This window comes from Globicephala melas, chromosome 11 (assembly GCF_963455315.2).
Source record: "Globicephala melas chromosome 11, mGloMel1.2, whole genome shotgun sequence".
NCBI classification, from domain to species: domain Eukaryota; kingdom Metazoa; phylum Chordata; class Mammalia; order Artiodactyla; family Delphinidae; genus Globicephala; species Globicephala melas.
Window position 1 is genome coordinate 42,319,886 of NC_083324.2, and position 142,527 is coordinate 42,462,412.

The 142,527-nt window shown below is 46.4% G+C and overlaps 3 protein-coding genes across 15 annotated transcripts; 1 reads left to right on the plus strand and 2 right to left on the minus strand.

The window, feature by feature from the left end:
* Positions 1-2,805: 2,805 nt before the first annotated feature.
* On the minus strand, positions 2,806-34,248 carry EXOSC7 (exosome component 7). Of its 2 annotated transcripts, XM_030845283.2 has the most exons (8): positions 34,141-34,248; positions 26,160-26,261; positions 25,761-25,855; positions 19,283-19,448; positions 14,038-14,108; positions 9,366-9,489; positions 8,159-8,314; positions 2,806-5,143 (listed from the first exon to the last, which is right to left on the minus strand). In XM_030845283.2, exons 1-8 carry the CDS (start codon positions 34,195-34,197, stop codon positions 5,039-5,041), a joined length of 876 nt encoding a protein of 291 aa, XP_030701143.1. In that variant the 5' UTR covers positions 34,198-34,248; the 3' UTR covers positions 2,806-5,038. The 2 variants fall into 2 exon arrangements, with proteins under 2 accessions (XP_030701143.1, XP_060163865.1); XM_060307882.2 differs by lacking the exons at positions 2,806-5,143; positions 8,159-8,314; positions 9,366-9,489 and adding an exon at positions 9,507-10,983.
* A 45-nt stretch (positions 34,249-34,293) lies between these two features.
* On the plus strand, positions 34,294-93,644 carry ZDHHC3 (zinc finger DHHC-type palmitoyltransferase 3). 3 transcript variants are annotated; one of them, XM_030845282.3, is made up of 8 exons: positions 34,294-34,530; positions 50,133-50,462; positions 61,759-61,883; positions 68,742-68,838; positions 69,492-69,573; positions 69,694-69,777; positions 73,479-73,609; positions 87,505-93,644. In XM_030845282.3, exons 2-8 carry the CDS (start codon positions 50,157-50,159, stop codon positions 87,760-87,762), a joined length of 1,083 nt encoding a protein of 360 aa, XP_030701142.1. In that variant the 5' UTR covers positions 34,294-34,530; positions 50,133-50,156; the 3' UTR covers positions 87,763-93,644. The 3 variants fall into 3 exon arrangements, with proteins under 3 accessions (XP_030701142.1, XP_030701136.1, XP_030701139.1); XM_030845276.3 differs by lacking the exon at positions 69,694-69,777; XM_030845279.2 differs by lacking the exons at positions 69,694-69,777; positions 87,505-93,644 and adding an exon at positions 76,075-77,741.
* Positions 85,724-100,578, minus strand: LOC115846527 (transmembrane protein 42). 10 transcript variants are annotated; one of them, XR_009565953.2, is made up of 7 exons: positions 100,130-100,277; positions 98,360-98,506; positions 89,645-93,404; positions 89,163-89,417; positions 87,576-87,685; positions 87,079-87,316; positions 85,724-86,612 (listed from the first exon to the last, which is right to left on the minus strand). XR_009565953.2 is itself a non-coding variant. In XM_030845284.2 (3 exons), exons 1-3 carry the CDS (start codon positions 100,537-100,539, stop codon positions 97,602-97,604), a joined length of 480 nt encoding a protein of 159 aa, XP_030701144.1. In that variant the 5' UTR covers positions 100,540-100,578; the 3' UTR covers positions 93,418-97,601. The 10 variants fall into 10 exon arrangements, 1 of the variants encoding a protein (XP_030701144.1); XR_009565952.2 differs by having other exon boundaries at positions 100,123-100,277; XR_004036921.3 differs by having other exon boundaries at positions 99,956-100,277.
* Positions 100,579-142,527: the final 41,949 nt, after the last annotated feature.

A 142,527-nucleotide genomic window follows, 5' to 3' on the forward strand; every position in this document is an offset into this window, starting at 1 on the left:
CTACACAATGGGATTCTTGTAAGGAGCATGTGGAGACCCTGTATGTGAGGCAGCTGGGCCACCTGCAGAGGTGTGGGAAAGGAGGACTGGTGAGAGAAGGTGCACCGCCCTCAGAGATGCATGGCCTCTGTCCACCACTTTACTCCTTCCACTCCAGGGCTGAGACAGTAAATGACCTGACTTGTAAGTTTGGGAAGAGTAAACTGGGCGTGTGGCCGTTTTGCACTTACCTGATGTCTTCAGCTATAATAGCTCACACAGGAAGAAATAGAAAATCTGATTAGTTTTGTAGGATACTATAGATTTCCATCTGCCTTTTTGACACCTGTCCCTCGACCCCTCCACAAATGGCCTTAAAATTCGACAAATATAAACCCAGTTGTGCATTTAGGGATCCTGAAGTTTCCAAATTATCACACTAGCCCTGCACAACCTCACTAGTTAAGTTTTGCCGGTTTCTCTTTTTCCCCCCATGGAACTCCTCATAGAGCCCATGTCCAGAATCTGCAGATGCCCCCAGGGAATGAAATGACTGGTGACAGACTGCTCCCTTCTAAAGCTCTCTCCCTTCTCTGGAATTTTTCAGAGAACAAGCTTTTGGTTTCATTGATTTTCTCTATTGATTTTCAGATTTCAATTTCACTGATATCTATATTGCTCTAATTTTTATTATTTCTTTTCCTCTGCTTACTTTGGATTTAATTTGCTCTTCTAGTTTCCTAAGGTGGAAGCTTAGATGATTGGTTTTAGATCTTTCTTCTTTTCTAATATATGTATTCAAGGCTATAAATTTCCTTCTAAGCACTGCTTTTGCTACAACCCACAAATTTTGATAAGTTGTGTTTTCGTTTTCATTTAGTTCAAAATTCGTAATTTCACTTGAGATTTCTACTTTGACCCAGGCGTTATTTAGAAGTTTCTTGTTTAATCTCCAAGTGTTTTGGGATTTTCTGGCTATGTTTCTGTAATTGATTTCTAGTTTAATTCTATTGTGTTCTGAGATCAGATCATTGTGATTTGTTTTATGAAATTTGTTAAGGTGCATTTTATGGTTCAGAATGTGGTCTATCTTGGTGAATGTTCCATGTGTGTATCCAGCTGTTGATGGACGCAGCAGTCTATAGATGTCCATTATGTCCAGTTGATTGATGGTGTTGCTGAGTCCAAATATGTCCTTACCAATTTCCTGCCTGCTCCATCTGTCCATTTCTGATAGAGGGGTGTTGACGTCTCCAGTTATGATAGTGGATTCATGTATTTCTTCTTGCTGTTCTATCAGTTTTTACCTCATGTATTTTTATTTTTTAAACATCTTTTTTTCTTGTCTGTGTTGGGTCTGTTGCTCTGCGTGGGCTTTCCTAGTTGTGGCGAGCGGGGGCTACTCTTCATTATGGTGTGAGGGCTTCTCATTGCAGTGGCTTCTTGTTGCAGAGCACGAGCTCTAGGTGCACCTGTGCCTAGTAGTTGCAGCACGCAGGCTCAGTACTTGTGGCTCCACAGGCTCAACAGTTGTGGCTCGCAAGGTCTAGAGTGCAGGCTCAGTAGTTGTGGTGCGTGGGCTTAGCTGCTCTGCAGCATGTGGGAGCTTCCCGGACCAGGGATAGAACCTGTGTCCCCTGCATTGGCAGGCGGATTCTTAACCACTGCACCAGTAGGGAAGTCCTACCTCATGTATTTTAATGCTCTGGTGTTAGGCACATACACATTACAGATTTTTATGTCCTCCTGGATAACTGACCCCTTTATCATTATGTAATGTTCCTCTTTATTCCGGATAACTCTCCTTGCTCTGAAGTCTCCTCTGTCTGAAATTAATATAGCTGCTCTAGCTTTCTTTTGATTGTTACCATGGTTTATCTTTCTTCCTCCATTTATTGATACTTTTAATCTATATGTCTCATGTTTAAAGTAAGCTTCATAATAGCTATATTAATTTCGCTGGATTTGCCTGTTGGTCTCTCTGATTTGGGGAGCAGTGGTTGCCCTGTGACCTCACTTCTCTTACAGATCTAAGAAGCATTGTTGCTTTTTCAGTTTATTCAGTTCTGGTGTCTCCTCCTCATTTATTTCAGGTGCTGGCCAGGTCCAACTTCAGGGGCTATCCCAGCAGTGAATTAGGACAGCTTCAGACCTCCTTGCTAGGATATTAAACCCCCTTTTCAGCCCTGGCCCTGGTCCAACACCCTCAGATCCACTCCCACTTCTATTTCCTTGGTACCTGCCAAGCCAGGTCTTGCAATTATTTTGATGAGTAATATCTTTCTTCCCATGGCAGGGACTGCATTTCCCTGCTCAGGATGGGCTGTAATCAGACCCTAGTTATGGGTCTGGAGCCAATGAGGGAAGGTGGGGCAGAGGTTGACAAGTATCACCTTGTGAGACATCTGCCTCAGTATGGTCCTTGCATGGGAACTGGTACAGTGTTTCTTTTGGGAAACAGCTGCTCTCCTTTAGCTAGGGGTAGGGGCTTCTTCTGCCTGCCTAAAGTGTTCCGGGGAGAATGAGGGACCAAGATCCTGTCTTTATCCCAGGTCAGAGTCCCTTTCTTCCTGAAGAAAGCCCTGTCTCTGGCAAAGGAACCTGCCAAGGATGCACCTTCAGGCTGCTTTGCAGCTCTGCCATTCTTGCACAAGCAGTGATACTGGCATGAACTTCTTTATACTTCATGTTTTTACTCTCCTTTGGTTACATTTCCAGAAGTGGAGTTTTAGGTCAGCGGGCATGAAATTTTTAAGACTTTTAATACCCACTGCCAGATTATTTCCAAAAAGTTTTGAATAACACAGGTTTACGCTCGACTGGCAGTTATATGAGACCACAGCCTTTATTGAGCAAAATGCAAACTGCTGTCAGTATTCTAAATTCATGTGTTTTGCAGGCTTGAATTTACACAATTTGAGAGACCAAGGAATCACAGAAACAATAAAACCAATTTGAATATTCTATAACATTTCATTCCTTCTATGCCCACCCTTACCCTCCCCACCCACAAGCTGTTGATTGCCTTTTGGCTGACTTTAGTTTTTCTCCCTGACATTTATTTAATGGCCACTAAAGACAGCTCTGGTTCTGCTGGATGAAGCAGTGGATTTCCCCAGGACAATATTTTTCCAAGTCTTTGCCAGTCTCTGCCTTCAGTTTTCACTTATTCTGAGAGCTGCAACCATCAGACAATTCTAATACAGCCTCTCCTGTAGAGACCTTGCTCATTTGGTATTTTGTTTCATTTGTGATGTACCCTTCTTCCAGGTGGGGTGGCCTTCAAGGGAAGGTATGGATGGGGTGGTAGACACAGACGCTAACATCTACTTCTTCCCTTCATTTGCACCATAACTGCTTAGCCAGCAGGCCCAGCTGGGTAGCTGTTGTACAACTGGCCTGGGAAGGCCTCACCTGCCTGTCTCAACTATCTGATGTCTTTAATCATCAAAACTGAAGGTTTCTAAACTTTATTCACATTCTGGTTGCATCTGTGCAGTCCCACTGTTAATGTTCCAGCACGGTCAGTCAACCAGGGGCAGGGGAAGAGAAACAGGCTGACTGCTGCCTCCCTGGGAGCACTGTCATGGCGCCTGTAAGGACAATCACTGGGAAAAAAATAAAGAAAAAAGAGAACCCAGGCTATTTTCTCAACAGGGCATCAACTCCAGGTCCAAGTCCAGGCAGCTGCTTCTCTCCACAGGACATACCTGGCCATGCCGGGAGGAGGTGCCCACGCCAGGACCTCTGGAGTCAGTCCTTAAGGGCTTCAGCTCGCATTTTGTTCTTTCCATTAGGCAATAACTTCCTAACTCCTTACCCTATTTGTCTAACTGAAATGCAGAGAGTAAATGCCACGGCTGAAATGCGCTCTTTCATGAATCAGCTCCTTCCCCAGGGCTCTCTTTAAGGATTGATTGGGGAGTTTCAGTTCCCCTGGAGAAAAAATAGAGACTGCTCAACCCATGAATAGACTTAATTCCAACACACTGCACTGTGAGTAGAACACAGGCTTATAGAAAGAGCCTCCTGGCGCCATTGAGAATGGCCTCTCCTTCTGTCCCCAGAGTAGGAAGCTGAGCTGAGTAATCAAATGACAACATCTCTGAAGCAGCCCTCTTAATGCTGATAAAACATGGAAATCTTACAAAACACCAGCGAGTGGCTGTAAAACACAAAGTAAGTTCTAAACAAGAGTGATAAGAAAGGTTGGCTAAGGACCAAAGTACATGTTAAGCCCCAGACTCTAGGGGAGCTAGGTTGGGAATCTCTTGGAGGGCAAGAAGCAAGAACTGGGCTTCCCCCAAAACTCGGGAAGGCTCACCAGCCAGGCAGAAGCCCCGGGTCTGTACCTGGAGCAGAGTGCCTCCTCCATCTCCCCCACCAAGAAGCCCCCAAATACACGAGGCAAATTTACATTTTTCTTTTTTTTTGCAGTACGTGGGCCTCTCATTGTTGTGGCCTCTCCCGCTGCGGAGCACAGGCTCCAGACGCGCAGGCTCAGCGGCCACGGCTCACGGGCCCAGCCGCTCCGCGGCATGTGGGATCTTTCCGGACTGGGGCACGAACCTGTGTCCCCTGCATCGGCAGGCAAACTCTCAACCACTGAGCCACGAGGGAAGCCCGAATTTACATTTTTTGTGTGTGATTCTTATTTTGTAGGCTCTACAGGGGAGAAAGACTGACAATATACATATCATAAACATTTCCTTTGAACCATTTTTCTGCTAGGTCTTGATGTTGTTATTCTGATCTCCTGTGGCAGGTGGTAGGTCTCCCTGGGGAGGCCTGTGACCAGAGCCCTTGCATTGGAGCAGACCTCTGCACTTAGCTGTCATTCACTAGACAAGGGTCAGACTCCCTGAGGGGTCACCGAATGGCATCTTGGCTTACAGCTGAGGAACTCTAGCCATATCAAGCCAGATCATAAATCAGACTTTAATTTTACATGTACAAATGTTGCCTTAAATTCATAATAGTTAAGAAAAATGTACACAGAATTCAGCTTAAAAGGAAAAGTAGAAAACAAACACGTGGCAGTTGGGGGTTGATGTGCAAATCATCCCAGGAATCCAACTTTCTGTCTCTTGGGCCCCAGGCTTTCCTCCTTGTGTAGAACGCTCTGCAGGGAGGTGTGCAGCACCTTGCCCACGCGCTTGCTGGTCTGCAGGACACAGAAGGGATGGAAGAGGGCACAGGCCCGCTTGTGAGGCACACACACTCTGACCAAGAGAAGCTCCCCGCCAGCTAGCCATTGTAAAGCTGCACGCGTTCCATGTGCCTTACAGGACTTTTATTTAATTAACAAGTCGATATAAAAACAAACCCCAAACCCCGACTACATAGTAGTTGCATTCTGGAAAAACCTCCATTTTGAAAAAGGGAAAAAAAAAAAAGGAAGAAGAAGAAGAAGGCAAACCCCAAAGCAGCAAGCAACAAAGGCTGCCTCAGTCCTTAGCTGCTGCCACTAGAAGCAGCAAAACTGTCAACCCAGTCAGGTCTTGGTTACAGCCACTGTGCTGCAGTGAGAAGGCATGGGGAAGCCAAGTGAATCCAAAAATCTGTCTGATGAAGGAACAGATGGTGCTGAGGACCCATGTTAACAAGCAGTTTCTAATTCACCTGCCACCAAAGGAGACCTGCTCAGATAGGACCAAAGTCAATACCCGGATAGAGTCTTTGATGTTACTGACATGCAGAGATGCTAAAGGCGTGAAATGTTGGAATCAAGACAGGTCAGGAGGTCAGACAACCCACAGATTTCCTACACAGCAGAAAGAAGGGGGCCCCGGCAAAAAAACCCAACTATACAACAAAAATCTTTCTTTAGGCAACTGTTTTCCCATCCCATGAATCAGGTTAAGAATACAGTGAACCAATTGCAAGTCTCTTCATCAAGCCTTCCACGTTCCCATAGCAGTTTTAGTTTCACCTGTGCCACCGGTTCCATTCCCAACAATGTCAGGGAGAAAGGCACCCAGGCCTTGACCCCCACCCCAATCCTCCTAGTCATAGGTGGATTCTCCCTAGGGCTGTGTGCCTTCTCCCCTGACCCCTGACTATAACAAGGGATGAGACTCTTAAGAATTACGGAAAACTCATATGAAGAGAAGATCTCAGTCTACAGGCTGGGGAGTGATCAGTTCTGTGAAATGCAAAGTCAGGGTTAAGGTCCAAAGTGACTTTGGGAAGATTTTTATCATGACGTTAGAAAAAAGAAAAAATGTCCAAGTTGATTTAGTAGAGGAACTGATTATTCACGTGAATGAAGGCAGGGAGAGGAGAAGAGGAGATGAGACAGACAGGACACCAGGACTTGAGAAGTCTGAACCTGGACTTGCAGGAAAGAGACTGCAGGGGTTGGGGGTGGCAGCCGCACAACAACCTGGGTTTCTAAGCTTTACCACGAGCGGCATCTCCAGAATGCTGCCTCCCCATGTGAGGCAAATGGTGAGACAGGGCCTCAGGGCCATGGTCCCTCTGAGCAGGGTCTGCAGACCTCATTCCCGAGCCCCAGGGGAAGATGAAGCCCAGCTCACTGGACAGCACTCTGGTTCTCCCACCCATCCATGGCTGACCTGGTTTATGAGGTTAAAATAGCTCTTGGCTGGAGGCACACAGTCCAGGTTTGAATCCTAGCTCCCGCATTTACAAGCTGTGAAGCCTGTAGGCAAGTTCCTTATTCTCTACGTGCCTTAATTCCTCGTCTATAAAAATAAGGGTAACAACAGTTTCCTCACGGGGTTGTTGAGGAGTAAATGACACGATATTATTTAAAGCACTAAAAACAGAGTCTGACATGTAGTAAGCACACAATAAACGTTAACTATTATTTATTGTTTCTGTTGTTGTTTAGATAACTGCAATTCTCATCAAACTCTCCTGGTGGGGGGATGAGGGGGGAATTCCTTCGAAAACAATATTTGAGAGCCACTCATCTAGAGGCCTCTGGTAGAACTTATTATAAAGCTTTTTAAGAGCTTTTGTTTAAGAAGAACCCTTGTTGCCATGCACAGTTGGAGACACCTGAACTCAGGGTGCTTAATGGGGCACAGAGTAGGAGCTGACACTTACTGCAAACTGACGACACGTCAGACGCTCTGACACGTGCTTCCCCTCCAGTCAGCCTGCCCACCCCTCACAACACCTGCAGCAGCAGGCACTACTACTGTTGTTATCCCCATTTGCAGATGAGGGAACTGTGGCCCAGAACCCACATTTGCAACCCGGGCAGTCTGTCTTCAGAGCTTATGCTTGGGCCCTCAACACTATACACAAGGCCAATTTTATGCTTTCAAGTAAGATGACAAAAATAACAACAGACATTAAGTGCAAAATAGTGAGAAGTCACTATTTCTAGAAATGAAAGAAGAGTATAGATGACCTCTGGGCATGTGTTGTGAGGCAGTGGTTAACTAAAGCAAAAAACTGGGGCTGGCTAACTCTGTTCCTGGCAATTCAGTCAGTCAGTCAGTCTGTCAGTCTCAAAGTCCTCAAAGACTTCTGGAAAGTCAAGGTGGACACGAGGGAAGGAAGGTCTGGAAAGACACAGGTCAGCATGACCTGGTCCCTGCCGCAGAGGGGCTTCCAGGCCAATGTGGGGGACAGACCTGTCGACCAATCAGTACAGAGCAGCTGGAAAGCACCCTAGTGGTGCTGCCAGGCCTGAGGAGACCTGAGGGGAGCAATCCGCCAGTCAAGAGGATTTCCCACCTTTCCTATTCATCTCCACTTAAACACTTCCAGACCCACGAAGAATGGGGAGATGGCCATCCTTCAGCCCCCTGGCTCCACCTCCGCTCACTCCCTTCAAGGGATGGGAAGCAGTCAGCCAGGATTTCAATTCCCTTATCAAATCACAGAAACTTGGAATTTTGGAGTTACAAGTGACTCTTCACATTATCAGTCCAATATTCTCATTCAGAAATATGGAACTGAGGATGAGAGAGGGAAAGGATAAGAGACTCTTATGAGCAGGTCGCCATTTCCTGGTCCAGAGCCCTCACCACCACCACCCTCAGCTAGCTCAGCGACATCTGGCTCATACCAGCTGCTCTCCAAGCCCCAAGCCTGGGGTGAAGGGGGTCAATGGGGAGAATTCCCACAGCGTGACCAAGGGGGCAGGAGGCAGCCAATACTCCCAGCCAGGTCCAAGCACCTGCTTCAGAACCAGTCTCACCTCCATCATCTCGAAGACGCTCTCTGGGTCCAGGCTGCCCTTTCCCACTTTCCTCATGCATGTCACAACTCCCTTGCTGGTCACGGACACCAGCAAGCTGGCCAAGGAGCAGGCCTCCTCCTGAAGAGTAGCATCCACCACGTGCCGATAACCAATCTGCAAAGTCAGGCAGCAGTGCACGTGCGTGGGCAACGCACATCCCAGATCCCCACTTTTGAGAGCCTCGTGGAGGGAATATCTACACCAGCAAAGAACCTGTATCTCCCATTTGGGTCTTATTTTAGTTCCTGCTCATATGGGAAATATTTGAAGTACCGTTCGATCACTCTATCACAGGCTACTGTGTAACCAGTGTAACAGAAGCATGAAATGGAAATATGGGGTAGGGGGAAGGGTGGTGGCATTATAATTCAGAGACCTTCCAAGTCAGAGGCCAACCAGGGGGTTTCTAACAGGCCCCTGGAAGTTTCACTGATGACAAAGATGAATCAAGAGAGCCCATGCTAAGGGACAAGCTCAAGAATGAGTCAAGGGCAGGTGGCTCCAGTCGTCCCAATGCTTCACCAGAGCCTGGGTGAAGCGATTCTGGTGGAATTAAACCTGACCAGTTCAGTCTGATTTTTATCTAACGAATCCTGCGTGGAGTCAGCGACAATCTCAGCCAAAACAGGCCTCTTTGCACAGCCTTGGGAGGTGCAAGTTACACATCAGCATCAGCCAGGTGTTATGCTCCACAGGCCTCAGTGCTAATGGAAAAACCACACTTGATGTATTAGACACCCAGGCCCTGCTCCAACCCCCTTATTTCATAGATGGGGACATTAGGGCCACAGAGGGGACAGTGTCCACCTTTCAACCACCCTTTTACTACTCAAGCAGCGTAGACACCACAGAGTTGAGAGAATTAAAGGAAATATGCATTCAGGGTGTTTTGGTGAAATGCCTGGTAGGTAGAAGGGGCTTAGCAAACTCTGGCTACTGTTACTGTGAACCCACTCGTGTGCTCCTGGGACCAGAGCCATTATCTTCCAGTTAAAAAGAAAAGAAAGAGCTGCTCATGGTAGTGGTCTCTAATATAACAAAATTATTCGAGGGTTAAGACTACTATATGGGTTGTGAAACTATAACTTCTCAATCTACTAGGTAACCTTAACGCGTTGAAGGAGATCCACAGGGAAGACAAAAACCATGAGATATAAGCTCATACTTTGCACAGGGTGACGATACAGGGGACATTCTCCACACTTAGCTGGATGCAGTCATAGGGGTCGTCAGACAGTTCAATGTCCTTCAAGCCCTCTTCATCTTCCAGAACACGAACTCTTGGTATCCTAGAAGCAGAAGCACAATTAAAATTCCCACTAACTGAAAGGAAGGATGATAACTTCTTTTTCTTGAGTTGGAATCCCTGTGCCTCACAAGATGAAGTCATGCTATGCCTGAGCTCCGTGTCAGCCCTGCCAAAAGTGTACAGGTGACACTGAGTGCAGTGAGGAAAGGAGGTCTTTTAAAAAAGGATGCTAGGGAGGGACTTCCCTGGCGGTCCAGGGGTTAAGACTCCACGCTTCCACTGCAGGGGACCCAGATTCGATCCCTGGTCAGGGAACTAAGATCCCGCATGCCACATGGCCGGAAAAAAAAAAATGATGCTGAGGAGAGGGAAAGGGAGAGGGGCTAGAAAGAGGTAGGGGATTAAGAGGCATGAAGTACTATGAATGAAATAAATAAGGTACAAGGATATATTATACCACACAGGGAATATAGCCAATATTTTATAATAACTTTAAATGGAGTATAACATATAAAAATACTGAATCACTATGTTGTACACCTGAAACTACTATAATACTGTAAATGAATGATACCTCAATAAAAAAATAAACTTAAAAAATAAAATGTAAAATGATGCTTAGTCAACCAGATATCCAAAAATGAATCCCGATCCCTACCTCTCACCATACACATACCAAATGGACTGCAGATGTAAAGGTGAAAGATAAAACAATAAAGCTTTCATAAGAAAAACTAAGAACATTTTCAAGACCTTAGAGTAGACAAAGATTTATTGAATAGGACAGAAAGTACTCACTGTAAAGGGGAGAAAAAAATAACAGATTCAATTATATTATAATTGAATACACACACACACACACACACACACACAGAGGCACATCTTGGAGATACTGCAGGTTTGGTTCCAGACTACGGCAATAAAGTGAGTCACACGAATTTTTTGCATATAAAGTTATGTTCACGCTATAGTGCAGTCTACTAAGTATTCAATAGTATTTTATCTAACAAAAAAACAAAAAAAGACAATGCACATACCTTAATATAAAAAGATTCTATTACTAAAAAATGATAACCATCATCTGAGCCTTCTGCAAGTCGTAGTCATCTTGCAATGGTAACATCAAAGATTACTGATCACAGGTCACCATAACAAATATATGAATAATGAAAAAGTCCAAAATATTGCAAGAATTATCAAAATATGACACAGAGACATGAAGTGAGAAAAGACTGCTGGGAAAATGGCACTGATAGACTTGCTCAACGCAGCGTTGTCACAAACCTTCAATTTGTAAAAAACGCAGTATCTGCTAAGCACAATGAAGTGAAGTGCAGTAAAACAAGATATGCTGGGTTTCCCTGGTGGCGCAGTGGTTGAGAGTCCGCCTGCCGATGCAGGGGTTGTGGGTTCGTGCCCTGGTCCGGGAAGATCCCACATGCCACGGAGCAGCTGGGCCCGTGAGCCATGGCCGCTGAGCCTGCGTGTCCGGAGCCTGTGCTCCACAACGGGAGAGGCCACAACAGTGAGAGGCCTGCGTACCGCAAAAAAAAAAAAAATCAAGATATGCCTCTCTGTGTGTGTATAATATATATTAAGATTATGAACTTCTGTTTGTCAAAAGGCATTATTTGGGGAATTCCCTGGTGCTCTAATGGCTAAGACTTCATGCTCCCAGTGCAGGGGGCCGGGATCAAGTCCTGGTCAGGGAACTAGATCCCACATGCCACAACTAAGAGTTCACATGCTGCAACTAAAAATCCCGCATGCCGCAATGAAGATCCCACGTGCTGCAACTAAGACCCGACACAGCCTAAATAAATAAATAATTAAAAGGCATTATTTGGAAACTAAAAGATAATCCAGAGTGGAGAAAATATTTCTCTGTGTGTGTGTATGTGTATATAAACTCACATATTACATAAAGAATTCCTACCAAACATAAGAGAAAGTCACACGACCCAACAGAAAAATGGGCAAAAGACTTCAACAGGAACTTCATGAAAGAGGCTATTCACATAGCCAATAAATATACTGGCTATGTTTATTGCCAGAAAGGTGCTCAACTTAAATATTCATCAGGGAAGTGCAAAGTAAAACTAAAATGTGATACCAAGATATACCCACCAGGACGGCTAATACTAAAAACACAAAAAGAAATCCAAGGGCTGGCAAAGATGCAGGGCAACTCAGACTCTATACACTGCTAATGGGAGTATCATTTGGTAAAAGCACTTTGGAAAGCTGTTTTGCATTACCTACTAACATTATTTGCAATAGCTCAAAACTGGAAACTACTCAGATCCATCAACAGAAGAATGGATAAATAAACTGTGGCATATTCACACAGTGGAACACCCTACAGCAAAAAGCAAAGTATGACTACAGGCCACAATACAGATGTCTCAAAACATAATGCTCAGTGAACGAGGCAGACATAAAAGAGAAAACACTGCATGATTCCATTTATATCAAGCACCAACCAATCTATTGTTTTAGGACTGTGGTTATCCTCCGTGGGTATAGCGACTTGCATGGGGGTACAGGGTGGGAGGGCTTCTGGGGGGCTGGCAGTGTTCTGTTTCTTGAGCTGGGTGCTGAAAATATATTTGAGCCATAAAGTCAGTGCATTCCAGTGTGGGGTGGAGCCAGGAAGGAAGAGGTGGTCCAGCCAGCTACTGTTATAGAAACAGTGTTGGTGCTTTTCCCTGTGCCTCTAACAAAAGACCCTTATGATTCAGCCTGCTGGCCATCCCTACACAAGCCAACGTCCAGAGCAAAGGAGTTTCAGCCAGAGAATGTCCACAAGGACTAAGGAGTCCTGCCAGGGTCTGCCCTGGATGAAGTCTCCATGTCAGGGGCCCCCAGGGTGTAAGTACTAAGTAATATCCTATTTGAACAAATCAGGTAACCAGTTTGAATTTTGGCATGGTATAAAATAAGCGTACACACACACACCCACACCCCTTCCCAACCCTCTGGCCACAATATGGTTCAGCAGAAGGGCTAGAGGATACTGTCAAGAGAATGGTCTCTACCCTTCTAAAAGGCCCTGGCTGTACCAAAGTTCTCTCCATACACTAGAGGGACCCAGTGCCTTGCCGAGTCCGCATCCCTTGCTGCCCGCAGGGCTGTTCTTGCTCTGGGAATGAGACTTGCAGCTATGGCCATGACAGGTGTCCTCCCCATCCTGAGCAGCTGGGTTTATCATCCTGATGTACAGTTTGCCCAACACCTCCCCCACAGCCAAACCGCCTCATCTGGTTCTACTCTCCCTTTTTGCCCTGGTGCCCATGGAAACCAGCTGGCAGACAGGAAGTAATTTCTGACGCTTGAGGTACAACAGATGGCGACTTCCTTTCTTCTCCAACGGAGCCCAAGCCCAGGCTGCTGCTGATGGCATCTGGTACTTGAGCCCTCACAGTGGCCACAAGTGCCAGGCCCACCCTTGACTAGTGTCAGCCAGGAGTCTAGTGGCACAGCTAGGGTTAAGGGACTCTATAGCTTTCATTCTCAGCAAATATTCCATCCTGCAATTTCTGACCTACATTTATTTATCTTTGTTTTTGTTTGTTTTGTTTTAAATTGTGCAAGTAGTGTAAATTCACCACAGAAAAACTCTAAAATACAGATAAATTTTAAATCACCCATGATATGAGCACTGGAAAATAACCACAATGACCATCTGGGGATATATATATTTACAGACATACTAAATATGCTGCTGTGTAGACTTCAATCCCCTATGTTGGGACATTCAGGTTGTTTCCAACTTCTCATCACTACAAAGAAGCTGTGATAAACATCTTCGAATAATATCTTTGCTCACTTATCCAATTAATTCCTTAGGCTATATCCCTAGAAGTTTTAATCCTCATTTTCAAGTACCCCAGGACCCCCCATTACCATAATGTAAGCTCTCTCATGGAATGAACACCCTCCTCCACATATTTATTTTCAAATGCTGCAAACTTTCCTCAAAGAACCTTGTGCATAGAGAAGGAAAAGGCCGTATCATCAAACAGTCAGAGGGAATGTCAACTCCAAGAAAGCTTAGTGCCATGTCCTCTGCTACACAGCCTGTCTGGGAAGCTGAACCACAGTGGCATCATCATTTCCCACTCTTAACTTAAACCAAACATCAGGCTGCTACCCTGCTTTGAGAACATTCACGTGTCCAATCAAGGAGTATGTGTCAGGCACTGTTGATGGCGCTGGGGAGACAGCAGAGTACAAAACAGGCAAAACCCCTGTCTCCATGGAGCTTTATCTAGTGACAGTATTTGGAAAACTGACTGTGTCTCTGGTTTCTACTCTTTTTGCTGCTCTGTAGTTTTCTAATATTTTTCTATATGGTACATGTTTACTTATGAAAATAATAATCCAAAAAAATAAATACAGAAATATATTTAGTTATAACTTATAAAATCTGTTTTCTGAAGCTTAAAATTAAATACCAGCATTGTCAATGCTGAAACCCCTTGTTATCTTCTCCTACGAGCTCCAGTAGCAGTGCCCTCAGTGGTTCATCACAGGTGGCTGCTCAGGTTCTCCACGGGCCCAGGGGGCTGTTTCCAGGAAGACATACCTTGTATTGAAGAGCGCAGCCTTTACAGCAATGGAGATGGCATCAAACAAATTTCCACCACATTCCAGGAGCTAACGGAGACGGGGAGTGAGGGGGAGAAGAAGAAGGTAGCATCATTTGTTACTTTAAGTATTATCCCCAGTAAAGGACACTGGTTCCTGAGAAGTGCCAACCAAGTGTTTACAAAGACAAGAACGCGTGGCTGCTCTCCTGGCTCACTGACACACACTGGCTCTTCACCCTAACCGCACGCGCTGCCTTGTTGCCCTGGCTGTGGTACCACCACTCAGAGGCCTCAGCCTGTGGTGCAGCTCCTCAGCCAGTCAGGCCTGCACTGAAGGAGGAAATCATCACCTGCGTTTTGCCCCAGGTAACTCTCAGTTGCACTTGGCAAGTGTTACTCTCATCTTTGCTAACATATGCCTGGCCTCCAAACAAGTAAAAAATGGTGGCCACTGATGCTGCAGCTGCCACCAGGGCCATGTTGATTAGTGCAGTTACTACTGCACGTAATTACCTATGTACATCTGATGCTCAAACACCTAACACTCCCTGTTCTACATTAAGCGTAGTAACAACTAAGGTCTTTCACACGTTTTCGCCCATGAGCAAAAGTGTAGACTGTACTCGTGCGCTCATTGAACAGGGAGGGTTACAGCGCATTATTAAGAGGAAGGCAACACATCCTTCTTCCTTATTTTAAAGAAGCCTTGGCCTGAGTTATGGAATAAAGCCAACAGGAAGAGAGGAGAGGAAGTCACGTGTAGAAAGAAAAGTTGTGTACGTCCGTGTGTGTTTGTTTATAAAGTCTATCTCCTCTTCATCTGAACTGTCAACTCGTGAGGCTGGACCCTGTTGGTTTTGTTCATTCCTTTATCTTCAGAGCCCAGGAGGAAGGGCTGCTGGGAAGGAGGAGCCTGGTGATTATGGAAGACAGGCAGGCCCTAAACCCAGGCCTTCCAAACTCTACTAAGAATCAACAACCACACCTGGTATGTCTCATGCACTTCATTCATACCCAGTGCAAACTCTAATTCCCATCTTTAAGCTTTCTGGGCAAACCTCCAGTGCAGACACCATCTTTCCTACAGCCTGGTATAATTACTGCTTATTAGAATATGATCCCCCAGCCTGTATTACCAACTGGCTTTGTAACTGCAGCTTGTTTGTCTAGCAACTGGACTAGCTCTCCTGTACCCTGGTTCAAGTACAGACTACAGCACGGCCCCCACCTCTGGCTAGACTCTTGCGCCAGACAGTCTGGTTTGATTCCTATCTTTGCTGGGTAACTGAATAACCCGGGGTGGGACCTCACATCTCTGGGCCTCATGGAGGGTGAAAGTCACACGATCTCCCAGAAGTGTTGAACAACTTAGTATCTGTAAAGCCCTTAGAAGTGTGTCTGGCACATAGTAGGCGTCAGCTAAGTGTTTTAAGATAAATACTAATTTGCTCTTTCATCTTCCCATTGTTGTCCTCACAGACTGTCTGAGTGCATCTGCATGTTCTCCATCTTCCCTGTTGACAGCCCAGGTTCCTAACCCTGGCTGTGCAGGGTCAGGGAGCTTATTAACAATGCAGGGTGAGGGCCTGGAAACTGCTTTTTACTCCAGGTCCTAGGTGGTCCTGATGACTGGCCAGGGGTGAAGACCACCGTTTTACACTCTGCTGCCCACAGTATCTGCTTTATGCAAGGGAAGTGCTAGATAAATGCTGACGTCTGCTCTAGCAGCTGTGAGGCCTCCAAGCTGGAGAGGACTTGGAGAGCACCTCGGCCAACCCTTCCCTGACAGGTGGGCTCAGGGGCCTGCCGGCCAGTCAGAGCTCTTTCTACTGTCCTGCACCACGTCCCGTTAAGGCCGGACACAAACACTGGTTTTCAACATTCTGGCTTATCACCAAAAGATGAAATCGAGAGGGCAGAATGCTGAACCCTAAGTATCTGCTGAGGGGCCCCCGAAGGGCAGGCACCCAACTCCAGGCCTCAGCTTGCCTGCCTGGCTCCTCACAGGGTACCGCACGACAAGGAACCCAGGCCGGGCAGCGTGCGTCTGACACTCTTCTCGGCCGCTTGCTGGCCAGGTGTCCTCCGAACTTCGGTTTCCCCCTCAGTGAAGCAAAGCCATGCTTCTCTATAGGGTGGCCATGAGGACTAAATGAGATCACATCCCTACATCCCTGGCACATAAGAGGTGCTCAGAGACCCTACCTTTCTCTCTTCCTGCCAAGCAGGCCCAGCCTAGCTAGAATCTTTCTGCTAAACACAGCGGCACAGCCAAGAAGCAGGGGGAGACTGGGGGGGGGGTGTGGAGACCCAAAGCAGCCTGACTGGGCTGTCTGAACAGGCCTACGCGAGCTGGGAGGAAACGGGGAGGTGCCGGACAACTAGCGTTACAGAGAGACTGGACTGTGGTCCCAGAGAGGTCATAGGTGTCCACCTTCGCTGAGGAGAAAACCCCTCCTGTAACAGAGGTGGGGCAGGAGCAGAGCTGAGGAAGGGGAAGGAAGACACACTTGGTCACAGATGCACCTCCCGTCAGATGCACAAATACAACAATGGCTCTTTTAGGGGAACAAGACAACTTATTCTGTTAGCCTCTGAGGATGACGGCCTTCTTTTCATAAGGTACACCTCCAAACCATACTGCTAGGAAGTACAGCGTACCAAGTAGAAAACCTGCCTCCCCACAAAAATCCTGCTCCTCCTGGGTTTCCCCGCACTGTCCTCTCAGACACCCGTGTTGAGCACCTCCTGGCACCACACACAGCCACTGCCGGGTGCTGCAGTGGCTCCTCCACTCCACCTTCCCTCCCATGCCCAGTGCCACAGACCACATGCGGGTCTCATCACCACTCCTGGGGCCCCTCGCAAGACAAGCCTTGTGACCCACCTCCCCACCAAAGGTCGCCTGTACACCGTCAGTGCCATGAAGTCCAAAGCTATCCCACTTGGGGTAAAAAGTATGCCATTAAAGAACTGTGAAGAGCAAAGATGAATGAAGTTTCCATGATGGTAAATTTCTACTCTCATAAAATAATGCAACTGGGGAAAAAACCAATACTGGAAACAGGTGGATCATCTGACTATAATAGGTTTCAAGTAATTGTGCCTGCAATAAAAGTATGAAAGCATGGAAGGCTGCCCAGTGAATATTTGTTTGAAAGATGGGCTCTGCCTGAGGACTACCCAGACCAGTTGGTAAAAATAAATCACAGGAGATTCATCTTTTGCAATCCCAGTGATAGGACTGGATTTCCACCATTTTGCTTCAACATGGACTCAATGTATTCAATGTATTTTTAGATGTAGGACAAAAACTTACTCCCCAAACAAAAGCCTATCTCCTACCTCACATGCATGAAGTACGTTCCCACCAAGGCAGAAAGCAATTATGTGAATGACAAAAAGTAATCTACCTCATTAATAATATAATTTTTAAAATGCTTTTCTAATTCATTAAAAACTTTTCTGAAGATGACAACATTTCAAAAGCTCACATCTTCTTCCAAAATAAGTAAAACCTTTAAAAAAATATTAGAGAAGAAATCCAAATGCAAAAAGTCTTAAAAAGAAAGGCCTGGGACTTCCCTGGCAGTCCAGTGGTTAAGACTCTGCCTTCCACTGCAGGGGGCGTGGGTTCAATCCCTGGCCAGGGAACTAAGGTCCCACCTGCTGCAGGGTGTGGCCAAAAATTAAAAAAAAAAAAGAAAGAAAGAAAGGCCTGCAGGTGACCAAGACACAATGCACCCGAGACACTCCTGCTCACCATATATCCCTGCTCATGGAAGAAGCATGCTGGTTCTAAGCTGAGATAACGTCCCTATGATGTTCACCAGTTTTTCAAGAGCCTGCGCTGAGAGAACAGGCTTCTTGCCTGAATCAAAAGAGCATCAGGCCCCCTCACCAGGCCAGCCTCCTACCAAACCACAAGTGTGCAGGGCTGCACCTCCCTGGGCAGCTATGAAGCCTGACTCTTATCGGTAATGACTGTAGGCTGCCAGTTCCCGCCTCCTCAAAACCAGGACGTGTAAAACTACCTGCTTGGTAGGAATCAAACTACAAATACATCCCGCTTACCAGAGGTGAGAAGAAGCAAATGGACTTGTAATTTCACTATTTTTATCCATTAGCATCAGCATTCAGAACAGCCCTAACCTGCTAGACCATAGTAAGCACTGCTCTCTTTGGGTTAGCTGTGCCCATCTATTATCAAATTAATTTAAAAGTATCCAGAAAGCCCTGCCCTGTTTCATGCAGGGCCGACAATTATAGACAGCTGGGCTGTTCATTGCATGAAGTTCACTATCAGTCCACAAGATAGGCTTTATCTTCAGATTCATTAAAGAACCTGTTTGGTCACTGGCTTAGCCCTGTGCCCTCAATATGAAGTGGAAGATGTAGCCACTAATCTCAAGGTTCATAAAATTAAATGAAAAGGAATAAAATAGACCCAACAAAAGCCTGTACATGAACAAGAGAATGGCAAAAGTAATCACAGCTGTAAGAAAATTTACTGCCAATCGCCAAAAACTGGGCAGACGAGTATTTGAGAGGGAAGCACCAGGAAGGAAATGGAGGGCTAGACTAGAAAGACTCCTGCAGGCGCAGACTCTGGAGGAGGGAGGAGGCAGGGCCTCAGGGGCCTCACTCGGGAAACGAGGGACTCAGAGTAGCTGGGCTACAGGGTGTTTTCGAGGGAGGATGGCTTGGTGAGGTCACAAGCCAGCTCTGGCACTAATCAGACCTGGCTTTGAGGCCCAGTACCACTACTCACAAGCTGAGACCTCCTGGGCTAGTTACCTGACCTCTCTGTGTCTTAGTTCCCTCACTTATAAATGGGGAAAACAAGTGCCCACTCACAAAACATTTGTAAGGGTTACATGAAAATGCATGTAAAGAGCTCATCATCTTTCCATTATCCTTCTTGTCTAAACTCTGCCCATCAACTCTGTTTGGCACCATCTGGAGAGCATCTCTTGTTTTCTTCTCCCCTGACAGCCTCTGTGGATAATTTTAGGTGTTACCATGACATGACTGTAACTTTACTGTAAGATGGCATTATACCTGTACTACTATGTTGTATTTAATTTAAAAATTATTACAGGAGACCAATCTTTTCCCAACTAACCTCACCCTGGAAATTGAAAGCATTCAACTGAAGACGGAAAAAGCAGTGGGAGGAAAGTAAGCCAACTGGCTTCCAACAAAGGTAGAGTATGGCCAGTACAGCAATGTGATACTTACTAGCACATCCACGTAGAGAATCCAGCAATGCTCCCGAGGACTAATGCACAGGGACTTCAGGTCGACGCTGCTCTTGTTGTTAAATATCCGGTAGAGGGTGTTAGCAATCTCTGTGCCAAGGTCATCACCTCCCCGACCTTCAAATTCAGGGGTAGCATTGGCTGAACTATATAGAAGGGCAACAGAAAAGGGGTGAGTCTTGTCGAATGCAAAGAGCAAAAGGGCAGGCTTTGTTCCAGTTTCCCTGGGGGATGCTGGAAGAACCAGGACTATGAGGAAAGTCACTGAAATGAGGAAAGGATACATCTGACACTTTTCCAGCCTCTAGACACACGCAATGAGCCAGGCCAGGACCATATTCTGGATGTGTCAGTGTGTGTGGTGGGAGTTCCCACTGACTTCTACAGAAGCCATATTTATCCAAAGAGAAACAGGAACGCTGGTAAGATGAACCTCAGCCAGTAATAACGAACACTCATATCTTGAGGGTATAATAAAGACTTCTCTGGCAGGCCCAGAGAGGCCTAGAGAATCAGTCTGGCCTACAGAGGGGTTACATTATATATACCATCCCTAGATGATGATATGATACTCTCAAAACAAAAACCACAATGTAGGTACAATAACTTTCCTGGAATGATTTAGAAGATATATATATATAACAGTATGTCAGAGTTATGTTATTAACTTTAGATTATCATGGTACTGAAAAGCAGGAAAATAAGACTTGGCTGATTTAAATATTAGGTTCTCTCTTTTACTTCATTTTTCTAGAGAAAACTTTTTCCTTTTTAGCCTCTTTAATTTTATGCCAAATCACCTCAACAAAGAATGAACAAGCATTGACATTTGCCACCCTAAGCACTACTTAAAGTGTTTAACAGGAAATTTTTGAGGGTTCTGGCTTAATGAAAACAAATCCTTAATACACTTGTGACATATACAAACATTCCAGTAATCATTTTATTGTAATAAATAAGGCCTAGAAAGATAAGAAATCAGTTGTTTTAGTATGGTCTCTACAAAATCACATATTGAAGCTTTCTGGTCCTCATCCACCTGGAAGGTCCCGGGCCCCTGTGCTAGGCACTGGAGACCTAGAGACTGAGCAAGGCAAATGCAGACCCTAAGTCAGCAATTCCAATTGCTGGGGGGAGTCACACGATAGTGGGCAAACAGGAGTAGGGGGTCAAGAGGGATGTCAACCAGTGTTGAGGGTTATAGGAGTCCTTGAACCTGAAGATGAGTAGAAGCTGGTCAGACCACAGAAACGCCAAGGGGATTCCAGGCAAAGCAAAACCTATGTGAAGGCTCAAGGCTGTACCCACCCCGTCTGTGTAATGCTGAAAGAAACCTCACCTAATATATTTAAGTGTCCCTTTTGTCTGGTCCATTCTAATATAGATGTAAGATGAATCCTAAAACAATAAGAGTGTATCGTTGTATAATAACTTTGCTACTCTCATAGTGTTCCCTTACTACTATGAGCCAGCAGAACCCCAATTTAAAACCCCTATGAGAAACTTCATTACTGTCATAGCAACCTCACTGTTCCCTCACTGCCTCTGCCAGACTCGGGCACTAAGCCATGAAAAAAAGCTCATTTATGGTAAAATAATCAAGTCACTAGAGACCAAGTTCATTATTTTGCACAGCTAGCAAAAGACAACCTGTTTCTAATTTAAATGCTAAGCCATTAAGTCCCATCTTTTAAGTGTTTAAAAACTGCATCTAAATAGACCATTGTGTAAACAAATCCAGGCAGAGATGCTTATGCTTAAAATGTTGACCTTTCCCTGATTACAGTGGGCCACATCCTCCTAGGAGGGGCTAATTACTGGGGATTGCCGCACTAACAGCCCAAAGGGATGGTTTAAGAACTTCCCAGGCCAATCAGCTAAATAATCTACCTACCAAACCACCCCCCATTGGTTTTTTTTGGACACTGGGCTGGTTTAAAGTGGAAAATTTTCCCATTTTAAAAGGTTTTTCTTTTTTTTCCTTTGTAAAATACAGGTTAACTCTTTCAGCATAGCTGGTGGCCAGAGAAAGGAAGGTTTAGATGCTCAGGAGACTACGGAAAGCTCCTGCTCTGGACTCTCCCTGAATGTGTAATTCAGCATGCTTGGCTTGAAGCCTAACATTAGTCAGGTTAGCGCTCCTTGGGTCTGTCTTATGCCTCAAAGTAATGAATGGGTGCTCTGGTCTTGGGACTTATTACTAGACCACAAATGTTGGAGTCAACGAATGCAGACCAAGGGAGTCCTAAATAAAAAGCTTCTCTATTAAGTGCCAAGTAAAAAAAGAGAGCGGGAGAATGCAGGCTGGTAATCCTAGACTCCTGTTCGCAGGCATCACAATATATTCTTTCAGTAGAGGAATATATACTTGGGTTTGGTTTGTTTGTTTGTTTGTTCGTTTTTGGCACAAAACAAGTGGTTTCTATAATTACAATTACCAAAACCAATTCAGATCCTTCATAAAGTATGACCCAGCCCCTCTTCCAGGGCTGTTGGGAAATCGCTTATTGAGCTGGATAAACATAAAAATCCTGGAAACGCTGCCCCTCCCAGTTCTCCAACCTCCTGACTGTGCTCCTCCTGCTTGGCACATCTCTGGTTTAACTGGATTAGGCTGAGATCAAGGCCATGTCTACCTGGAACAGGACTTCAGACACTAGGCCCATTGTTGTTTCCCTTGCTGTCAATCTAGCCTGCAAATCTGTGAAGGCTTACAGCCAGGCCAGGCCAGGCCCACGGCAGAAAAAGTGATTTAGTAGGTACCTGGGCCAGGGATGACTCCGGGCCTTACCCCTCTAGTCATCTAGCCCCCAGGTAGGTCCCAATTCCTCAGGGAGCACATGTGCTCACTTCTGAGCCTGCAAAAGCTTCCCTATAAATGGGTATGGGAACAGTGGCACATTCTGAGTGTTGCATCGTAAGCCCTTGTTTGCAGTTCCTGGGAGAATTATATCGTTAGCTCTGGAGACATTCAAAGCACAGCGAGCCTCAAATGACTTCTGCAGGTTGCCTCTCTGCTTTGCCCCCACCCCCAGCCCTTCAGCCGAGAATGGTGCCCCCTTCAAGCAGCACGGAGTAGGTAAGGAACAGAGATCAAGTGGCTCCACCCACCAATTCAGGGCTTGAAGCTTCCAGTTCAATATTAGTGAAAAAAAACAAGTGGTCACATTTAAAAGTAGTTGAGATCCCAGAGAAGTGACAAGTGCCGGGCACGCTGAAATGTCTATGAACGAAACGTGTTCTCCTCACCTCCTCCAGTTACAACCCGCAGCCTCTCTGAGAGACCAAACACAGCTCCTAAACCCATGAACATGGTGGCCAGAGAGCCGAGAAGTGACCTGATGGTCTGCCACATGGTGGTAACCAGAGTGAAACACCAGCTCACTAAATTCTTACCTTCTGGGCTTTAGATGGAAACCATCTTTTCCCAAAGTTTCAAGCTTCTTATTTAAAATGGCCTATTCTCAGGCTACAACTAACAAAACAAAGACATAGAGACAGGAGTTAGAAGGTCCGAGTATGCTCCCAGTTTAGTCAAAGTGCTGCCAGGCATCTCTGGAGCAGATCTCAGGAACCCCAAGGTTTTCCTCCTCCACTGGTATGGGGATCAGGGTCTGTGTCATGGGTACCCTTTCCTAAGGGCATCATTTCTAAGACCCGGGGAAAATCATTGGGGTGGGCGAAGGTGTCTACACCAGGCTCCATATATTATTCCAAGTAGACAAACAGAAGTAGAAGGAATTAGCAGAAAAGCAATTCGTTTTCTGTGACCTCTCTGGTAATTACCACTGGTAATTTAAATAATTAAAACATGAAAGTTGCTAGTAAGTAGTTAAGTCAAGCTGGGCTCAGTCAGGCAGGAGGCCCCCCCCTCCCCACCAATTAACTTTCCTCCCACTGGGTAACAACTCTGTTTCAGCCTGTGGATGGGTGCATGCCTTGAGCTCTCCAGCAGAGGCCCCACGCCTGGGGCCCGGATGGGGTTGGGGGCAGCACCCTTACGGCTGGGCATAGCCACAGGTACCCAGAAGCCATTCCTATTCATTGGATTGAAATAAAGGGGTTTATTTGTTTACACAATTATGAGTTGCTCCTTGAATATGCAAATGAGGTTCTGATAAAGGTGGCAGCCAGTGGTGCTTGGTAACCTGCTCTTCTTTGCAGGAAAATGGGGCTTTATGAATCTCTCATGGTGATTCTACCCGCTGGGCTGATCACACTGAGCCACTTAAAGACGCCGAAGGGTGCCACCTTGAGAAACAGACTCAGGAGAACTCCCTGGGAAATGGAGTTTCTGGGCCTGGTGAGGTTCTCTTGAGACTTACAAAGGGGGAAAAGAGACCAGCAGGCAGCCACTCTCAGCCAGGAGAAAGAGGTTTGCTTCTAGAAGCCAGATCTTGGGAAGAGGCAGCTCAAAGGCTCCTCTCACCCTGGAGCCACCCTCTTACAGCTGGGACAAGAAAGGGTCAACAGCATCAGGCTAACTGGAGTCATGTTCAGACACAGAGCCACAATGAAACGTGTCTCCTATACCAAGCATCTGAGTGCAACACCCTCTCTTTGGTGTGGCTGGGCTGACTGCCTTTGGTCTGCCTAAGATGAATGAGGCGGAAGGATAATGAAGAGGAAGAAAAGGAAAGCAAATTACAGCCCCTAACACATGGCGTCTGCTCCTCAGTGACTGTTTACTGCACCGGATCAGGCAGATCAAGGCAGGAGAGGCATTTTTTTCTTCCTCCACGAGCAAAGGAAGGATAAGTTGGAGGCCTTAACAAGTTCACCATCATGCACAGCAACTTAAAGGATGGGCCGATTCCACTGGACAACTCAGACTGCTGAGAGCAGCTGGGCAGAAACAGAGGAAACTGCTCTGGAGGGGCCAGGGCCGGGGCAGGGATGGGCTGGAAGGAAAACTGGCCAGAAAGATGAATGCAGACACATTCTGAAAACTCTAAGCAGGATATCCCTCTAAAGCTGGCTCCTGCAGGCTACATGAAGCAGAAAGAGCAAAGACTCAGCACCGAATAGACCTGAGCTGGCATTACTAGCTGTGTGATCCCAGGAAAGTCACTTACTCTCTCTGAACCCCTTTTGTCATCTCTCTCTCAGGAGTGTTGTGAGGATCAATTTCTGTGTTTGGAAGTGAAGACTGGAAGACTGTAACTCACTGTGCAAATGTGGGTTACCATCTTTGCAGAAAAGGGCTGACATTGCAGGTGCAAGGCTGCTACCTTTAGAAGGGTCTGCTTGCAAGGTTGGTCCTCAGCTGGCATCTGGGTACTTGGCTCTCAGACTGGACTCAGTCAACAGTAAACTGGGTCTCCTGTGCCTAGACTGTGCAAATAACGTGGTTTATGCTAAACACCTGCTTTCCTTCTGGGAGTCTGGAACTTTGGTATGTGTAAAGCAGAGGGTGCCTATGTGACCAGCCCCAATCAAAATCTTGGTGCTGAGTCTCTAATGCGTTTTCTTAGGCAGAATCATCACACACGTGTTGCTGCATTTCTGTGATAATCAAAGCTCTGAATACAACTCCATGCTCTATGCTAAGTCCTGTGAGTCCTTTCAGGAAATGTTTGAATGTGGGGGGTGGTCTTGCCACCCCTCCCAGTAAAGTACCAATATTATATACCTGCACCTAGCATGAGCCGATAGAGCCTTACCCACCTCAAGAAGGTCTGCTGTCACCACCCAGCTAGAAGAGGAGTTACAGATAGAAGATGAGACTGGGCTGGCAACCCGATAAAAAGCCCCAACCCCTAGAAGGGGAGGTAACACGAGGGAGAGAAAGAACACTTTTGAAAGTCCACTGAACCAGTCGTTGTGCTGGATGCTCACTCTATTTTCATTACTTCGCTTCCTCATCATCACAACAGTATTATTATCTCAATATTTTAGATAAAGAAATTTAGGCGCAGAGGGACTGAGTAACTAGCCTGAGGTCACACAGCTAGCCAGAGAAGGAAGCCAGCAACAAGGCTGGCTGGCTGGCTGCAGAGACTGCAGAGTCTCTGCTTTTCCCAGTACCCACACTGCCTGCCCAGCTGCCACCCCGTCGGCCTGTCAGGCTGCTTGGCTTGCCCTACTCCCTGCTCTGCCAAGCAAGTCATGAGAAGTTTTCTGCAAAACTAGAGCAGGAAGGGAAACAGGACATCATTTAATTTGACTCTCATAACTACCATGTGCCGGGCTGCCTGGCAGACACCCTCCTTTTTCAGACAGGGAAAATGAAGCCCAGTGAGGGCCAGCTGATTAGGACAAGGGCAGGACCTGAGCCAAGGCCTCCTTTCACATTTCCCAGTGCCTGGTACACAGGAGAACTCAGTAAATACCTGCCGGCTGGTGAAAGATGATTAAATACAAAATAAAAGTGGGCTCAACAAGAAACCAGAGGTTAATTCTCTGAATCTTCTATCTTTTAAAGCATTTTTCTTTAAAAACATCTGCAGAGTACTGACCAGTCAACAAAGAACTCCAGGTAACCTTCATTTGGTTTCTCCAGCTTCGGCGTCCCCATTTCTGCTTTCACTCCCACCAAGATGTCTGTGTGACCCTGCAGACACATGCAAGAAGGGTCCTCACTCAGGGCAGGCAGCCAGGCACCCAACCACCCCCTCCTCTCCCAGATGTACGCCTCGAGGGGACTCGCTTAGCATCAGTGCCGGGACTTGGAAAGTGGCCCTTTGAGAAGGTGAGGGGTCCTTCAGATGTATACAGACCCCCTCCCAGAGTTTGGCTTGGGTCTTAGATTTCCCTTGGAACAATATGCACTCCAAAAGCCCAGAGGGGCCTGCAACTGGTTCCCTAGAGCCTACCCATTCCTCCACCTGGGTACAGACTGTGGCCACAGTACTCACCAGCTTGACTCTGGCAGACCCACTGGTGTTGGACACCACATCAGTTTCCACTTCAACACATCGGTAGTCTTCACAGCCACGGCCATCCATGCGGAGGTCTTCCTGAGTGCAACAATCAAAATCCTAAGGTTATAATCCTAAACCTCTAACAGACTGTTCAACTGACTCACTCCTTTCCCCCCAGAGAGAAATATGTGGTACAACAACTCCTTTTCTCTTAGTGATTCATCCAAATATTCTGTCCTCATAGGTAGTAACATTACTATTTTACAAATGAGGAAATGGAGACTCAGAGAAGTTAAGTGACTCACGTCCAAGGTCCCACAGCTAGGGACAGCAAAGCTCAGCTTCCAACCCAGGTCTGTCGGAGCACGAAGTCCAAACTACGTACCACTATACAGAACAGGCACACACAAACAAAATCTGAACAGACAAAATAAAAGAGGTCTCTTTCCGAATCTGCAATTCTGAAGTCACAAGAAGTATGGATTGTCAGAGATACAGGTACAACTGTCTTGGCTGTAGCCCTCCAACCCCCCAAACCCAATCAGATCTAGTCTGTAAATAGCTAAAAACAACTAACTGGTATCTTCTAAAAGATCTTCTAAAACAGGCATGCTCTAGAACAGGGTCAACAAAGTTAGGCCTGCAGGCCGCCTGTTTTCATAAGCCGTTCTACTGGAACACAGCCGTGCCCACTCGCTCAGGTATTCTGTGGCTGCTGTCATACCACAGCAGCAGAGCTGAGGGGTTGAGATAGAGACCACATGACCTGCAGCCCCCAGATCATTACTATTTAGTCCTTCACAGGAAAAGTTTGCCAACCCCTGCTACAGAGGATGGGTTTCAGGGTGGTGTACGTACTGCCTGGTCTTATCCCCAGTTATTTACTTAACTCAATTATTTACTTCTATTGGTATAACTCATAGATAACTATTTTATGCTGTGGTTGTAATCCAGTACTTGCATTATTTATCTTGTTGCTCCAAGTGTCCCAGATTTGGCCACTGGGAGCTCCTTTGGGTTGGTTCTTGCATTCTCTCAATATGTCTCCAATCTCTTCGGAGCACTTCTTTACTTCTGACAACAAAAGGTGTTCCAGCCACTTGTATTTTACCTGCCCCAGCCCTGGGATCAGCCCTTTTTCCAAGGAGCCCTGGTTCCCTTCATTGCAGAATAGTACTTAAAAACCAGGATCTGGGTGCTAAGTAGGTTCATTGTTACAGGGGTATCATTGCTTCTAGATCGTCTCAGTAGAACAGTGCTAGAAAATATACGTATGTGTACTAACCCACACACATACACACACCTATATTTATTTCTGTATCTATCCACATATCTGTTAAAAAGTCATGTGTTCATACTGAGAGTTGGTTCTAACCTACCTCCTTGTCTTATTTGTAACTTCTTTCTCAGACAGGGAGGAACCTGGCTCTCATTATCTACAATGTATTTATGTATTTGTTAAATCTCTGTATATACATAAAGTAGTTTCAGAATTACTGCGCCATACCCCTGTGAAAAACAAATTTACTAATACAGTATTTGTGTAGAGTTCTTTTTGTCTTTAGCCTTACAGCACCCACTCAAAATATTGTTTCCAGTTGTCTTTCCCCATCCTTCCTGTGCCTCTGTTACTCATCTGTACCCCTGTCAGTTCATTAGTAACTGCTGGGGTTCCATTTTGGGTCCCCCACATCCTGGCTACTTTTAATTACTATCACCAGGGCTCTAAGAGTCAAAGCTATCAGAGAAGGTGTGCTCAGAGAAATGTCACTCACCCCTCATCCCTATTTTCATCCCCCCTCACCTTCCTACCCCCTCCCACCAGCGCCAGGCAGGTAACCAATCTCTTTAGTTCCCAGTCCATCTTTCATGTACTTCCTTTCCACAAAAGAACAGATAAGAGTATTTTTAATATCCCTTATTTTCTTTTATAAAATATGGCATACTACAGATACTCTTTTACACGTAGCTTCTTTTTCTAAACAATTAACAATACATATGCAGGAAATCACTCCACATCAGGTCATAGAGATTGTCCTCATTCTCTGTAAACATTTTTTGAAAGCTCTTTCTTTCAGCAAAAAAATCATTAGCCTCATCAGATTCTCAAAGGGATTAATGCTTCTCAAAATACTGAAAACAAAAACCAAACAAACAAACCAAACAAACAAGCCACCACTGTTCTGAAGTATGTATCTGTCAGAGATTTATCTTTAAACTGCTTGGCTCACTGCATATCTGATTGACTTTTTTATTTTGAGGAATGAAAATACAGAAAAGGAAAACACTGAATACTCCCACCACACAGTACCAACTACTACCATCTGTCGTGTTTGTTTCAACTCTTTAAACTCCTGTTAAAGGAGAGAAAATAAACATCCTAAATCAGGTTGAAGTCCTTTTGCAGCCAGTCGACTCCAAGACATCCCCTCCCAGCCATCCCCTCCCTGGAGGCAATCCCTATCTGAAGCCTGGGGAGACATGTTCTCGAAAAGCAACAGAATTTCAAGTCTAGAAGAATGAGTCTCCTGAACTCTACAGAGTGAGTTCTCTTCCCTGGAGGATCCCAAAACTATATAACCGTGTCTCGTCACAACCCCACCTACCCCCACCCACATGAAAGCATCCTAGGTCAATCTCGGCTTGCCCCATCCCCCAGGTGTGCCTTGCTAGGAAGTGAACACCTGGCCCAGAAACAGCATTTACAATGAGTCCTTGGTGGATTGTAGGTATGGCACAAGTGTGAGCAGTCACTAGGAGCATCAGTCATGGCCTCCAGGCCTGGTCCTGCCATTAACTAGCTGCTTGACCTAGGACTAACCCTAACCCTAACCCTTCCCCTCTAGACTAATTTCCTCATTTGTAGATGTAGAGATTGAATTCGACGGCCTCAAAGGTGCGTCTCTAATTCTGTGGATCTATAAATTAAAAGAGCCACAGTTATTTGCAAGAACTAATAGTAGCTACTATTTAATGTGCATTTACTATCGACCAGATAACGTGCTAGGAACACTATACAGTTAACATGTTAAATCCTCACAATAACCCTATAATGTAAGAGAGCAAATTTTCATTCCATTTTACAAATGGGGATCAGGTTGAAAGATGCTAAATGCCTGGCCCAACGTCATAGCCAGTAAATAGCACTTGAATTCCAAGCCAGAGCTCTTAACCCCAATTCCACAGTCTCCTGCATTCTAAAGAGTCTCTTCACTGTGCAAAGGAGGCAGCACAGGCCTCTCGCAAAGGACGAACTGGCTGGCTATACCAGTTCGTCCTAATGATGGTGATGACGACTCTGAAAGCAAGAAGGCCGCAAGGCTACAGGGCTTCCCACTATTGCTTTAAATTACCACTCACTCTAGTCACAACCCTTTGTAGTGACAACCCACTGTTCCAAAATGTGGCTGGAGGGGTGTCAGAAAACTGGGCCTCACCAGAGCTTGCCTTTCCAGCCTTTAAATCAGTCTCTGCCCCCTGGGGAAGGCTCAGTCAGGAAGGCTCGGGTGACAAGTAAGAGATAAACAAAAAAGCTACAAATTTCCGATAAACAAAAAAGCTACAAATTTCCCTTTCCAGGGACGCGTAAAGTATAATTTTTTTCGTAGAAAAAAGCACACAACAGGAGAAAACAAAGTCCATGAATCACTGCACACAGGACTTTTTAAAAATCCACTTTTCCTCATAAAAGGCTTAGGAAGGGGCTTCCCTGGTGGTGCAGTGGTTGAGAGTCCACCTGCCGATGCAGGGGACACGGGTTCGTGCCCCGGTCCGGGAAGATCCCACATGCTGCGGAGCGGCTGGGCCCGTGAGCCATGGCCGGTGAGCCTACGCGTCCGGAGCCTGTGCTCCGCAACGAGAGAGGCCACAACAGTGAGAGGCCCGCGTACCGCAAAAAAAAAAAGGCTTAGGAAATCGCTAAACCTGCTTGGCCTGGCTCAGAGCCTGACGCCCTACCATAATTTTTATTCATCTGTAGTACTCAGGAGCTAAGGAATCAATCCATGTGTGAACATTTAAACATGGGCTGCCCTGAAGTGAACGCTCCATTTAAAAAATCAATAGAGATGTCCACAGGTGACAGACCACACCAGGGAGTGGAACCCTGTTCTCAGCAGAGGGGACTGAGCACCTTTCTAGGTAAAGGCCTTCTGGATGCTAGGATGGCTCCTCGTGACTTTCAAGTTGTTACCTGTGTGATCACTACAACCCTGCTGGTTGGGTGTGGCACAGAGTCACCGCCAACCTATATTTAAAACTCTGCTGTTCCACGCCAGCTTTTTGACCTTGAGCAAGTTAGTTCCTCAACAGCTCTGAGTCTGTCTCTTTGTCTATAAAGCGGGAATAACCCCGACCCTACAGAGTTATAGGAGAATCCTCAGCACAGTGGAGCACACAGGAGTCCCTGCTCAGCAGCTCCTTCTGCTTCTGGCAGCACATATTAACTCACTGAATCCTCAAAAACAACCCGGAGAGAGGTTACAAATGAGGACATTGAGGCGCCAAGTTTAACCTCCTGTTTGTGACAGAGTGGCAGGACAGATGACCCAACCCAGAGTTGCTGTTCCTCACACCCGGGTAACACAGTCCTACTTCCTAATGGGAGTTGTCAGTTGGCTCTCCTAATCCAACACACTTGGGAGGATTTAGACTTAAAGTAGTCCTCTGAGGCGATGCTAACCACCTCCCACCTCCACTACCTTGCTTTGACTTGTCCAAGAGTGCAGAGCTTGCTGGAGGAGAACTGAGACCATACGGCCTCCCCTACTAGAAAGCCACCCTACTTTGGAAAGGGCCAGCTTTGCAGGCCCAGGCCCCAGACACAGCAGGCAAAACGAGATGTTGTCCTCGTTCCACTTTCCAAGCCTGTTGGGTGGGCCTGCATTCCTTTAGGATGGGATCCCACTCACCTTGCAAAGGGCCTGACCCAAAGGCATACAATCCAGAGAGTGGCCAGCTCTTTGGGGCGTGAAACTGATTCACTCCTTGGAATCTGATCTCTGATCTGGGAAATACTTGGGAGCGAAAGGGAGTTAAAGAGGAGCTGACAGGTCATGGTGTGGAGGGAGGCTGGAGAGGCCTCACAGAAGTAAAGGTGGGGGGATGGCATGTACCAAGGTGGAGGGCAGCTGGACAGCAAGCGGCTGCGGAGAAGTGAGACACTTCAGCAGAGAGAAGTAGGGCTGTCACCAGAGACGTAAAGACAGGCAGAGTCACACAGTCTATGTGATCCATGCTGGAGCCCTGAAAAGGCAGTGCCCCAGAGCTGCCTAGGGACTTTCCAGGCCTGGCCACAAATCCCCCTTGTCTTGAGACAATTTAACAATCTCTAGCCCTCCAAATCAAAAGAGCTTAAATCTCAACAGCCAGAGGCGGAACCCCACATGGGGTCACTAGGAAGGTTGCGGATATAGTATGGATGGTTCCGGACAAAGCCACACTTCCGATGGAAAAATCTTGACAGGGAGCCAACTTCTCTTCAGGGTTGACCACATGCCAGGTGGTCCATATTCTCTTTTCTCATCATTCCTCACAATCCCTTTCTGCTCCCAGATGGATATGTTCTCATTTTATACAGGGGGAGCTAGCTCAGCTACTCAGGTAAGAATCACTCTTACTGTGAATGGTGGAGCCGGGAAAGGATCCCTGCTCAGTCTGACTCCAAGTCCTCACTCAAACAGACGCAGGAGGTCATGTGACCTTGTTAGGGGAACCACTGACGGAAACCGCCCAGCCTGGCCAGAGCTTATAGTAACCATTTGCACGAGTTATCTTACAACACGAGGTCCTGGTAAGGAACACGGAACTAACAAGCTATCACCAACCGGAAGAATTCGGGAAGGGTCAAAAGGAGAGGGGACACCAGTCAATATGTCCTACCAACCTCCCAGAATCCTTCTCGCTGGAATCCATCTTGGCTGAGTGATGTACACGCCACCATGAAGGACCCTGAGTCAGAATGATTGGCCAGAGACAACCCAGAAACTAACTCCATCACCATAAAACCTGAGAATGCGAGCCACGTGGCAGAGCAGTTCTCCTGGGTTCCCTTACCCTACTGCTCTCTGCCCGGGTGCCCCTTCCCAATAAAGTCTCTTGCTTTGTCAGCACATGTGTCCCCTCAGACAATTCATTTCCGAGTGTTAGACAAGAGCCCACTCTCGGGCCCTGGAAGGGGTCCCCCTTCCGGCAACAACCTCAGGCAGGGGGGCAAAGATTTCTGCAGCAGACTCCAGGCTGGACCAGGCCAGAGGCTTGCCCATAGCCCAACGTCTGGTGACTGCATCAAAATCTCCCAACATTTATGAAAATACCCATTCCCAGGCCCCAGCCCCAGACATTCTGATTCAGAAGGTCCAGGTAAAGCCCGCGAAGCTGTATTTTGTGAGTAAAAGGCGCTTCAAGGTTTCAGAATCACTGGGCTAAGACGGAGGTTAGCAATGTCTTTTCATGGAGGAAGCAGCACATATTTAGCTAGTTAAGCAAACTCCAAAAGAGGATTAAATGCTAATTCTGGATATTCTGACATCTGCCCCCAAATTCCTGAATATAAAAACCAGTTTGATACAAGTTAGTAAAACAAAAGTTGTACAAAGAAATGCAAAATAGGGTTCTAAAGAAACTGAGAACCAACGTGGGAAAAAGTACTACCTAAAAAGATAACAGTACAGCAATATATGTCAATATACTATTTAAGGTCTAGGAAAATGGTGGGGTTCAGAACTTGCCCTCCCCCTTATTTCCCCAACATGCTTTCAGAAGACAGAAGAAAGAGAAGTAGAAGTGGGGAGTCTCTCTGGCCTTTGCCTTTGAATCCCTATTTTAAAAAAGGGAAAGTGGCATGCAAGTCAAGGTGGGCTTTGCAATCAGAAAGATCTGGATTTATATCCCAGGTCCACTGTAATCAGAGAGGGTACGGGGCCCCGGAAAAAGAGAACCAGGCATGGCTTTCTGGACATAAGAGAAGCCATTTTAGGCCTAAGCATTGTTGTGATCTAAGCCTGACCATAATGCTTGCCCTTGAACAGGTGTCTGTAATCAATGATCTTGAGGGAAGTAAAGAATGCAGGAAAAAAGGAAAAGCAGTGAAGAAATAACAGTTGAGATAAAACAGAGCCCTAGTTTTTCCTCAAGGGATATACTTAACAATCTGATACAGATCTTTGACTTGTTATACAAGAACTAAGGCCCCCACCCAGCTAGAGGATGGTAACTACAGGATAAGACCCCAAGCTGGTCTCAACACGAGGAAGGATGATGTTGACCTTTATGACCTTCGGAGACTCCAATCAACTAAAGCTTGGAGTCTGTTAACCTTTGCCCCAATTCTATGCTAAATTCCCCTCTGCTCAAGCCTCCACATGAATATGCATGTGCCCTTAGCTTATTCTCCAATTTTGCTAATTGGATAGACACTGCTTTGGAAAAGATCCTCAGCGTCCCCTCACTTGCTGCAATTAACAAATCCTTCCTTCTCCCAATCTTTGGCTTGGTTGTGTCTTTTGGCTCGACACCCACCAAGCGGCAAACCCTGTTTTCGGGTAACACCACCACACACTTACTTTGTGACCTCAGACAACTGATTTAACCTCTCTGAGCATAGTTCCTTATATGTACAGTAGAGATAATACTTACCTTCAGGACTGTTACAAAGATTCAATGGGATAAAAATTATGATAGAATATGTACCTAACAAAAATGGGACAGCTCAGCCTTCAAAGGCTGAGAGGGTCTTTAACAGAATCAGGGACTGCCCACCGCTTCCTACCCGGGTGTGGAACCTTGTAGACCCAGAAAGAAGCAAGTACAAATACAATCCTAAATGGATTCTCGCCGCCCGGTCCCAAATACACCCTCATTGCCGGCTTCGATCTGCACACGCCGGCCGCCGAGCGGTTTAATCACAAGGTAAACCCAGTCAGCCGCAGTCCTAGGGGAACCCGACGGCCGGCGCCGGTACCGCTGCTGCCGCTACCTGAACGCCATGCACAATGTACACCTTCTCCGCCTCACTCAGCGCCACAAACGCCATGCTGCCGAGCCTCCCCGCCTCCAGATGTCATCTGCCAGCGTCTCCCCCGCGGACCACGCCCCCTCCGCGCCCATGCGTCATCAGCCTGCGCGGCGGCCGCTCCAGCAGCTGCCGCCGCCACCACCGCCACCACCGCCGGGAGCTCGATGGGCTTCTCTTGCGCGCCGCCCTGTGTCTGGCCGAGTCCAGGGAGCCGCGGCGCCTCGTGCCGGGGAGCCATCGCTGCAGCCCGAGGCCGGATCGCGGGTCGGGGGCTGCAGGGGGAGCGACGGCGGCGGCGACAGCCGAGCCCCACCGGGGGCCTGGGACTGGGGAACTGCCTCCAGCTTCACGGTCAGTTGGGTGAGGAAACTGGGATTGGGTGAAAAAGCTGGGGTGAGACGAGAGGCACGGGCCGGGGCCGGAGCTGGAGGACTCGTAGTAGGAGAGACGTGCGGCGCAGTTTGCTCAGAGCTGAAGTTGAAGTAGCAGGTCGTGTGTGTTGAGAGAGACAGACAGACAGGCAGACACAGACATACTCACTCCGAGTGAGGGGAGGCGGACGTCGTGATTGGCCTGAGAGGCTGTCTCCTTGCTCTCCTTCCTACCCCCTGTCTTGCATTTCTCTGGTCCCTAGAATGGTGGTAAAGAAAGAGGCGATAAAGACCTCTTTAGGTCGTTCCCGGTGGGAAGGGTCTGGGCCAGAAGTGAATGCCCACTAGTCCCGAGGCGTCTTCACCCCAGGGATTCCCCCACCCCCACCCCCGCTCTCTCTCTGGGGCTGGTTGACCGAACGCTGACCCGGAACCTTTGCAGGATCCCCTTGCCCTGGGTGGCTGCCGGAGCATTGTCCCAAAGAGAGTAGGGGGGGAGAGTCTTGGTCGGCGCTGGCTGGGGGGCGCAGTGCCCAGGCGTCCCCAGCACTTCCTAGCAGTGACTAGTGATCGCTGGGAGCCGTGGACGAAAAAAATGCCAGCCCCGCTCGTGGCCACGTAAGAATGGGCCTCGAATATTCAGAAAGGATACCTGCAAGGTGAATGTGGGGTCACTGAAGGAGCCCATTAAGGCGGGGCTGACAGGGCACGAAAAAATTTTAAAGGGGCCACGTGGATAAATGGGGGAAAGTTAACCCCAAACGACAGAAACAAAGAGGGGGTCTGATGACTTTTCCAAATGCTCCATTTTTGAGGAACCTCCCTGTACTCAAAAGTGAAAGTAACCCTTGACAGCTTGATCATCCAAAGAACATTTGGGTTTTCTCAGATAGTAGCTCAAATACAGTTTCACACATAACTTGGGAGCTTAGCATAGATGGGCTTTGTGCTGGCTTTGGAACACTAAGACAAGTGGAGCACAACTTCTGCCCAGAGAAGCTCCCCAGGCAGAGGGGAAGGACCCAGGGCCAGCATAACCACAGAACATGGTGGTTAAGAGCTATGACAGTGGCACTAGTGAACACAGTGGGATAGGGAGGTCAGTCCGAGGAGGATATGGAGAGGAAGTACCTGCCCACATTCTTAAGCACTAAACTGCTGAGCCCCAAAATAGATGATCACTTCTTAGTAGACTGGACATTAGTTGTTTCTGATGTCTCTACATAATTCTCTGCAGGTGCACCTACAGGGAAGACATCCTGCATTGTTGAACTTTGCCCTCCAGGGAATCTAGGAGAGGTGAAACTGGAAGTGTTTCCTCCCTAATGAAAGTACAGGTGCCCCCACCTGTTGTGGCACATAGATGCCTTTGTGTGTGGTTGGACGCCTGGATTCTAGAGAGGACCTCCGTGGTGAGATAACAAGGGACTGCTGTTGTTAGAAATGGTATTTGCGCTAGAGATTGCTCAGAAAGGAGAGACCCTGGATGTGGAATTTTAGTAGCTAGGATATCTAAGAAGATTGAGGGTTTAAAAAGTGGCAGTGAATAGATCAGAAAAGACACTGAAAGAAAATTCTGAGTTTGGATACCATGGAATCATCTTTATATAAAGATTCATCTTTCAATGAATCTTTTAAAATATAAAACATACATTTGAAGTGTTCCCCTGATAATTGACTAAGTTTCTTTGCTGGAGAAGGGTTGGCAGTATTTGCTAAATAACATTATGAACAATGTCTGACATGTTAGACAAAGTAGATATAAGAGGTGTAAACAGTAGAATGTTCATTTAAAATTCTCTACTAAAACAATGACACCTTCACTGATTGTTTTGCTTGAATGCAGCCAGAACATTTTTATCACATATGTTGTGATAATGTGTTAGACATTTCAAAAGCCTATAAATCCAGAGTTCTTTTTGGTTTACTGAAGCAATTCAAAGATTATATGTTTGCCAGAAAATCAAAACACCAAGGATGGCATATTATTCTGTTAACCTGCTTGTTTTCCCATCACTGTCAGATTCTTTTGGAGGCATACTGATTTATAGGTCTGTCTGTTCTAAATCTCTGTACGCTTATTAATTTTATCTAACAGTAACTTAAGTATAATAGTGCTTATTATGTGCCAAGCACTGCTCTAAAGCACTTTACAAAGACTAACTGATTCAGTCCTATTAACAATAGCCCTGTGAGGCAGGTACTATTATCCTGTTTTACAGATTGGGAAACTGAGGTGCAGAGAGGCTGTCTTGACCAAGGTCTCAGGTCACACAGGTAGTAAGCGGTAGAGCCAGGATTTGAGACCAGAAAACCTAGCTCCCATACCTGCCTTCCTAACCATCCCCTTATGTAGCTGTCCCCTTTCATTTCATTCACCAGAGTATTTGAAGGAGGCCTGTGTTTGTTGTGGAACTGGTAAAGCCCTATAAGTTATAGTTAGTTTTAATTCCAAAAGCAAGGAATCTGTTCCTTTTTCTAGAGGAACATTGAACGTGGTGCTGATGGGAAGCTCATGTGTCTGTTTCAGCCAACTCTTTTAGGTAAGGGAAAAGGTTACATATAGACCAAGTGGAGCTTAACTCAAAGTACCTGAGATCCCTCAACGGCAGAGAAGCCCAATGGATCAGGTACAGAGGGTTGAGATAGGCATGGAGACCCAGATTCCAACCACATGCTTATTCCCAGAATAGACCTCTAGAAGCTCTTCAAACAATCAGGAAGTATTTGTTTGCATGCCTTTGTGTCCCTAGTGTTCTCGTGGGCCTGAAGAGATAAGAAACTGAAAACACACACCTGCCTAAAAGGAGTTTAAGATTTCTTATAACTGCGGAGCCCAGGTTCTTGAACTAGTACGTGAACAAGACAAAATAAAGTGCTCAATTGAGACATGTGGTACTTAGATGAGAGGCCGGCCTATAATAAGGTGCTAATTGTGCAGGCCAGGCCTCAAGAGCAACAGGTAAAGAGCTGCTGCTAGCCACTGGCAGATAACAGTAACATTACACAGAGTAAATCTGTCCCACCTAGCCTTGGTTAATTAAAGCAAAAACAGTCAGTTACAGGAGAGCTTGGGGCAGTGCTGAGTCCGTGGTGCTGAAGTTGCAGAGAGCTCTCGAAGGAGACCTCTTAAAAGCCCAGCAAGGGAACATTTTATTCCCAGTCTTAAACACGGGTAGCCAAGTTTTAGGCCTTTTCCTTTGCGTTCTCACAATTAGCCCAGCACCCCAGAAAAGCAAAAGTGAGCTGTTGTTTTCCCTATAGATCCGTTTCCTTTAAACACTTTGCATTTGTCCTGCCTGTGCCTTGTCTTAAAGAATACTCGGTATAAATAACCTGTCATAGTCAGGCCAGCACGTCTGTCTGTCTTGTCATTCTAGAAATCATAACTTCTGGTTCCAGTGATAGAAAAATTGATGGGAATACATAGGTAAAGCTTATTCTCATTTAGAGGAAGGGTCTTCACGTGTGTTTCATTCTGAGCGAATGGCAGGGTGCTTCCTATGTCTTTCATTAGGGCATGTGTGAGAAAAGGGCATCACATGTCCTGATTAGCAAATCTGGAAGTATTTAAACACATACACACCCCGATAGCCATAGAAAGTAGCAGAAGCTGAAGCAGCAGTGAAGGTGTGATGTCTGGCTATTGACCTTTTGGGGGAAATAAGAAGGCTAATGCCATGCTGCCTCGAATTTCTTCCTGTTTTCTGCATTTTAAAATCATTTGCCTTCCTCCTCAAAAGCAGATTTCCAGAGACAAATGGCCAGGTTATTGCTGACTTTTGACTGTGTAGGTAAGAAAACTACCTTGCATGTCCCACCTAATTCAGCCATTCATCCAGGCAATGTGAGGAAACACCAGGGAAACTCCCTCTTTTCATAGTTTCTTCCAAATTGTAACATTCCTGGTAACATTCCATTGATTGAACTCTTTGGATTTTCTGGTCTACCTGAGACATGAATATCTCCTGTTCAGGGTCAGTGGGGATGGAATGCCTTGGGGTACGATTGATTTTTCACCTTAGGACAATGGCCCTAGTGGGACAAGTACAGTTCTGGCCGCAGTTCTGTTGCAATAAGTTTTGACTTTGTACAAAGTGTGCGTTTCTAACCCAAGAAAGAGTAGCAGAGAATCTAGAAAGGCAGGTTGGCTAGGAAGATAATGATCTATGGTGGAAAGACTATTGGGCATCTATTCCAGTGATCTAGACTTTGCCACTAACTTGCTTTGTGACTTTGAGTAAGTCAACTTCTCTAAACCTCATTTTACACGAAAATGCCTATCTTACCAGGTTATAGAAGTCACAGTAGATCTTGGATATAGAGACATTTAAACACTGAAAAATGGTCATGTTTAACTTTGGACTTTAAGACTTCTCTCTTTTACCATTTTGTAATATTTGATGTATTTTGATAGTGCTTTTCCCTCTCTGCAAAACATTAAATGAAAGAACAAAGGAAGTGGTAATTACATGCCATACTTCATTGAAAAAATTGAACATGCTCAGGAAAATTGCTAACAGACAACTGTTTCTTTTGGAATATTAACAAAAAAATGGGGAAAGGAAGTTAAAGGATACTTTTGATAATAAAAAAATCCAAGAAATTAACAAAGATGTTGAATTTGTTTCTGAGAACAGAGGAATCAGAATCTCAGCCCTGCAGAGGACTTTAGCAATCAGCTCAATGTTCCCTCTTGTTTTATGGGTGAGGAAACTGAGGCCCATGGAGGGTAACTGTCTTGCCCCAAATCATGAGGTTAGTGAGCAGCAGGGTGGGGAGTAGAATTCTGGCCTCTTGACTCCAAGCCCAGTCTTCATTCTGCTTAGCACTAGTCTCCCATCTATCTCCAAAGGCCTCTAACAGATGCCTCGCCTGGCAGGCGGGGGCTGTGGACTTGTAGAGTCTCGTTTCCTTGGGCCCAGGTTCCTCCCAAGGCTCTGCTCTTGCATTGCCACTTACAGGGCCTGCCTGAGGTGAGTGGGATCAGCAGGGACCTGAAAGCAAAATGGGTCCCCTCCTTGAAGCCTGGTACAGTTGTAGTAACTGGTTCTCTCTTCTCCTTCCCTAACTCCTCTTTCAGATCCCTCTAAGCCCTTTTGCTTTTAGTCCCTAAGAAAGCCACGCTCTTGCCTGGGTGATGGCATAGTGGCTGCATATCTGCACATAGCACAGTGTGGGGCCAGGTGCCATTTTCAGCCTTTGCTGGTTGGTCTCTGCCTAGCATGGGTGGGCTTTCCCTCAGAAAAAGCAGCGTGCTGGAACTTGGCCCTACAGGAAATGTTCCCCAGCAGAAGCAGATTTTAGGGATTCAATCTTAGGGTGACCCTCATGGCTGAAGCTTCACAGCCCTCCTGCTTCCTAAGTTAAGGCAGGATCAGTCTTCTGAATGGTGGCTGGTGTTCAGCCAGGGCCCCAGCTTAGAGCACAAAATGCTTAAGTTCAGGTCTGTGATCTATGAACAGCACTGCATGTGGCCCACCCGAGAGTGCCATCTCTGGGTGACCATGTGTGGGCAAGAGATTCAAACAGTAAGTAAGCCAAGGTCACTGATAGAAACATCAGCACCCTTCCCCCTTTTGTTTCTAGTTAATGGGCAAAGTTAATGATTGTAGTGAGTAGTTAAAGCTAGGCTCTGGAATGAGAGCAGGCTTGGGAGTGTATCCTGTCTCCACTGCTTCCTAGCAGTATGAACATAGGGTAACCTTTCCATGCCTCAGTTTCCTCACCTCTAAAAGGGGGTGGGAAAGTGAGGACTTATCCTACAAGGTCGAGTAGCTATGAGGATAGAGCAGGATGAGGTGCGTCTAGCATACAGCCCAGTATAGTAGACCTTCAGTAAGAGTCAGGGCCCCGCTCCACGTTGGGTGTGCCCTGCGCTGTGGCAGCTGCCAAGCAGAAGGCATCTTGGAACCTACTCCTGACAGAGGCCAAGGGCAGTTCAGTGTCAGGTGAGATCATGCACCTGATTATAAAGGGTTCCATGTACTATAACACTTGTTGACAAACATTAATTGAGTAGCTAAATCAGTGACATATTGTTGCCTTTTTAAAGAGTTTCCTGCTGGGTTGCAGACTTCCTGGAAGGAGGAGTTAATGTAGGGAGATGGCCGCATAAGCAACAAGAGGATACCATCCTTTAGACCTAGATAGGAAGTTAGCCAGCTCGCTAACCATTTTATGGAAATCAGCTGACTCCTTGAGTTTCATTTCTTTACCCATCTGTAGAAGAGGCTGGACCAGAGTTTGGAAGAGGTCAGCTAGTCCCTATGGTCTCTTCCCGAAAGGCCGTGTTTTTTGAGGGCCCTAGTGTGTGAGGTGGCCTGGTGGGTGCTGTGCTCCATTAAAGAGGAAGCCACCAGCAGCAAAATGGCTCATAGAAGAAAGAATGCTCCTTCTTTTTTTTTTTCCCCCAAAGAATGAGTATTATAGCCTCCCAGGAGCGGAAGCAAAGTCTGCTTAGAGTCCTTTTCTAAGGTTTTTAAAAAAGAGTCACAAAGTTTAGAGAACTAGGCCTCCCCACTTGAGAGATGAAGACATTGAAGCTAAGTTGAAGTGACCTCTCCTTAGGTCCATGAATTGTGTGTGAGGGAGCAGGAAGCAGAGCTCGTGTTTCCTGCTTGGTCATTCCTCCTGTCCCCCTCTCGCAAAACAAAAAAAGAAAGAAAGAAAGAAAAAGCAGCCATGTGCGGTGCTCAGAATGTGGTCTGTGGCGGCAAACAGAGCTGGTTTTGGATCCTGGCTTTATCTGATCTAGGGAATATTATTAAGACCCTCTATACCTCACCTTTTCTGTCTTTACAATGAATAATAAAAGCTACTGTGCTAAGTTGTTGTGAGAATTTAGAGGGGCTGCTTTGTGTACATCCTCAGTCTTAATGGGCATTCAGTTAATGATAGTGCCCATCTCCATTCCTATAGCAGCACTGCATGTTCTAGGTAAAATCTCAGATGCCCTTGGATTTCCTCATCTGTAAAGCAGAAGAGTTTGACTAAAACCTATTAGATGGTCTTTAAGGTTCCTTCCCACTCTAAAATTCTGACTCAGATAGTGATTGTTTTTTACCAGTTAATCTTATGCGTGGTCTTGTTTTAATTTTTTTCTCATTGTTGCAACATATGATAAAGTACGCTCATAAAAAAGGATGAATGTGTTACCCAAACGAGTGGTAGTTTCTACTGATCCCCAGTGTTTGTGACATATGTCATCCTATATGTGGGTGTGTATTTTTTTTAATAGATCTAGAAAGCTAGGAGGTGGTAAACTGCCAGTTGTAGTACTGTAATAGTCAGTTGTAGTAAATGGAGGAACCGTTAGCCTACATGAGCTTCCAAATCCCCAAACTTTTTTCTGAAATGGAGACTCATTGTTAGGAATCTGAGTTTGCACATGAGTGGGTTTTATAGGAAGGTGGCTTTTATAGGAAGAAGGCAAATTTCGCTTACTGACCACTTGCAGGTTCCCTCAGTGAATTTTAATATATATAGGATTTGGTTTGGGCATGTGATATCTTCCTTCCTTCCTCCCTTCTTCCCTCCCTCCCTTCCTTCCTTTCTCTCTCTCTCTCTTTCCCTCCCTCCCTCCCTTCCTTTCTTTTTTCCTGTTTTTTGTTAAAGGTTAAGTATGACAGAGACAGCAAGCAGGCAGAGGGAGACAGACACTGTTGTAGAGAGAGACACAATGTAGACTCCTTGGTAAAGATCTTCTAGCACAGGCCAGCAGCTCTGCCTGTCTGGACACCTTCCTTGCCTGGCAAGGTGTGGTGCAGAGGGTAAGATAAGGCACCTTTCCTTTGGACCACACCCTTACCTTTTGGAAAGAGTTGAGTGACTCATTCTGGTTTTTTATGAAACATTTCAAACATAGTGATTCATGGTTCATTCTCTCTTTCTGAGAATCATCTAAAAATAGGTATGAAATTTACAATCCTTTTGGATCCTTACACAAATTAAGAGAATTGTAACTCAGATAAATTCATTTTTTGCTAGATCCGATTTATTTCCAGAGCTTCCAGGGAATGGGCCATTTATTCATCTGTAAAGCTGTAGGGCTGGTTTGTGAATACTTGAAGTCCATCACCCTAAAACTTGAGAAGTTCTGAATCTATACAGTGCCAAGATCTGCTTGTATGTTGTGCATGAATGCATGTGTGGATGTGAGAATGTGAGTGGGTGTGCTGTTTTAGGAAAGTAATCTTCACAAAGTCCTTTGAGATGCCTTTAAGGACTTGGTTTTAGATCTAGCTGAGCCACCCATGACTTTAGTGTAGTATCTTGTCTCAGGAAAGCAGCTGGCAATCTGAGAAGATCTGGGATTCTTGGGACATTTGCTGGATTGAGAACAGTGGGTTTTGGGGGTTCTAATACATCCAGTACTGAACTTTTATGTGGTCGTGCCTTTGAACCTTGTTCATGAAGCACGGACTTTTGGTCAACTTTCTTAGGCCAGGTGATGGGTTTATAAGGGTTTGCCCCTCACTCAACAAGTAATGATTAACTACAGTCACTGTAGCTGGATTCTGCCCATCACTAATTGTCAACACTAGGCTAGGAGGCTAGGCTGGCCAACAACCACCTATGGGCCATAGTGGAATGGGGCCTCTGAGCTTCGCCTTAGAATCACCACTTTCAAACCCTTTCAGTTGCCCAGCCATGGATAGGCAGCATGGGAATTGAGTCATAAGTGATGTACTGCAAGGCCAATCCAGAACCCCAATCCCTGGGGCTCACAGGACTCTAGATGGAACTTCACTAAATACATTTTTGTCTGCTTATCTGGATTAGTGGAAGGGCCTGACTGTGGTCAGGCATAATGAAGCACGTGTGTTATAGGTGAATCTGGAGGCAATTCTCTGGACCAGAAGCAGTGGCGTTTTTTGGAAGTTAGCACTAATTTCAGTCATTTCTTGGTTTTTGCTTCTGAAACTCTAAGAAGGAAGACTAGATGGTTTTCTTAGACTTCCAACACCCTACTCCCCACAGAGCTCAGGTTGTCATTCTGGACACCATCTCTGCCTTATCATCAGGATCACCTTCTCTAGGGAGCTCCAGAACACCTCTGATCCTGTGCATCTCTTTCTCCTATAGTTTTACCAGATTGGTAGCTGGGAGAGGGAAGGGCAGGGCCTGACCAGGGCAGCACACACACATTATTGTCATCCCTGGGTGTGAGTGCCCTGCACAGTTCCTTGTGTTTAGCGGCTGTTTCATGCATGTCTTTTTGAGTTGAATTGAAGAGAGGGGGCTTGAGAAAGCAAACAGGTCAAGGGCATGGGATGAAGAAGGTAGGGAGGGAAACTGGAGGAGGCTGCCCCACTGTGGTATGAGCGGGCTGGCAAGAGTGGTATTGAGGCTTCTGGGACCGACCAACCTCCCTGTGGACCTGCCCCAGAGGCTGAGCAGCCAGTTCTGCGCACCTCCTCTCACGCAAGGACTCATGTCAGGAGTAGGTCCTTGGCAAAGAGCCTCAACCCCAAGGATTGGAATTTCCCTAATTCGAAAAGGAAAAGTGGTCAATATTTGCCTTTTCTGTTTTTGTTACTAGGGACAGAGTGAAGGGAATTTGTACAGTTTGTTTCAAGGTGGGTTTTCCCCCATATTCCTCAGATTTTCAGTTGGCTAATGTAAGGAAAGCTACTTCCATTGCTTTTGGGGGAGCTGGGTTAGTTAAGTACATTTTTAAGAGCAGCGTGCCTTCCTTGGTTTTGATTGGACTCTTTGAAACTCTGAAGCGTGGATTGGAACATGCTCTTCAGTTCAGCCCTTAGTGTCTGGCTCTGCCAGACACCCTTGGCTGGGTTCTTTCCCAGATCACAGGCTCTCACTCACCAGTGAGGGGCAGTGGGAAAACACAGCTCCTCTGTCCACCCTTTGGTCTCACGTGGTCTGAGTGTGGAACATCTGGAAACTTGAGTAAGAGTCACAGTCCACCTATTTCACAATCCTATTGGGGGCACCCTTCGCCGTCTAAAGTATGACCACAGCCCTGAAAGTAATCAAACAAGGGCTCCAAGAGGTGGGCCGGGGAACACAAAGCTCATGGCATTTTACTCCTGTATTCATGTAATGAACACAGATAGTACGTGGCTACTACGTGCCAGGCACTGGCTAATGAAAAGACAGGGCTCCCAGCCCTCAAGGACTGTGTGGTAGGAGAACATAGCTGGTGTTCCCTAAAGGTCAGTTACCTAAAATGAATACCTTTCTTTTACAAACAAATCTAACAAGATTTAGTTTTATTTGCTTTTCCAGTCCACAGCCAATTAGCAGTAGTAAATAGAGGGTATGTTGGGAAGATTGGTAGCTGTAGACACAGAAATGACAGCCAGGAATGGAGGAGGAAGACAAAGAACCACACAAAGGAGATGCCAGAATTAACAATTATAATAGTCTGCACAGGCCCGTTGGTGTGAGGCCGAGAGCCCAGTGATTCTCTGTACCCCCTGAGGACATTACCTAACACACTCCATTAATTGATGTTCCTGGTAATGACTCTAAATCATTCCGAAGAAATGGATGGTTATTGTACTTAAGACAGGAAGAGCTATAATATCCCTTTTTTGTTGTTTTTTGTTTTACTTTTTAATATTTCCAATTTAACCATCCAAATTGTTAAAATGTGTTTCTGCTTAGGAATAAGCCACAGTTACCGGGGAAATTTGCTTGTGTGGAAGGGCCTATTCCTCAGGAAAACCACACATATGAAACACAACTCAAGTTTAGTCAACTCATTGCCGTATGTACAATCAAGAATGAGCAATTGTCAGAGGACAGATAGAATACAGTCAGCTACTGTGAAGATACACCATGAGCATAATGTGATCACTGGAAGTATATAAACAAGAGCATTGCTCTAAAATTTATTTTCAGTGATTATCCATTTCTGAAAACCACACAGTTTATGATAATTGAAGAACAATGGAGTACACAGGTTGTGGTGAGATGACCCTCAGGCAGCAGATGACAGGAGGATACACTGCCACAGACGTGGGTTGGGGTAGGGTGAGTCGTCACTGACCATCTAGGTCACACTGAGCTGTTCTGCAGGGGAAGCAGGCAGACCTCGGAGATGTTGCAGGTTCGGTTCCAGACCACCGCAATAAAGTGAAAATTGCAATAAAGCAAGTCACATGAATTTTTTTTTTTACAATAAAGCAAATCACATGCATATAAAAGTTATGTTTCTACTGTAGTCTACTGGGTGTGCAATAGCATTATGTCTAAAAAACAACATACCTTATTTGTTTGTTTGCTTTTGTTTTTTTGGCTGTGCCACATGGTTTTCGGGATCTTACTTCCCTGACCAGGGATCGAACCCGAGCCCATGGCAGTGAAAGCGCCAAGTCCTAACACCAGACTGCCAGGGAATTCCCATATACCTTATTTTAAAAATACTTTAATGCTCAAAAATGCTAACCATCATCTGAGCCTTCAGCAAAAGCTGTTGGAGAGTCTTGCCTTGATGGCTGCAGACTAGTCAGGGTGGTGCTGAAGGCTGAGGTGGCAAAATAAGACAGCAGTGAAATTTGTGGCATTGATTGACTCTTCCTTTCAAGAACAGTTTCTCCATAGCGTGCAATGCCGTTTGATAGTATTTTACATGTAGTAGACCGTCTTTCAGAATTGGACTCAATCTTCTCAAACCCTGCTGCTGCTTTATCAACTAAGTTTATGTACTATTCTAAGTCCTTTGTTGTCATTTCAACAATCTGCACAGCATCTTCACCAGGAGTAGATTTTATCTCAAGAAACTACTTTCTTTGTTCATTCATAATAAGCAGCTCCTTATCCATTCAAGTTTTATCAGGAGGTTGCAGCAGGTCAGTCACATTTTCAGGCTCTACTTCTAATTCTACTTCTCTTGCTGTTTCCACCACATCTGCAGTGACTTCCTCGAGGCACTGAAGTCTTGAACCCCTCAAAGTCATACATGAGGGTTAGAATCACCTTCTTCCAAACTCCTGTTAATGTTGATATTTTGACCTCTTCCCACCAGTCACAAATGTTTTTTTTTTTTACATCTTTATTGGAGTATAATTGCTTTACAATGGTGTGTTAGTTTCTGCTTTATAACAAAGTGAATCAGAGAGTGGCATGGACAAATGTTCTTAATGGCATCTAGAATGGTGCATCCTTTGCAGAAGGTTTTCAATTGACTTTGCCCAGATCCATCAGAGAAATCACTGCTTATGGCAGCTGTAGTCTTATGAAATGTATTTCTTAAATAAGACTTGACAGTCAGAATGCCTTTTTGATCTGTGGGCTGTAGAATGAATGTTAGGTTGGCAGACATGAAAAAAACATTAGTTGTACATCTCCATCAGAGCTCTTGGGTGACCAGGTGCATTGTCAATGAGCAGTACTATTTTGAAAGGAATATTTTTTTTCTGAGCAGTAGGTCTCAACAATGGGCTTAAAATAGTAAACCATGTTATAAACAGATGTGCTGTCATCTAGACTTCGTTTCCATTTATAGAGCACAGGCAAGAGTAGATTGCGCATGATTCTTAAGGGCCTTAGGATTTTCAGAATGGTAAATGAGCATTGGCTTCAACTTCGAGTCACCAGCTGCATTAGAGAGTCCGCCTGTCCTTTGAAGTTTTGAAGCCAGGTAGTGACTTCTGTCAAGCTATGGAAGTCCTAGATGGCATCTTCTTCCAATAGAAGGCTGTTTTGTGTACATTGGAAATTTGTTCTTTAGTGTAGCCACCTTTCATGAATTATCTTAGCTAGATCTTCTGGATAACTTGCTGGTGTAGCTTCCGTGTCAGCACTTGCTGCTTCACCTTGCACTTTCATGTTATGGAGATCGCTGCTCTCCTTAAACTTCATGAACCAAACTCTGCTAATAAGCTCAGACTTTTCTTCTGCAATTTCCTCACTTCTCAAAGCCTTCACAGAACTGAAGAGAGTTAGGGCCATGCTCTGAGTTAGGCTTTGGCTTAAGGGAATATTATGGCTGGTTTGATCTTCTGTCCAGACCGCGAAAACTTTCTCCACGTCAGCAATAAAGCTGTTTCGCTTCCTTATCATTCGTGTGTTCACTGGAGTAGCACTTTTAATTTCCTTCAAGAACTTTTCCTTTGCATTCACAACTTGGCTAACTATTTGGTGCAAGAAGCATAGCTTTTTGGACTGTCTCAGCTTTTGAAATGCCTTCCTCACTAAGCTTAATCAAATAGTAACGTCAAAGATGGCTGATTGCAGATCACATAACAGTATAATAACAATGAAAGCGTTTGAAATATTGCGAGGATTACCAAAATGTGACAGAGACAAATGCTGTTGGAAAAATGGCACCAATAGACTTGCTCAGCACAGGGCTGCTGCAGACCTTCAATTTGTAAAAAAGTAGTATCTGCGAAGCGTAATAAAGTGAAGAGAAATAAAACGAGGTGTGCCTGTATTTATTTGGTGGGTGACAACTACCTAGAACCAGCAAACTTCTGTAAAGAGCCAGAGGAAATACTTTAGGCTAATGGGTCTTTCCATCACAACTATTCAACCCTGCAAAAAAGATATAGAGAATATAATATGTGTAATCGAATAGTATGGCTGTGGTCCAATAAAACTATTGGTTTAGAACTTAAATAGCAATCGTGGGGACATAGATGATATGCATACAAATCAGTATGGCAGCAGGAAAAAGAATGCTTGCATTTGGAGGTTGTCAAAATGTTGAGCTTCCATCAGCTTTTGAATCATAATGGGATTTCAGCTTTTCGTTCGTTTGGTTTTGTTTGTACAGAGTTTAGAATTTTAGAATTTGCTTGCCATAGGTCAGGTCCCAGATGTCCCCAGTTTTCAGTCTCCTGCTGTCCTTCTCTTTGGTGCTTCAGAAGGTATCCCTGCATCTTTTAATGCCTCTAGGTTGTCCCTGGCAACACTAATTGCCACTATCTTGTGAAGAGCACAAGGTTGCTCTATTGGAAAATTCTGGTTGAATGTGATAGTCACTCTGAGTATTTTTTGAGTCAGTGTTCCTTTGGACAAGCACACAGTACACATTTAACTGCCTTTCAGCCATTAATTCTCTGCCACCATGGGAGGGGAGGCCTTGGCCTTATTCTTTCATTATTAGTCAGTGCAAGTTTTGATTCCAGAATGTCTATCATTTGAGTAGTAGTTACTGATCTGCCCTCTCAGCTTTCTGGACACATCCTTACTTTTCATGACGCTACTGTAGTCACTTCAGATCCTCTTTCTTCGTTGGGGGTGAGGGCAGTGGAGGAAGGAGGAAAATTGGGCAAAGGGTAAGGATAACCCAGTACAACCATTGAAAGTTTGCCCTTCCCCTTCAGAGCTGCAGTCTTCAGAAAAGCACACAGCCAGTGCTGCTTTTGAGTGATTTCCTGTGCTGTGAAGTGATTTGAGTTCTCAAAAGACTGAGATGTTGCTTGCCTGCATCATAGACTGTGCTCCGGGTGGTTTTCCCATGGCCCCTACATCTGAGAGAGAACTGGAGCCATCGCGGTTTCTGAGAAACCTGGTTGGTGAAACGACAGGCCCCAGAGTTTAAGATAAAGAACTGGAGCAGGGGAATCTAGACTGACATGTCTTGCAGCATGTGCCGTGGACAGAGAGACTTCAGTTATCGCGTCTTAGTGATTTCATTGCTCTCTCCAGAGACTCAGCTGCAGCTGTGAGGAAGAAAGGCCGCGTTGCTCAGCACTTGCTTCTGAAGTAACTGACGTCTTTCCTAGAGAGAAGACGTGCACACCGCCTGTGATGTGTGCAGGGTCTTGCGGTCGACAGCACGAGTAACAGGCACCTCCAACTCCCTCGACCCTCACACCAACTGTGAGGAGGGGGCTGGGCCTGGAATGTGGGTGTTTTCCTAGGTCAGGAGACCAGAACTCACGAAGCCCCACAAGCAGGTGGTGCGGAAACATCTCTGGACTCATTGTCCAACATTCCTACGCTTTGCCCTATCACCATGAGTAGAGCAGAACTCATTCCTGGAAAATAAACCATTTTGGCCATAGGGCTAAAAACCCTAGCTTGTTTCAAGAACATTCCCCATCCTAGTGAGTGTTTTGCCTTTATTATTGGCTAATGCAGTGCACTAAGTTAGAAGGTCTTCATGGTTGCAGCTTAACCCTAGTCCTAGGTTACCACTACTTTCCTCCTACTCAATCCAGCCTCAACACGAGTCTCTGGGTTTGTCCACAGTGTAGAGGCAGCAGTGTTACTGATGAAGAGAGTTTTCCCAGAGGGCCTGGTGCTCCCCCTCCCACCCCTTTGTCTTTTAGGTCAAAATTTGAACATATCTGTTAGTCCGCCTCCCAGCTGGTGTGCTATGTGTGCTGCTGCTGCTCCGGCTGACCTGAGACGAGGCATTTGCCCTTTGAAGGCTCCCCTTTCTTTATCTGTCACGTGAAGGCTTTGGGCAAGGTGGCCCTGTTTTAGCTTTCAGAAGTAGGGACAAGAACTCACATTGGAAATGAACAGAAGGTTTAGGCAGCTTTTCTGCAAGAAGTTTGCACATAGATACTCATGGCTCGCTTTGGAAAGGTAATTTTGTCAAGTCTCCTTGATGACAAGACCACACCAAATTTCTGGGTTCTTTCTTCTCTCTTCCAGATGCCAGTATGGACAGAATAGCTTATGATGCTTATCCCCGCCCACCACTTCCGAGACATTGAGCGGAAGCCAGAATACCTCCAGCCAGAGAAGTGCGTCCCACCTCCCCACCCCAGTCCTGTGGGAACCATGTGGTTTATCCGTGATGGCTGTGGCATCGCCTGTGCCGTTGTCACCTGGTTTCTGGTCCTCTATGCGGAGTTTGTGGTCCTCTTTGTCATGCTGATTCCATCGCGAGACTACGTGTACAGCATCATCAATGGAATTATGTTCAACCTGCTGGCCTTCTTGGCCCTGGCTTCCCACTGCCGGGCCATGTTGACGGACCCCGTGAGTATGTCTGGGCTTGTTTTGACCAGCCCACACTCTCCTCCTCTGGCCCTGGCATGGCCGCCGCCTGCATGTGCCCCCTGACCTTGGGAATGTGGAGAATAGGAGGGCCAGGGCTGGGGTGGGAAAGTGGACTCAGGCCCCACCGAGGGGACCCCATCTGTACCACAGCCTGTCTTGGTTGAATGATGCTTTCTGTATGTAGGTGTCTGCATTAATTGAGCCTACCATGGGAGGAGTTTGATCTCGAGGAGGCTTAGCCTCTAGCTAGAAAGGCACAGTGAGAAAACCACGAAGGTGGGGCCAGATGATCCGAGTGGAAGGCATGCTGGGGGTTGGATCAGGATGGGGCCTCCCAGTGAAGATAGGACTGGAGCCAGGTGAAGCTGAAATTAAAGCCCTATCCAGTTCCAGGAACCTGCACAACAGTGGCCTTTACCTTGTTTGGGCGAGGCTCATCTTTCCCTGAAAAGCTGGATAAGCCTGTTTCAGGCCCTAGCAAGTGCCTCTTGGTTGAGTATCTGTGGGTAAAGCTGTGGTTTTCTGCCCAATGACTTAGCTAAATATACCAAGCTGTGCAAGTGGCTGTTGAGTATTAAAGTCTCCGTTCCTGCTCATTATCTTGTATGGGAAAAGTGAGAGAGAGCGTTATTTGATAAAGACTTCCTATGGCTTAATTGTTTCAGTACGTGGGACAAGTGTGTTTAAATTAAGAAAGGGAAAGCACTGCAAGTGTCAGTGCACTGGCCACACAGATTTCGTTTCTGTGAGTCCTGGGGAAAGCACAGTAAAAATGCTGGGTCCTGAGCTAGTTCCCTTCTCAGAGGGCTCCATTTCCTGCTGGTTCAGGTGGTGGATTGTTAATCCATCCCTAGGGAAAGCCACTTTCCCGGCTCAATCACAAGCCAGTGACCGGCCCATATGGCGCCTCTTCTCATGCACGTGCCTGGAGAGATCGCACACACTGGCAGGCAGGGGCCTGCTGGCCCAGTGTTAGAGCTGCTCGTAGGATTGTTGAACAGCTGTCACCTGAAGGAAACGAAGTACATGTTTATAAGTGCCCTGAAACACAGGGCATAAACAGTTTTCCTCAGCAGCATCAATTTGATCATAATGGAAACAAATTAAGGGTTCATTCATAAATTTTTATGGTGCCCTTGCTATTGGGGATACAAGAGTAAAAGACATTATTTGTCTCAGCTTATAATTTAGTGTCTGCTGAGCCCCAGGCACTCTTCCTTCTCTCAAGGTGCCCTCTGTCTAGAGGAGACAACAGGTGAGGTTAACCCTGTGTGATGAAGGCTGTGGCAGAAGGAAGCACAAGTTGCTGTGGAAGAACAAAAATTAACCAGTCTAGGCAGGGGTGGCTGCCTGGAGGAGGTGATGCCCAGGCCAGTTCTTGTCAGAACAATGTACATGGGCAGGGAAGGTGGAGGGTGATAGGGCAGGAAGACACTGACAGCATTCCAGGCAGAGGGAGCAGCATACACAGAGACACAGGAATGCAGGAGTGTGGTTGTTTGGAGTGGTAGGAACTTAGGAGAATGGGTTTGGTTTGGTGATGTGACCAGAGTGCCAAAGAAGTGGGGTAGGAGTTGGAAAATGGGGCCAGCGAGAGCCCCTGAGGATTTTAAAAGAGTGATGAGATCAGATTGTCATTTTACAAGGATCACCGTGGCAGCAGTGAGGAGGAGCCCCGGGGGCACTGAGGAGTGGGACAAAATGGATGCCATGTTTATTGAGTACCTACTATGTGAGAGGGTCCTTCTGAGCAATGGATACAGCTGTGAGCAAGACAGACCACAATCCCTGCCCTACTGCTGCCCACATCCTAGCGTAGGGCGTCAGGCAGTAAAGACGTGATGGAACAAGGTAATTTCAGAAGTCGAAAAGGGCTTTAAAGACAGCAAAACCGTGTGATCCAGGGGCTGTGGTAGTGACTTTTCTGGGGCGAAGGAGGACTATTTATTTATTTACTTACTTACTTATTTTTTATTTTATTTTATTTTATTTTATTTTATTTTTCCAGAATCCTAATCACTAGGCCACCAGGGAACTCCTGAAAGCTCATAGTGGTTTGGTTTGGTTTTAATTAATTAATTAATTTATTTTTGGCTGCGTTGGGTCTTCGTTGCTGCGTGCAGGCTTTCTCTAGTTGCGGCGAGCGGGGGCTACTCTTTGTTGCGGTGCGCCAGCTTCTCATTGCGGTGGCTTCTCTTGTTGCGGAGCATGGGCTCTAGGTGAGCAGGCGTCAGTAGTTGTGGCACATGGGCTTCAGCAGTTGTGGCTCGCGGGGGCTACTCTTTGTTGCGGTGCGCCAGCTTCTCATTGCGGTGGCTTCTCTTGTTGCGGAGCATGGGCTCTAGGTGAGCAGGCGTCAGTAGTTGTGGCACATGGGCTTCAGCAGTTGTGGCTCGCGGGCTCTAGGTGCGTGGGCTTCAGTAGTGGCGCACGGGCTTAGTTGCTCTGTGGCATGTGGAGTCTTCCCGAGCCAGGGCTCGAACCTGTGTCCCCTGCATTGGCAGGCGGATTCTTAACCACTGCACCACCAGGGAAGTCCCAGGAGGACTATTTAAATGAAGGTGATCTGAGAAGGACCCCTGAGGCGATGCCACTTGAGCTGAGGCCTAAATAACATGAAGGGGTAGGTCAGGCAGGTGAAGGTCAGAGGGCAGTGCCTTGCAGGCAGAGGAGAGGTACAAAGGCCCAGAGATAGGAGTGTGCTTGGCGTATTTGAGAAACAGGACTCAGACCAGGGTGACCGGAGCATGGTGAGCGGAGGCGAGAGGGGCTGGAAGCGGTGGGGAGGGCTGCAGAAGCCAGGCCGGGCAGGACCTGTGGGCCTCGTGAGAACCTTGGTCTCTATTGTACAGTGAGAAGCCATCAGAGAGGCACGATGTGACCTGATTTTTGAGAAGACACTGCCTTGTGCTTGCGATAGGGTTCTGAGGTGGGGCAAGTAGAAGCAGGAAGATGAGAGTTATCGCAGTGGGCCACGCAAGACGTGGTGGCAGCTCAGACCAAGGTGGGAGCGGTGAGGCTGGGGGAGAGAAACTTTTGGATTTGGAATGTATTTTAAGCCCCTAATGCTCAGGCCTGGCTGCATATTAGAATCCCTTGAGGAGCTTTCGAAAAGTACTGATGCCTTGGGCCCCATCCCCAGAGATTCTACTCTAATTGATCTGGGATGGGGCCCTGGGATTGGGGTGCTTTAAAGCTCCCAGGTATCCCTCATATTCATCCAGGTCTGAGAACCGCCATTCAGAAGAGTGACAAAAGGGGAGAGGGATCAGAGAGTGTGCCTTCCAGAGTCTTGGCTGGAGTAGCTGGGAGATTTGCTGGTCCCCTTTATTGAATGGGAGAGTCTGGGGAGAACAGATTTTGGAGGAGAAATCAAGACTTCTATTCTGGCCAAACTGTGTCTCTGTTACGTGTAAGCAGGAGTGCTAGCTGGGCAGTGGACAGCCAGGTCTGGGGCTGGTGGGGAGTTGGGATCAGAGAGTAGAGTGTGGAGTTTACTGGTTTCTAAAAGGCATGTGAATCAGGGAACTGGATGTCGGGTGGGAGGGAGAAGAGGCTTCTGCCCTGGCCTTCCTGCTACCCTCACACACATGTGTTCTTTGACCTCCACGTTGTGCCCTCTCCAGGGTCTTCCTCAGTCTGGCCCCTTGCAGTCGGATGCAGGAGAGAGTGATTCTCACTGGGTGTTGCTCGGCTTCCAATCCCAAATGAGAGCCACAGACTATATCCCAAACACCATTCAGCTTCTCATAGGTGTGTTTTGCTGTTGACCTGAAAGAAAATGGGGCAAAAAAATAAAGCGTCTGTCAAATATCTACCATTAGTAAGGGGAGCAACTCAAAGCATGCCCTGCAGACCTGCCCCATCTCCGGCTCTTCATGCTGCCACCTGCCTCTCCCCACTCCCAACATGTGATATCTTATGCAAAACCCAGTACACAAAACAGAGAGAGGTGGGGCTGCAGAGGAAGGAACCCCTGGGACACCCCGGGCTTCCAAGGGACGGAATTGGGGAGCCCAGATCTCACACTGAAAGCAAGTCAATTAGGGGTTCCTTATTAACACTGCAGGCAGAGTCTGTTTTTAAAAAGGCACCACTGCAGGATTCTAAGGAGTTCCCTAATAGGATTGTAATGTTTTGTATCTCAAGAATTCATGTTGTGTATAATTTTTCAGAAAAGTTTATATCCAGAGGTTATAAGCAATGTATAACAATGTATGCATTGTATATCATTTTAGTTTGTTAATATTACTAGTAAAACAAAAACAAAAAACAAACAAAAAACTCCTGCAGTCTCCCCCAGACAGTTACTGGTAGCCCTTTCAGCTTTGAAATTCTTATTCCAAATGTAACATCAGAAGAGTTGCAACCACTACAGCTTTCTGGACCATTTAGCAGTCATTTACTCCAACATAGTAGTAAGTGGGTCCACGAAGAGCTTGAGCAGAAAAGGGGAGAAAGAAATGACTTGGAGGTGGAACTCCCATTTGAGAAATGGGGTGAAAGGGATAGACAGGCCTGTAAGAAGAGGGAAGGGGGCAGGTGGACAGAGGGGCCGTACCTCACTTGGCAGGTGTGCTGGCCTGGAGGTGGCATGGTGTGGGCGGGCGCGTGAGTCAGACCGGTGTTTGATTTCAGGCTGCCCTCTCCTTGCCTGCTCTGAGGTTGTGTAATGTCTTCAAAGGAGCTTTGTGTGTTCCTGAAACACTTGAGACAGTGCGAGGTCGAGAGTGGCTCCGCTTGCCTGGAGGAGGCAGCCTCTTGAAGGCAACCTGGGCTCAGGGACTCTTTCTGACCTTGGTACCTGCTCTGTCTCCCCGCCCCATCCCAATTCACCACCTGACCTTTTCCAGTTATAAATACATTTTAACTCCTCATCCTAGGAACCCCCTCAGGAATCCTGAAGGATTCCATTTAAAATTTAGATCTGGGACAACACCTGTCTCCCAGAAGGTGCTTAAAGCTGAGAGCGTGTTTCTTTTTGTCCTGGCTGCTGAAAGCCCAAAGCCAAGCACTACACAATCACAGCAGTTGTGTCAACCCTATGATCAGCTTTTTTTTTTTTTTTTTTTGCCCCTGCTTTCTTTGGACCTAATCGTTTATTAACCTCATTGTAAATTATCTCAAATCTGAGATTTGAGAACACGAGGAATGTAAATGAATTCAATTTAACCACGTTGTTAAGGGAAGGAAAATTCATCTGTATGCCTGCCAGTGTCCCTCCCTGCCTTTGAATCCCACCCTGTGAACACCTTGCTATAAACAGACCTCACATGACTATCTGAGACCACTGCAGGCCAGTGATTGGAGTTTCAGCTGCCCAAACCGGAATAACAGGACTCACTTCAACATGCAGTTGGTAATCCCTTCTGGAGTCTCTCTCTCGGTGACCTTATTGAGCACAACTGTGTACAGAATCAGTGAGTATTTACTCGGGCAAGTACGGTGGCAGAATGATGTCAGGTCCGTGGGAGCATAGGACGAATAGCACCGGGTCGTCCTGCAGTGTGCCGTGTAATGTACGTGGGTGCTGCGTGCAGCCAGAGAAGGGCCTCGCACACTTTGCCCAAAGGTGTTGACACATTCCCTGGATCAGGTCAGGGACTTGCCTCAGGGTTCATTTGAGGAGGGTGCTGCACTCTGCCTAGTGCCAAGCAGTTTCTCATACCTGCCACTGAGTAATCCATAAACACTGACCGGAAAATCTTTCTAGCTCCAGAGAGAAGAAGGTGACCAATTTGGGGGTTACCTACCTCCTACCTTTCTGTGGAGGAGACAGGTGGCCTTTTGACACAGGCCTGGGGCTGGTCACCTGTTCCTGGCAGAGCTATTAGAGGGAGAGTTTCTGACTAGACCAGCAGGTGTGCTCATGCCATGATCCCATGGCCCCTGAAACAGTTTAAGCAAGTTTTCATACTTGTTGCTTGAAATAAATGGCATCATTGGTGCTTCTTTGGAACCTGTCTCCACCCCTTTCCAAGTGTGTCCTTTTTACATCATCATATTATCCTGGATACTAATTGAAACAGGCCTTGTTATCTTGGGCCTATTTCAGTCTTAATGTTTGTGTAGTTATACAGTACTTCACAGGAGAATGATATTATGGCATGAAGGCAATTAAAAAGAAAACCCTTTTCAATCACTTAATAGAATAGAAACATAAGTTGGGGGCTTCCCTCGTGGCGCAGTGGTTAAGAATCCGTCAATGCAGGGGACATGGGATTGATCCCTGGTTGGGGAAGATCCCACATGCCGTGGAGCAACTAAGCCTGTGTGCCACAACTATTGAGCCTGTGCTCTAGAGCCCGCAAGCCACAACTACTGAGCCCACCTGCCACAACTACTGAAGCCTGCGCACCTACTACTGAAGCCTGCTTCAGTAGGGCTCTAGAGTGCACCTAGAGCCCATGCTCCACAAGAGAAGCCACTGCAATGAGAAACCAGCGTACTGCAATGAAGAGTAGTCCCTGCTCGCGACAACTAGAGAAAGCCCGCATGCAGCAACAAAGACCCAACGCACCCAAAAAGATAAAAAAATTAAAAAATAATAAAATATGTAAGTTGTCTTCTGATAGAGGCATAGATTCTAGACTTGGGTCTGAATCCTGCCACCGCCACCTGTTAGTCATGTGATCTTGGGAAGTTGCTTAACTTCTCTGCTTTAGTTGCCTCATCTATAATATGAGGAATATCATAGTCTCTGCCTCATGGGTTTATTGTCAGAATTAATTGACAAAGTACAGTAAAGCCCTTGGAACTGTGCCTGGCATATAAGCAATCAATAAATGTCTGTTGTATCATCACTGTTATTCAGCTTGGATTTATTGAAGACTTGTTCCATGCCGTGCCGGGCCCTGGGCAATTCATTGGGCTACAAATTAAAGACATTGTCTCTGTCCACCAGGAATTTACAGTCATGTAGGAGAGATCAGCGTATACTTAAATGATAGGTGTTATAAGACAAATACAAGCTATGGTAGCAGAAAGGCCAAGTGATGGGTTCTGTCTTGGGTGTAGCCTGGGGCCATTAGAAAGAAGGCAGAGGATGTGGTCCCTGAGTGGGTTTGTTGTAGGTGCAGGAGGCAAGGATGTGCATGACAGGCTAGAGGGGAGGTGCTAATATGGGTCCCTAAGGGCACAAGAGGAAGACTTGGAGAGCACAGAGCCTCTGGGAAACTCCAGGTAGTCCACAGGGTGGGACTGTCAGGGGAGGGAGGTGACACTGGAAGGGTGGTTCAGGGCTGGATCTTGGTGGCCTTGCCTGAGCCCTGCCCAGGAGCTTGGACTCTGTACCATGTGAAGGCTCTAGGGAGCCAGGGAAGGCTTTTAGGCAAGGGGAATAACATGATCAGATGCACATTTTAGAAAGTTTACTCTGGAAAATAGTGGGGAGAAAGGATAGAGGTGAGGTTGCAGGATACAGGGAGAGACTGGAGGCAGGAAGACCTGGGGGACTCTAGTGTCTGGGGCACACGATGATGGGGTACAACTAAGGCTGTGAGAGTGGCACGGAGGGGAGAACATTGGATTCAAGGCATCATTTGGGGCCATATTAAGTTGGTGGAGTGGGTGGGAGTGTGAGGCAGAGGGTTAGAAGAGCTGGAGATGACTACTGGGTTTCTACCCCAGGTGACCGGGTAAATGATGTCTCATGGGCCAGGAAGGGGAGAATAGGAAGTACAGTTTGTGGAGAAAGTAATGGGTTCAGTTCTGTGAAGTTGAATTTTGGGGGTTTGTTTTATTTTGTTTTAATGTCTTTTGAACAACCAGGTAGAAACATCTTCATCCCCAAAAGAGGTCTGAGCTGGAGCTGGTGATAGAGGAAGATTGTCTGGGGAATGCAGGATGAACAAGGAAGAGGGCTAGTGGTGCAGCCCCAAGGATCACCCATGTCCAGGATGGGCAGGAGAGTGAGAAAGGCATAGCCCTAGAGGCAGGTGGAGACCAAGAGGGCATGGAGCCGTCACAAGAGAGTGACAGGAGGAGGGACTGGTGGGCGTGAGGAGACCCAAGAAAGATGAGGGCTGGGAACTGACCTTTGGATTTGGCCACAGGGAGTTGCTTGTTGACCTAGTGGGAGCAGTTCTGTGGTATGGAGGCAACAGGTGCCAGAGAATTGGAACTAAAGAGTCAGGGCTTCCCTGGTGGCGCAGTGGTTGGGAGTCCGCCTGCTGATGCAGGGGACACGGGTTCGTGCCCCGGTCCGGGAGGATCCCACATGCCGCGGAGCGGCTGGGCCCGTGAGCCATGGCCGCTGAGCCTGCGCGTCTGGAGCCTGTGCTCCACAACGGGAGAGGCCACAACAGTGAGAGGCCCGTGTACCGCAAAAAAAAAAAAAAAAAAGAGTCAGTGAGAGGTGAGCAGAGACAGCAAATGTACACAACTTGGAGAAACTTAGCTGTGAAGGAAGGAGAGCATGGAGTCTGCTAAGAGCCTGAAGGGAAAGCTCTGAGGTAGAAGTATGAGCCCCTGAGGGCCCCTCGTCCTCCACACAGTGGGTCCCCGTGAGTCCAGGGATCGGAGGAGCGAGAGGAGGAGTAAGGAGGGGGTTACCCTGGCAGCCTCCGTTTCCTCTGACATAGAAAAGGTGCTGGGCAGAGGTCGAGGAAGGTACTGGAAGTTTGGGCTAGCCACTGAGGGGAATGGTTGATGGAGCTATGTCACGCCTCCTGCCCCCAGATTCAAATGGATTCCACTGCGGGACCAAATATATGTTTTAGAAGCATATGAGCATTTTTATGGATGTATAGATTGTTTTAAGTGTTTTTAGCCTACAAGGAGAAAAGACTGGAAAACTATACTCCAGAATGTTAATAGTACTAATCTTTGGATGATCGAATCAGAGGGTACATTCTTCCCTTTTAATTTTCTCTTCTCTATACATTTTTAAAAATCATGAACAAATATTACTTTGGAAATGAGGAAGAAATCAGTATGTTTTGTTCTCCCGGGGTGCAGTAATGTGGAAGCTTCAAGCCATCCCTGTGAGATATAGGAACAGGGGTAGGGGTGGAGGTAGTGGGTGTTTCTTAGTGCACACGTGACAGCAGTGGCAAAAATGTCTCAGCAGGCCTTCCAACTCCCAGCCGTCTATCAAGAGTTATACAGAACAAAATCCCTTACCATGAACTAGTAAGTTCTGAAATCTGTGGAGATGAGCCCAGAAGAGCCTATTCTTTTAAAGAAAGAAAGAAAGAGAGAGAAAGGGAGGGAGGAAGTGAGGGAGGGAGGAGGACTCAGTCTCAGGGGCTGGCCCAGTGGGTCTCTAGCTCTGCGAGATGGGCTCACTGGGCAGGTGGGGTCTTGCCTGGATGGGAATGAGCCTTCCAGGAGATTTGTGCAAATGGAGTCACATGGAAGAGGGACTTTTAGAAAGGTTGCGCTGTTGAATGTCTCTGACTGTGGTCTGAAATAACAGGCAGTAATGAGGAGACCAAATGAGAGCTCTGATTGCCGTTGGTTCTGTAAAGCTCTTGTAGCCCTTTATGGGGAGGGTCTCCTGAGATTTACAGCAAATTGTGGTGGTGGTGACCTTAAAAACTGGACCTGAAAAAAACCAAAAACGACCTTCATTTAGGAAAACAGCCCTATTGCTTCATCACCTTGGGGAAACGCTGTTCCTTAGTGCATTTCTCTTGTACACATGACAATAGTGACTTCCAGATGCGGTCTGTTGGCTTCAGGATCCACAAAAGGTCACACAGTTACCCAAACTCAATTACTTTTTTACATTAAAGAGAATTTAAAGTATGACCCTCTGGGCTTTTCTGCAACCTCCCCCTCTGCCTGGGCCAGCGCCCTTCCCAAGCCCCTTTTAAAAATCCACTCATCTAGGCGATCTGGGCCCTCTCTTACCTTTGTGAAGACTTCCAGACCCTGACCCTTCACTGGCCTTAAGGGGGGACCCTCAGATGTCTCAAGGTGAGATAAGTCACAGCACTTCGGTTACAAAATTCAGGAAAGTTGGTCATACTCCTACTTTGCATAGCTCCTTCCTGAGTATATTTTTTTGCTTGTTTTTTTAAATGCGTTTTTTCCTTTTTGCAAAAGTCACATGTTCATATTAGAACATTTAAGAAATATAGTTAATAAATTAAAAATTACCTGTGATTTTACTACATGAGATAACCGTTAATACTTTGGCATGTACGTGTGTGTGTGTGTGTGTGTGTGTGTGTGTGTGTGTGTGTAATCTTTATCAAAATGGGTTTGTAGTCTACATACTGTTTGGGAATCTACTTTTCCCTTTAACAGTCTATCATAGACGTTTCCCATGTCAATAGCTGTGTACTTTTATGGCTGTTTGATGTCAAGAACTATAGCATAAATGGCATTGTATGTACCAGGTAGTCCTTGCCTACCAAAGTTTGTTTGCTTTTAAAAGGTCTTTGATAGGTTCTTCTGGCATCTGACTGTATTTTGCAGGTTGTATTTTTTTTCCACTTCTCTTTTGAACTTTCAGGAAAAATTTTAATGAAATACATAAGACAGTTGAAAGGGTGTAAAGGATAATATGACGACCACTCACGTGTTCGCCTCCCAGCTTTGTAAATTAAAAAAAAAAGTTACAAAGACAGGTTAACCTCTTTATATGCCCCACCCCCACTTCATTCCACTCCCAGCCTCCTCACCACCACAGAGGTGATCATTATCCTGAGTCACATCTGGTTTTCAGCATCTTGGTGTGGAGAGCACTTGAATATCTTAGGGCAGTGGCTTACAGTTGCTTGTGGATTCATAAGAACTAAGCACAGATTACCAATCCATAACAATAGTACTGATAAAAAATAAAATAAAATAAAACTTGATTCCAGTTTAAACAGAACCCAATAACATTCAGAGCTGTGAATTATGACCTGGGAAAACTGGACTATTAGATGCGCTGCTCACCAATGAAAATTCACAAAGACCGAAACTGTCCCTGGGAAATCTAATGTAAATCAAAATTGTAGTTGATGAGTCAAATCCTCCCTGTAATATTTACATAGGAAAGGATGCATTCAATGAAAACCGTGTTAGTAAAATGAAAATAGAAGATCATCGGGAACAACGTAACTGTCCAGTGTAGAAAATCATTCACTGTTCCTTGGGGAAATTCTTTGTCAATAACTTATTATTGGTATTGGCGTAACTCTGAACAGAACCCACATGTCGTTGGGATGAAAATATCCTGTCCCCGTATGTGGAATTGCTGCTTTCAAATGACCATCGCCTCTGTGGAATGTCAGAACTGAGGGAACCCCTAGCCTGACCCTGACACCTCTCTTTCTTACAGGGGGCGGTGCCCAAAGGAAATGCCACTAAAGAATTCATCGAGAGTTTACAGCTGAAGCCTGGGCAGGTGGTGTACAAGTGTCCCAAATGCTGCAGCATCAAGCCTGACCGAGCCCACCACTGCAGGTACACTGCCCCCGCCTGGGCTCCCCTCCTCACCCCCTGCGCCCCCGCCCTCGCCCTCCCTCCATGGGTGCCATCAGCAACAGGACTTCTGAACGTGCCCTGCTCTGGGCACGGAGTGACCACATTGACTCTCCATCCCCACCTGCACAGGAGGGCAAGGGTGGGAAAGGGTGTTTGGTTCGGACTCAGGACACTAGGCTTCGCCACATTTGCCAGGGGGCCCTGCCCAGGCCCTTGCTTGTCTCCACCCTTGTCTCCAAATCTGTGAAATGGAGGGGAGTCCTGCTCTTCCTGCCGCACAGCTTTATTACTTTATTAAGGGCACGTGAGACAAAGCTTTAGGAAATCATTCTGTGAATGTCTAGCCCCTGACACATTTAAGGGGCAGGTGCAATTTCACTTAAATTTTATAGGGAAATGAGGGGGTTGTCCTTGAAAGAAAAGAAAGACTTTTCTTTAAAACAAAACTTCTAGAGGTCTGACAGTTGTAGAGTTCAGCCAAAAAAGCCATTTCCCTGTTTTATCTGTGGTGGTTTTTCCCTTTTGGTTTTCAGATTTCTTTGTTGTTTTGAGTCTTCTTGACAAAAGAAAACCTCCAGCTAAATATTGCATTTTATCATGACGAGAACTTTAAATGCTAAATTACAGAAATCACGAACCTGTCACTTAGTCCCTTTTTCACACTAGCGTGTGTTCGGGGTGGAGAGGGGCTGTGGAGGAATGAACTGGCTCCTGATGTCAGGAGGTATCGTCGTCCTGAGGCTGTGGAAGCATCTGGGTTTTGTGCGAGGTCCGAGCGGCTGAAAGGTGGCTTTTCTGTGCGGGCCGCACTGCCCACCTTTTGGAGGAGGGCAGTCGGTCTGAACATCCAGATGCCGTGGTCAGCTCCCAATACCTGCTGTGTCTCAGGCACCTCAGCCCACCCCGTCTCATCGTCATCCCCATGCTCACCCCCAGAGATAGCTCTGCCATAGGCATGACCCTCCCTAGATGAGGAATTAAGGCTCAAGGCGGTTAAGTGGCTGCTCCAGGGTCACACAGCCGGTGACTACGAGAGACAGGATTGGTTCCTGGTGTGTCTGGCTCCGAGTCTGGGGCTCTTTCCACTAGAACTCTAGTTTGGCATGACTTGTGTAACTTGCTATAACCATATGCATATTTTTCTGTATCTTTTTCTGTCTGTCTGAGAGAGCGATCTGGAGACCTCCCCAGCTAGTTGCCACTTCTCAAGGGTGAGGGCCAAGGAGCTTGGGCAGGGACCATGGGAACTGCCATCTCCTGTGGGGTTTTCTGTGTCTGGGTCATCTTGTTTCTGAAATCTGTATTAGAAACTAATTCAATGCTTTCTTCTTGTGCCTGAGATGGAGGCATCAGTCTAGCCTTTTCCTACCACCCCGAGGCTCGGGAACCCAGCTCTTCTCATCCCCTGGGTGATGTGATTCCTCCAGGCACATTCCTCCAGTGTGGTGGAGCGGGCTCCTGCCTTGAAGTTGGAGAGGTCAGCATTGGAAAGGCAGCGCTGTCCCTGCCACACTGGGGACTGTGGGCCAGGCACCACATCTCTCAGAGCCTCAGCTTTCTCCTTTGTAAAATGAGTTGTTCCTCCTTAGCTTGTGAGGATTAAGTATGAATATCTATCTGTTAATGGAGGAATGTGTGAGCGTTGGGGATGTGCTGGGTTTACATAGGCTGGACCAGAAACAGGGAAGTGTGAACTTTATAGAAAGAACTTGAGTGACCACAGTGGTTCTTTTCTCTTTCGTCCCTGAGCCCTTGGCAGCCTCCACCGCCTGGCATTTTCCTCACCGCCTCCTCCTCACCTCTCTCCCCAGGATGATCCAAGGGAGGTATTCTTGAGTGCTAATAAACAAATCAGCTTGAGCAAAACAAGAGCTGCTGATTCAGATGAACCTGAGTGAGGATGCCTGTGCATCGCCTGTTCCTGTGTCAGGAAATATATGCTGACACCTGCTCCTTTGTGGTGGCTTGTGGTGGCCCAGGCCATCTGGGGACCCATGGTTTTGGATAAGCAGAATCCCCAGCACACCAAACAGAGCTGGGTTTGTGACTGGGTGAGCCAAGGGGCCTGCTACCCTGCTAGAGAAAGTTGGTGTCAGTCTTCCTGCTCAGGTGAAGGGGCATGTGTCTGTGCCCAGCTCTTTGCTTCCTCTCCTCCCAGTAGTGTCATGGAATTTAAAACTCTTTTCCCTGAGCTCTGATGGGTACCACAAATATTCCCTGATCTTGCACCTGTAGGTGTTCCTTCCAGCCTGGTGATACGTGGCTGGGTCTTCCTTCCAAGCAGGCTCCTTTCATCCTGGCGTTGAGGATCATGGAAGCCTGTGGAAATCCTTGGGGTGGGTGGGTCATGCTAACGGGGACAGCCAAGGTGTTAGGCTTATGTGTTAGGTTCTTCTTGCACAGGCGGTGGAGACCTCTGACCTTGGCAAAGCCTCACACCCCTCCCCCCCTCCCAACAAACACACACACACTGAGATGAGACAGTTGGGGACTGCTTAGGGCCCCTGCCAGCTTGTTTATCAGTTACTGATAAATTTATATTGCACTAGCATTGGTTTTAAAGCATTTTACACACATCATCTCTAACCCTGAGAGAGCAGGGCTAGTTCTACAGAGGGTGGTTTGGAGAAGCTAAGTTTCTTTGCCCAGAGCCCAAAGTGGTGATCTGAGAGATGTGTTCTTTCCACTGGCCTTACCCTGTTTGGGTACTGCCTTACCCCACATTGTCTGAGCTGGGGTCAGGATGTTATAGATGACTTTTTTGCTTATAATTTTAATCATAGTGAATGAGGTGTGAGATGAAAACCTATATGGGGAGCATGGTCCCCTTGGTACCTCCTTGCTATGATTTTTTCTCTTCATCTATTGTGGCATCCCAGCCTGAGGTGGTGGAGCCCAGTTCCCCATCTATAGTGTCAGAGCCTTCACTCCTCCAACCCTTGCTAAGCGGGGCCCCAGGCTTGGCTGTGGACTGTAGTGGTGGATGGGACATGGCCCTGACCCAGGGGCCTCCTGCCCAGGTAGGGCAGATGCACTTGTCTGCCGTGATACAGTTTGGTGGGTGCCGCTGTAGGGAGAGTCACAGGGCCATCACTTAGGGTGGGCAAGAGGACCTCAGCCTGCTCCTTGGGGGCTGAGTGCCAAGGAAGGGCTCTTGTACCTCCCTGGAGAGGGAGCATGAGCCCCAGGGAACCTGAATACACACGATCCGGTGAGCTTGTTGGGCTCTTCCAAGCTTGCGAAGGAAGTGCTCTGGGGACTGAAAATGGTAGGGAACCTGGAGGAAAAGAAGAGAAGCATCCTCCCTCTTGTAAAACCAGGATTTAAAAAGGCGGGGGCCGGGGGGGAGACTTCCTTGGTGGTGCAGTGTTTAAGAATCCTCCTGCCAATGCAGGGGACATGGGTTCAAGCCCTTGTCCGGGAAGATTCCACATGCTGCGGAGCAGCTAAGCCCATGCGCCACAACTGCTGACCCTGTGCTCTAGAGCCCGCGAGCCACAACTACTGAGCCTGTGTGCCACAACTACTGAAGCCTGCATGCTCTAGGGCTCACGTGCCGCAACTACTGAAGCCCACGTGCCACAACTACTGAAGCCCACGCACCTAGAGTCTGTGATCCGCAACAAGAGAAGCCACCGCAATGAGAAGCCCACACGCCGCAGCAAAGAATAGCCCCTACTTGCCGCAACTAGAGAAAGCCCGCGCACAGCCAAAAATAAATTAAAAAAACAAACCAACAAAAAAAAACGGGAGGGGCCTGGGAAACCCTGAAGGTAGGAACACCCCAAATACCTCCACTGAGGACATTTGGTCTTTTTAGCAGCTGCCATTGAATGCTTAGGACATGTCTGTGTCCACAGCGTCTCGCACAGGAGACACTGGAGTTGGTACAAGAGAGGAGTGCAGGCAGGAGCCCCAAGGAAGGTGGATTTCGCCAGGAGGCAAGAGTGGAGAAAGGGCCCTCTGGGAGCCTTCCCTGGTTGCTGTGCTTGAGCTGCCCTGCTGTGTCTGGAGAGGGGACACCAGTGAGCCCACTGTGCTGTAGGGACTGGGAAGAAGACTGACTCTGAGGTGCTTGATTCCCAGTGGGGTGTCAGGGGTTGTGGAAGGCTCACATTTTTTCGTCCTCCCCCTGAGGGCTGGTGCCTGAGATGAAATAGCCAGGCAGGTGTGGGCAGTCACCCCCTGGGCCTGGAGCACCCTTCACTTGGCCCACTGAGGGACCAGGCCTTGCCCTTGGTGCTCTCCAGGCCCCAGCCCCAGAGCCATTCAGGCTGGGTGTTTTGTGAGCCGTGGGTCAGTTAGCCTCTAAACAGCGCCTCCAGCCACATACATGGATGGACCTCCACCACCCACGTGCACTACCACCTGCCCCAGGAGCCCGCTTCTGAACAACTCTGTAAGCCGGAGGGAGAGGCGCCATCTTGGCATTTCCTGTCTTTGCAAATAGGAAACTCAGAGACCAACACTCTGGACAACTTTTGCAGCTCTCAGTGGGCTGTACTCCTGCCTACTTCTAGAAGGATGAGTAGTGTTCTAATTTGGCTGCCCAGTGAAACTTAGCCCATTGTGAAACCCAGCTTCCCAGGGTTCACACCTGGCCTCTTCAGAGAGGCTGGGAGGGAAGAGCAAAGGACAGATTTGCTTAATCTCTTAGACAGCTTTCAGAGGACGTCAGGCCATTTGGCACCTCTCTGCTGCTGAGCAAACACTGCCTCAGAGCACCCACCTGAAACCCCTTTTACAAAGAAGTACAAGTGGAAGAAAAACTGCTCAAGAGTCCAGAGCAGGGAGGTGGTTACCCTCAGGAGCTCCCCAGATAGGGAGGGGATTAAGAAACCCCAGAGCTGAGGAAGGACATACAAGACATGGGCTACGGGGGTGGTTCCATGGTGGGAATGTGTTGGCTGAGGCCCAGAATGCAGGGAGCTTTACTGCCTACTTGTCTGTACTTTCAAGATTGTACACTGGGAACAAGTGTTACCTGTTCTTTCATTCATTCATTCAAATCGGTAACATACAGAGAGAGAGAGAGAGAGATTGATTGATCAAGTAATGGAGTTGCTGGTACCTGGCTTTCTCTTTATTGCCCTCCATGCCCCTTTCATGCGTCCTTTTCTTACCCCGCCTTTCTGGCTCCCAAGGAGATTTCTGGAGCTGGTTCAGCATCTCTGAAATGTGCCCATTCCCCATATGCCTGTGTTATCATGACCCCTTGAAGCTGTGGGATGAACAAGGGTGGAGACCAGAATGACCCCACCACTCGTCTGAGCCAGCATCTGTTCTCACTTTCTCTTATAACGGTACTCACGTCCTGTGGGGGGCAGGGGGGGACCCAGGTCTGCCTTGCCACCAGAGCTCATGCCATGCTTAGAAAAGCCCACGCCTCCCCCTTGGGGTGCAGGTGAGCCCTCCTTCAGAGTGGTCTGTGCTTCCCGGTCTGCGGTCTGGGAACAGCTCGCCTCCATGCCCAGAACAGCTCCTTCTGCGCCATCCCTGCCCTCTCTGTGGGTCAGCCAGAGCTCAGCGAGCACTGTGTGTGAGCACGAGGCAGCCTTCTCTTCAGCAGGCCCCTGAGCCAACCCTTCCCCCAGGGTCCACCCACCATAGTCCACCTTAGTAAGAACCTGAGATAAAGTTGGTTATGGAAACTACTAGAAAGAAAAGCTGGTGTAAACTAAGGGACTGTCAAAAATATATATAGTTCTATTATTTCCAAGCTTGTATTTATAGTATTTCAAACTGTTTTGAACAAATACTGCCCCCAAGATAAATGTTAGGGAGCCTATTTTAATGAATTGAGAATGAAACAATTTTTTTTTTTTTTTTTTTTTTTTGCGGTACGCGGGCTTCTCACTGTTATGGCCTCTCCCGTTGCGGAGCACAGGCTCAGCGGCCATGGCTCACAGGCCCAGCCGCTCCGCGGCATGTGGGATCTTCCCGGACCAGGGCACAAACCCGTGTCCCCTGCATCGGCAGGTGGACTCTCAACCACTGCACCACCAGGGAAGCCCCAAGAAACAATTTTTAATGAGCCCATCTATTGGCAAATTGGTCTTCCTGAACTTGAGCTTTGGGAGTAGTTGCTTTTGAGGTCCCATTAGCCTTATGCTCTTGTTTCAGATTCTTACTTGTATGGTCCAAAAAGGGGTGGGGAAGGTATTTGCTATCAAATAACAAAGCTTCAAACAGTCTCAGTCCAAAAATTATCCCAGTAACAAGTTAGTAACTTGCAAATTAGTGGGATTTCTGATCAACACTTAAGCTCAAATGACTTTTCTGCTGTTTTGGGCTAAGTGGATATTATCTTAGAGCTGCAAGGTCCTTAGAGGGGGACTTCCTGCCGCCATGTGACGCACTGCTCGTGACCCCACTCTGAACTCTTCTAGCGCTCTCTCTCATCAGCCGCACCCTGGGAGGTTCCCTGGTCAGGTTTTTGGTCTTTGGGGGGAAATTAGGAGCAGCTGTATCCCATCTCGTCCTGTCAAGTTTTTGAAAGTGCGGCTTCTTTCTGTCCTCTCAGTAAACCACATTTTCAGCCCACTGTTACCTCAGAAGAGCAGTCTCTTTCTCAGCCATGTCGTTCCAGCCTGTTTTTATGTGAAACAAGATAAGGGGCCTTGGAGGTGGATAACTGTCCCCTTGTTTGGAATGATTGTGACCCTGGAGGTCCTGGCCCTGCCTTCCAAGCCCCTTGCAACACACATGCAGCAAAACATTGGGTGGCGCCCTAGAGGCCACTTGCCAGGAGTGGTGCAGGAGCATGGGTTTTGAGTCCCCTCGACCCTCCCGCCTCCGTGAGGACCCCCCTAAAGATCTGCCTTGCGGCTCTTTCAGTGTTTGTAAGCGGTGCATTCGGAAGATGGACCACCACTGTCCCTGGGTCAATAACTGTGTTGGCGAGAACAACCAGAAGTACTTCGTCCTGTTTACAGTAAGTCAGCTTCCGAATTCTGCCCCACCCTCTGTGAAGCAATGGAGAGCTCTGTTCCTTCGAATTGTCAGCACTCACAGTGTTCTTTGCTGCTGTTCAGAATAGTGCCTGGCCACGCAGACCTCCGCCTTTCTGCCAGAGCTCTCCTTGGTTCAACAAGTGCCCGTTCCTGTGCCCTTCACTTGAGCATCTAGAAAATTGACTCAAGTTGATTAGCTATAAGCAAGGGCCGTGTTCTGGGCCTCTATGCCTGGTGTCCGACCTAAGTAGCTAAAGAAGGCGGCAACCCTCCCTCAGCTGCAGGTAGGCGGAATGTGAGGGCTGGAGGGGCCAATGGCAGTCAGCGCCCTGACCTTTCAAGTGAGGAGCAGCAGCTGGCCTGGAGCCCCCAGGGCAGCCCAGGTCACACCTGGTGACACGTGCTTGTTTCTGTTCTTGTCCCACACGCTACCAGTGAATGGCCGCTCACCTCAGACCCAGGGCTGGGGGTGGGGGACCAGTGGAGAAATCACCAGGTGCCTCTCTGGCCCCCCTCCTGCTCAGCCCTCAGCCTAAGTGTTCCTGAATGGGAGGTTCCGAGCACCCCGTCCCGGGAGCCTTCACGGCCAGAAGGTTCTCACAACAATGGCATCTGCACTGCTTTCCTGTTTCAGATGTACATAGCTCTCATTTCCTTGCACGCCCTCATCATGGTGGGATTCCACTTCCTGCATTGCTTTGAAGAAGACTGGACAAGTGAGTATGTGCCAGGGCTTCCCTCCTTGCTGCAGGGGGGCGCATGACCCAAGCAGGGTGGGCTCTTTGTTTCCGTCTTGGTGCCAGGGGCCAACCTCATTTTATTAGATCTCCTGCAAGCCCATGGACCTATCAGGGAAGAAACAGCAGAGGCCCAAATATCTCTTCATGAAAAAAAGCAGCCCCTTAAAGTCAGTTCTACAGGTAATGTAGTGAGTTGGACAGACCCTCTAGCCTGAGTGAGCCCAGGGAAAATGCAGGCCCCCAGCAGGGCGGTGCATTCCCTGGAGTGGAGCTGTGCCTGCAGAGAGAGCTTTTGCTTCCATGTCTTTAAGTGAGGAGCTTTAATTGAAGGTCATTTTATTCCAACCTTGCAGAAATCCATTTTTAACTTTCTGGCTAGGACATGGACGGTTTTCGTTAATCTTTTGTGTGTGTGTGTGTGTGTGTGTGTGTGTGTGTGTGTGTGTGTGTGTGTGTGTGTGATGGTTGTTTTTTTTAACTGCTTAATCACCAATTTACGTTAAGATTGTAGACAAATTCTTCCTGCTTTTGAAGTATCTCATTTAAATGTGCAAATGCGGGCTTCCCTGGTGGCGCAGTGGTTGAGAGTCCGCCTGCTGATGCAGGGGACGCGGGTTCGTGCCCCGGTCTGGGCCCGTGAGCCATGGCTGCTGAGCCTGCGCATCTGGAGCCTGTGCTCCGCAACGGGAGAGGCCACAACAGTGAGAGGCCCGCGTACCGCAAAAAAAAAAAAAAAAAAATGCAAATGCTGAGGAAGGAACTCCAACCACAAGATTGCATAAATCCTGAGGGAAAAATATAGATGCTGAAAAAATAAATAAAATTTAAACTTTTTTAAAGAAGAATAAAAAGTTATAAGAAAACAATTTTTAGTACAGTAGTCCCACCTTATCTATAGGGGATATGTTCCAAGACCCCCAGTGGAATGCCTGAAACCTCAGATAGTACAGAATCCTATATATACCATGTTTTTTCCTATACATACATACCTATGATGAAGTTTAATTTATAAATTAGGCACAGTAAGAAAGTATCTGAATTGCCAGCATCACTGCTCTTGCATTTTGGGGCCATTATTAAGTAGAATAAGGGTTACTTGAACACAAGCACTGTGATACCACAGTAGTTGATTTGGTAACCGAGGTAGTAGGTAGCATATGCAGCATGGATATGCTGGACAAAGCGATGGTTCACGTCCCAGGTGGACAGAGCAAGATGGCGTGAGATTTCATCGCGCTACTCAGAACAGTTTGTACTTTAAAACCTATGGATTGTTTATTTCTGGAATTTTCCGTTTAATATTTTTGCACTGAGGTTGACTACAGGTAAATGAAACTGCAGAAAGCAAAACCAAGGATAAGGGGAAGACTACTACAGATACTGGAGGAATTAAGAGAGGCCACCTGCTGGGCTCCATCTTTCACACATACATCTGTGAGACACATCTTGAGCAGAAACATCATATTTTCATTCTTTTTCCATTGATTGGTTCCCCCCTTCATTTCATCATTTTTTAGGAGCTTTGCTCTTCCTGCACATACTGACTTCTTAGGCTTTTTCTTGCTATTATTTCCCCCAGAACTTGTGAGGCTGTGAAAAGGACAGTATCTTTAGCTCCCAACCAGATTTTGAGGCTTTCCCTGCCTCTGTAGTTTGCATCTGCCCCCCTTCTACAGTAAGTCCGCTATATACGAACAAGTTCCATTCTGAGAGTGCGTTCGTAAGTCCAATTTGTTCGTAAAGTCCAACAACGTTAGCCTAGGTACCCAACTAACATAATCCAACTAACGTAATTGGACATGCAAACACACGTTCACATCTTTGAAAGTTCGCAACTTGAAGGTTTGTATGTAGGGGACTTAGTGTATCTCCCCGGTCCTGCCCCCATCTCTGCCTGGCTTGACCTCATCTAGGGGAAGAGAAATCCCGTGGGTATTAGTCACCTCAGGCTGCCATAACAAGATACCATAGACTGGGAGGCTAAAACATTTATTCCTCACAGTCTGGGAGGCTGGAAAGTCCAAGATCACGGTACCAACCAATTCCATTCCTGGTGAGGACCCTTTTCCTGGCTTGCAGACGGCCCTCTCCTCTTGTGTCCTCACATGGCAGAGAGAGAAAAGCAAGCTCTCTGGTGTCTCTTTTCATAAGAGAACTAATCCTATCATGAGGGCCCTACCCTCATGACCTCTTCCAACCCTCATTACCTCCCAAGGGCCCTGGCTCCAAATAATATCACTTTGGGGGTTAGGGCTTTGGCATGTGAATTTCAGGGGGTGGTTTACAATTTAGTCCATAACACCATGTCTCCCCATTTTCGTGACTGCCACAGTTCCAGCCCAAGCTAGAGAGGGGAAGGTCGGGATGTTAGTGAGAGTTCATAGTCAGGAGTTGGTACAGGATCCATGCCCACCCTGTCTGCCTTGTCCTGCCCACCACCTTGACCAGCCCAGAAACCAGGCAGGTACCTGCCCCAGCTGTGACCACCCAGGGCCAGCCCGTCAGGCTGCTGGGCCATCCTAACCATACCCTGCCCAGCAAGGAACCAAGAAGGGAAGTCATGTGGAGGTGTTAAGTTCTGAGGAAGATGTGGGGAGATACGGCATTTAGACAAGATGCTCTTACCCTGCCACCCATTCAGTGCTGGTGTGTCTCTAAGCTCATTCCAGATTTATGTCCTTTTCCTCTCCTGACATTCCTGTGAGGGAGCTAGCAGGGCAGCTTGGAGGGGGCACTTACTCCCTGAATTCCCAAAGCCCAGTGAAGCCCAGCTCTGCCCTGCAGGACCAGACCCCTTCTGTCAGGAAAACAGGCCAGAGCACTGCAAGAGCCAGAAACATGGGCCACGGCCCGGGTGTCACAGGCCTGGCAGCTGTTGGCAAGGGCAGGAGTCCTTGGGTAGTGAGTGCCAACCAAGGGGCCTGGACCAGTGCCACAAGTGGGGCCCCTGTCTCCCAAGGTGGTCCAGGGCTCTCCTGAGAAGCTGCCTTGATGGTGAAGAGCCAGAGAAGGGGTCCTCTGCCTGCTCACCCCACACCAGCTCCCTCAGCACCTCTGCTTTTCAGTGGGCTGGGTTTCTGCCTTAGACACTACTCAGACAAAGGATTCTGCTGCCTAAAACAAAACCACACATCTGGTCAAACCTCACTGCTCTACAGTGGAGGGAGTAGAGGCCTGGAGAGGGACAAGGACTTGCCTCGGGTCACACCCAGGTCAGGATGAGGTCGTAGTAGGGGCCAGGGGAGTGAAAGTGTCTGCTCTGGGCCAGGTGGCTCTTCTGTCAGCTCCCCAGCTTCAGGACTGACTGTCTCAGGGACGCAGATGCTCCCGAGAGCGGGCCTTCCCCGTGGGGCTTACTGGGTCAGGCCAAGCCCCAGCACTTAGACTGCCCCCTGCCGAGCTGTAGATCCCACAGCCACTGAGTGAGCCTCCAGACCTGGCTTTTCCTCTCACCCGTGAGCAGATAGAGGCACAGGAATGCCCAGAAAACCCACGGCCAAACCAGGCCTGGACTGAGGCCCCTCCACCTGTGCAACCTGCATTTTGCTCTCTGAGGAGAGGAGGGTCTCCCTGTGGTGTCATCAGGCCTTCGTGCCTCAACTCTGAGTCCTTCTGGTCCTTCCAGACTGTGCTGGGTACTGTGCTTGGCACCAGGATGCAGACACCCGTGCTGTCCGGGAAGAGGGACGGAGAGCAGGGAGTGGTGTGTGTGAGGGAGGGGAAGCCGGCAAGGTCCAGCCTGCTGAGGAGGGCTTTCCTGAGGGAGAGCTGGTGCAGCCAGGTGTGGGAGAGGACGGCCCCTGCCATGGCCTCGAAGCCAGAGAGGAGCCCTGGGGGTGGCGAGGGGCAGCCCTGAGCCCCACGTGTCCCTTCTCTTTCAGAGTGCAGCTCCTTCTCGCCACCCACCACAGTGATCCTCCTCATCCTCCTGTGCTTCGAGGGACTGCTCTTCCTCATTTTCACATCAGTCATGTTTGGGACCCAGGTACACTCCATCTGCACGGATGAGACGGTAAGCAAGTGGGCAGCCTGCTCACCATCTACCTCCACAGCTGGGGTGGGGGGAGGGCTGCTTGCAGGCCAGACCTGGGAGCCCAGCGGCCAGGCCCTGGGTGTGCAGGGCACATTCCTCCATTTGCAGTGACTCGGGATCTTCTTCCTCCCCACTTGGGACTGGCACTCACATCACACCAGGAATGGGGCCCCGCAGCCTCGGCAAAGGGTTCCCTTTTGTTACGAGCCCTTCCACCTTCCTGTGATGGTTCTGTCTTATACACGGCTCTGGGTCGGGCATTCTGCTAGGCACTGGGATGCCCTTCCCATCCAGTGGCCACAGGCTTGGAGACAGGTGGTGGACAAAGGCCACCCTGACCCAGGTGGCACAGACAGGATCGGCTTCCCAGAGAAGGTGCCTTCACGAACAGGTCCTGAGGATGGAGTCAGGAGACAGCTCAGCTTGAGCCCCCAGAGCAGTGGGCAGCAAGACCCGGCTCTGGTCCTCATCTGCTGCCTTCTACCTGCCCCCACCTTCCGCCCTGCTCACAGCTCCTTCTCTGGGAGCTTTGAAGCTGCTGGCCCAGCCAAGCTGGAGCCCATACCCCTGGTGCCACTGCCACTACCTCTCAACCTTCCTAAGGTGTCCAGAAGCCTCCAGGTGGTCAGTCCGTGGCTGTGATGTGGGCATTTCTTCCCTGTTTGGGTTCGGGGTCTGGGTAAGGGGCCCCAGGAGGAAGGGCAGCCCTTAGCTCTGGGGTGAGGTCATGAGTTCCTCCTGGCTTCCCAAAGTCCCCTTCAGGTAGCAGCTCTCAACAATCGTCTAGGGTTCTCTGGGGGAACTTCGGCCGATTGGGTAGTCAGCCTTAGATGGAGGCTCGTAGGAAGACTCAGTTGTTGCTGCTGCTGCTGAGGCCCCATTCCTGTGGGTGTGGAAATTCAGCATGTGGAGAAGGACGATGCTGCCAGCTGCCAAGGCACCACCATTTGGATCTGCGGCAATTCCCCATGGTTTAGAAGGTTGGGTGCCTCTCAGCACCTTTTTTCTTTTATAAGCATTCATATCATTATAAAAGAGTGTCTGTAAAAATAGTAGCCAGTGGTGTAGATCCAGCTGTGTATCCATGCAGTAAATGTGACAAACTTCTCTGCGTAAGACCTGCAGGGAACCCAGAGGTGACTATCTGGCCCTACCCGCTGTTGGGACACCCCCCCAGGCCACACAAGCCATGGTCTGGGGGAGCTAGAAGGAAAACTCTCATGGCCCTGGTCCTAGTTGTTCTTCCCCCTCAAGGGTACTCCTAAAGGGAGTCACATTGAAAGGAAAGGAGAAAGAAGCCAAGGGCCTGCAGCTCATGGGAAAGGGCATCTTGCCCTTGGCCTCTATTGTCCCAGTGCCCTAGGCTGTGAACCTAGGTGTCTGACCAGGACACCTGTTTGGGATGCATAGGAGAGCCAGGAGGGCCCATGACCTCCCACTGCCCAGACTCAGACTGGGCTGTCCCCTCAGGCTCCACCCCTGCGCCTCTACCTCACAGAGACCACAGCAGACAGGACCCTGGCCAGGCTCCTGCCAGGCTGCTTCCCCCCTGTCCTCCGGCCCCACCCGCCGACCAGCTCCTTCAGGAGAAGGGAAAAGGGAGGGATCAGCCTGCTCCCCCAGGCCACATTTTTCTTGCGAGACTTGGCCAGGGGGTCGTGCGGGCTCTGTGACAACTGCTGAGGTGGCCTTGGGTCACACTTCTCCCCAAAGGAGCACAGGAAGGCCTTTGCCGGGGCTGAGGCTGAGGCTGAGCGGTCTGTCCGTGCGGCCCTTCTAACCTATACTAATCCCTCTCCTTCCTCCTCTGTGGTGACCTCTCCCTCCTGTTCCACCTCCTCCACTGTGCCTCGCCAGTCCTGCTAAGCAGGGCGCTCCTTGGCCTCCCAGGCTGGGGGGCCTAACAGCACCAGAGCTGGTCCTTTGACTTGGTTCTTTTTTTTGTCTGCAAAGTGGTCATAGTAGCTTCAGACTTACCATGAACCGTTCCCAAATTAATGGCCGTCCTTGGCTATCATGATCTCAAGCTCCCCACCAGCTGAGGCTTCCTGCGCCCCAGCCTTCACAGTGCTCCCGCACACACAGCTCAGAACCAGGCCTGAAGCGCCTCTGCAGACCCAGCAAGGACTCACTTAACAAAACACTGGATTGCACAACTAGGAACAGTGGCTTAGGGGCCTGCTGACTTTGCTCATTTGTCCCTTCCTTCCTGGAGGGACTTATACATGTGTGCCTATATGCCCACCCCCAAAAAAAAAAATTATGATTTTTTTCTTTAGCACTTTTTATGAGAGAAAGAGAAGAAAAATGTACTATGTAGATGAGCTTCGTGGCTTTAAAATAAGGAAGCATTTACTCCATTCACCTCAAGCTAATGGATATCTCTCCCCCAAAACCACAGCAGTAAAGTGCTTGACTGAAAGTATGATTGTTCTTGTTTTCAGGGAATAGAACAATTGAAAAAGGAAGAGAGAAGATGGGCTAAAAAAACAAAATGGATGAACATGAAAGCCGTTTTTGGCCACCCCTTTTCTCTAGGCTGGGCCAGCCCCTTTGCCACGCCAGACCAAGGGAAGGCAGACCCGTACCAGTATGTGGTCTGAAGGACCCCTGACCAGCATTGCCACTCAGACACAAACCACATCCCAGCACTACCATCCAATCCGTTCTCATGAACGTTTAAACCGAAAAAGCAAAACAACTACTCTCAAACATTTTTTTTAATGTCTCAAGTAAAATGGCTGAACATTGCAGAGAAAAAAAAATGTCCCCATGTTTTATTTTTAAAAGATCATCCTTTCTATTTTTTTGGTGACCGAAGCTGCTTTTCTTTTTTCCTTTTTAAAATCACTTCTCTGATCTCTGGTTTCCTCTCTGCTGTCTGTCTGGCATGACTAATGTGGAGGGCGCTGTCTCCAGGCCATGCCCCCTTGTACTAACTGAGTCGTGACACTTGTGCGTGGATGGACCGGCCCGGACACCTGTTTGGGACGCATAGGAGAGCCAGGAGGGCCCATGACCTCCCACTGCCCAGGAGGCAGTGGCGAGCGCCCAAATGGGAGTTAAAACCTCACCGAAGATGGATGCTTACTCCTTGTGACCTGAGAGGGCCAGGATCAGGGATGGAGCCCTTAAAAGGGTCCTTGACACAGTGGCCTCATCCCCCATGTGAACACGATTCGCCTCCTAACTCACAAAATCAATTTCCTGCCTTGTACGTTATGGGCTCTGGGTGTGTAGAATGACTTGTGGGGTGGGGGATGGAGATGAAAGGGGTCTTATTTGTATTCTGAATCACCAGTTATATTCCAACTCTGATTATTTGGAAGAATGTGAAGAAGTTTTTCCAGTTCAAAATGCCTTATACAATCAAAGGAAGAAGAAAATGACCCAGCTTCAGGCGAACTACATTTCCCTCATTAACGTTTGCTTCTTCTCTGACCTCCCCACCTCCCTCCCTCTCCTAGCGAGGTGTCGGTTAAGCAGTGTTACTGCCAAGTGAAACAGCCTCAGCTCCACCGTCAACCCCTTCTTCCTCATTTTGTAAATCCCTGCAGTGGGTTTACTTTCTGACATTTTAGACCCATAAATGTGCACATACCCATGTCTTGTCTGTATTTTAACCTGGGAGACCATTATCCTGTGTGGGCTGACCGTGATGCAAGGGCAACATTACAGCCAAACATTTTAAAGTTGAGAGATGGCCATCCATCCACTGGAATCGGCAGACACACCTAAGCCTGTGGCGCTGAAACTGACTAGCTTTTCTTTCCATTTGCATACTTGTGTGTTGAGTCTTATTTGAAGGAGGAAGGGCCTGAAGACAGTGGCGGGAGGTGAAGGGACAGGGAGTACGCATCAAATGCAGAGGTCGTAAATCCGAATACCATCTCAACATGGATTTGTTTTTTTAAGCGATCACCACAAACCTTTTTTTATCTTTTGCTTGGGGTGGGTTTGGGGTGAGGTTTATTAAATCAGCCCTGGGTGAGGAGAGACTTCATCTAGCTATGTGATCTTTCAGAAAAGTAAGTGGAACATGCTGCCTCTTTTCAATTCTGTCAGTGCTTCCACATGGAAACAAAACGCAATAAAATTTTTCCAAAACCTGTTCTGGCTGAGCTCCCCTCTCTCACAGTGTTACCCCTCAGGGAGAGCCGATTATCCAGTCAACGTGAGTGTGCTGTGTTTGGGCATTTCTTTCATTGCTTTTAAAGGACATGTATGCATGCTTCCTCTCTTGAATGAGGTTTCTATTGTGTTGCCGCTAAAGGACGTTTACAGCCCCGTCTTGGACAAGGTGCCCCCACCGGACCTCTCTCCTCTGGCTCTTTCTGCTGCCTGCGTCCCTTCTCTTATGGTTGTGGGCTCCCAGTTGCTACAGAAAAACTCATCAGGTCTGTGGAGTTTGCTTCTAGGGTTGGGCCTGGGAGAGAGACCCATTTTCTTCTGCCCACCCAGCAGAAGGCAAAGTCAAGCCAGAGGAAATCACTGGAAGCTTCCACACACGCCCTGGGACATCGCTTTGAAGAGCTCTTCACCATGCCTCGGGTGTTTAGCCAAGGAACCCTGTGACCTTTCCTAAGTCAATTAACTTCGACCTGCCTCTGCTGTGCTATTTACGCCATGGTCAAGGCTGTGATCTGGGCTTTTTTTTTTAATGCTGCTTTTAAATCTCCTTTATAGCATTTGTTTCCCATGTGCTTTCAGAAGAGAGAGTAGGACTCAGGGAATATTTTTAAGTATTTGGATGCCTCAAAGTACCCCATCTTCAAGGGCATTTTTTTAAGTGACCCAAGTTGGTTCTTCCTCCCATGGAATTTCTAAGGAATACAGTAGATAGTGCTGAAGATGTATGGAATTTTTTTCAAATCCTAAAAATAGAAACTCATCATTTATACCTAAGCATACCACGTATATCTTTCCCAGAGGGAGAGTCTCCTTCCGACATCCTGTATGATTTTGTCTGGGTTTTTATGAGCCCTTTGGCTGAAAGAACGAATTTTCCCCAGTTCTCAAGCCAGAGTGAAATGCTATACTCAGAACATAGGAATAGCTCAAAATCCTCTGTGTTCTTCCTATTTCATCTTGTTGAGATGGAGAACGTTTTGCCAGGAGCACAATGACTAAGGAATGTGGCTGTCTTCTGCAGCATAGTGACAGGAAGAAACAGGCATCCCTGAGCCCTCCTCAGTATTCCCAGACGTCTGATGAAGGACACCTCTACACAAAGGCAGCCCTAGCCTTTTGCTTTGGCACAGGAATCCTGACAGCACTGAATGGTGTGTGCATGGGAAAATGAGACAGTAGTAGCCACAGTCTTTCAGAATGTGGGCTCTGAGGAGTGGAAAGGAAAAATAAAGAGGAAGGTGACTTGGCCAGTTGGATTAGGTGACTCCTTCCTGCCTGTCAACTTCCTGTTTGTGTTCGTAGCAACCAGACTGACCATGCAAAAGGCTTAGGAGCAAACAAATCTATGCATATTTGCATGGGCTTGGTGACGTCATGCACAAAGTGGATTCGGGTAGAAATGTATGTGCTACGTCTCCTTTTAATCATACCACTTCATCTTTGTAATACTTTTTCCTTGGAAGAACCCAAAGTGAGACATGTTGAGTTACCAGCTTTTAAAATCCAACTTCCTGGGGGCTTCCCTTGCGCAGTGGTTGAGAATCTGCCTGCCAATGCAGGGGACACGGGTTCGAGCCCTGGTCTGGGAAGATCCCACATGCCGCAGAGCAACTAGGCCCATGAGCCACAACTACTGAGCCTGCGCGTCTGGAGCCTGTGCTCCACAAGAGAGGCCGCGACAGTAAGAGGCCCACACACCGCGATGAAGAGTGGCCCCCGCTCGCCCAAACTAGAGAAAGCCCTCACACAGAAATGAAGACCCAACACAGCCATAAATAAATAAATAGATAGATAAATAAATAATCCACCTTCCTGATGAGGTAGGTTAAACAATGTTTATTAAACACTTAACGTGAGGTTGGCATCACACAGAAACCCCAGACTTTGAGAGGCTGGGCTGGGCTCTCCCAACTAGGCCAATGGGTTTTACGGTTTTCTCACTTGAAAACTTGTAGTGCATATGCCTCCAGGGTGAGCCAGCCAGTAGAAGTGAGGGGTTCCAACCTTAAAGGGGACCTTAGTTGTCAAAGATACGTGAAGAGAAGAAGATTTTACTGGATTCCCTCTTGCGAATCTTCTTGCTGAGGATGTACTGAGGCAGTGCACCTCAAAGTGTGGTCCACAGACCAGCAATATCCTCATCACCTGGGGACTTATTAGAGATGCAGATTCTCAGGCTCCATTCCAGACCTGCTGAATCAGAAACTCTGAGGGGGTGGGGCAGCAGCGATCTGGATTTTCACAGCCCTCCCGTTGATGGTGACGCATGTTCAAGTCTGAGGATCCACTTGGGGCTTGCAGGGGTTGCCGAAAGGCCTGCTGATTAAGCGATCCTGTGTGCTGCGGGGCTCAGTGTGGTGCTGGGTGGGCTGTGCCCACTGTGAGCCCCTCTTCCCTCATAACCAGCGGCCTCCCCAGCCAATGAATGCTGAGAAAACAAGGAAAGTATTTGTTAGAAGGAGAGCCAAACTGTTAGTCTGTCCAGCAATCTTTCTCCACATCTTATCTGGCCAGCTGGTTTCTGGAAGAACCATCCCAAAAGGAGACAGAGTGAAGCCAGGGTCCTCCCAGTGGGAGCGGTGGCCAGTGAGTGATTAGAGCCTGGCGCGGCCACGCACATGAACGTCCTGGCCTTTGGTTTCCATCTGTGGACCTCAACACCCATGTGGCTTTTTCTTGTATCTTTTAAATACATATCTGCCTGAGAATCACCTAACAAAGGATAAAGGATTCACAGTGAAACAGAAACAAGCCACTGACGAGTCTACTCTCCCAAACCAAAGACTTCATTCCCCCACCCCGCTTTCTCAAGAAAAAATCGTTAATGACTTGAGCCTCGTGATTACCCTAGCAAAACTGAGTGAGTCCCAGGGATCCCTCATCTGCGCACACGGGAGCTGATGACGCCGATCCAAGGAATTATGAAAAGCGTTGCAGAATAGGGTTTGCAAAAACCTTCGGGGGGAAGACAACGTGCTCTGACATGGACATAAAGGATGCCCTGAATTTCTGCAGCTGAGGTCATGGGGTGATGGGGCCTTGGGCCCTGGCCTTGGTCTTTGGTTCAAATCCCTGCTCAGCTACTTCCTTCCTGTGTGACCTTAGGCAGTAATTTACTTAAGCCTCAATTTTCTCGTCTGTAAAATCAGGGAGATAATCTAAATCACAAAATTGCTGTGAGGATTCAAAGAGAGAAATGAATGTAAATGTTAGGATGGTGTCTGGCACATTGTATGGCTTTAGGGAATGTTAGCTCTGTTGAAGCTGTACTTTCAGACCATGTACACAACTGTTCATGATGTTTGAGATCAGTGTATTGGTTTGCAACAGAATTTTTTTAAAGAAATAAAAAATAATGCATTACACCTTGTAAAATACATATTGTTTCATGAAACTTCCGGGGGGAGTGGGGCGGGTGTGCACGCGTGCGCTCATATGCAACAGAAGCGTATTTCCTATTGTGGGCTGCACTAAAAAGATGTGAAACCACTGATGAGAGAGTTGTCTGGCCATCTCTGAGGAGGACACATTTGCGTAAGCTGCAGCACCTCCGGCTTTCTATGTCTGAGATGCAGGGAGCAGGGGGACCTCCTGCTCTTGCTCCGTGGGCCTTAGCTGAGTCCTTACAGAGCATGTGCCTGGGTCTCTACCTGCTGGGGAGCCGTAGTCCTGGTACATTCATTTTGGGGCATTCGTGAGTTTGTTTATAGATCACAGCTCATGTGTCACCCAGGGAGACCAGGCCCAAAAGGCCCAAGTCACACACTCCCTGCAAGAGGTGCTGGTTTAGGCTGTTGCCCCCTTACCAGGGATCAACCATTCTTGTCTGCATGAGCCTAAAGTGGGTATCACTGCTGCCTCCGCAAACCTCCAGCTTAAGAACTCTGCCTTCAGGACGCCTTTATATCCACACAGAACTCAAAATTGCGTCCTACCAGGAAAAAGAAACCCCACTGGCTCCTCCTGAACCTGAGGGTCCAGACCCTCAGCCTTTCTTATGCATCAGATTCGTTTGGAATATTTTCTTCTCTTCAGACCCAGAGCTGACACTCCTGGATGTTTACTTAGCTGCTGAGGAGGTTCATCTGGCCAGGCTCCATCTGGAACATTTTTACGAGCTTGCTGAGGAGGTTGAGTAGAGACCAAGAGTGCTCTTCTGGGAACACGCCACCACAGGGGAAAATCATCATCCTGTGGGCTCTCTTTTTTTTTTTTAATTAAAAAAATTTTTTTTTAAATTTTTTTGATTGAAGTATGGTTGATGTACAATATTATATGTTACAATATATGATTGAAAATTTTTAAAGGTTATACTCCATTTATAATTATTATAAAATATTGGCTATATTCCCAGTGTTGTACAATATATCCTTGTAGCTTATTTTATACAGAACAGTTTGTACCTTTAATAACTTACTCCTATATCGCCCCTCATCTTTTCCCTCTCCCCACTGGTAACCACTAATTTGTTCTCTATATCTGTGAGTCTGCTTCTTTTTTGTTATATTTACTGGTTTTTTGTATTTTTTAGATTCCACATAGAGGTGATATCATACAGTATTTGTCTTTCTGTGTCTGACTTATTTCACTTAGCATAATACCCATCCATGTTGTTGCAAATGGCAAAAGTTCTTTTTTTATGGCTGAGTAATATTCCATTGTGTATATATACCACATCTTCTTTATCCATTCACCTGTTGACGTACATTTAGGTTGCTTCTATGTCTTGGCTATTGTAAATAGCGCTGCTTTGAACCTTGCGGTAACTTTTTTTTTTTTTTTTTTTTTGCGGTACGCGGGCCTCTCACTGTTATGGCCTCTCCCGTTGCGGAGCACAGGCTCCGGACGCGCAGGCTCAGCGGCCATGGCTCACGGGCTCAGCCGCTCCGCGGCATGTGGGATCTTCCCGGACCGGGGCACGAACCCGTGTCCCCTGCATCAGCAGGCAGACACTCAACCACTGCGCCACCAGGGAAGCCCTGCGGTAACTTTTTGAATCAATGTTTTTGTTTCTTTCAGATATATATCCAGGAGTGGAATTGGTGGGTCATATGGTAGTTATATTTTTAGTTTTTTGAGAAACCTCCATACTGTTTTCCACAGTGGTTTCACCAATTTACATTCCCACCAACAGTGCACAAGTGTTCCCTTTTCTCCACATCCTTGTTACCTTTGTTATTTGTATTGTTTTCGATGATAGCCAGTCTTACAGGTGATATTGTAGTTTTGATTTGCATTTCTCTGATGATTAGTGATGTTGAGCATATTTTCACGTGCCTGTTGGTCATCTGCCTGTCCTCTTTGGAGATCTGTTTATTCAGGTCTTCTGCCCATTTTTTAAGCAGCTTGTTTGTTTGTTTGTTGCTATTGAGTTGTATGAGCTGTTTATATATTTTGAATATTAACCCTTCATTGGTCATATAATTTGCAAATATTTTCTCCCATTCTGTAGATCGTCTTTGTTTTGTCGATGGTTTCCTTTGGTATGCAAAAGCGTTTAAGGTTAATTAGGTCTCACTTGTTTATTTTTGCTTTTATTTCCTTTGCTCTAGGAGACAGATAGTGATTTGATAGGGATTCCGTTGAATCTGTAGATTGTCTGGGGTAGTGTGGTCATTTTAACAATATTAATTCTTCCAGTATAAGAACATGATACATCTTTCCATCTGTGTTGTCCTGTGGGCTCTTTTGCTTCCTTTCCCTCTGCAGCTTTTCTCTGCCTTTGAGTGAGGATTTGCAGTAGAGTTGAAAATGCATTGAGCAGAGAGAACACACCAGTTCTCATCCTGGTTCTGAGGCACAACCAGCAGGATGAGCTTCGGCCGCTGTCACAGCCTCTCAGAACCCCTGTCTTCCCCTATAACGAGCGTTAGTACTAACACCCGCCTCCTCTCGGGGTGGTTGTAAGGACCCACAGTCACGGCTTTGAGTGAGCTCAGTCAGTGCAGACCCAGCCAGTCTGTCATTTCTGGGTGTCCCCTCTGCAGCCTGGTCTGCCAAGTGGCCACATCCCAGCACCCCTGCAGTCATGGTTAGAACGCCTCTCAACAGGCTGCAAATGATCACTCAGGAAGGGAACCCATAATCCCCAAAGCAAGTCACTCAGCTGGCCATTGCCGCTCCCGCTAAGGAGGGAGGCCTGGTGAGGGGCCGGACCGTGAATAGCACAGCATCCTGTGCCCCAGACCCACGTGAGGTTCCCTCAAGAGTTGTGTCAATAAGGTCCATTTTCTGAATCAGCTTTTTTGTTCTGATTATAAAAGTCACATCTGCTTCTTGGTGAAAATTTGGAACATGTGGGAAGTCTACAGAAATAAATCAAATCTAAAATCCCATCCCCAGGACTTCCCTGGTGGTGCAATGGTTAAGAACCTGCCTGCCAATGCAAGGAACACAGGTTCGAGCCCTGGTCCGGGAAGATCCCTCATGCCGTGGAGCAACTAAGCCCCTGCACCATAACTACTGAGCCTGCGCTCTAGAGCCTATGTGCCGCAACTGCTGAGCCCACATGCTGCAACTACTGAAGCCCGGGCGCCTAGAGCCCATGCTTCGCAACAAGAGAAGCCACTGCAATGAGAAGCCCGCACGCTGCAATGAAGAGTAGCCCCCAGTTGCTGCAACTAGAGAAAGCCCGCGCGCAGCAACAAAGACCCAACTCAGCTGATTAATTAATTAATTTAAAAAAAATAAAATAAAATCCCATCCCCAAACCCCAGGTTCCACAATGATGTCAGATGCAACTTTGCTTTCTTCCCTTGTCACCACGTGGACAGGACTTTCCAGTGTATGTAAAACTGTATTGATGCCACTTTTTTTTTAAATTTTATTGAAGTATAGTTGACTTACAATGATGTGTTAATTTATGCTGTTCAGCAAAGTGATTCAGTTATACATGTATATATATATATTCTTTTTCACATTCTTTTCCATTGTGGTTTATCACAGGATATTGAATATAGTTCCCTGTGCTATACAATAGGACTTTGTTGTTTATCCATTCTGTGTATAATAGTTTGCATCTACTAATCCCAAACTCCCAATCCTTCCCTCTCCCACCTCCCCTCCCGCTTGTCAACCACAAGTCTATTCTCTGTGTCTGTGAGTCTGTTTCTGTTTCTTAGATATGTTCATGTGTGTTATAGTTTAGTCTCCACATTTAGTGATACTATATGGTATTTGTCTAGGTCCATCCATGTAGCTGCAAATGGCATTATTTGATTCTTTTATATGGCTGAGTAGTATTCCATTGTGTGTTTGTGTGTGTGTGTATATCTCCCCACCACATCTTCTTTATCCATTCATCTGTCGATGGACATTTAGGTTGTTTCCATGTCTTGGCTATTGTAAATAGTGCTTCTTTGAATATAGGGGTGCCTGTATCTTTTCAAATTATAATTTTGTCTGGGTATATGCCCAGGAGTGGGATTGCTGGATCATATGGCAACTCCATTTTTAGTTCTTTGAGGAACCTGCATACTGTTTTCCATAGCAGCCATTGGTATGTTTTCCATACCAATTTACATTCCCACCAGCAGTGTTAAGAGGATTCCCTTTTCTCCACACTCTCTCCAGCATTTATTATTTGTAGACTTTTTGATGATGGCCATTCTGACCAGGGTGAAGTGGTACCTCACTGCAGTTTTTATTTTCATTTTTCTAATAATTAGCGATGATGAGCATCTTTTCATGTGCCTACTGGCCATCTATATGTCTTCTTTGGAGGAATGTCTGTTTAGGCCTTCTGCCAATTTTTGGATTGGGTTATTTGTTTTTTGTTGTTGAGTTGTATGAGCTGTTTGTATATTTTGAAAATTAGGCCCTTGTTGTTGATGCCACTTTCAATAACTGCATAGTGTTGTGCTTTATAGAATAATTTACTTAGCCATCATTATTGGACATTTTGATTGTTTCCAACTTCTCATTATTAATCCGTGTTCAAGACTGTATTGCATAAATCGTGTCTCAGATTTTTCTTAGCTTTTTATTGAGAAATAATTTCAGACTTAACCAAAAAAAAAAAATTAGTAAAAATAGTACAAAGAGCTCCCATATGCCTTTCAATCAGTCTTTCCAAATGTAAACATTTTATAAAACCATAACACAAATATAAAAACCTGGAAATTTACTGATACAATACCATTAACCAATCTATATACTTTATTCAGAGTTCTCCAGTTGTCCCACTAGTATCGTTCTCTGTTCCAGGATGCCACATTGCATCCTTTGTCCTGTGTCTTTAGTTCCTCCTCAGTCTTTCTCTGTCTTTCATGAACCTGATCCTCTTTCTAGTTGAGGTTAAATTCACATCACATAAAAGCAACCATTTTAAAGTGTGTGGTTCAGTGGCATTTAGTACGTTCATAATATTGTACAACCACCACTTCTGTCTGGTTCCAAAACAATTTCATCAGACTTTGATCCTGTTGAAGATTATTATCCTGTTGAAGATATTCTGTGGAATATCCTGACATCTGCATTTGTCTGATGTTTTCACATAATTAGATTGAGATTATGCCTTTTGGGCAGGAAAACCAGTGAAGTGATGTTCTGTCCTTCTTGGGGCACCGTATCGGAGGGCACGTGATGTTGATACATTTCATTATTGGTGATGTTAACTTCAATTGGTTAAAGTTATATCTGCGAAGTTTCCTTACTGTAAAGGTACTGTTTTACCCTCGGTAATTAGGAAGTATCTTATGAGGAGATACTTTGAGATCAGGTTCTTTAACCTACCATTTTTCCAAAAGCCAAGAAACTTAAACCTCTGAGATGGTGTGGGAAGAAAGAGTGGTGGAGAGGAACTGGCCCAGGTGTGGCCAGATCTCAGTCTGTACGTGTATCTCAGTTTCTCCTGCACAATAGAAAGAATTATGCTGGTTATGTAAGGATCTTGTGTGGAAAAGAAGAGAAAACCTAGAACTAGGTACTCAGAGGTCATTCCGAGGTGGAAAGTGCTGTCAGTGAGCAGTACCTGTGCCTGGGAAGCCCACGACAAATCTCCTTGGCTTCCAGAAGAGATGGAGGAGGCAGAGCCCCAGTGGGGGTAAAGCCTCTGCAGAGGGTGTGGTGGGCCTGGAGAGCTGGCCTGGCTGTGCCTTTAACTCCTTTGGCTTCTCCCCCTTCCCAACACCCTCTTCTGTGGCCTGGCGCAGCCGACACCCAGAGGCAGGTGAGTGGGCAGCTCGGGAGAGGCCACAGGGCATGTCTACTGCATGTGCAGTTTCGACGCCAGCCTTTGCCCCCTCGCAGCGGCCCCGTGCACCCTCCAGCTGCCCGCTGCATGTTGGCACTCGCTGTGCACACCTCTGCTTCCTCACCTCACGCTTCGTGTGTCTCCTGCTGTCCCCCTTAACCGCATCATCCTCCTTCGTGCTGGGTTTGCTGCGCCTGCTGTAGGGGGAGTGGCCCAGGATACTTGGGGAGGGGTTGTCTTTCTGGGTGGTCTCCGGACAGATGGCCCAGCTCATGCCTGCAGAGGCCTGAGATGTTACTCCTTGGCCCTTAGCCACTGGGCAGCCTGGTCACTGCGCAGCAGCTGGCCGGGCACCCTTGCTCCTGTGGAAGGAAAGGAGGGCAGTTGGTGGGAAACACAGGCCCTGCTTGCTGTGCTGCTCCGAGCCCCTCCCCACCCTCTGGGAACCCCTGGCTCTGGGCCTTGGTGCTCTGCTGTGCCGGGACCTGGGGTGTGTAAGATGGCGCACGGCTGTCCCACGCTGACCCTCTTTATCCCATTGTCCCTCCAGGGCATTGAGCGCCTCAAACGAAAGCACCAGCCCAGGGAACGCACAAGCAGCTGGAAGTCAGTCAAAGAGACCTTTGGTGGGGACTTTTCCCTGAACTGGTTCAACCCCTTCTCCGGACTGCGTCATCCAAAGCCTCTCAGTGACAGTGGCTGGGTGCGACAGGTGGCATCGCTGTCAGACACTGAGAACACAGAAACAACAGAGGAACACTCAGAGCAGAGGAAGGACGAGGACTCTGTGGAGGTGATAGATGAATGATACTGTGGGGAGAGGGCCAGGCACCAGGCAGCCGCATCATCCTACGTGCCGGCATCATCGCCACAGGGCTCCTGCGCACCACTCGCTCCCCTGCACCCACTGCTCCCTTCACACCACCCCCTTGGCTTTGCCGTCCTCTGACCCCTCCTCCCTCTCCCCACGTTGGACCAGTTCGGGGATGGGGGTGGACTAGGGGTGACAGAGGAAGATGAGAAACTTGCTCTGAGCTCATCTGCCCATGAGGGATTGTCAGGAACCATTCTCCGAGGCTGGGCGCCCTTCACAGCCTGTGCACCCTCACCCAGCAAAGGAGGCTCTGAATAGGGCAGCCTGGGGGCAGAAAAGAACTGGCCTGTGTCCTTTCTTGGGATGTCTGTCTTCTCTTGAGAAGGTTGGGGCCCAGGCTCCTGGCTTTTGAAAACTAAGGCTGTGTGGTTGTGATGGAAGAACAGAGCAGGGCTGGCCTTGGGAACCTGGGGTGGGACACTGGCATCAGGAGAGATGGACCTGGAAAGGCTGAAGGGATTCTGGTCACTCCCCCGAAAGGGCTTCCCCCTGGTGCCTGCCTAAACTAGAAGAAAGGCATGGCGGCCTCAGCTACCTTCAGGGCTCAGGCTTGGTTTGGGAGAAGACTCCAACAGCAGGCTACACACACACACACAGGACATGCCGAGGTTGGAAGCAAGCCTGAGTTATGACAGTAACACCCAAACTTAGCTCCCGTTCTATAGATACTAGAATCCCTGAGTCAGCTCGGAGGTGTCCTGCCTTGTGGCTAAAAATCGGTCCGTTCCCACTGAAGGGTCGGGAGGAAGAACCTGTTTAGAGCTACCGGAACTCTGACCTCCCCTATGAGAACTGCATTGAACTGTCCGTCCTGGAGAGAGTCTAACCACCCACATGGGCAGAACTGACCAGAAATCTGGCCTGAATGTTTTAGGCCAGTTCTCCCAAGACAGTGCCCATCGTGTCTCTCTGAAAGGATGGGTGGTGGCCAGAGCCCCCCGCCACACACACACACACACACACACACACACACACGCACGCACGCACGCACGCGCGCACACACACACACACACACACACACCACACACACACACACCACACACCACCAGAGAGGGCATCTCTGGTGGGTCCCTGTGCTGCTGCCCACAGCTCTGCTTCCAGGCCAGCCCTATGGGCAGACGTGGGGCACCCCTTGGGATGTCTTCTTTACCCCAAAGGTCAGGAAGGGGCACCCTTGTTTAACACCCTTCTTTTCCTGGGTCTCGTCCAAGTCAGGACCCCTCTGGCTGGCCTGCCCCCTCTGCACCCCGAGGTGGAGGCCCACAGGGTCACAAAGGCAGCTTTATTCCTGGGGATCAGGGAGTGAATGGGAGGTACAGAGGGATGGATCTTACCTCCTTGGCCATGAGAGAGGAACTGAAGCAACAGGATCAGCAAATTCACAGACCACATCTAGGGCCACATCCAAGATGGTTCCCAAGGAGAGGCATTCCTGAAAAGGGGACCTGGGGTCCAGCAGCATGTCCGGGGAGCACAGGGCTGGCTGTCCTCACCACGTGTGAGCTGGGAGTGCTCAGCAGGGTAAGGGCCTGGGATGGGCCTGCCTGGTATGAGGGGTAGGGGTGCTCTCCGATCACTCCCAACGCTGCCTGGAGGAGGGGGATGTTTCAGGTGTTAGAGTGAGAGTGAAATGTCTGGATGGGACCAGGTGAGGAGGCTGTGGCTTCCTTGGAGAAGGTTCAGGGGCTGTATGGAGGGAGCAGGTATGCAGGCTCCCTCACCAGGAGAGGTGGGGCTGTTCACCATCTTCCTCCCTCCCTCCCTCATCCCCCCACCCCCTCATTGGCCCCCTTGAAGGTTCCTGATTTTAACTTACCAACACCATCAGTCATCAAGTAGGAGGGACCACTGGGTCATCCGCCACCACCAAGGGGCTGGGGCTCCTTCCACGTGGAAGACTGGACATGCCTACTACACTACAGGTGCCTCGAAGGCTCACCAACCATGGGGAAGCGTAGGGGCTGTGAAGTTGGGTTTCACGTGCCATAGTTTCAAGTTGCCTGAAGTTGTCGAAAGTCAAAGGTGAACAGACAGCACTTGGCCCTCAGTCCTGCTTCTGGTTTGGCAGGCAGGCCCAGGCCCAGGCCCGGTGTGTGCAGAGATCCGAGGGAAAGGCCCCGTCTACCTGCTCTTCCTCAGGTAGGCCCCCCTCAGGGAAGCAACAGGGGTGGGATTTCAGGCAGGAGGAGGAGCGAGGAGAGAATATATTTCCAGCAGGCCCAGACCAGTTCTGGCAGAAGACTCTACTTGGCTAGTGCTTCCAGGGCTGATGTACTCTGGGGCTGAAGAGGTGGTCCCTCCTCACGGGGCAAGTGGGCAGCAGCTTCTGATAGCCTGTTTCTCCAGGGAGGGACTCTGTGGCTGTGGACGCCTTTGGTTCTGACTGCAGATAGTGGTGGCCCTGCTCTTCGAGGCCATGACTCAAGGCAGGGAGGTGAGGTTCTGTGGCCCAGGCTGGGGGTTTCTAGCTGTCAACAGGCTACCCTGTGATTCCACACGACCTGGCCTAGTGGGTCCTGCTGCCTGTGATTTGTGTTGGCCTTTGAACGCTTTCACCCAGCTGGCTCTTGAATCTGCCCTCCTATGAGTAATCAAATCTAATCATCTGAAATCTAATGAGTAATAAAATCTAATTATCTGAAAGCTAATCCCAAAGCAGGAAATGCTGAAACGCTCAACCAAGGCTTAGAGCCAGTCAGAGCTGCTGCCTCTTTCCAAGGCATCAGGCAAAGGCTAGTTGTGATGAGAACAGTCTTCTCAGCATGAACCTCTTTCACCTGATTGGAACTAAACTTGATAAATTTCTCAAGTCCAGCTATTGTTGGGATGCCTTTTATTTGGAATCTAATGGTCTCACCTGGCTTCACCGTCGTGGAAGATTCAGACACACAGACATGCATTCAGCTGAGGATGTTGCAGGAGAGGGGAAGTAAGTTGTGTGAGAAACCAAGAGTCCCAACCTCAGCTCAGCCTCTTTGAAGGGTCCTGGCCATTGCTGGACACAGCACGTAGGCATCCATGCTGGGTGCTGTGAGAAGCACCTAGGGAGCTTTTGATGAATACTGATGATTAAACCCATGCTGGAGAGTCAGATGCAGCCTGTCAGGGTTGGAACAGGGCACCAGGGCGGGGCAGGGGTGCCAGTAGCATCTCAGCTGTTGGCAGCACTGTTTATAAACTGACAAGCTAAGGACAAGTTTAACCTCTGACTTGCTGTGTCTGATCCACAGAGTGATTTTTACAACTTGAATTAATTGCCGCATTTTAAGACCCAGGAGCTTTACATTGTAGAAGAACACACACACTCCTCTAGCTTATTCTGAAAGGTCAGAAGATCTGGAAGTGCAGGGCCCACGTTCCTACACAGTCTCAGTTAGATGAGCTGAGTGGCAGCACCCACTCCTGTTTACCACGGTCCTTCCTGTTCCTGTTTGTCCACAACACCCCACTGTCCCCATTGTTACCGCCAACTGGTCTAGCCAGTTTGAGTCTGTGCCCCCTGGGTCTATAGGCTTCCTCTTCACTCACCATCACCCTGGGGGAAGACAAAGGGCCAGAAACAAGCATGACCTCTGGAGCCAGACAGACCTGGGTCCTCTTAGGCACTCAGGCCATTCTCTGTCCATTTTCCTCTTGCTGTTTGGCCCATTTGACTTTCACGGATGTGCCATGCGGTGAACAGGTGTTATTATCCCCATTTTATAGATGAGGAAACTGAGGTTCAGTTTCTGAGGCTAGCTAAAGGCCAGTCCCCTGGCTAGTTAGAATAAACTGGCCCCAGTATGGCACTTACCTGATCTGGGACACAGCTCTGATGCTTTAGATGACTCCACCGCCCCTTTGGGCCTCAGTATTCTCCGATGTAAAGCAAGGTGGTTAAACCAGCTTCCAGGGGCTCTTCCAGCTCTGACATTTCACAAACCCTCCTAGGAATCCTGCCCGCGTTTACAGATGTTCTTGCTCCATGCGTATTAGCAACAGTTGTTTCATATGAAATCCAAGAGGAACATCTGTTTTATGATGGATCACAGAAAACGTATCATCTAGCCTCTCACTACTAAAATGTGCTCTGGGGGCCACACTACTGGCAACACTGGCATCACCTGGGAGCCCTGTTAGAGACACAGATTCTGAGCCTCCAACCCCACCTGCTGAATCAGAATACACATTTTAACAATATTCCCCCAGTTAATTTGTCTGTATCTTAAGGTCTAAGGAAAACAGTAGTTTACTGGTTTTTCCTTGGAATATTCAGACACCCTATAAGAAACAGACCGTCAGAAACCTTCGTTCAGGAACAAAGCATTAGAGTTTGGTCAAGTCCTTTGCTAGATCTATCAGCGTATCAAAATCAATAGTTTCCATATAGTCCAGCAAGCAAGTACAAAATATAATGAAAAATATTTCATTCACAAAAGCTATAAATACATCTTGCAAGTAATCCAACTAGGAATGTGCAAATTGTGTATGAACAATAAAACTTTTCTAAATGTAACAAAGAAGACCTGAATAAATGGAACAGTATCCCACATGCCTAGATGGGAAGACTCAGTGTAGTCACTTGGCATGATTCTCCCCCCGATAACTTGGTAAATTCAATGCAGTGCCAATCTCAATCCCAACAGCTTTTAAAAGTTCTATGGACAAGAAAAACAGTGGTGAGGAGCATTTGCCTACTACGTATCAATATGTACTATAGAACTACAATACTTTAGATGGTATGACATTGCAGTAGGAGAAGATAAATAAGCAAATTAAAGAGTCCAGAGACCCAGATGTATGAAAGCAGCATTTCAAAACACTAGGAAATGATAGATTATTTGAGAAAGTTGGAGCTCTATCTACATCACTCCACACGCTAAAAAATTAAATTCCAGGTGCCTAATAGTATAAAGCCAAAAGTTTTAGAAAAAGCATAGAAAACATATTCTTGGGGTGACATGAAACCCAGTATCCCTAAAGGAAGGAATTAACAAATTTGGCTACATTAAAATGGCAAAGTTCTAGTGGTGAAAGGCATTTAGAGGTTAAAAAAAGACTGAAATGATTTGCAGCAATAACACTTTTCTGTATAAAGACTACACACAATACGAACAAATTAATGACTCAAAATAGGTAAAGGATATGAACAAGCAATTCACAGGAGATAGTTAATTAACATAAAAATATTCAGCCTCACAAATAGAAATGCAAATTAAAACAACAGTGAAATTATTCAACCATTTATATCGGCAAAAATCAAAAAGATCTGTCGGTGGAGAATAAATCAATGCAATCTCTTCCCAAAGCAATTTGGCATTAGCAAAATGTATCTATATTTTGACCCTATAACCCCCTACTGTGAATTCACATCTCAGAAATACCTGCACACATGAGCAAAGATCTATGTCCTGGAGAGATTTTCTGCACTGTTTGTAAGAACAGCTTAAGTGGACTCACCCTTGGTCAATGGTCTACAGCAGGGAGACGCCCAGGCTTTCCACAGAGGACTTGGTGTCTGTCAAAGGGATGTGCGGGGCATTTTAGAAGATGTAAGTGCCGATAAGTGGCTGGCCAATTCTGCCTGTGTCAGGCAGCTGTGGTGGGGTGGGGATGAGAAGAGGGGGAGAAGGTGTGTGAGTCAGGTACATGTTTTCATGGTAAGTTAAAGCAGAGAAATAGAACCAAAATGATGCGTTATATCAAGCCAGGAAAATGTGTGTGTGTGTGTGTGTGTGTCTGTCTGAAGGCTTTAGGGGAGAATCTGTTCCATGCCTTTCTTTAGCTTCTGGTGTTGCCAGCAATCATGTATATGTATAAATAACCTGACATCCTGAGCTTTGTCAGACTCTCTTTTAAGGAACTCAAGACATGTTATCCCATGCCAACCAGAGTTCAAGCCTGACCTGTATGTTGGCCTCTTTTCAGCCCTAAGCGGGATCCCTCTTCACCAAACTAAGGACCGTCCTGCACCACCCAGCCCCATCTGCAGCCTGTGGTTCTCAGATGCCCCATCTAGCAAGACAGACAGTTGCAAGGGCTTCCCCAGAAAGGCCCTTTAAACAAGGGACATTTGTGAGGGAGGATTCCCATAGATGCCCTTCCAGAGCTCCAGGGTTAATACACAGGCTCCCGCCCACCACACCAGGGCTCCCTTCCATACCCTTGGATATCATACCTCCTCACAGACAAGACCCCAAATCCCAAAAGGGGCCTGTCAGTCAAGTTGCCTCACAGAGCAGCCCAGAGAAAGAAGCAGAACTGAAGCTAAGCTCTGTTCTTCCCTCAGAGTGCCCCTACCTCTAATCTGGCCAGAGCACCTGACACTGGTGTAACCACTTCCCCCACCTGGCCCTAGATGAGCCCTCTTCCTCGGACCCACACCTCAGGCCTGGTGCCCCTCCTCCACCCAGGGATCCCCTGGGCTTACATCATGTTTTGCATTTTTCAGGCTTCACCTCACTTGTAACATTCATCCAAATATCTAGCTCTTCCGAAACAGTTCCCACTCCCCACCAACACCCTGTGCTTTCTCCATGCCTTTGGCAACGCAGATATATTAGCTAAAACCTCTTAATTCCTGAAATACCGTCAGAGCCAATTAAAAGGCAGGCCAGCCAAGCAAAGCTAGAGCGCCTGTTAAAAAGCACCTCAGGGCTTCCCCGGTGGCGCAGTGGTTGAGAATTTGCCTGCTAATGCAGGGGACACGGGTTCGAGCCCTGGTCTGGGAAGATCCCACATGCCGCAGAGCAACTAGGCCCGTGAGCCACAACTACTGAGCCTGTGCGTCTGGAGCCTGTGCTCCGCAACAAGAGAGGCTGCCGTAGTGAAGAGGCCCGCGCGCTGCGATGAAGAGTGGCCCCCGCTTGCCGCAACTAGAGAAAGCCCTCGTACAGAAACAAAGACCCAACACAGCCAAAAATAAATATAAAAATAAATGAATAAAAATAAAAGATTACCAAAAAAAAAAGGCACCTCAAACATCCCTGGAACCATGACTGCCTGGAGAGAGGTGCGTTTTCCCAGACTTCTCTCAGGAGGTGGAAGAAATACTCTGCTAAGCCACTTGGGTGAGGGTGGCAAGTGGGATGTGCAGGGCATTTTAGAAGATATAAGTGCCGATGAGTGGCTGGCCAATTCTGCCAGCGGTAATGAAAGCGGTAATGAAATTAGCGGTAATGAAAGACCGCTAACTGCCTTCCAGGAGGGTGGGCCCCTGTAACTTTTGCATGTTTAGAATTTTGTACAATGTGCAAGTAATTACTTATTCCAAAAATTAAAATGTTAAGAATTTAGTTGACCAAAAATGTAAAAAAAAAAACTGTTTGATCCATCACTTCTCCAGAAATAATTATTTGGAAAAGCAAGGTGTCATTTTTCTTAGGAATACAATTGACCTAAAGAATAAGCCAACCAGGGGCCCCTCCAGGATTCTTAGGGCCCCACCCGCAAGCCAAGGCCGAACTCCAGCCAGGAGACCCTTCTGCCTGCAGGTGGCTAACCTCTACAGGGAGCTCAGGGTACTGGAAAGATGCAAACTCCTGAGAGGCGGTCGTTTCCTTGGACTCTAGAATTCCTGCAATTATGAAACTTTTGATGATTGGTTCATCATCAAACATAGGCTGCCCATGTAGGTATTGGAGTCCAAGGGCAGAGTCTCTTCAGGTGCTGCCAAAAAGCTAGAGAGGAGGAGTGTGGTCATTTATTATAGTCCCCCCGAATGAGTGATCATCAAGCACAGAATTAGATGAAATCTAGACGGATGGAACTGGGTTATTTTGGGTAAGTCTCTTCCTGTCTTTGGAAAACAAGAAGTTGGGCTCAAGGTGGAATAATAATTGTCTGCGTTCTCCAGGCTCCCATCCTGAGTCCATGGAGACATCACAGTTGTTTTGGGGGCTTTCCGCCCATTCTCAACTGCCCTGGGTACCCTGGGTGCCTTGATTAGATAAGGCATTTGAGATAAAATCTTTGCCATCATAAAAGAAGACTTCTAATGACACTTCCAGCACCCCTAATTTCTGAGTCTGATAGACCCCAGGCTCCTGGACTAGTAGTCTATCTGGCCCCCGTTTTCTCTGTGCCTAGATTCCGTGTAACTACCAGGTGGTAGGTACTTAATAAACGTTTGTGTTTACTCATATGCACAAGTTTATTAGTGTATGGACATAGTCCACAGAGAAGAGGGGCATCTCAGATAGTGGGGACTCTGATCCCTCTTCTTGCCCATGGTTCCAGTACCTTGACCTTGCCTCTGCGTTCCAGTGAGGCTGGGAGGCTTCAATGTGTCAAAGTGGGGCTAGTCAATTACCATTCTGTGAATCACCGCTTGGCCTTGGCCCCTGTGGCAGCTCAGAAAGAGCAGCAAATTGTGCCCTGTTGGATATGAAGGAGGAGTTTTCCAGGGACAGGGGAAGGAGGAGGGAATCCAAGGCAAAGGGAAAAGCAGGCACAAAAGCATGGAGGCATGACTGGCTGTGGCGGCCTTAAGAACTGCTGAGATGCAGACATGTGGGTGACTCAGGCACGGTGAGTGGGGGAGGGAAGGAGGCAGCAAGGGAGCAGCTGGAGAGGGGGCTGGGCCACAGCGAAGTCACTGGGAGTCACAGAACAGCTCTGGAGAGCATCCGGCCACTGCCACGAGTAATGGAGGACAGCAATGAAGGTGCTATGTGCGTGGGGAGGAGGGGCCAGCTGGACACGACCCTTCTCTCCCCCAGCCTCGTGGCTAAGAAGGCCCTCTCTCCTGCAGGGGATGTGAAAGGAGACCTCCTGGGGCCGGCAGTCAGGCTCAGGAGAGCTGAGAGGGCTCTCAGACAGCCAGGGGAGCCCCGGGGAACTGGGGCAGGTGAGCATCGCACTTGAAGCTATGCACGGGGAGAGGGTGCAGGCAGCAAACAGACTGTTTTGAACTAGGAATTAGATTCACGTGGTGTAAGATACAAAAAAGCCACGGGACCAAAAGGCAGAAGAGGTAACATGAGGGGGTGGGAGCAACCTCTGGGCCAGTTTCCTTTCCTAATAAGTAAAATAAAACTAGGCCCCCAAATTGAGGTCAAGCCTTTCTCCTTGGGACCAAGAGAATGGACAGATGCTCCTGAATTTGAAGAGCACCAGCCTGCGTGAAGTCAGGAAGGAACCACGCAGGCAGAGAGCATTCAAGCCCCAGGTCTGGAAGCAGCGGGAGGAGTTTCAACTCCCCCTCCAGGAATTGCAGCTCACCCTGGTTGCTCTTACTCCAAAAACTTAGGAAAGGAAAAAAAGTAGGAAAGAATTAAGATTCCACACCTGGCAGTTTTAACTTACAAAAAAAGTATTTATTAATCTAATTTTCCTTCTCTTGCCATAATCCAGAAGCATGATGCTGACGGCCTGACATATCAGTGTGAAGTTGTCGAAAGCCCCACCAGTCACTGATTCCAAAATCCCATGACTGGCCTTTGTTAGGCAACAGGACTGCAGTTACAGCATGGTTTCAAGTCCACACAGGAAGCCCACCAACCCCAGGGTCTCCCACACCTGCCATGGCTCACTGGGTGGGTTGTGGAGCGTGAGAATCAACAGCACCGAGCAGACGGACCGAGAAGGCTTCGGGCAGAACACTGCTGCGAAGCCGGAGCTGTCCACCCGCAAGGCTGCTCGGTCACAGGCCTGGTTCCCTGGGAAGCATCTCTCTTTGGCCGAGGGTCAGAAGGCTGCACACCCAGATCGCCCTGAGAAGCAGTCCCCACACACCAACCCGAGCCTGAGCCGCCATCACTGTCTTTCCAGCGGGTCCGCCCAGCCCGCTGGTGCTACTGCTGCTTGTGTGGAAGAGCCTTCCTGGGTGGTGGGAGCTCCCTGTGGATCAGGGTGAGTCCGCAGAGGATGAGGAAGACTCCTCCCCACCACAAGACCTCCTGGCACTCTCCATACAACACAAAACCCAGGAAGGCCTGCAGGACAGAGACAGCTGTGAGGCTGGGCAGGCACATGCCCACAGGATGCGACCACAGTGGGTGGGCACCACATGACTCCCCTGTGGCTGAGTGCCCTCCTAGGGCGGGAGGAAAGGTCTGGCGCTGGAAGTCTTGGGCCTGAAACCCATCTGTTACCTTCAGCGTATCTCACCTGGAGAAGTGGGGAGGGTACCTCCTCACAGCATCGGACCGAGCAAAGTGCACAAGAAAGCCCAGCAGAGGCCGGCAGCCAGGCCCAGCACACAACTGGTCCACCAAGTCCTCCCTGCCTGGACTGCAGGGCTGAGTGGCTCAGCCCCACCTGGGAGAGAAGAACCTCGACCCTCCACAGCTCCTGCCTGAGTTCACAGACCCCTGAGGAGCAGCAAGCAAGTAGGCTTTTGACAGTTGGACTTCATCCCCATCTAACTTGAGAATTCCTCCAAGTTAGAGATTAGAGGGGCAGCCACCAGGAGTCAAGACACAGCCCAACCTCTGCTTCAGTTCCTGGCCCTTCTCCTATGTAGAAGCAGGGGTTGCCCAAGGACAACCCACCCAGAACCCTCCCAGAGCCCAGGTTTGGGACAGAGAAACTGTACGCTCAGGCTACTCACCGAGCTGAGGATATTTGAAAAAGTCACTGTGACAGATGCAATGGCTGAAGACATGGAGAAACTGAGGCCCCGGCTAAAGAACGTCCACATCAGAGAATTGGTGGTAGCCATCACAATAATGCCTAAGACGCAGAAGCCCACGTTCACCTGCAGGAGAAAGTGTCACTGCAGCCACGACCAGCCCTGGGCAGCATGACCGGCAGACCCCTCACAGCAGCCAGGGTCATGGTTACTGCTGGCAGCCGGGCCACCACAGCCTGGGGGTCCTCAGAGCTTTCCTGCACAGGGCTTCACTTAACCCTCAGCAGGGCGCACACCCATTTAACAGCTGAAACAACCTCTATTTGGCCATCTTGCCAGCCATGTGACCTTGGGCAGAAGTAAAATGCGAATCCATACCAGTTATCTTCTATTGAACACCAGTCCCTTATTGGCCTCACAGTGACGAGTGCATGAAGTTCAGTCTCAGCAGGCCAAGTGGTTATTGCTCAGTCTGAGGGATGAGTAAATCAGGGGCGGAGTCGTCACTTCCCGGGATCAGGTAAAGCATGAAATAGTCGTCTCCCCACCCCCACCCCCATTCTGTGAAGGCTAAAACCCACTCAGGCCGGTCCCACTGGGCATTCTTGAGCTTTTACTCTGTACCAGGCCCTGTGCTAAGTGTTTTAAGTACATTTTCATTTATTCCTTAACTTCATTTTACAGATAAAGAACCTGAGGCATTAAGTAACCTGCCTAAAACGCCACAGCTGTGGGGAGCCGCCAGGATTCAGGCCCAGGAAGTGTGGCTCCATGATCTAAACTAGGACACAGCAATGCCTAGGGAGACCACACGGGGGACTATTTGACTGGTGACCCCAGGCATCACTTGGAGAACTTGCAGATATTTTTTTTTTTTAAGCAGAGCACTGAAAGAAGAGAGGATCTTTAGAAGCCTCCTACACAAAGGATATGCAGACCCCTTGTTTGGTTTTGAGTTATAAACCTGCCTGCAGACAGAGCTGCTTCTCCTGGGGATGGTGCCCATCTACACCTCATCCTCTTACTTCTCATCAGCAGGTGAATATACAGTCTTAAGGATGGAGTGTCTCTGTATAATTTACACAGAAGCATTTTATGTGCCAGTGCCAGCCTGCTTATGTAAAGGCTTATGACGGTCTGATGCACAACTGAGAAGACTAGAAAAACCTCATGGCTCATAGTCACTCATCTTACTTTGGACCACTTACTCCAAGAATTACACCCAACAGGATACCAACCTCGAGCATGGCAGCTCCCACTGGATTAGCTTAAACCTAAAGAATCAACCTGTCTACTGTCCAGGTCAGGGCCTAACCCTGGGTTGCAGATGCAATGAAATCTCTTTAACAAGCAGAAGGTGGCCTATGACTCGCGATGCGAGAGGCAAAGGTACGCCTTTAGCAGACATGGGGAGGCAGTTAAGGAGTTCTCAACATCGGGGTTATGTCCAGAATGTTTCTCTCAGTCTCCCTTATACCTAGGATATCCCAAATTCCCAAGTTTCCGCCAGCAGGGGAGACCAGTCAAAACAGCCATTAACTACGGAGTTAAAGAGATGGGCAACAGGTGTCTCACCTTTACAGTCACGTGGAGAGAAATGTTCGGGCACAAAGGACTTAAAATGAGAGGTAGAGAGTGGATGTGGAAGGTGTGCGTCTTCCCCGAGAGTGAACTAGCCCAATTAGAGGACAGACTTTAGGTCCCAGATAAGGGTACAAGCCTCAGTCCCCGAAGTCTCTTACCACCTACAATGGACGTGGGTTGGGCGTGATATGGAGTCGAGGGATGCCTTCCTGCCCACGCTGTCAGTAGTGCCCGGCTGCGGAGTGGGCCAAACAGGCCAGCGCTGGTGAGGCGGCCCCCCTGTGCTCCCAGCACCGCTCCATCCCGAAGCCCCGCTGCCCCGCAGCGCCCCTCCTGCCCCGGCCCCACCCGCCGGCCCGCCGCAGCGGCGCCCCCGGCTCGACCTCGCTGCCGAAGGCCAGCTTGGCGGAGGCGGCAGCCAAGGCCCCGAACGCGCCGGCGCACAGGCAGTTGAACACGCCCCAGAAGCGGCGCCGCATCGCTCCCGCCTGGAGGTGCGGGGGGAATCCGGCGGAGGCGTCGGGGTAGGCAGCCGCGCACACCCCTCCGCCGGCGACCTGAGGCCTTCCCTCCATGGTGCCCGCCACCACCTCTCCGTGCGCCAGCCGCACCAGCCACCGGCTGGGCCGAGATCACTCCGCGATTGGACGGCGGCCTCACGTGACGAGACGCTCACGCGAGAGGGGTGACCAATTGAGGCTCCGCGAGGGCCTCGAGGGGCGGGGCCGCTGGCCGAGCCAAGGACAGCCTTCTCCCGAGGGTGGCCGGCTTTCCGTGTTACGTTTAGGCTTTCCGAGGAGCACTGCTGGACTGGTGTCCAAGGCTGACTGGTACTGTGGTTGCTGTTGTAGAATAACTCTTCGCTGCCTAGCAGTTTCAATCCTTGTCACTCGGTGTGGTCCAGCATCAGCTTCCCGTGGGAATATGAGTAAAACGCCCAATCCCAGGCTCCGCCCCACATCCATTGAATTAGCATATGCATTTTAGCAAGACCCCCAGGAGTCTGGCCTGCACCTTCTAGTTCGAGAAGCGCAAAACGTAGAGATACTTTGGCAGAGGGCGCTAGAGACCGGCAGATTCAGCGAGAAAGCGGGGGGTGGGGGGCTGGGGGGTAGGGATGGTTAGGGCTTTTTTTTTTTTTACATCTTCATTGGAGTATAATTGCTTTACAATGTTGTGTTAGTTTCTGCTGTCTAACAAAGTGAATCAGCTATATGTATACATAGATCCCCGTGTCCTCGCCCTCTTGCCTCTCCCTTCCACCCTCCCTATCCCACCACTCTAGGTGGTCACAAAGTACTGAGCTGATCTCCCTGTGCGATGCAGCTGCTTCCCACTAGCTATCTATTTTACATTTGGTAGTGTATATATGTCAATGCCACTTTCTCACTTTGTCCCAGCTTACTCTTCGCCCTCCCCGTGTCCACAAGTCCATTCTCTACCTCTAAGTCTTTATTCCGGTCCTGCCCCAGATCCATCAGAACCTTTTTTTATTTTTTAGATTCTGTATATATATATGTGTGTTAGCATACTGTATTTGTTTTTCTCTTTCTAACTTACTTCACTCTGTATGACAGACTCTAGGTCCATCCACCTCACTACAGATAACTCAATTTCGTTTCTTTCTATGGCTGAGTAATATTCAATTGTATATGTGCCACATCTTCTTTAACCATTCACCTGTCGATGGACAGTCAGGTTGCTTCCATGTCCTGGCTATTGTAAATAGTGCTGCAATGCACATTATGGTACATGATTCTTTTTGAATTATGGTTTTCTCAGGGTATATGCCCAGTAGTGGGATTGCTGGGTCATTCGGTAGTTTTATTTTTAGTTTTTTAAAGAACCTCCATAGTGTTCTCCATAGTGGCTGTATCAATTTACACTCCCACCAACAGTGCAAGAGGAATCCCTTTTCTCCACACCCTCTCCAGCATTTATTGTTTGTAGATTTTTTGATGATGGCCATTCTGACCGGTGTGAGGTGATACCTCATTGTAGTTTTGATTTGCATTTCTCTAATGATTAGTGATGTTGAGCATCCTTTCATGTGTTTGTTGGCAATCTGTATATATTCTTTGGAGAAATGTCTATTTAGGTCTTCTGCCCATTTTTGGATTGGGTTGTTTGTTTTTTTAATATTGAGCTGCATGAGCTGTTTATATATTTTGGAGATTAATCCTTTGTCCGTTGATTCGCTTGCAAATATTTTCCCCCATTCTGAGGGTTGTCTTTTTGTCTTGTTTGTGGTTTCCTGTAGCCTCTCTGCTATGGTTGGGGTTGAGTTCCTGTCTTGATAGTTGTTTGGCATGGGGCGTCCAGCACTGGAGTTTGCTGGCCGTTGGGTGGAGCTGGGTCTTAGCATTGAGATGGAGATCTCTGGGAGAGCTCTCACCGATTGATATTACATGGGGCCAGAAGGTCTCTGGTGGTCCAATGTCCTGAACTCGGCTCTCCCTCCTGAGGCTCAGGCCTGACACCAGGCCAGAGCACCAAGACCCTGTCAGACACATGGCTCAGAAGTAGAAAAGGGAGGAAAAAAGAAAGAAAAAAAATAAAAGAAAATTATTAAAATATAAAATAATAATAAGAAAAGAAGAGAGCAACCAAACCACTAAACAAATCCACCAATTATAACAAGTGCTAAAAACTGTACTAAGGTAAACATAAAAATCAGAAACAAATCATTTGCAGACAGCAAACCCCAAGTCCACAGTTGCTCCCAAAGTCCACTGCCTCGATTTTGGGATGATTCGTTGTCTATTCAGGTATTCTACAGATGCAGGATACATCAAGTTGATAGTGGGGATTTAATCTGGTGCTCCTGAGGCTGCTGGGAGAGATTTCCCTTTCTCTTTTTTGTTCGCACAGCTCCTGGGGTTCAGCTTTGGATTTGGCCCCGCCTCTGTGTGCAGGTCGCCCTCAGGCAACTGTTCCTGCCCAGACAGGATGGGGTTAAAGCTGCGGCTGATTAGGGGGCTCTTGCTCATTCAGGCTGTGGGGAGGGAGGGGTATGAAAGTTATAATTGGAATGTGGGGCGAGCCTGCAGCAGCGGCCAGTGTGACGTTGCAGCAGCCTGAGGCTCACTGTGTGTTCCCTCTGGGGAACTTGTCCCTGGATCACAGGACCCTGGCAGTGGCGGGCTGCACAGGCTCCCAGGGGTGTGTGGATAGTGACCTGTGATTGCACACAGGATTCTTGGTGGCTGCAGCAGCAGAGTTAGCGTTTCACGCCCATCTCTGGGGTCCAAGCTGATAGCCGCGGCTCGTACCTGTCTCTGGAGCTCTTTTAGGCAATGCTCTGCCTTCTGTGGGCAGACAGGGAAGGAATCCCCTCTCCTAGTGCACCCTGAAACAATGGTCTCTTGCCTCTTAGGCAAGTACAGACTTTTTCCCAGACTCACTCCCGGCTAGCTGTGGCACACTAGCCCTCTTCAGGCTGTGTTCACGCAGCCAACCCCAGTCCTCTCCCTGGGATCTGACCTCTGAAGCCCGAGTCTCAGCTCCCAGCCCCCACCCGCCCTGGTGGGTGAGCAGGCAAGCATCTCAGGCTGGTGAGGGCCGGTCGGCACCTGTGCGGAAATCTCTCTGCTTTGCCCTCTGCACCCCTGTTGCTGCGCTGTCCTCCGTGGCTCCGAAGCTTCCCCACGGCCACCTACCGTCTCCCCCAGTGAAGGGGCTTCCTAGTATGTGGAAATTTTTCCTCTTTCACAGCTCCCTCCGGGTGGTGCAGGTCCTGTCCCTAATCTTTTGTCTCTGTTTTTTCTTTTTTCTTTTGCCTACCCAGGTATTTGGGGAGTTTCTTGCCTTTTGGGAAGACTGAGGTCTTCTGCCAGCGTTCAGTAGGTGTTCTGTAGGAGTTGTTCCACATGTAGATGTATTTTTGATGTATTTGTGGGGAGAAAGGTGATCTCCATGTCTTACTCCTCAGCCATCTTGAAGGTCCCCTAATTAGGGCTTCTGACAAATCAAATGGCGCAGATGGATACAGGCTCATTGTAGGAAATTTAGAAAGTATAATTAGAAGAACATGTCATCCATAATCACCCTGCTCAGATAATCAGGATTAACATTACTTCCAATTCCCAATGCACTTAAATACTTGTAAAATGTTTTCGTTTAAAAAGTATACATTTGTTTGAAAATAAACTACTGTTTAAGTATATAAAGGCCTACTTCTGCCCTCCAGGAAAGTCATTGTTCTTACAGGTCTTCTTCTCTATGTATAATTTCATATATAGTACACGTTAAAAAATAGTTCATATAGGGCTTTTCTGGTGGCGCAGTGGTTGAGAGTCAGCCTGCCGATGCAGGGGACATGGGTTCGTGTCCCAGTCTGGGAAGATCCCGCATGCCGCGGAGCGGCTGGGCCCGTGAGCCATGGCCGCTGAGTCTGCGTGTCTGGAGCCTGTGCTCCGCAACAGGAGAGGCCACAACAGTGAGAGGCCCGCGTACTGCAAAAAAAAAAAAGTTCATATAATATGTATGGGGCTTTTTTTTCTAAACCTGATTTCACAGTGCACGTACTGTCCAGCAGCATTCTTTTTTTCCATTCAGTAAGTTTTCGTGTTAGTCCTTATTTGCCATCCTCTCTCACAAGGTGGCTTTGTGGCTCCAATAAAAGCATGGATAACCCTGATAACTCCTATGTGGTACAAGTTGTCCTATTTTGCAGTTGAGAAAATTGAGGCTCAGAGAGGCACTGTGCCACTGAACAAAGAGCTGTGTGAACCCCAGCTCAAAGGTGATCCCAGCTCTTATGTTACTTGGAACCTACAGGAAATCGAATTGTGTTGCACTGGATCAACTCTGCATGCACTATAAAGAGTTTTCTTAGAAGAAATGATGCCTCTACTAGCATTAGCAGTTGAGCATCTCAGAGCCACCACCTATGTAAAGCAGACTCTGCTACTCCCCTACCTTTGCACCACTTAGCCTCCTAGAGGGCAAGGACACATTTATTTCTTCTCTAGGTCCCCAGCACAGGGCCCTGTTCTGGTGATGATGGTTGAATTGATGCCATCTTTGGACACTCTGCTGGGAAGTGATTTCTGTCTCCTGGACAAATCTACTGTGTGCATAAGTATCACCTGCTAGCAGTCTTGTTAAAATGAAGATTCTGATTCAGGTCTGGAGCTGGATTGAGGTTCTGCATTTCTAACAGACTCCCAGATGATGTTAATGCTGTGGGGCAGTGGGGACCACACTGAGTAGCAAGGCTGTAATTGATCGTTGCCCTCAGCACACTCACAGGCCTTGCAACATACTTGCCTCCTTCACTGGGCTCCATCAAGCAGATGCTATGCACGTTTTCTCTTTGTTCCTGCCACAGTGCCCAATATTGTGACCAGCTCATGTTCTTGCTACAGATGTCTGACTGAACAGACTATGATTTGATTATAAAGGATAAATAAAATTTTAAAACTTGCTGACAGCCTCATGGTGCAAACTAGAGCACCCTGAACTGGGAGTGTGGTGGGGGAGGAATACCTTATCCCACATTTATTTAAAGAGCAATGAAGGGCTTCCCTGGTGGCACAGTGGTTGAGAATCTGCCTGCCAATGCAGGGGACACGGGTTCGAGCCCTGGTCTGGGAAGATCCCACATGCTGCGGAGCAACTAGACCCGTGAGCCACAACTACTGAGCCTGCGCTCTGGAGCCTGTGCTCCACAACAAGAGAGCCCGCGACAGTGAGAGGCCCGCGCACCGCGTTGAAGAGTGGCCCCCGCTTGCCGCAACTGGAGAAAGCCCTCGCACAGAAACGAAGACCCAACACAGCCAAAAATAAATAAATAATAATTAAAAATGAATATCTGATTTAAAAAAAGCAATGAAAACAAACCTCAAAGATGGCTTATGGACAAAAGATGACCTATTGAGTTCTGGGAGACCCATTCAGACTCTCCCTCACCTTTAGGAGCTAAAGTTACAAATTTAAGAGGGCTTAGGGGCCAAGCAGGGAATTTAAATATGAGAACCACCCCACCCCCAACCCCATGTGCGACAAGAAGGATGGGTGTGGCCTGTGACAACCTAGGGAGTGCATGTCTTGTCTCTCTTAAGCCTTCACTCCAACCTTACCTCAGTGTCTTCCTCTCTCTCGTCTCTTTTCCCTCTGTGTCCATTTATTTCTCTGCCCAGTTAAACAAATGAGTACATACATCCTCTGGACCAGGCCTGTTCCAGGCAGCAGAGTTGCCAGGATGACTAAGATCCCTGGACTCCTTGGGTTCTGGGTTTTTGCAAAACATTCAGTTCTAACTCCCTGTCCTGTACTGGCTGAAGGCTGTAATCTCCTTTTTCTTGCTGTGACTGATGTTATGGGCTGAACTGTGATATATTGGGAATTCCCTGGCAGTCCAGTTGTTAGGACTCTGAGCTTTCACTGCCGAGGGTGCGGGTTCAATCCCTGGTCTGGGAACTAAGATCATGCAAGCCGTGCAGCAAGGCAAATACATACATACCTACGTACATGATATATTGAAGTCCTAATCCCTGGCACCTGTGAATGTGAACTTATTTGGAAGTGGGGTCAATTGCAGATGTAATCAAATTAAGATGAGGTCATTGGGGTGGGCCCTAATCTGACTAGTGTCCTTAGAAGAAGAGACAGAGACACGGGGAGAATGCCATGTGACCACAGAGGCAAAGATTGGAGCAATGCATCTACATGCCAAGGAATGCCAAGTGTTCCCAGGAACACCACAAGATAAGAGAGGGGTGGAACAGATTGTTCTCTAGAGGCCGGAGCCTTGCCAACACCTTGATTTTGGACTTGTAGTCTCCGCAACTGTGAGAGAATATTGTTCTGTTGTGTTAAGCCACCAGGTTTGTGCCAATTTGTTGTGGCAGACCTAAAGAACTTAAACAGGTGATAAGACACAAGCCTCTTTATTACCAGCTTCGCTACTCCACCTTCTCCCACCTCCAGAGCAGTCACAGGCAGGGAGGAGCTGTCCCCCTTGGGGCAGGCTCGGGCACGGCAGTCAGCCCCGTGGATCATGTGACTTCTGTTGTTAAATCGGTCACCAGTAATTAGTGACTCCCATTGATTCAATCAGCACCCTTGTATCATGTGTCTCCTGTATATTAAACCAGCCCCCTAAATTGATCACTCTGCCTTTCATGGAAGCATAATAAAGGAAAGAAGAAAATAGTGTCCAAAACCGGTCAGTGTGTTAAGGCTTCCTTTTTCAGTATTCCTATATCATGTTGTTTTATTTATTTAATTTTTTAAAAGATGTTTTATTTTTTGATGTGGACCATTTTTTAAAAAGTCTTTATTGAATTTGTTACAATATTGCTTCTGTCTTACGTTTTGGTCTTTTGGGCTCAAGACATGTGGGATCTTAGCTCCCTGACCAGGGATCAAACCAACACCGCCGGCACTGGAAGGCAAAGTCTTAACCACTGGACCACCAGGGAAGTCCCTCATGGTGTTTTAATAGACTGCAAATCTATGGAAGTTGTTCCTACATGATAGTAATCTTGTTTTAAAGGGGGTATTAATTTTTGGTGTCTTAGTGGGAAAATATTTAGTGTAAAATTGTTCCTAAATTATAAAAATCATAGAAATTTTATAAGCCTGCAAATCTCAACTTTCCTTTAACAAAATCACAAAGACAAATTATTTCTTTATATCATAAAACTAAAGTATTGTTTCCAACACAAATGTAACTTTGTAATCTTGGAAAACACTAATCTTGTTACCTTTAACTTAAATGCAACTCTATTTTCTTAGTTTCTTGCTGAAGTTATTTATACATATTAATATTTTTAGTAAATATGCAGAAAAAGTCAATTCTGAAATATTCTTACAAATCAGTCTCTTTTAACATAATCTTTAAGTCCATAATCTTGGACTTCTCAGTTACTTTAGTACTTAGTCGATCCTTAACTGACATGGTTCCAAATCTCTTTACAGTTCTTTTTTTTTTTTTTTGGCCACGCCATGCAACATGCAGGATCTTAGTTCCCTGACCAGGGATCGAACCCGTGCCCCATGCAGTGAAAGTGTGGAGTCCTAACCACTGAACCACCAGGGAATTCCCTTGTATTATTTTTTAGATTCTACATATAAGTAATATCATCTCTAGGTCCATCCGTGTTGCTGCAAATGGCATTATTTCATTCTTTTTTATGGCTGAGTAATATTCCATTGTATATATGTACCACATCTTCTTTATCCATTCATCTGATTATTATTTTTTTTAGCTGCAGCGTGTGGTTTGCGGGATCTTAGTTCTCCAACCAGAGATTGAACCCAGGCCCTCGGCAGTAAAAGCTCAGAGTCTTAACCAACGGAATTCCCTGTTCATCTGCTGATGGACATTTAGGTTGCTTCCATATCTTGGTTATTGTAAATAGTGCTTCTATGGACATTGGAGTGTATGTATCTTTTTGAATTAGAGTTTTCATCTTTTCTGGATATATGTCCAGGATTGGGATTGTAGAATCATGTGGTAACTCCATTACACTTGGTTTCTTAATCTCTGATACAAAAGAGTCAAAATGGATGCTCTCTCACATGACATTATATTGATATTTCTTGGTACTCAAAAATTTTTCACATGAGAACATGGTTTCCTTTGAATGGTAGGCTTCTTCCCTTGGCTATGATCTCCTATAAGGCTGCAAATGTTTAAGCAATTCTTATTAATTTCATTGGCGATCCTTGCTCATATCTTCCTCATAGTTGAGGTTCAATTGTTGATTTATTGAATCAGGATAACACCCAGTAAGATTTCCATGCTCAAAGAAAGCCACAGACTAAGTTATCAGAATGCAGTTTATGAGAGAGAGGAGAAATTTAAGGATATACAAAATTGGATTCACTAGTTTTATGCAGCAGGCCAAGGTTGACATGCAGTATGGAAAATCTTAGGTGAAGCATGTGTTATAGTTCAGTTCCAGTTGTGTCGCTCTAAGAGTGAGAGACCCAAAGTTATTCCTGTAGAGTAACTATAGTAGATAATAAGGCTGCTAAGGGCTTTGGACTACACGTAGATGTTGGTTATGCCTACCTAACAGGTTTTATACATTTTCAATTTAGATAATTTATAATATACTATTCCCTTCTTTTTAAAGATCATTTCAGAGTTAGTATGAAGAAAGGTGAAAAAAGCTCTCAGATTAACAAATTGGGCATTAACCAGCACCATGATATTTTCTGAAAATCAGAAACACTTACATGCATATGCATATGTATAGGATACAAAAAATTTTTCTACTGGACTCAGCTCAGATTGGGCTTTTATTAAAATGTACTGTAGATAGACCTGCTCTATAATGTGAACTTCAGATTGTAAATGGATAACATAGAAAAGAGTCAAAGAATAGCCATATTCATGATGAAGAAACTGGTTGTGTTCTAGGAGGAGTTATTCCTTACTTTTTTCACTGGTCATTTCCTGACTTTATCAGAGCCTGATCAGAACTCCAGCCACACAAGGAATTGGGTTCTCATGAAGTTAATTACTTGAGAATTACAGATAGGATAAGGATATGGGGGTCACTAATATAGGTAGCAAAGGACCTTTCTAATGTACATATTCAACATAACTAAGCTGGGTAATCTCAAAGACCCTTTAATTGCCAAGGGGAGAGATGTACTTCCACAGTATGTTACGTATGTGCCCTAGTATTTGAAACCTATCATTAAATCAGCTATATTTAAAACAATGTACAATGTGATAATTTTAAAATATGTAATTGCATGATGAAACAGATCCTAAGCTCTCAGTAATCACAAAGGGTGTTATCCTAACACACTAATCCAAAAAGAGTATTTTAAATATACTAGTTTATCAATTGCTTCTTCATGAAAATGGAACAGTGAAAGAAATTTCGAAGTTTCCATACACAGTAGCTTCTATTTGCATTACACACATATCTGATAATACATATTATATAAACACACTTTGAATATGGGAATAAGATTCTTGATTTTTCAACTTATGATACTAGCAAAGAAAAATCTATACAGCAGAACTTTCTTCTAGATTTTGGATACCTGCAAAATCTTTAATATCCATTTGTCATTTAAGAGTTAATAGCTCCAAAGGAGCCATTGTAATGTGTAATATGCAAGCATTAAAAAATAATTTGTAAGATGCATCAATAGTAATTGTTTTATGTTATCAGCATAGAGCTTATATACAGTAAGTCCCCTACATATGATGAGTTCCATTCCAAGAGTGCGTTCGTAAGTCCAAGAAAGTTAGCCTAGCCAACACAGTCGGCAATATAATACTGTACTGTAATAGGTTTATAATACTTTTCACACAAATAATACATAAAAACAAACACAAAAAATAAACATTTTAAATCTTACAGTACAATACCTTGACAGTAGTACAGTACAACAGCTGGCATACAGCAGCTGCTATCGTGTGAACAGGGAAGGAGAGTTGCTGACTGGAGGAGAGAGAGGAGGTGGGAGATGGTAGAGCTGAAGGATCGTCAGCAATAGGAGATGGAGGGCAAGCTCTAATTTCACTCACACCCGACTTTGATGGCACAGGTTCTGGTTGCTTGTTGGATTCAATTCTATCTACCCTCTTGAAAAAATGTTCCAATGACGTTTGGATAGTAGCTCTTTTTTTCTCGTAATAAATGACACGGTACCACTGGATTGTGTTCTGAATGGCTACTGCAACCTTCGTGTACCATTCTACGTTCAGGTCCTGTGCCTCAAAAACTAACAGTGCCTCCTCAAATAAAGAAAATCCCTTTGTCATTTCCTGCGTCATGAATCTCTTCGGTTCTTCAGTTACTTCTTCTTCCTCTTGTCTCTCTTCATCCTTTCTCTGGGCCTCCAATTCTATCTTTTTGCCTCGCTTCACTCTCTCAATTATTTTCACTTTTGTTTCCATCATTATCGCTTGGCACTTCTTAGAAGTACCAGCTACATCACTGCTGCTTTTACACTTGCTTCTGGACATCCTGGGCTTGAAATAAAAATACTGTACTACTGTACTCTATACAGTACTTACAGTAAAGTATACAAAAGCACAACCACTTGTAAAGGATTCACACATGTGACAATGTATACCAGACACATGAACTAACTTACGTGATTGGACATGCAAATGCACTTTGAAAGTTCACAACTTGAAGGTTCTTACATAGGGGACTTACTGTATTACCTTTTAGAATGCCATGACATTTTAAAAAGTCTTAAATCTTTATAAAGATATATAGATATAAACATATATACATATATGATTTTTCAAACCCTTCTGAAGTATAATTTTATTGAAGCTAAGAATAGTATGTCAAAGAATAAGTTAAAGCAAACTACTTTAACTTGCTCCAAACCTTCCACTGCCAATGTCTTTCCATCTCACTGTGAGGTCCCACTCATCGCCATCACATTTCTGCCTTCGACTTCTGCTACTCTCCCCTTCCTCACTCACTGGCCTCCTTGTCTACCTGAGTGGTCTCTGGAATATTCCAGAATTAGAACACATGCATGTGCGTTCCCTCTGTCTGGAATACTTTCCCCAGGCATCTACATGGCTTGCTGGATAACTATCTTATTTATTCAAATGTCACTTTCTCAGGGCTTTTATGGTTTCCTCTGGGATTAAAAATATGGGGAATTCCCCGGCAGTCCAGTGGTTAGGACTTGGCGCTTTCATGGCCGGGACCTGGGTTTGATCCCTGGCTGGGGAACTAGGATCCCACAAGCCATGAGTCACGGCCAAAAAAAAAAAAAAAAAAAATGCAATGCCCATACACACAGCCTATTTTTCCCTTCTCTGATTTAGTTTTTCTCCTCGTCATTATCACTTGCAAAATACATGTATTATTTTAATTTTGCTTGTTATCTTTTTTCTTTTCCCCACAAGAATGTAAGCCGCAAAAATTTATGAATGCTTTTTTTTTTTTTTTTTTTTTTTTTGCTGTGGTTTCCCTGGCGCCTAGATCTGTATCGGTCATACGTTAGGTACATGATAATATTTGTTGAATGAATGAATGGCTATAAAACAAATATAAAGAGGTAATGCACAGGGTTTTGATGCTGAAATATGTGTGGTGAGATTGTTGGAACTAGAGTTTAGGGCCATGAAGAAACCAGGACCAAAATATTCATCAATATTAACAATTTGGTTAGCATTTTAAAAGTTATTGACAGAGACTATAATGGTGATCATTTTGTTTTACTGGCTTAATGTTTGACTTTATGAACATTATGTATATTAAAAAGGGGTTTATGATACTTTAAAGGAGGGTCAGATTAGAATGCTATTCCATCATGAGTTAAAGAAAGAAAGGTCTGGAACACTGCTATAGGACAAGGCTCAAGGATTTTTTTTTAGAAAACGAGAAAGAAAGAGAGAGAGGGAAAGAAGGGAAAGAAGGAAGGAAGGAAGGAAGGGAGGGAGAGATTGGGACCGAGTAAAGGGGCAAAGTAGGTAATTAAATAGTTAATCCCACTAGGGGGATTGTAAGTAAAGAAAAAAGTATGGGAGACCCCTGTAAGTTAATGATCACTCAAGAAAGCAGGTTAGACAATATGGTACTGGCACAAAAACAGAAACATAGATCAATGGAACAAGATAGAAAGCCCAGAGATAAACCCACGCACCTGTGGTCAACTAATCTATGACAAAGGAGGCAAGGATATACAATGGAAAAAAGACAGTCTCTTCAGTAAGTGGTGCTGGGAAAACTGGACAGCTACATGTAAAAGAATGAAATTAGAACACTCCCTAACACCATACACAAAAATAAATTCAAAATGGATTAGAAACCTAAATGTAAGACCAGACACTCTAAAACTCTTAAAGGAAAACATAGGAAGAACACTCTTTGACATAAATCACAGCAAGATCTTTTTTGACCCACCTCCTAGAGTAATGGAAATAAAACCAAAAATAAACAAATGGGACCTAATGAAACTTCAAAGCTTTTGCACAGCAACGCAAACCATAATCAAGATGAAAAGACAACACTCACAATGGGAGAAAATATTTGCAAATGAATCAACAGACAAAGGATTAATCTCCAAAATATATAAACAGCTCATGCAGCTTAATATTAAAAAAAACGAACAACCCAATCCAAAAATGGGCAGAAAAAAAAATGGGCAGAAGACCTAAGTAGACATTTCTCCAAAGAAGACATACAGATGGCCAAGAAGCACATGAAAAGCTGCTCAACATCACTAATTATTAGGGAAATGCAAATCAAAACTACAGTGAGGTATCACCTCACACCAGTTAGAATGGGCATCATCAGAAAATCTACAAACAACAAATGCTGGAGAGGGTGTGGAGAAAAGGGAACCCTCTTGCACTGTTGGTGGGAATGTAAATTGGTACAGCCACTATGGAGAACAGTATGGAGGTTCCTTAAAAAACTAAAAATAAAATTACCATATGATCCAGTAATCCCACTACTGAGCATATACCCAGAGAAAACCATAATTCAAAAAGACACATGTACCCCAATGTTCATTGCAGCTCTATTTACAATAGACAGGTCATGGAAGTAACCTAAATGCCCATCAGCAGATGAATGGATAAAGAAGATGTTGTACATGTATACAATGGAATATTACTCAGCCATAAAAAGGAGCAAAATTGGGTCATTTGTTGAGACGTGGATGGATCTAGAGACTGTCATACAGAGTGAAGTAAGTCAGAAAGAGAAAAACAAATATCGTATATTAACACATATATGTGGAACCTAGAAAAATGGTACAGATGAATCGGTTTGCAGGGCAGAAATTGAGACACAGATGTAGAGAACAAACGTATGGACACCAAGGGGGGAAAGCGGCAAGGGGGTGGTGGTGGTGGTGTGATGAATTGGGCGATTGGGATTGACACGTATACACTGATGTGTATAAAATGATGACTAATAAGAACCTACTGTATAAAAAATACATAAAAAAGAAGAGAAAAAAAAAGCAGGTTTGCTTAACCACAAAGCCAAGCCGGCTTGCTTAGCAACAAAACCATGCAGGAGAAGCATGAGACATGCCCCCAAACAGTAATACAACTGTGGCATGAGACCCACATCCTGCCCAGTGAGCTCAGTAGGTTAATGATTCCTAGGACACGCTTCTCTGTGTGCACTAAAAACAGAAATATAAGGAAAAGGTGACATTATACTAAAACCTGAGGTTTTACCATTTTAAGCGTATGTTACCAGCCCTTTGCTCATTTCCATTGTGCCATGACAGTCCCAGCTTTACCATGTAGGGACAAGAACACTCCCCTGCCCGACATGGAGGAGGAGCTAATGACGGATGCGTGATGACTACTCAAGAATGAGGAGGAAGGTAGTCTTTCCCCCCTCCCCACTTTTCCTTTGATTATAAAGCTGTAGCCCACTAAGTTTTGGGGGTGCGGCACCCTCTTGCCCACCTGCTTGTAAGCCTCACAAGCGTCCTTTTCTAATAAATCACCTCTTATCTATCACTGTGCCTCCTGCTGAATTCTTTCTGAGCTGAGACATAAAGAACCAGAGCTCCTTGGTGTCCCTGAAATGCCACCTAGTGGTTTCAGAAAGAAGGAAGGGAGGGAGGAGGGAGGGAGGGAGGAAGGAAGGAAAGAAGGAAGGAAGGAAGGGAAAGAGAGGGAGGAAGAAAGAAAGAGAGGAAGGAGGGAAGGAGGGAGGGAGGAAAAAATAAGTTAGTGTCAAACATTTGAGAATTCTATGCCATGGGCTGAATGTAACAGAGAAGAGATAAAAGTAACCTTGTGACCAAGTCCAAGCTCATTCTGCTCACTGCAGGACAGGCCAATAAATCAGGGGAAGAGGTGTTGGGGCAGGAAAAACAACTTTATTTGGAAAGCCAGGATTCCGAGCAGATGGTGGACAAGGGTCCTAGAGAACCATCTTGCTGGGGTCTGGATGCTAGTTTCTTTTATTGAACAAAGAAAAAGGGAGGTGAGGAGGTAAAGTGAGATGACCAGTAAAAGTTATTGCAAAGAGGTCCTGGTTTCCGCCTAACTCTGGGAGGGAGTGTGTAAATTTCTTCTTTCCTGCAGCCATTCACAGGTGGGCTGGGTCAGGATGTTTCCTGTGAGCTGAACAAAGTATGTTAGTTTAATCTTCCGGCATGGGGGGCAGGGTTCCCAGAGACGAGCCATTATGTGTATTTTCAGCTATAGGCAACATACCTTTAGTGAATAACTTGTAGCAAAAGCAACAGAAAACAAAGGTTAAGGTAAAAGAAACAGATCTAACATGGAGTCATATTTGTTATTTCAACCTAATTCAATTAATGATTTTTTAATTAGGCGAAGGTAAATCTGCAGGTCTGGATATAAATGACAATCAGTTTGTTTTCAGAATCATGTCAGAAAGTGAGGGAATTACCAAAATATATTGTAGCTTTTCTTGCTGTATCAGAGGAGCTAAAGGAAGGCAGTTTTGATCAGGCCAAAGACAGAACTGGAAAAGTCGTTACCCTATAGAAAATGACTACAGGGGCACCATAACTGAACTTGTTTTCATCGATTTAAGAACAGGAAGCTGGAAAGTATTCTGATAAGAGAGGTGTGTTGTAATAGATGAAGGGCAGTTCTGGCTCAGAGGAAGGAAGGGGCCAGTCCAGAGTCTCTCAGGATAGTCTCAGCAGAACTTGAACAAAAGTGACTTTAAGAAGTATTTGTATTCTATTTATTCTTGTTAATTCATGCTTCTATTCAACTAACATTTTTGAAGCCCTACTATGTGCCAATTACCATTCTAAGCACTGTGCGTATAGCATTGAAAACAATCCCTGCTTTCTTTCCTTCTAATGGAGGAAGACAGACATTAAAATATAAATTACACGTGCAAAGCTGGGCAGGTAGATTGAGAGCAGCTGTGGTAGGGGTGGGACTCAGCGAAGGGAAGTTTGGCTCTGGGGCTCAGATCTGCAGGGGAGGGAGGGGCAAGGAGATCTGAGGAAAGATGGCTCTAGACGCAGGAAAGAGCAAGTGCAAGTCTCCGAGAAGGGGCTGCCTGATCTGTTGGAGGAATGCAAGGAGGTTAGTGTAGCCCGAGTAGCAAGGTGGAGATTAGCAGGGCAGCAAGGTGGAGATTAGCAGGGCGGCAGGAAGGAGCCAGATCGCTGAGAGCCTTGGGCTATTTTAAGAACTAGACTTTGACTGTGGACAAGACTGGGTGCTACATGAAGACTTTGAGGTGTGTCAGAATCTGACTTGTATTTGAAAAGGCTCAGCCTGGCTGCTGTGTTGACCGTAGGCATCAGGGTGATCTTGGATGGCCTAGGCCTGCAGTGGCTTGAAGCAGGGTTTCAGTTCCCCGGGCAGAGATTGAAGTCTGGTCAAGGCAGTGAGAACACTGAATCCGAACCACTAGACCACCAGGCACAGTGGCCCGTGACAAGGCCCTGGCCTGTCAGCTGTGTAGAAATGAATTTCCACATAGAGATGGAAATTAATGAAGAAAGTAAAGTGTTTATTAGGAGGAAAAAGAGTACAGTACGTGTGGATAGACACATGGGTGGGCTCAGAGAGAGAGTCACACCCTCGTGGTAGTTTGAATCACTCTTGTGGGGAGTTTCTTCCAGGTTTCCTTTGACCAATCATCTTGCTTTGCCTGGTTTTGAGTCCATATTTCGTTTATCTCAGGGTCCTCCCTGTGTAAGTGTGTATCTCTTAGCCAAGATGGATTCTAGCGAAGAGGTCTGTGGGTAGTTGATATCACTTACTGAGGGGTAGCGCCCCCCTCCCTTTTTGACCTCCAGGGAGCCTTTTTGCACATGTGTATTGGGGAGGTTTCCTTGATTTCCAGAATGAGGGATATGTGGTCTTTTATCTCTTATCTGGGCAGGGCCCAGCCTCCTCTCTCGATTGTCCTGCTATTGATATTTTGGAGTCTCTGTCCACAGGGAACAACTCCAGATGCTCAGCCTGGGGCCCATCTATCTCCTGCCTCAAGGGTACAAGGGTGGAAAGAGGGGGCTGGTTAGAGGTTCCTGTGGGATGCAGGCGAGGGGCCCCAGGGACTTCGACCAGAGCAGTGGTGGGGGATGGGATGAGGGGTACCCAGATTCTGAATACATGGAGCAGACTGGAGTCACTGACAGGCTGCATGCAGAGGTAGAAGAAAGGGGAAAGTTAAGGGCAATTCCAAGGCTTTTGAGAACTGGAGGAATGAAGTTGCCATTTCCTGAAATAGGAAGACCTCACTCCTGTTGCCCTTGCCTAAGGGCAAGTTGAGGTCATCTCTTTAAATCTATAGCTCTGAGTGTGTGTGTGTGTGTGTGTGTGTGTGTGTCTGTCTGTCTCTTCCCTTGTAATTTATTGCTTACCTGTTGAAAAACTAGATTGTACGATCTCTATGGTTTTCCACAGCATGGATTTTGCTGATTATTTCCCTTTGGTGCCATTTAACATGTTCCCCTTTCCTCTATATTTTCTAGAAGTTGGCAGCTAGGACTATAAGCTTGGTGAAATTCCAGTCTGATTTGTGTCTGCCTTGCTTCACTGTAGTGCTGCGTAAGTGCCCTCCCCTCCCAACCCCATGAGGCACACCTCCTCTCCTTTCACTTGTGGATATGTTAGCAGCCATGAATTAGCCTCCTTAGATCCTACTAACTTGTTACAAGTTACAAAATGGTGACACACAGTCTAGTGGTTAAGACTCCACACTTCCAATGCAGGGAGTGCGGGTTTGATCCCTGGTTGGGGAACTAAGATTCCACATGTCATGGGGCCAGGACCCCCCAAAAATGGTGACACTCTAATTTATCACTTAGCCTTCATTTATGAGCTGAAGTATTTCCATAAAGGGAGTATTTAGTTATATTACAGTTCATATAGGTAACATGGACTAAATGCTGGATTTTTTGCCTTCTTTTACTGATATTCAAAATAATGTGTTAGCTAATCTTCCAAAATTAAACATCTCTTTTTTTTCAGGGAACTCATAGAATTAAATATCCTTGATGTATTTTAATTAATTGCAGGAAATTCTGATTGATGTCTTTGGCCCTGGGGGTTTTTGAACAGCCCTCTGTCTCCAGTAGTTTATTTGTTTCTGATGTGACAATATGTTCCAGGCTCCTCTTATCCAGTTCCAGCCCTGGAATCAGCCATTTCCCCAGGAGCCTAGTTTTCTCTTAATGGAAAATGGTATTCAGTGATGACAGTCTGGTGCCAGAGGTTTGTCCTTGTTTGGGGACTTTTTCAGTGGACGGAGCTAGGACATATATCTGCATTTTTAAAAAGATAACATCATCAAGGGTTTATAGTGATACTTCTAATTAAAATACAGAACTATATAGGATTTTTTTTTTGGCCATATTGAGGCATGCAGGATCCTAGTTCCCCTACCAGGGATCAAACCCGTGACCCCTGCAGTGGAAGAGGGGAGTCTTAACCACTGGACTGCCAGGGAGGTGCCTATAGGATTTTTTAAAAATTTATTTATTATTTTTGACTGTGTTGGGTCTTTGTTGCTGCGCGTGGGCTTTCTCTAGTTGCAGCAAGGGGGCGCTCCTCGTCATTGTGGTGCGCAGGCTTCTCATTGCCGTGGCTTCTCTTGTTGCGGAGCACAGGCTCTAGAGCATGCGGGCTTCAGTACATGCAGCACGTGGGCTCAGTAGTTGTGGCTTGCAGGCTCTAGAGCGCAGGCTCAGTAGGTGTGGCACAGGGGCTTAGTTGCTCTGCAGCACGTGGGATCCTCCCGGACCAGGGCTCGAACCTGTGTCCCCTGCATTGGCAGGCAGACTCTTAACCCCTGCACCACCAGGGAAGTCCTCCTTTTCTTTCTTTAAATATATTTATATTTACTTTCTATTGCAGTATAGTTAATATTCAGTGTTTTGTTTATTTGGGTTCTACAGCAACTTGATTCAGTTATACATCTAGTTGCACTTGTTCTTTTTCCAATTCTTTTCCCAGGTAGGTTATTACAGAGTGTTGAGTAGAGTTCCCTGTGCTCACAGGTAGGTCCTCACTGATTAACTCTTTTAGATATATTAGTGTGTTTGTGTTAATCCCAACCTCCTAATTTTGCTTGCCCCCTCCTTACTTCCCCCTAGGGTAAACCTACGTTTCTTTTGTACATTTGTGAGTCTGTTTTGCTTCGTACATTACTTCATTTCTATCAGTTTTTAGATTCCACATATAAGTGATATCCTGGAATATTTGTCTTTCTGTGTCTGATTTGCTGGAATTAGTGTGATCATTTCCCGGTCCATCCATGTTGCTGCAAATGGCATGATTTCTTTCTCTTTTCTGGCTGAGTAATAGTCCATGGAGTATAGGTAGCACATCTTCTTTATCCATTCATCTGTCGATGGGCATTTCGGTCGTTTCCATGCCTTGACTATGGTAAAGAGTGCCGCAATGACAATTGGGGTGCATTGACTTTTCTAAGGATGGTTTCCTCTGGATGTACAAACAGGAGTGGGATCGCCAGTTTTCCATGTAGGTCTGTTTTTATTTTTTAAGGAACTTGCATACTGTTCTCCATACTGGCCGTTACCAATGTACATTCCCACCAACAACATAGTAGGGTTCCCTCTTCTGCCTGCCCTCTTGAGCACTTACTGTTTTTAGACTTTTGAGGGATGGAGCCAGGGAACACCTCGTCTATGTTTATTTGCATTCTCTAATCATGACAGATCCTGAGCACCTTTTCACTTTTTTTTTTAAAGAGTGTGAGTATGGGCTTCCCTGGTGGCGCAGTGGTTGAGAGTCCGCCTGCCGAGGCAGGGGACGCGGGTTCGTGCCCCGGTCTGGGAAGATCCCACATGCTGCGGAGCTGCTGGGCCCATAAGCCATGGCCGCTGAGCCTGTGCGTCCGGAGCCTGTGCGCCACAATGGGAGAGGCCACAGCAGTGAGAGGCCCGCGTAGCGAAAAATAAATAAATAAATAAAGAGTGTGAGTACAATTGAGCTCTTGAAACTGGCTTCTTGAGAGTCGGGCCTGATTTGAATCCATTTTCAATTACCTAGCCCAGGACATTTCTTGAGGGCAGGGGTCACTTCCAGCCCTGCAGGCCTTGTGAATATTAAGTGCCCTTGAGCACCGGTTTTAAAGTTGTTGTTAAGAGAAACGGCCACCAGGCGGCATCACTTCTTCATGCCCACTCTGGGAACTTGGGCAAACAGAGCCTTAGTGAGCATCCAGTTCCTGGGTTGGAAATTAGAGTGGAAGTTGCCCCAACACACACACCAAAGGGTTTGTGTCTTAATTGCCTCTTCCCCCTTACCCTTCACCCCCTCCCCCAGTCAAATCCCAAGCCCTGCAAATGTGCTATGGTGAGGATGCGTGGTTCGTAGGTGGGAGGGGGTGAGTCTAAGGAAGGAGGATGGAAGTGGGAACCCCACCAGCAGGAGCCATGGAGATCCGGTACCTTTTCACAGCTCTTCCCTCCAAGCGGGTCCATCATCCTTTGGGTGCACTAGGCTTCGTTTGGCTGTAAGAGGACCAGCATGGATCTGGAGATTGTGGTCCCATGCAGAGGTGAATGGGCACTACAGGTCCATGGGGGGGCTCAACTGCTGGCACATCCTCCCCCTAGCTCCATCAGCCCCAGCCCTGTCCAGCCTTGAAACCCAAACCTGCTCAGGCTCCAGGGATGTAAGTCCCGCCTAGGTGGCCAAGTCCTGAGGGTAATAGAGTAGGCATTACTTTCCTTTTCTTTCTTTCTGGCTGCGTTGTGTCTTTGTTGCTGCGCCTGGGCTTCAGTAGTTGTGGCTTGTGGGCCGCAGAGCACAGGCTCAGCAGCTGTGGCGCACGGGCTTAGTTGCTCTGTGACATGAGGGATCCTCCCGGACCAGGGCTCGAACCCGTGTCCCCTGCATTGGCAGGTGGGCTCCCAACCATTGTGCCACCAGGGAAGCCCAATGCCTATAGGATTTTAATTTAACCTCATCAATCTTATATCTGCTTCTCCTTTTCACATAGTGAAATTTTCAGGGTACAAAACACCAAGATAATTACTTATTTGCATCTTCCCACATGTGTAGAACATTTCAGTAACAGAGCATACAGTGTCTCCTTTTACCTGAAAGGTCAGAGTGAAAAGAACCGTTGTTGACAAGGTGAGGATGCATATTCTGATTAGAGCAAACAGCATGTACAAAGATCCAGAGGCTTGAGAGCATATAGTTCATTTAGGGAGGAGCTGATCCTGTTCTACGTGAGGAGTGAGGGGCTCCAGAGAGGGGAAGGCATTGGAACAAAATGGGCTTCATATTCAATGCTGTGGACATTAGAGCATCAACCAGATCTTGCGTTTGTTTCTAATAAGAAACATGAATTTTCTACTTTGTCTATAGAAGCAGAATGTAGGTGTCAGAAAAGGGTAGGGGTTACTTTAAGGATTACTGTCCTTAACTGTTCTACAGCAGTTTGGGGAAAACACCAGTGAAAGCATAGCTCACTTATTTTCTGACATTTGAAGATATATTTGCATATTAATGACCCATCGTCGTGGTATTTTTCTCCTCACAGAGGACAAAGTATGGACCATAGTGTCTCACGACTTGCAGATGCAGATGAGGTTGGTGGGCTACAACCCAGAAGAATACTCAGCTCATTTATAGCGCCTCCATGTGAACAATATGTCACCTATTTCTGCAAGATGTTGAGTGAATTGACCACCCCAGGTAGGCTGTGAATGGAGTGTTACTTTTCATTACTATCTCAGCTGATGGTTGGTATGACTGAAACGATATAATAGGTGTGGCTTTATTATCTTAACAGTCCAGTCTAAAGTGCAGGCAGCTGTGAAAGTAAAATATAACCACTTTGGCTGTTTTCTGGGAAAGGAAGCTAAGAACGTACGAATTTTTTTTAATTCCGTTGTTTTTATAGATTTTTTTCAATTTTCTATGCATATATATGTGTGTATGAGTGTTTCTAGTGTTCAGTTATCAGTAATTGCTTTGGGCAAAAGTTTGTCAGAGTTCCTTGTGAGCTTTCAAGTAATTTCAAGTAATTCCCTTTCAAGTAACTCCCAACTGAGTAATTCCCTTTCAAGTAACTCCCAACTGAGTTCTTCAGTTGTCTTTAATGTAAAGATGAAAGAATACCAAAGGCTGTCTGCAGGTAAATAGCATATAGAACAGAGCTCTTTGTTGTCTGTAGTCATTTAATAGTATCTGCTGGTCTCAACAAGTTCTCCCTAAATTTTTTTTTCATGATGGTTTACTTTTAGCAGTGCTTCTGTATGTGTGTATGTGTACGTTAGGGGTGGAGAAAATAGAGAGTTTACAAGGCTACCCTGGAAATATCTTTACTGCAAGACACACACACTCTGGGGTTCTTGGCAGTAAATTCAACACGTTGACAGATAACTAAATCTCTGTCTCTAGTATAACATAGTAAAAATAACGCATATGCTTTGAGTTAGAGAAACATAGATTCATAATTTTCGGCCTTGCTGCTCCTCGGGTATGTGACTTTGGGGGAATTCCTTGAACTCCTCTGCCTCAGTTTCCAGTGTCTTTTTCAGTCAAATAAAGATCATAATGCCTATATCAGGGTGATTGTGAGAATTTAATGAGGTAATGTACTAAGTGCTTATTATAGGACTTGATGCACTTAAAGATTTAATAAATAGCAAATACTATATAATTTTTTCTATTAAGCAACTTTGGAAGTAGCGTTATGTCAGAGATCAATGGGCTGTTTGATGCCCCAAATCAGTGTTGTATTGGAGCCGATGTTGTAGGGAGTCACTTACAGAGAAGAGTTATAAGCAGGAAAGTCTATAATATTTTGAAGATTTAAGTACTTTTTATATGGAAAGGCTTGTGCTAAAATTACAGACAAGTATAACCTATGAACTCTAAGAAAGTAAAATCTGTAAAAATATGAAAATGATTGGTTCAGACAATTAGTGCTTCTGCTGTCTGGAGAAAGAAGACATGACCCTGGCTGGGATGTTAAAGTGATGCTTCATTAAAGAGGTCGAAAGACAATGCGAAGTTGTGGAAGGACAGTAAACAAGAGTCTGAAAGAATACGAATGATCCTTCAGGCCACGGTGAGAAGGAGTTTAGCAGAAGCAGAGGTCATGTCAAAGAGCAGTAAGAAATTAGGTCGGAAAGTAAAAATGGGAAAAGTTGTGGAGGAAAAGAAATGAGATGTTGGGAATTTTCCCTGCAGGTCTGTGCTGCTTGGACTTCAGCGTGCATGTGAATAACCTGGAGAGATTAATAAGACACAAATTGCAGGGCTCCATTTCCTGAATTTCTGATTCAGTAGGTCTGAGGCAGGGCTCCAGAATTTTCATTTGTAACGAGTCCTATGGACTGAATTCTGTCCCCCAAAATTCACATGTTGATGTCCTCATGCCCAATGTGACAGTATTTGAGATAGGGCTTTTAGGAGATAATTAAGGTTAAATGAGGTTGTAAATCTGGGTTCCTAATCTGATTGGATTGGTGGTTTATAAAAAGAGGAAGAGCCAGGAAGAGCGATCTCACCAGAAACCAAACTGGCCAGCACCTTGATCTTGGACTTCCAGCCTCCAGCACTGTAAGGAAACAAATGTCTGTTGTTTAATCCACCCAACTGGTGGTATTTTGTTATAGCAGCCTCAGCAGACTAGTACAATGAGTTCCCAGGTGATGAAGAAATTGCTGATTTCAAGACCACTGTGAGAACCATGACTGTGGGCAATAGAAATCCATTAAGGTCCCTATAACAGTTTTTCTGTCCACCTTCGCTTATCACAGCCATTCTTTTTTCTTTTTCTTTTTCTAAACTGGATCCTGTTTTCAGTTCCAGAAAAGTCAACCAAGGATTATAGAAAATCCGGCACACTAAGCACAATTAATGAATCCCATCAGCTTGTCTGCACTGTTTCATGAGTGAGTGCTCCTTGGCAAAGTTCATTCCAAAGGTTTCAGTCAGTCAGTCTCCAGTCCTGGAGGGGATGGGGGAGAGGGAAAATTGCTGACCAGAAAAATAACTTGGTACCATCAGCTTTCTTTTTTAAATTTTATTCCATTCTTCTATTAAACTCCAAAGTCAATTTTTACTGTTTGAATTTTGCTTTGGTAGTTAAAAAACACAACGCAGCTTCCAAAGAAATTGAACTCACAGTCTGGGCACCAGGAGAATTAGGCTGGAGGTAAGAGAAACAGTTTGCCTTTAGTGCTTCTGGTCTTGTAGTTCATTTCTTCCCTTCCTTCCTTGGTACTCTCTGTCCCTTCCCCCAGCCACTGAGAAACCTCACACATTTATAACCCTCCTGTTGAAAACACAGGATGGCCAAAAGCAGTTACGGCAAGCAGGGGCTACTCTTCGTTGTGGTGCGCGGGCTTTGCATTGCGGTGGCGACTCTTGTTGCAGAGCACAGGTTCTAGACGCAGGGGCTTCAGTAGTTGCAGTGCATGGGCTCAGTAGTTACGGCACACCGGCTTGTTCCTCCGCGGCATGGGCTTCCCGGACAAGGGCTCGTACCCGTGTCCCCTGCATTGGCGGGTGGATTCTTAACCACCGCGTCACCAGGGAAGTCCCCTTAAGGTAAGATTTATTGAGGATAGACCAGTGCAGCTGCCAGGCTGGGGAAAGGGAGGGAGGCAGGAGGAAGGGATGAGCGTTGGCGTCAGACCCGACAGCCGCCAGAGGGCGGCAGAGCACTGGCGGAGCCCACCTGCGGCTCCAGCCTCTGAGATGGGGTTGGCAGAACCCCAGGGTGAGCCCTGAGAGGAGCGGTTTGTTGTCCGGAGCCTCTGACTCTCTGGCTCAAATTGCCTCCTCTCTCAGAGCCGGTAGAGCTGATACTTGCGATGGGGGCACTTCCAGCCTGGTCGGGACAGCCTGACTGGCGATTTCTACAGAGGCAAAACTCTGGAGCCAGAAATACCTGGCTCGAATCTTGGGCTCCCAGTTTTCGAGGTAAAGGCCTGTGTGAGTGTTGGAATGTGGAAAACGGGGCTGGGGGTCCTAAATGGGGATCTTGTAAAAGCACTGGTATTTTGGTGGGTGGGCTATGCTCATCCCTGTGTATTCTTTCTTCCTCTGGAGAGCTCTCTGAAAACTTCGTTCTTCCCTTTCCATCTGAGCTGCTTCCTCCTGTTGCCACACCGGTCCCGGCCACACCAGATCTAAAGCAGGGTCAGCTGCATTAAGGGAGAACTGGTTGGATTTAAAGCAGGAATCACGTCACGTGACTTCAGGGGGCTGACTGATTGAAAATAGTGCGATGGGATAGGGAGGGGTGAGTGCCCCGGGAGACTCTGAGAGAGGAAACATACCCCCCTCACAGGGCACTTCTTTGCATTTGGAGGCAGAGGAAAGAAATCAGGCATACCGGTGCTCAAGGCCAGTGGAGCCTTCAGGGCTGGGGAGGGAGGCCGGAGGAAGGGCTGAGAGTTGTTGTTACAGGGATGTCCGCCAGATAGCGCCAGAGCACTGGGGAACGCAGCTGCGACTTCTGGGGGGGACCCCATGGCTAGGTGGTGAGCTTGGAGGAACCCCAAGGGTGTGCCCAGAGAAGACGGGTTGGGTAGTGGGCACCTGTGAATCACCGGCCCAAATTGCCTCGCCTCAAAGAGGGGGCAGAGTTCTGCCTAAGCATGCGATCGGGGCACTTCCGGCCTCGTTGGGTGTTCTGTGGCTGGACAGCCTTGTAAGGAACGGCACCAAGAAACGGGGGAGACCTTAAACAAGCTTTATTTGGGAACGCTCCTGGGCGAGGTTCACTGGTTCGAGAGAAAGGAGCCAGAGAAGTCGCGCCTGGGCGAGGGTTTGGGCACAAGTTATAGGGGAAGAAGGGAAAGGGGTGTGGTGAATCCGGGAGGGCGCATGTTATTCCTTATTTGGTGGTCTCTTCCGTTATCGTGGCAATATCCGTTGCCCGTTGCATCAGTCTTGGGACCCTTAGCCCCCGCCCCTCGAAAGGCGGGAAGGCTGGGCCGGATGGAAAGTCCCCAGGTCAGTTCCTGGAACTGGGTGGTCCGGAAAGTCTCCAGGTCAGTTTCTGGAGCTGGGTGGTCCGGAAAGTTTCGGTCTGATGCAGCCTGTGAGTCTGATTGCATTCCCCTGCCTCAGGCCAGTTGGCCTTACAAGCCTGACGGGCTGTCTGAGGTCTGACTGCCATTGTTCTCCAGGCCAAGAAATACCCTGCTTGACTGTTCGGCTTGCACTTTTGAAGCTGTAGGCCTGCGTGGGTGTTGGCATGTTGAAAACGAGGCTGTTGGTAGTGAATGCAGAGCTTGTAAAAGCGCTGGTATTTTGTGGGTCAGGTTCTGCTCATCCCTGTGCCCTTTCTTTCTCTTGCTGGATCTCCCGAAACTTCCTTCTTCTCTTACCATCTGAGCCTCTTCCTCGTGTCCCCATACCCCTGTTTGTGGACCTGACTTAAAGCCAGGGCACCTGAATTGAGGGGGAGCTGATTGATTGAAAGCCAGGTCACATCAAGTCACTTTAAGGCCTAATTGGAATAAAGTAATGGAGTGTTGTAGGGAGGGATGAGTGCCCTGGGAAACTTTGCGAGACAGTAGGACCCTAAGTGGGGCACTTCACTGTCCTTAGAGGAAGGGGAGATAGGATATCAGGCGGGCTGGTGCCCAAGGCCAGTGTAGCTCCCAGGGCAGGGGAGGGAGGCTGTTTGAAGGGCTGAGAGTTGTTGTTCCAGCGGACATCCGCCAGGCGACGCCAGAGGACTGGTGCAACTCAGCTAAGGCTCCCTGGTTGGGCCTCAGGGCCAGGAGACGGCTTTGGAGCAACTTCAAGGTCGCGGGCAGACATGAGGGCTTGGTTACAGAGTGGCTTTGACCCTCGGGCTCAAGTTGCCTTGCCTGAAATAGGGGACAGAGGTCTGCTTTCGGCATTTGATGGGGGCCCTTCCAGCCTGATCTGGTGGCCTAGTGGCTGGACAGAGTGAAGGCTGTCTGCCGGCTGACTTCCCTTTATTTCTCCAGAGGCAGGACTCTGGACCCTGTAATACCTGGCTTGACTCCTGGGCTTGCAGTTTTCCGGCTCTAGGCCTGGGTGGCTGGCTGTAGGTATGTTGAAAACGTAGCTGATGGCCATGAATGCAGGGCTTGTAAAAGCGCTGGTATTTTTGTGGATCAGGCTCTGCTCATCTCTGTGGCCCTTTTTTTCTCTTGCAAGTTCTCCTGAAACTTCCTTCTTTGCTTTTCATCGGAGCCTCTTCCTCCCGTTTCCACACCTCTGTTAGGAGACCTTACCTAAAGACAGGTTACCCGAATTAAGGCGGAGCTGAATTAAGAGGAAGCCATCTATAGGTAGCTTCTATCGTATGCAAACAACTTTTTTTTTGGCTGTGTTGGGTCTTTGTAGCTTCGCACAGGCTTTCTCTAGTTGAGGCGAGCGGGGGCTACTCTTCCTTACAGTGCATGGGCTTCATTGTGGTGGCTTCTCTTGTTGCGGAGCATGGGCTCTAGGCTTGCAGGCTTCAGTAGTTGTGGCACGCTGGCTCAGTAGTTGTGGCTCTAAAGCGCAGGCTCAGTAGTTGTGGCACACAGGCTTAGTTGTTCTGCAGCATGTGGGATCTTCCCGGACCAGGGATCGAACCCATGTGCCCTGCATTTGCAGGCGGATTCTTAACTACTGCACCACCAGGGAAGTCCTGCAAACACTTTTTTAAAAAAATCAATGATAGGGAAACAGAAGAAGAGAGAGAAAAGTGAGTCTTAGTATCTATGTCCTCATGGTTATTATGAGACTCCAAGTGCCAAAATCCCAGGATATTATGAAGATTAACTCCCAATAATATCCATGAGGTTTCCAAAACCATAACCTACTTGTAAACACATAGTAGATGCTCAATAATCGTTGCACTAATGACTATATACATGTTGTATAACAAGTAGAGACTTAACTCAGATGTTACAGCCTTTATTGCCTTCTGTAAACTTTAAAGTGCCAGCCAAACATGTGATCCTTCAAGATGTTGATGGTGGTCTTTCTTGGAACTGAGAAAAGGAGTATTTCCTGCCATATCATTAAACAAAGGATGTCACAGTCATCAGCACTTGCAGCCCTCCAGTGAGGCCTGGTGAGCCCTGAGGGAACTCAGGAAGGAAAGAATACCTGCCATCTAGCAGCCATCAGACTGCAGCCACTCCCTCCCGTGAGCCCTGAGGAAACTCAGAATGTGAAAATACAGGATACTGGCCTCAGATAGCTGAGGTGCCTATCAAAGGAATGATTTCGGTGAGCCCAGACTCTTGCATCTTCCCATACATAGAAAAGCGCTAAATTCCTTAACTTGGGATATCTGGTTTTCTTGAATTAACAATAATCCTTTTATGTTCCTGACTACCTGCGCCTTGTTGCAAAATGTCTATATAACCTGGCTCCCCACCTCGCCTCCTCTGAGCAATGTTCTCAGGGTTACTTGAGATGCTGCCTCCCGGGCTTGAAGCCCTAAAACTTCCCGCTGAATAAAACATAACTCTCAACTTTTAGGTTGTGAATAATTTTTTAAGTACACAGAACCAATAATAGTCACTTTGAGATAAGGTATGTGGTGGAAGGGGCTGAGGTGTGGTGTGCCTGCTTTCTCTAGTGCTACTGAAAACAGGTCTGGGGGAGCATCCTCGGTACAAGGAAGAAATTTGTTAAAGCTGCCAATTCATGGGCCCCGCTCCAAACCTGCAGAAGCCCAGTTTTTTCCATGGGTGCTTGAATGCTTTGTATGCATATTGAAGTTCCAGAGGCAAGATTTACATAAGTGCTTTGCACTCTAGGCTTACAATAAAGATGACTTGGAGAGTTTTAATTACTACTGTTACCTGTGATCTCCCTCACAGATTCTGTCTACTGGCTTGGGTGAGTGTGCGGTTTTTAAAAATGAAGTATAATTGACATACAATATTGTATTTGATTCAGGGTTTCAACATAGTTTCAGGTGAACATGATTTATATAGATTACAAATAAATTCGCTTTAATTACATTCCCAGGCAATTCCAGGGTGAAATCAGGGTTATGCAAGAGGACTGTCATATTTCTGTGGTGTGAGACTTGAGTCCAGTCTTTGGTTTAAGGAAAGGTAGTAGAGTCTGGGTAGGTGGGTCAGGGCTGTGCACCCCACATACCCCATTGCTGTAGCAGCATTTCTGGCTGACTGTGAGACAGAAGGGCGTATGAAAACAGGGAAGGAGAATATCCTTGGTCTCCATGTAGGAGCGCATTTCTTCCTGAATCTGCCACGTGACAAAGGAGAGGGGAGCGTGGTCTTTCTGCATTTCAGGGGCCTCCTGCCTCTGAGAGTGGGGGTAGCAGGTGAAGGCGCTGTGCTGATGCCCTCAGAGATGTACAGGTGCCATGTATCTACATAATATTGCCTGAAAAAGGAACCTAGAAGTGGAGGAGGAAGAGGAAGAAACGGCAGGTTCTCAGGTAAAATTTGTGACCCCGATCAGTCGCTGTGTCCCCTTTTCTTGCTGAAATCCCATGTATTTAGAACTTGCAAACATTTACTGCTCTACCTCTGGTGGTCCTGCCTAACAAATTTATTTTTAATACTTTTCTTTTTTCTCTAATGTTAGCCAACGTTAGATCTTTAGGATATTCCTCACTTATATCCCATCGCCTTCTCTCCATTTTCTCCATCCAGGCTCCCTTTAGAGCATAAAGAATTCCTACCATAAATTACTGATGTGCAAATGTTGAGAAATATCCCTTTTTGTCATATCAACTTGGGGATGTGTTGATACACAAGATTCCCACTGAATATGAGGTTGGGTCCTGGGATATCAGTAAAGAAGGAGAATATATAATATTTAGGTCCTGTGTGGATGCAGCAGCAGTTTCTGTAGTCAAGGATAATGAAAATGCACCAGTAAAGCTGGTTGCTATATGGCCCAGAATAACCCAAAGTTCTGAAAAAGGAAGAGAGCTCTAAATTGCCTCAAGGAAAGACTTCCTATTTAAAATACACAAGAGTACAGGACATGGAAGCTCTGTGTGGTTTTAAATGTGCTTAACCCTATTCTCATGATTAGATTAATGTTTTGGGATTGCTTTTCGAAACTATCCCAGCAATGATGATGAGTCCTGCCTGCATTGATCAGCTGATATCAGTTTGTCCCAGTACAGCTGATGTTAATTTTGTTCACTTGATTCAGGGGCTGTCTGCCAGATTCCTCGACTGAAAAGCTAATAATATTCCAATTATAGGGTCTTGGAGGGATTTACTGAGAGATGTGCAAAAACTATCACATTTCATATGACTACTCCCCGTCTACTTCATTTCCCTTTACTTGTAGATTGCTTTGGAAAATGAAGGCTCTCACCTTTGTTCAGGCTTTTGTTAGTAAATGTTCTGTAAATTTCCTTTTAATTGCATTGTCATTTCACAGTTATTCTCTTAGTTTCTTACTTTTTGTATCTCCAGGAAGAGTCCCATAGTATATATTCAAGTATCTTAAAATGCTATAACATAATGAGCACAAATGAGAAATGAAATCATTTCAAAGAAATAGGGGTTTGTTGATGCAAAAAAAATCTTCGTGAGGTTTCATCTTGTCCTTCTCATTTCTTGAGTTGATCTGCATCTTTCACTGTAGATCAGTGATCATTCTAGGTATTTAAAATGAAATGAGATACTGTTGCCCACATCTTAGAATCGACTATCCATTCCTTATTTTTGATTGAGTACTACTTGGAAGTAGAGTTAAGGATCTGCAAATTAGAAATGCTTCCTAAGTGCTTTAAAGGGGCTGTCAGGAAATACTATTTGGTGAAGTAATTTTCTATATAGTGTTCTCTCTTCTCTACTGAACACAGTACTGGATTGGAAATTGTAGAATATCCAGGATGAGTAATATGTTCCTTTGTTTCATAAATAGGTGTTGCTGTCTCTAAGCTTGAACCTGGTCACCTTTGTTTTTTTTTTTTTTGCTGTACGCGGGCCTCTTGCTGTTGTGGCCTCTCCCGTTGCGGAGCACAGGCTCCGGGCGCGCAGGCTCAGTGGCCATGGCTCCGGGTCCAGCCGCTCCGCGGCATGTGGGATCCTCCCGGACCGGGGTACGAACCCGTGTCCCCTGCATCGGCAGGCGGACTCTCAACCACTGTGCCACCAGGGAAGCCTGTGGTCACCTTTTTTGAGCAAAGAGCGTGGGGATGTGTAGGAAAGGAGACAGCAGTCATACACCCAGGTAGGTGGGAATGAATAAAGCAGATAACACAGGAGTGATGTACAAAGGTGAAGGAGGAAGCGAGGCTTTAATATGTTGTTCGGGAGGCTCTGCTTCCATGGAAATTATTTTGAGAAGCCCAGGTGTATGTCTGTTGCTGTCACAGAGGTACTTATCCTGCTCCACTCGTATCCTGCTCCTAAACCCTCTAAGCGTTTTCCTTTTGCTCCAGTGACCTTCCATGGCAATCAGAGCGAGAGCCAAAGGCTTCCCCATGGCCTCTGAGGGTCTGCATGTTCTGGCTGCTATTCCATTGCTTTTGGGGGCCTGGGAAAATCTGTGCACGTACAAAGTTCTTTTATGGAGTTTATGTGTGTTTCTCCTCCCTTGTCTCTGGAGGTACTTGTCTCCTAGAGACACGTACACATTCCAGTACAACCCTGGGAACGTGAGATAGACCGAGTGTCCCCCATTCAAGTCTATGTAGACCAGGCTTCCCCATGGACCAGACCCTGTAATAGGTCATCAGAAATGAAGCTGGGAGCCTCACAGTGTTTACCTGTCAAAGACTAATGGACAGAATCTACAGGGGTGGGACACAGAGGGTGGTAGTTCTAAAATATACATAAATGATTCCAATGGGGAGTCAAGGCTGAAAATGACTTTGGGGAACATTGCTCACCAGAATTTCATGTCTATACAAATCACTTATTCATCCCCTTAAAAACAGATACTGGGGCCCCACACTCAGACTTTATGAGTCTCCAAGTTGGGATGAAGGTCAGTAATTTGCACTTTGAGGAACCACTGAAGTCGCTTACCCTAGACCTCATTTCCAGCAGCATTAATCTAGAGAAATCAAGAACAGTGCCTGAGTGCCTATCTGAACACAAATACTGCTTGTTCCCAGTGAAGACCACTAACAACTTCTGAAAAGATGACATTCTCTGCTCACCACTTTCAAATTGAGCAGGGACTAGAGAAAGCAGTGGGGTCTGAGGACAACTTATGGGGAAACATTTGTTCATTCATGAAAGGAATGTTTCATGGGTATCTACTGTATGCTCACAGGTATGTGAGGATGCACTGTGTTCAAGACACTGTGCTGACATCCTCACATTATGAGAGTTGATTGTCGTAATCTGCTGGGAACTGGATATTCTATGTTCATCTTTCCCAGGAGGATTTAGTTGTCGGGCTTGCCTTCCTGGGAGTAGAGATTATCTTTGTCTTTTCTCTTTCATTATCACGGATGATAAACATAAAATCCACCCACCAAATTTCAGGTTCTTTACTCTCCTTTATCTGAGTATGAGCATCAAAAATTATGAATGCCAGATCCATTCACAAAGGTGGAAGAGTTTTCAGGAACTCTGGTCTCTTAACTGCTCAGAAAAGGGTGACCAAGGAATGGGGGTGGAGCCATGGCAGGACTTTTTGTTTGCTTGTTTAAGTGGTCCTTTTAAACGGAATCTGAATTGACCTTTCCTATTAGGCTCTGCAAGTCTGATTTTGGAAGAAGGACTGTATTCTGGGTGGAAATTCTGGGGCAGCAGAGCTGTGCCTGCAATGTAAAGCCCGAAGTATGAAACAGGAATCTGTGGCGTCCGATGGGCTGCTCTAGAGGTGGGACTGACCAGCGCCTTATGTGTTTATATTACTCAGGGTGATTCTGGGTGGCCAGTCCCTGATTCCAGTCTGCTCTTGGGTCATATGCATTGTTAGAGGTACTAGATTCAAGTCCTTATGAGTTTCACCTGCATTCCCTGTCTGTGCCTGTGTGAAGGTTTGGGCTAAAGAAGAGGCCAAAAAAGGGAAGGCTGTCAAAACCTAAGGGGTAACAACACGGGTCAGAGGGAGGACTGGTCTGTGCTACAGATTGTGGTACCAGCTTGCCTGAACTGCGAACTCAGGTGTGTGGGCTCCATTAATATGGAGTTCAAGGCTGGCGATCTTGAGCCCAGGGCTGGTGAAGGGAGGAGCCTGTGACTGGCAGTTTTGGCCCTGGGAGGGGCGGGTGTGTGCCTGAAGTCCTCTGTGCACTGCTCAGCACGTGGTGGGAGACTCTGCTGGTGCAGGCAGTGTGGTGTTACTATCAAGGGTGCAGTCTGGTCAAGTGAGGACACAGCTGTGCTGGTGTGTTGTTGGCGTGAATGAGTGGGGGCAGGGAGAAGCGGGGAGAGACTTCACCCTGAGTCCTCAGGCCACGCTGCACCTGAGCAAGGTGTTTAGGGACCCGACGAGGTGCTAGTGCTCAAAAAGAAATGCGGCCCTGTGTGTTAAAATGTTAATTTATGAGCATTCCAGTTTTCAAGAGTTCATTTGAGCCGACCTCTGTTCAGTTGCAGCCGACTCAAATCAAAGGTGGTTAGGAGCACTTTATCTGCAGGAACTCAGAGAGGGGTTTTTCTAAAGAAGACACCACATCAAAGCAAGGATAATAATTGATTGTGTCTTAACCAGTCACCTTAGTTTGGGAAAGCCTTGCTGGTTGTGTATGATTGGTGGTTCATAATTTATTTTCACAAAGTGCCTTGACTCTGGATTAAGTTTTGTTTGCTTAAACAGGAGAAAAAATTCATGACCCTCCACCCACTGCAACCAGCATCACCCATCTCCATCCCTCTGCTCCACCGTCCTCTATTCCTCATTGTGACCTCAGTCTCTCTGCCTCTGTGACCTTTAGATATCTCTAGAATGAATTCTTCCCCTTCTAGGCTTCTTTATTGCTCTCCCATGTCCATCCTGTGCATTTTAGACCTCCGTCCCCATGAAACCTCTATCCTCCGGATTCCAGAGCTCTCAACCCAACCCTCCTCCCCTTCTACTGCTCCCAAGCCTTTTATCCTTATCTTCCTTCTCCCTTGCCCTTTATCCTCCTCTCCTACCAGTGACTTCAGCCCATTTCTCGTGTCCTTTATGTCTAATGCCGCCAAATGTTCCAGTCATCACTTACCAAGTGTCCTTAGTTTCCTCATGACCCTGCACCCATTTCCCCCAACCCTACAATTCCTGACTCTGCAGTTTCCTCTGCCAATTTTTGGAATAGTTGGAGAAGAATAGGTGTTAATTCTTCTCTAAATGTTTGGTAGAATTCGCTTGTGAAGCCATCTGCTCCTGGACTTATGTTTGTTGGAAGTTTTTTTTAACAACTGATTCAATTTCATTACTGGTAATTCATCTGATTATATTTTATATTTCTTCCTCATTCAGTTTTGGGAGATTGTACATTTCTAGGAATTTGTCCATTTCATCTAGGTTGTCCATTTTATTAGCGTATAATCGTTCATGGTAGTCTCATGCTCGTTGGTGTTTCTGTGGTGTCAGTGGTACCTTCCCTTTTTTGTATCTGATTTTACTGATTGGGGCCCTCTCTTTTCTTCTTGACGAGTCTGGCTAAATTTTGTTTATCTTTTCAAAGAAACAGCTCTTAGTTTCATTGATCTTTTCTATTGATTTTTCATCTCTTTTATTTATTTTTGCTCTAATCTTTATGATTTTTAAAAATTTTACTAACTTTTAGCTTTGTTCTTTTTCTCACTCCTTTGGGTGTAAGGTTAGAGTGTACATTTGAGATTTTTCTTGTTTCCTATGGTAAGCTTGTATCACCGTAAACTTCCTGTTTAGAACTGCTTTTGCTGTGTTTCATAGATTTGGATCGTTGTGTTTTCATTTCCATTTGTCTCTAGGTATTTTTTGTTTCCTCTCTGATTTCTTCAGTGATCCATTGGTTGTTTAGTAGCATATTGTTTAGCCTCCACATGTTTGTGTTTTTTGCAGTTATTTTCTTACAGTCAATTTGTAGTCTCATAGCATTGTGTTTGGAAAATATACTTGATGTGATTTCAATTTCCTTAAATTTACTGAGGGTTGTTTTGAGGCATAGCATGCGATCTATCCTGGAGAAAGTTCAGTGTGCGCTTGAAAATGAAGTGTATTCTGATGCTTTTGGATGGAATGTTTTGTATATATACATCCATCCATCTGGTCTAATGTGTCCTTTAAGGCCAGGGTTTCCTTACTGATTTTCTGTCTGGATGACCTGTCCATTGTTATAAGTGGGATTTTAAAGTTCCCTACTTTTATTGTGTTACTATCAATTTCTCCCTTTATGTCAGTTAATAGTTGCTTTATGTATGTAGGTGCTCCTATGTTGGGTGCATAAATACCTAAAATTGTTATATCTTCTTCTTGGATTGATCCTTGATCATTATGTAGTATCCTTCTTTGTCTCTTTTTTTTTTTTTTTTTGCGGTACGCGGGCCTCTCACTGTTGTGGCCTCTCCCGCTGCGGAGCACAGGCTCCGGACGCGCAGGCTCAGCGGCCATGGCACACAGGCCTAGTCGCTCCGCGGTATGTGGGATCCTCCCGGACCAAGGCACGAACCCGTGTCCCCTGCATTGGCAGGCAGACTCTCAACCACTGTGCCACCAGGGAAGCCCCTCTTTGTCTCTTTTAACAGTCCTTATTTTAAAGTCTAATTTGTTTGGGAGTTCCCTGGTGGTCCAGTGGTTAGGACTTGGCACTTTCACTGCTGTGACCCAGGTTAAATCCCTGGTCCGTGATTCAGTCCCTGGTTGGGGAACTAAGATCCTGCAACCAGTGTGGCCAAAAAAAAAAAAAAAAAAAAAAAAACTCTTTTAAAAATCACTTAAAATTTTATTTTATTTTATTTTATTTATTTTTTTTTCAGTCTTAAGGCAAAATGTCATATTTCTTTGGGAAGCCTGTATTTGCACTTTTTTTTAAACATCTTTATTGGGGTATAATTACTTTACAATGGTGTGTTAGTTTCTGCTTTATAAGAAAGTGAATCAGTTATACATATGTTCCCATATCTCTTCCCTCTTGCGTCTCCCTCCCTCCCACCCTCCCTATCCCACCCCTCCAGGCGGTCACAGAGCACCGAGCTGATCTCCCTGTGCTATGCGGCTGCTTCCCACTAGCTATCTACCTTACGTTTGGTAGTGTATATATATCCATGCCTCTCTCTCGCTTTGTCACAGCTCACCCTTCCTCCTCCCCATATCACAACCTAAGTGTCCATCATCGGATGAATGGATAAAGAAGATGTGGCACATATATACGATGGAATATTACTCAGCCATAAAAAGAAACGAAATTGAGCTATTTGTAATGAGGTGGATAGACCTAGAGTCTGTCATACAGAGTGAAGTAAGTCAGAAAGAGAAAGACAAATACCGTATGCTAACACATATATATGGAATTTAAGAAAAAAAATGTCATGAAGAACCTAGGGGTAAGACAGGAATAAAGACACAGACCTGCTAGAGAATGGACTTAAAATTTTAAATACACTGGTATGTGGATTATGAAACAATTATTTGGATACACTAAAAGATTCAAAAAACTAAATATAGAACTACCATATGACCCAGCGATTCCACTCCTGGATGTGTATCCAAGAAAAACCCAAAACACTATTTCAAAAATATACATGCACCCCAATATTCATAGCAGCACTATTTGCAATTGCCAAGATATAGAAGAAACCTAAGTGCCCATCAACAGGTGAATGGATAAAGAAGATGGGGTATATATGTACAACACACTACTTATTCAACCATGAAAAAATGAAATTTTGACATTCGCAGCAACATAGGTGGACTTGGAGGGAACTTTGATAAGTGAAATAAGTCAGACAGAGAAAGGCAAGTACTGTATAATATCACTTATATGTGGAATCTAAAAAATACAACACATGAATGAATATAACAAAAAAGAAGCAAACTCACAGGTACAGAGAACAAACTAGTGGTGACCAGTTGGGAGGTGGGAGGGTCACTATAGGGGTGGGGGAGTGGGAGGTACAAACTATTGGGTGTAAGATAGGCTCAGAGATGTATTGTACAACCCAGGGAAAATAGCCAATATTTTATAACTGTAAATGGAAAGTAACCTTTAAAAATTGTATAAAAATTAAAAAAATTTTTAATAAAAGGAAAAATTTAAAAGATTCAATATTCTCAAAGAATATTTGAAAAAGTGGATATGCTTTTCTCTAATTTTTACCTTAATCAATGTACTTTAAAGATGTGAGAAAGTAAAAATAAATAAGGGGGGGTGGGAGAACAAACTCTGACACCACAATTTGTAACCCACACACATAGACATACAACAAACCAAAAATTCTGATCTGTTGATTCAGTTATAATGTGCTTTATTAACATAGATCATGACTTCCTTTGTGAATCATCAAATATGCATTCATGGCATCATTTTCAAAGGCTTCTGTCCATTCCCAACACAAAATGTTAATCCACCCTCCGTTGCTGCCTTTGGTTTATTTTCAAACAAATCTGTGATGCAAACAACTTCATGCTCTGGATCTTTGGGGGTAGGGAGTCTCGGCTCACCTGAGGACAGGTGGTCATGCCCTGCTCTCAGGTAGTCCTGTGGGTCAGATGGGCCCTGAGAGGAGAGGGGACTAAAGGACCTGAGGACTAAGGGTACCTTTGGGTAGATTTCTACGGGCCACCCCTCACACAACCCTAAACCCACCATGTGATTTCCACCAACCTAGCAGCATCTCCCTTAGACAACAGCAAGGCCACACCTATACCAGGAGGGGCTCAGCCCCTAGGAATCAGGCCCAGGGAACCTTCACTTCTGGAAGTTCTTACCTGAAACCTTCACGCTACTCAGTGGTCTCAGGTGTGCTCTGCCTGATAGCTCTAGCTCAGTGCTACTGGATACGGGGCTGAGGAGTAACATCTGCACCAACAAAAAACTTGTTAAAGATGCCATTTCATGAGCCCCACAGGAGAATCATAACTTCAAGTGGGGCCCAGATTCCCCCCAAATTTCTATGCACTTTAAAGCTTTGGAAGAAATGTTTGCTATGTGGCTCCCATGCACTTTCCCATTAGCATTGCATGATGAGTATTTAGCAGTAACATCACCTGTGCCCTCCCCACAGAGTCTATTGATCTGGGTGGGAGCATTTGCATTGTTTTAACTCCAGGTGATTCTAAGTTTAGGCCAGTTTTAAGCACGAGGGCTGCTGGGTTCATGGATTGAGAACCTGCAAACGTTTCATTTTCTACTTCTGATGTTCCTGCCTAGCAACGTTGTTTTCAACTACTTGTGTTTTTCCTTCTTATGATAGTGAGTCAGCTCTTTACAATACTTCTCTGTGTTCCAGAGCCTTTTCCCCATTGTCTGCATCTAGGCTCCCTACAGAGCATGGAGAATTCTCACCATGAATTAACGACCTTCAACTATTGAAATTATTCCTTTTGTGAAAGATCAACATGGGAAGCCATTAATATCCAAAATTCCCTATGGGATAATTTCAGATGTCAAGATATTAGTGAAGAAGGGGAAAGTGGAATGATTAATGTACATCTGAATGCAACATCAACTTAGCATAACAGGATGAATGCACTTTTAAGTGGGATGGCGTTAGTGGTCCAGATAACTCAAAGTTCTGGGAAAAATAAGGAATTAGGACAGATTTGCTCTGTATATTGATAAGAAAGACTGTTTAAATACAGTATTAGAGTCAGAGAACATGGGAGGTATATGTGGTCTGAAATTTGCATAAAACTGACATTTTTTCATGATAGTTTCAGATTATGGTTTTCTTATGTGTTTCACCCACAATACCACAGTAGGGATAATGTGTCTTGTGTGCTTCAGTGACCTGATAATTGTTTGTCCCATTATACCTGATGTTCCCTTGTTCAGGTGTTTTCTGCAAGACTCCTCTGCTATGAAGTTCATATATTTCTTTTATGTTTAGTAAGGGTTTGGTGTGATTCTCTGAGAAATGTGCATAAACTGTCATGGTAAATCTGGAAACTTAGTTTTCATCTAAGTTTTCCTTTGCTTGTAGTTTGCTTTGAAAAATGAACATTGTCCCTTTCGTCCATTGAAGATATTGGCTTGTCAAGTGGAGGTTGTAATCAGTCGTGGCTTGTTCTTCTGTGTTTCCATTATACTCCCCACTCATGTAACAGACATGCGCTTCCTTATCACTTCTTTGTATTTTCCAAAAAGTCTACAAGAATCATATTATTAATGTATGCTCAATTGTGTTAAATTTCTGAAACATAGCTCAACTAAAATGATAAATATTTTCAGACATCAGAGATTCAGAACCGATAGCTCTAACTTATTTTATATCATTTGTGTATGTCTCCCCTAGTGTATTTCTAAAATACAAGTATCATCCACAAATAGATTTATAAGATTTACCCAATTAAAAATAATTAGTATTAATACTTCTTTTAAAAGTTTGATAGAGAAAAAAAAGTTTGATAGAATTCACCAGTGAAGCCATCTAGTTCCAGTATTTTATTTAAATAAAAAGAATATCAACATGTTTTATTTCTGGATTTGTTAATGGAATTGATAATTGTAGGAAATGTTTCTTTTTTGTTATTGGGGTATAGTTGTTTTACGATTTGTTGTAGTTTCTACTGAACATAGCCCTGGTATTTTTTGGGGAGAAGTTTTTGAGAACTGATTCAATCTCCTTAATAATAATTTTGTCTGTTCAGATTGTTTTAGTTCTTCATGATTCAGTCTTTTATTTTAATTTTTAAAATTAATTATTTATTTTTGGCTGCCTTGGGTCTTCGTTGCTGTGCGTGGACTTTCTCTAGTTGCGATGAGCAGGGGCTACTCCATTGCGGCTCGCAGGCTTCTCACTGCGGTGGCTTCTCTTGTTGTGGAGCATGGGCTGTAGGCATGCAAGATTCAGTAGTTGTGGCACGTGGCCTCAGTAGTTGTGGTATGCGGGCTCTAGAGTGCAGGCTCACTAATTGTGGTGTTTTTTTTAAATTAATTAATTTCTTATACAGCAGGTTCTTCTAGTCATCAGTTTTATACACATCAGTGTATACATGTCAATCCCAATCGCCCAACTCATCACACCTCCAAGCCCACCCCCTGCCACTTTCCCCCCTTGGTGTCCATATGTTTGTTGTCTACATCTGTGTCTCAATTCCTGCCCTGCAAACCAGTTCATCTCTACCACTTCTCTAGGTTCCACATATATGCGTTAATATACCATATTTGTTTTTCTCTTTCTGACTTACTTCACTCTGTATGACGGTCTCTAGATCCATCCGCGTCTCAACAAATGACCCGATTTCGTTCCTTTCTATGGCTGAGCAATATTCCATTGTATATATATATGCCACATCTTTATCCATTCGTCTATTTTTTTTAATTTATTTTATTTATTTATTTATTTATTTTTTTATCCATTCGTCTTTTGATGGGCATTTAGGTTGCTTCCATGACCTGGCTATTGTAAATAGTGCTGCAGTGAACATTGGGGTACATGTGTCTTTTTGAATTATGGTTTTCTCTGGGTATATGCCCAGTAGTGGGATTGCTGGAGCATATGGTAATTCTATTTTTAGTTTTTTAAGGAACCTCCATACTGTTCTCCATAGTTGCTGTATCAATTTACATTCCCACCAACAGTGCAAGAGGGTTCCCTTTTCTCCACACTTCTCCAGCATTTGTTGTTTATAGCTTTTCTGATGATGCCCATTCTAACTGGTGTGAAGTGATACCTCATTGTAGTTTTGATTTGCATTTCCCTAATAATTAGTGATGTTGAGCAACTTTTCATGTGCTTCCTGGCCATCTGTATGTCTTCTTTGGAGAAACGTCTATTTAGGTCTTCTGCCCCTTTTTGGATTGGGTTGTTTGTTTCTTTAATATTGAGCTGCATGAGCTGTTTATATATTTTTGAGGTCAATCCTTTGTCCTTTGATTCATTTGCAAATATTTTCTCCCATTCTGAGGGTTGTCTTTTCATCTTGTTTGTAGTTTCCTTTGCTGTGCAAAAACTTTTAAGTTTCATTAGGTCCCATTTATTTATTTTTATTTTTAATTTTTTTTTGCGGTACGCGGGCCTCTCACTGCTGTGGCCTCTCCCGTTGCGGAGCACAGGCTCCGGACGCGCAGGCTCAGCGGCCACGGCTCACGGGCCCAGCCGCTCCACGGCACGCGGGATCCTCCCTGACCGGGACACAAACCCGTGTCCCCTGCATCGGCAGGCGGACTCTCAACCACTGCGCCACCAGGGAAGCCCCAGGTCCCATTTATTTATTTTTGTTTTTATATCCATTACTCTAGGTGGTGGATCAAAAAAAGATCTTGCTGTGATTTATGTCAAAGAGTGTTCTTCCTATGTTTTCCTCTACGAGTTTTAGGGTGTCTGGTATTACATTTAGGTCTCTAATCCATTTTGAGTTTATTTTTGTGTATGGTGTTAGGGAGTGTTCTAATTTAATTCTTTCACATGTAGCTGTCCAGTTCTCCCAGCACCACTTATTGAAGAGACTGTCTTTTCTCCACTGTATATCCTTGCCTCCTTTGTCATAGATTAGTTGACCATAGGTGCGTGGGTTTATCTCTGGGCTTTCTATCCTGTTCCATTGATGTGTATTTCTGTTTTTGTGCCAGTACCATATTGTCTTGATTACTGTAGTTTTGTATTATAGTCTGAAGTCTGGGAGTCCGATTCCTCCAGCTCCGTTTTTTTTCCCCTCAAGACCACTTTGGCTGTTCGGGGTCTTTTGTGTCTCCATACAAATTTTAAGATATTTTGTTCTAGTTCTGTAAAAAATGCCATTGGTAATTTGATAGGGATTGCATTGAATCTGTAGATTGCTTTGGGTGGTATAGTTATTTTCACAATATTGATTCTTCCAATCAAAGAACATGGTATGTCTCTCCATGTGTTTGTATCATCTTTAATTTCTTTTATCAGTGCCTTACAGTTTTCTACATACAGGTCTTTTGTCTCCCCAGCTAGCTTTATTCCTAGGTATTTTATTCTTTTTGTTGCCATGTTAAATGGGAGTGTTTCCTTAATTTCTCTTTCAGAGTTTTCATCATTAGTGTATAGGAATGCAAGAGATTTCTGTGCATTAATTTTGTATTCTGCAACTTTACCAAATTCATTGATTAGCTCTAGTAGTTTTCTGGTGGCATCTTTAGGATTCTCTATGTATAGTATCATGTCATCTGCAAACAGTGACAGTTCTACTTCTTCTTTTCCAATTTGTATTCCTTTTATTTTTTTTCTTCTCTGATTGCCGTGGCTAGGACTTCCAAAACTATGTTGAATAATAGTGGTGAGAGTGGACATCCTTGTCTTGTTTTTGATCTTAGAGGAAATGCTTTCAGTTTTTCACCATTGAGAATGATGTTTGCTGTGGGTTTGTCATATATGGTCTTTATTATGTTGAGGTAGGTTCCCTCTATGCCCACTTCCTGGAGAGTTTTTTTATCTAAATGGGTGTTGAATTTTGTCAAAAGCTTTTTCTGTGTCTATTGAGATGATCATATGGTTTTTATTCTTCAGTTTGTTAACATGGTGTATCACATTGATTGATTTGAGTATATTGAAGAATCCTTGCATCCCTGGGATAAATCCCACTTGATCATGGTGTATGATCCTTTTAATGTGTTGTTGGATTCTGTTTGCTAGTAGTTTGTTGAGGATTTTTGCATCTATATTCA

Excerpts from the sequence above, each read along its gene's own strand:
- ZDHHC3 (XM_030845282.3), top strand. The coding sequence starts at position 50,157 with ATGATGCTTATCCCCGCCCACCACTTCCGAGACATTGAGCGGAAGCCA. Across the intron at positions 69,574-69,693 it reads CTTTGAAGAAGACTGGACAA|CCCATGGACCTATCAGGGAA; the intron begins GTGAGTATGTGC and ends ATCTCCTGCAAG. Across the intron at positions 69,778-73,478 it reads CCTTAAAGTCAGTTCTACAG|AGTGCAGCTCCTTCTCGCCA; the intron begins GTAATGTAGTGA and ends CTTCTCTTTCAG.
- LOC115846527 (XM_030845284.2), bottom strand. The coding sequence starts at position 100,539 with ATGGAGGGAAGGCCTCAGGTCGCCGGCGGAGGGGTGTGCGCGGCTGCC. Across the intron at positions 98,507-100,347 it reads AGCTGGCCTTCGGCAGCGAG|GTGAACGTGGGCTTCTGCGT; the intron begins GTCGAGCCGGGG and ends TTTCTCCTGCAG. Across the intron at positions 97,743-98,359 it reads TTTCAAATATCCTCAGCTCG|GCCTTCCTGGGTTTTGTGTT; the intron begins GTGAGTAGCCTG and ends TCTGTCCTGCAG.
- EXOSC7 (XM_060307882.2), bottom strand. The coding sequence starts at position 34,197 with ATGGCGTTTGTGGCGCTGAGTGAGGCGGAGAAGGTGTACATTGTGCAT. Across the intron at positions 26,262-34,140 it reads ACATTGTGCATGGCGTTCAG|GAAGACCTCCGCATGGATGG; the intron begins GTAGCGGCAGCA and ends TGTTGCACTCAG. Across the intron at positions 14,109-19,282 it reads TTCTCTACGTGGATGTGCTA|CTCCTGGAATGTGGTGGAAA; the intron begins GTAAGTATCACA and ends CGTCTCCGTTAG.